Source organism: Phaenicophaeus curvirostris, chromosome 14 (genome assembly GCF_032191515.1).
Source record: "Phaenicophaeus curvirostris isolate KB17595 chromosome 14, BPBGC_Pcur_1.0, whole genome shotgun sequence".
NCBI classification, from domain to species: domain Eukaryota; kingdom Metazoa; phylum Chordata; class Aves; order Cuculiformes; family Cuculidae; genus Phaenicophaeus; species Phaenicophaeus curvirostris.
The window spans coordinates 11,818,753-11,956,548 of NC_091405.1; the positions used below are offsets into that span (position 1 = coordinate 11,818,753).

At 47.4% G+C, this 137,796-nt stretch overlaps 8 protein-coding genes and 2 non-coding genes across 17 annotated transcripts in view; 6 read left to right on the forward strand and 4 right to left on the reverse strand.

Moving 5' to 3' along the window:
- The first annotated feature begins 781 nt into the window (after positions 1 to 781).
- Positions 782 to 45,468, forward strand: CPNE2 (copine 2). 5 transcript variants are annotated; one of them, XM_069868457.1, is made up of 16 exons: positions 782 to 857; positions 11,539 to 11,738; positions 16,301 to 16,480; positions 19,938 to 20,012; positions 22,714 to 22,785; positions 25,840 to 25,923; positions 28,854 to 28,943; positions 29,157 to 29,255; positions 29,986 to 30,072; positions 30,809 to 30,868; positions 33,219 to 33,352; positions 34,199 to 34,253; positions 39,131 to 39,182; positions 40,408 to 40,541; positions 43,351 to 43,587; positions 44,878 to 45,468. In XM_069868457.1, the coding sequence occupies exons 2-16, from the start codon at positions 11,571 to 11,573 to the stop codon at positions 44,983 to 44,985; spliced, it is 1,635 nt and encodes a 544-aa protein (XP_069724558.1). In that variant the 5' UTR covers positions 782 to 857; positions 11,539 to 11,570; the 3' UTR covers positions 44,986 to 45,468. The 5 variants fall into 5 exon arrangements, with proteins under 5 accessions (XP_069724558.1, XP_069724560.1, XP_069724559.1 ...); XM_069868459.1 differs by lacking the exon at positions 782 to 857 and adding an exon at positions 1,614 to 1,815; XM_069868458.1 differs by lacking the exon at positions 782 to 857 and adding an exon at positions 1,800 to 1,935.
- Positions 45,469 to 48,698: 3,230 nt separating this feature from the next.
- Positions 48,699 to 59,737, reverse strand: PSME3IP1 (proteasome activator subunit 3 interacting protein 1). The gene is made up of 7 exons (XM_069868493.1): positions 59,653 to 59,737; positions 57,531 to 57,676; positions 57,242 to 57,340; positions 56,278 to 56,400; positions 52,541 to 52,673; positions 50,594 to 50,658; positions 48,699 to 49,447 (listed from the first exon to the last, which is right to left on the reverse strand). The coding sequence occupies exons 2-7, from the start codon at positions 57,658 to 57,660 to the stop codon at positions 49,230 to 49,232; spliced, it is 768 nt and encodes a 255-aa protein (XP_069724594.1). The 5' UTR covers positions 57,661 to 57,676; positions 59,653 to 59,737; the 3' UTR covers positions 48,699 to 49,229.
- A 10,326-nt stretch (positions 59,738 to 70,063) lies between these two features.
- On the forward strand, positions 70,064 to 90,969 carry RSPRY1 (ring finger and SPRY domain containing 1). 2 transcript variants are annotated; one of them, XM_069868453.1, is made up of 16 exons: positions 70,064 to 70,232; positions 70,335 to 70,429; positions 70,741 to 71,237; positions 73,977 to 74,029; positions 74,665 to 74,777; positions 76,261 to 76,387; positions 77,818 to 77,876; positions 78,222 to 78,288; positions 78,999 to 79,130; positions 80,378 to 80,493; positions 81,235 to 81,378; positions 84,050 to 84,161; positions 84,933 to 85,035; positions 86,501 to 86,653; positions 87,381 to 87,485; positions 88,317 to 90,969. In XM_069868453.1, exons 3-16 carry the CDS (start codon positions 70,891 to 70,893, stop codon positions 88,411 to 88,413), a joined length of 1,728 nt encoding a protein of 575 aa, XP_069724554.1. In that variant the 5' UTR covers positions 70,064 to 70,232; positions 70,335 to 70,429; positions 70,741 to 70,890; the 3' UTR covers positions 88,414 to 90,969. The 2 variants fall into 2 exon arrangements, with proteins under 2 accessions (XP_069724554.1, XP_069724553.1); XM_069868452.1 differs by lacking the exon at positions 70,335 to 70,429.
- A 449-nt stretch (positions 90,970 to 91,418) lies between these two features.
- Positions 91,419 to 98,410, forward strand: ARL2BP (ARF like GTPase 2 binding protein). Its single transcript, XM_069868500.1, has 7 exons — positions 91,419 to 91,521; positions 92,245 to 92,362; positions 93,225 to 93,286; positions 94,337 to 94,443; positions 95,110 to 95,195; positions 95,630 to 95,726; positions 96,205 to 98,410. Exons 2-7 carry the CDS (start codon positions 92,325 to 92,327, stop codon positions 96,283 to 96,285), a joined length of 471 nt encoding a protein of 156 aa, XP_069724601.1. The 5' UTR covers positions 91,419 to 91,521; positions 92,245 to 92,324; the 3' UTR covers positions 96,286 to 98,410.
- A 528-nt stretch (positions 98,411 to 98,938) lies between these two features.
- PLLP (plasmolipin) lies at positions 98,939 to 102,493 on the reverse strand. The gene is made up of 4 exons (XM_069868497.1): positions 102,374 to 102,493; positions 100,196 to 100,369; positions 99,670 to 99,789; positions 98,939 to 99,589 (listed from the first exon to the last, which is right to left on the reverse strand). Exons 1-4 carry the CDS (start codon positions 102,473 to 102,475, stop codon positions 99,476 to 99,478), a joined length of 510 nt encoding a protein of 169 aa, XP_069724598.1. The 5' UTR covers positions 102,476 to 102,493; the 3' UTR covers positions 98,939 to 99,475.
- A 1,936-nt stretch (positions 102,494 to 104,429) lies between these two features.
- TRNAL-CAG (transfer RNA leucine (anticodon CAG)) lies at positions 104,430 to 104,512 on the forward strand. Its single transcript has one exon. It is a non-coding gene; the product is annotated as a tRNA-Leu (tRNA).
- A 159-nt stretch (positions 104,513 to 104,671) lies between these two features.
- TRNAL-CAG (transfer RNA leucine (anticodon CAG)) lies at positions 104,672 to 104,754 on the reverse strand. The gene has a single exon. It is a non-coding gene; the product is annotated as a tRNA-Leu (tRNA).
- Positions 104,755 to 114,070: 9,316 nt separating this feature from the next.
- LOC138726573 (uncharacterized) lies at positions 114,071 to 122,057 on the forward strand. The gene is made up of 3 exons (XM_069868468.1): positions 114,071 to 114,242; positions 117,298 to 117,418; positions 118,226 to 122,057. The coding sequence occupies exons 1-3, from the start codon at positions 114,176 to 114,178 to the stop codon at positions 119,415 to 119,417; spliced, it is 1,380 nt and encodes a 459-aa protein (XP_069724569.1). The 5' UTR covers positions 114,071 to 114,175; the 3' UTR covers positions 119,418 to 122,057.
- A 7,999-nt stretch (positions 122,058 to 130,056) lies between these two features.
- On the forward strand, positions 130,057 to 131,707 carry CCL17 (C-C motif chemokine ligand 17). Its single transcript, XM_069868504.1, has 3 exons — positions 130,057 to 130,191; positions 130,894 to 130,999; positions 131,373 to 131,707. Exons 1-3 carry the CDS (start codon positions 130,125 to 130,127, stop codon positions 131,488 to 131,490), a joined length of 291 nt encoding a protein of 96 aa, XP_069724605.1. The 5' UTR covers positions 130,057 to 130,124; the 3' UTR covers positions 131,491 to 131,707.
- Positions 131,708 to 132,920: 1,213 nt separating this feature from the next.
- RANBP10 (RAN binding protein 10) overlaps positions 132,921 to 137,796 on the reverse strand; it is a 63,624-nt gene continuing 58,748 nt past the window's right edge. For all 3 annotated transcript variants that reach the window (XM_069868449.1, XM_069868450.1, XM_069868448.1), the window contains one exon: positions 132,921 to 137,796. This exon is cut by the window's right edge and continues 1,561 nt beyond it. The gene's annotated coding sequence lies outside the window, so the exon portion shown is untranslated.

Consider the following 137,796-nt stretch of genomic DNA (forward strand, 5'->3'; position numbering starts at 1 on the left):
TTTAACAGCTCAAGCTGCAGGAGAGGGAAAAGCTGGCCAGAAGGATATGGGACTTGCTTCATCTGCCAGTGAAGCATGAATGGAGCCTGTAGCAAAGGGCTCTGTACAAATAAAGATGCTTCTTTAAATCTGAAGCCTCAGAGGGAGGCTTCCAGTCTTATTACCCTATCAAAAACATCTCTGTAAATGTCCCTGCTGATGTGCCCACCAAGCGTCAGGTGAGGTTGCTAATGGTAGGTTGGGTACAAACCCTGGCGGCACTGGGCTGGCAGGGAAACGCGCTGGCTCTCGGGGTCGATCAAGGCGACGGGGAGGTGCGATGCTGGCCAGCCCTGTGGCTTGGGCTTCCCTTCACTTCTGGGGCACAGGTTTCCCTTGCTTAACCGGCTTTTCCCCATGGGAACTGGCATCAGGGAGCTGGTGTGGGACACAGCGTCCTGCTCTGAACCCCATATCAACCCCACCAGCGTGATGCCAGCACCCGCCGGGCAGGATGAACCTCGTTGCCACCGAGGCAGCACAAACCCACTGTTTTTGTTTAAAATCAAGGCGTGTTGGCCCAACAAAGTTATGTTTTCATTGCAGCTGGGCACATAACACGGAAAAATCATTTCCCAGCCTTTCTTTTTTTGTTTTTTTTTTTAAATTTCTTTAAGGCTTTTTTTGTTTGTTTGCTTGGGGTTTTTTTTTGCAAAAAGGGAAAGAAGCCAGCTGGGAAGTTTTGGGGTGGATCCTTCTGGGTTTTTTTTTAAGTCGAAACACATGATGCTCGTTCGGGGGGGTGAGGACAGCAGTGGCCGCGCCCCCCTTGGGCGGTGGGCGGTGATGGAGGGGGCGGGCGCGGCCGTGGGGAGGCGGTGAGTACCGGCGGTCCCCGAGGATGCCGCGGGGATAACGGAGGGGGGCGAGGGATGGGGATGGGGGGCATCTGGCTTGCCGCGCGTGGCTAAGCTGGTCCCACGGCTCGTTCCCCGTGGGTCGGGTGTGGGGGATGCGCTGGTGGGAGTCTCTGATATCGCGTTGGCTGGCTGGCATCCCCCAGATGGGGACCTGAGGGTCAGTGTCCCTACTAGCGCATCCTGGGGGTGGATGGTGTCTCTTCTTTCCCTGGGACAGACCTTCCATCGACTCAAACAGACCCTCTGTCCTCTTGGATAAACCCTCCATCCACTGGGATGGACCCTTTATCCCTTAGGACAGACTCTTTAAGCCCTGCATGAGACCATCCATCCCCTTGGACAGACCCTCCAGTCCCTTGGACAGACCCTCTGTCCCCTCGGACAGACCCTTTATCCCTTAGGACAGACCCTCCATCCTTCCATGCTCCCCTTCCCCAGCCCGGGCCCCTCTGTTCATGCATGAATATACAAGTTGTCCTGCCCATCCCGGCTCTCCGCACACCCGCATCCGCTCCTAAAGATGCAAACCAGATGCACGACCCCAAAAGCAAACACTGGGACCCGGTAGCTTCACTCCCCGAGGCTGGAGATGGTCGGTAGGGTTTTTTCTTGGCTACTGCTGCAAGTGCTTCTCCTCCGATGTTGAGTTGCACGAGGGATCTGGTGACCTGAGGGCTGGGGAAGTGTAGAACCGCTTCTTCAGGAGCTGTTTGTAGCCTGATGCTGCTCCAGCTGGTGATGATACCCTTCGTGCAGCGCGTTTTGGGGGGGGAGGACCCAGGGGATTTATGCTCATGGATGGGCTGCCCCTCTCCTTCTCTGTGCCCAGCAAGACGCCTCCTCTGAGAGAGCAGCGAGCAAAGCGTTTCGCTCATCAGCTCAGCCAGCCCGAGGACCTGATGCAATAAGTCTCTGTGTGAGTAACCCTAATTTAGGCGAGTGGCTGGATTAAAGCCAGCGGGGCTGGAGGACTTTGTGAGCAAGCACACCCTTTGGAGCCGGACACCGCAAGGAAGGTGGAGCAGGGGCTAGAGAGGTGAGTTGAGATCACAGCTTTCGGTGGCAGAAACATCTCAAAAGGGCTAGGCCGTTGCTGCTGGCTCCCTGAGAGCCTGAGCTGCTTCACAGGAAGGAACTGGGAGGATCCCCATAAGCCCTGAGCCCCACATTTGAAGCCTTCTGGATATGCACTTGGACTTTGCTGGAGGAGCTGGCGTCCGAATTAGGTGGTGCGAGTACAGCCCAGGGGCACTCGGTTCTAATATCACTCCCCTCGTCTCCAGCATCAGACTCCTTCTGTGAGCCCAGGTATCAGGGACGTTTGTGCCAGTGTGTGATACCACTGTGCTTTTCTGGGGGTCAGAAAATGTTTTATTACAGCGTTCAATTGCAACCCTTCGGGAGGCAAGGAGCAGAGCAAGGGGAGGAGGAAGGCTGGGAACAAAAGTTCAAGGCATGCAGAAAGGATCTGTTTTGAATAACTCAAAAGCAGGAGGATGTTTTCCTGGGGTAACCTCAGGGAAATACTGCATTTGCTTTGGTTATACTGGTGTGATGGCCTGGGGTATATGTTTTCTGGTGATGTGCATTTTTGTTTGTCTGCTGTTGCCTCTAGACCATCCCAGCTTGGATAATGTGGAGGCAGGGCACCTGGTGAAGCTTCCAGGTGTCCCCAAACGTGCACCTACCTGCGGTGTAGGCAGCCCCTAGCACTTGCTTTGGGTGGATAAGCAGTCTAGGAGCTGTGCTCTGAGAGCCTGGCATCCCTCACCACCTCAGGGATGGGGTTTGCCAGCATCCTGCCTCCGCCGGCACTGTTGGTGTGTTCCCTCCTGTTCCCAGGACCTGTTTGGTTGGGGTCACAGTTTGCATCTCTTGAACGGGTTGCTGGCATCGTGCTGTAGCGATGTGATCACGGGCAGGGTCATACGACTGCTGGTATTTGAGATGATAGCTGTGACGCTTCTCCCTCCTGGCTGCCTTTCTCAGCTTGGGCTAAAGAGAAATGAGACCACGCAGAGCTGCATCAGCACGTATCACCCTGGGGACATCCTTGCTCCTGGGATCTGTGCTGGTGGACAGCAAGGGACCTCGCGTTGGTTCCTTGCGAGCTGCTGCAGTTTGTAAAGCCATTGCTTGTGGGGACACATGGGACCCCAGTGCCTGGCTAACTGGAGGCAAGGGGCATGAGCCCCTGCGCTGGGGTTTCCAGTGTGGGAAAATCCTCTTGGGGCTCAGCTGCTAGAGCTGAGCTGTGGGTGAAGATGCCCTTTGCCCTGGGGGGATACATCAGCCACGTAGCCTCTGCTGCCCTTGTCTCCCCTCACCTCCCAGCGATCTTCCTCCCAAAACAGTGGGGTTAACGCGGTGCTGGAGCAGCCACTTGCTACCCCATGATTTACCAGACTACCCAGTTCTATACTGGAATTGTATCATCTTTGCTTGCCTTTTAGGAGTCTCAGTGTGGCATGTGAAGAGTCTGGGAGGAATAATTCTCTCCCTCCCGCTACACCCAGTGGAAAGAGTTTCCCATTGACTTCAGTGGAAACCTCTGCCTGGGGAAAGCTGGCCAGTCGCTTGCGCCACTGTAAATCAGGGCTTGTTCTCCGGGAGCCGTCGGCGTGCTGAGAACGTAATACCTAGTTAACTGATGAAAAAGCAACGCTTGCAGCCTCCCGTTCTGGTTCAGGGTTGCCAGCTCTTACAAGGAGCTCTTTATGTGAAATCCTTGGCTTGCATTCACTGGCAGAGGCGGGGGAAAGGAGAAGAAAAGGTAAATGTTCTGGCACTGTGGAGCGTCCAGGCATTCGAAAAGGCGCTGCTGGCAGGATGCACAACAACAAAAAAAAAAAAAAAAGTAGAATTGAACACTTCCTCTCCCAACCTCCCCCGGAATCTTACAGTTTGTCTTTTAAACGTCTGTACAGTATCTGTTGAGGGACCTGAGTCATCACTTTCTGCTGCTTTGGCTCGATGTCCTGGCGGCTGCGTTTGTGGGGTTACTTGTTTGGATCACAGGAGCAGGGAGAAAGTAATTCCTGTGAACTCAGGTGAGTTCAGACATCATAACAATATTGCTACAGCACCAGAAAAACAAACAAGCGTATTCAGCAAAAAGTTCTCCCCTTTTTCTTTGCTGAGGTTGTGGGTTTGGGAGCTGTCAGGTTTTCTGCCTGTAGCCAGCAGGAAAAAGCTCGTGTCTAAAATAGTCGCCTTCCCCCAACCCTGGATTTTCCATCATCACATGATTTCAGAAACTGAGGATTTGGGAATAAACATCAGCCCTTGCGAGGCTGATTATAAAAATGAGATGAGCTGCGAACGCAAGTTTTGTTATTCAGCAGCAAGTCTGGTGCTGTGCAGCCATTGAAACCACATTTTATATTCTCTCAAGTAGTGTCGAAAGCTGTTGGGAAGGGGTCGAGAATTGATTGATGTAATTCACATTATAAACCGCTGCATTTTTTGGTATTGCTGGCATACAAATCCATCTCAGGGTGAAGCTTCACATGTTGAGTGGCAGCATCTCTCTGCTGCAAAACAGGCCAATAAAATATAAGTCTTTATGAAAAGCTTGGGTGGTGGCGGTGAAAGTCACCTCTGCACAGGGTGAAAGCAGGTTCCACCCCATGGGGACGTCAGGAATGCTCTTTGTGGCTTGGTGTCAGTGCGCCGGTGCAAATGAGTATTGCACAAAACTCCCTAGGAATTAATATTTTGGTTTTGTTATTAGAGGAAGGGCTTTGAAACCCTGGCTGCTATGGGGATGAGGCTGTGTGGGATGAACGGCCTTGAACTCTTGTCCTCCCCTGGGGCTGCTGGTGAGGACTTTCTGGCCTGCTTGCAATTTTGGCATGTGGTAACGTTAGGAATTGGTTAAAGATAATTTTCATTACCCAAGCGATTTACCTCCCTACCACTTGTGCTACATGGTGTTGGCTGGAAATAGCAATTCAATTAAAATTCCGAAAGCCAGCCTTTTTTGTTTTCAGTAACTTTGAAAATCGTTTAGTAAGTTAAACAGCCAGTTATACATTCAAGGTAGTTAAAATGCAGGAGGTTCCCTCTGCATCTGCAAGGCAGCCCCGCTTGCAGGGCATCCTTTACCGCCTGGCTGCCTTACGCTTCACATTCCATAAGGTCTGGCTGTAATTAGGTCAACATCTTCCTCCAGATCTGTTTTTACTGTTGAAACAGAGATATCCCCCCACCACGAGAGTGTGCCCAGCTCTCGTACAGCTATGATAGTTTTAATGCTGGCAGTTCAGATCTACCCCAGATCCTCAAAGTGCCTTGTCCTCCCTCTCAGAATCTTCTGGTTTGCTTTTTTTTGTCCCGTCCAGAGCACATTTCTGGGATGAACATCACTGCCATGGGGAGGTAGGAGACCCATGTTTGGCATTTGACTCTCTTAGGTGGAGCCTCCTGCGGGTGCTGCCCGCTCTGGGCTGCCCGTGGCGGTGTTGCTGCCCGCTGGACCCAGCCTCCTGCTCGCCCGCAGCCAGCGGACAGTGTTGGTTTGTGCTCCGGCACGGCAAAGGGAGGTGGCTGCCCTGGCATGCAGCAGCGTTTGAAGGCAGAGGGTACAGAGCTGATGTGTAAACCTTTTCCTTGGGTCTGCTTTGAGGACAGTTGTGTAGAGGCTTGATGCAATTGCCAGGATTCACAGTGACAGCACGATGTTTTCTGCCCTAAATCACACATTTCCCTAAATTGAGCCCCGGAGGAAGCCTGTAGTCAAGCAAAAATATGCCATCTTCTCAGCATATCTAAGACAAATATGTGTTTTCCAGTGGAGACTGGAATGGGGTGGGTCAGTGCAGCTCAGCTGTTGCTGCACATCCTTAACAGAGGATGCTGCTACACTCTTGTCTTGCCCTGCCCCTCGCTTGTCCATTCTCCATTTCTGAGCAGCAAGCACAGAGCTGCTGCCTCTCAGAAAACCACATGCGGATTTGCAAGCAAAACGTGCAGCAGGTGTGGTGTATGCAGAGAGCACAGGACATGCAGCAGGTGTGGAGTGCATAGAGAGCACAGGGCATGCAACAAGCACCTGTGGTGTGGTTGTCTTGTACAAGCCATCATGATGTTTTTCTCTTGGGTTTAGAGGAAATACTTCTTATGTGTTATTTTGCCACTTCCTGATTTTTCCGAGTGCTCTCCTGAAGCGTGCTCAGGCTCTGGAGTTCCTCCAGACCCCTGTCAGCAATGGTGCTGCCTCCCTCACACGTCACCGCTGGGTGTGGAGGAGCGAGTTTTGCTTTCGTTTGCCAGGCTGGAGCCCTTGGCTTTCCACTGGGGAAAATCCGTACGGAAGCACCTTTGCCCCTGGGAGCCCTGGGGCTCTGCCCTCTCTGGATCACTTTGCTCTCCTCCTTGTGATTTCTCGCTGGTAAGTGGTTTTAGATGCTTTGGGGACAGTGTAGTGACGTTTTCAGACTACTTCCAGAGTGGGTTGGAGAAGGAACGCTGTTGCCGTTGCTCCCTGGTGCCAAGACAGGCTCTGCCTGAAGGTGCCGGGTTGGTGCCAGCCAGCTGCCATCCCAGGCTGCCTGCGTGCCAGAAGCGTGGAGGGGTGTTTGCTTTTACTTGCACATCCCTGGCTTACTGAGATTTCCAGTTTTGGCGTCTCTGTGGGCGTGAGCCCCTCTGCCAGGATGTGGGTCCCATCCTCTGGTCCTGGCAGGGGGACCAGCCTCCACCTTAGAGGATGCTGGCAGAGATGGGACCACTACAGGGGTTCTTGCCTTTCGCGATGCCCTCGTCCCAGGGATGGCGTGTCCCCTTAGCAGCCACAGGGGATTGCTTTGGGGTTTCCTGTGATTTGTGACTCCCAGGACACCCCGGGTGACTTTGCTCAGCTCAACTGATCATCACCCACCAGAGAAGCTTGCCTGGGTGCTGCCTGTGTCCCGGTCGGGGTTTTAGCACGGAGGGCACTGCCTACACCAGCGGCAAACCGTGCCAAGGCTTGGGGGCTTCTCAGGGGACTGCAGGGATCTGAGAGGAGCTGGAAGTTGTGAGTGACTATTGCCTGGGCACAAAGTTAAGAAGCAGCCACTGCCGCATCGATGCGGCCACCAGCCATTGTCACACCTCACTTGGGACGGGATTTTGCAGCAGCAGTGGGAGAAACTCAGCTGTCAATACGAGCAGTGTTACCCGTTAACGCACCATTAGGCATGGTTTCCATCAGGAAGGGTTCATTGGGGAAATTATTTAATTATATTGTCCTTAAACCCTTTTTCTGCCTGTATCAGAGCCCCAAAATATCTCAGTACTCTGCCCTTGGTGCCTTCACTGGGCAAGGCTGTGGGATTTGCTCACAGAGTGCCAGCCTGGAAACCAGAGCCCAGACTGGGCATCCCCCTCTGCTAGGGCAACCCCAAATCTCCAGGAATTTGGGAGAATTTAGGCTTAGTCCCAGCCCTGACACCTGTGCTGGGACACTCAGAGGAAGTTTTCAGCCTTTCCCTGCTTCACAGGAGAGACAAAGATCCTCTGATGGTAGCAGGTACCCAAGGGACATCCTTGCAGGGAATTTTCATCTGCAAACACCCCTTTCTACCTCACCCAGCCTGCTTGTCCACAGCAGAGGCATTTTCTGGTGACACCGGCAGCATGGAGCTGTGTACATGACTAATTGCACGTGCATTCAGAAGGTAACGAGACTGATATTAAGACCAGGTGCAGGCTGGTGAATGCATCATGTTGCCTAGGCGAGACTGAAAGATAAACATTTTTACTTTGCAAAATAATTCTGGAGATGACTGTATTTGTTGACAGGAAAGAGGAAAGCAACCGGTGTGGGTTTTGATGGCGCGGGGAGTTGCATCGCGTATACGTCACAACATATCCCGGCTTTTCTTGGTGCCTCTGTCTCTGCGTGTGCTGGTTCAGCTTTGCTGTGGCACTGGGCAACCAGTTTCAATGTTCTGCCCTTCCTCTCCTTTGCTTCAATCTTCTGATAACCTGTTTCCACCTGCTCTTCATCCTCCTTGGGTATTGCTATTCTCCCACTTTGTCTCCACTGTCTCTAAGCTTTATAGTGCTTTATAGGTTGAACGAGTGAAATTCTGACAGATCATCAAAGAGTTTGGGTTGGAAGGGACCTTATAGATCATCTAGTTCCAAACCCCTGCATCAGGCTGCCCAAGGTCCATCCAACCTGGCCTTGAACACCTCCAGGGATGGGGCAGCCACAGCTTCCCTGGGCAACCTGGTGAAGAAATTCCTCCTCATGTCTAGTCTAAATCCACCCCTCTCCAGTTCATACCCACGGCCCCTCATCCTATCACCACAAGCCTTTGTGAGCAGACCCTCCCCAGCTTTCCTGGAGCCCCTTCAGGTACTGGAAGGTCACTGTAAGATCTCCTCAGAGCCTTCTCTCCTCTAAGCTGAACCACCCCAACTCTCTCAGCCTGTCCTCACACGGCAGGTGCTCCAGCCCGCGGATCATCCTTGTGGCTAAGGAGACCTTCCCATCAAGTCACAAGACTGAAAATCTGAGCCTTGGTTGATGGTTTATGACTAAAGGATTATGTGTGTGCGCTTATATGTGTTTTTGCCACAAGTCAGAATCTGGTTCCCTGCGAGAGTCTCCTTCTAGACTGGTGCACACGGCAATAATAAGTGCGGTTCACAGCCCAAGCGGGACAGCCAGCAGCTGCCTTGCAGCAGTGCCCGTCAGAGGGACAACTTCGCAATGCTGGAGGCAGCAAGGACTTCAATTCCAGTGACAGATTAAAACAATTTTGGAATTCCCTTGATAAATTCACCGCCTCGTTAGCGCTTAAGCACTTGTAACTGGTTAACAATTAGATATAAAGCAAGTAACTGTAAAAACTTGAGCTAGTAGTTATTTTCCCCGGGGAAACATCAGGAGCGATTCTTACCAAGATGTTTCTTCTTGGTGGAGGAAGAGGTCCATCATCCCATTCGTCAGGTAAGGTGGTAATTTTTTTCTTCCCCAAAGAAAAGGCTTTTCAGGTATCAATTTTATACCTCTTGAAAAACCTTATGGCAGCTCTTGCCAAGGCAGGGACTGAATCAATTAGTATACGTGTGGATTGGCCCTTGGCAAGGCTGTTTGTGTTGTCAGGAGCAGGGACTCCGTGGTTCACCACATCTGTGATAAGAGAGGAACAAAAGATCACAGGGCTTCCAGGTGGCTCTTCTGCACGTGCTTTGAGCGTTCTGCTTTTTGATCGGAGGGTGAGGGGGCATAGGGTGAGGAGGAGAACATCTGTCTGCATTTCTCTGGGGCTCCTAGGTGTTCATCTCAGATATTCTGGGTGGCTGCAGGGCTTGTGCATGCTTGCAGCTGGCAAAACCCATCACTGTGGGACATGGTGGACATGGGGTAGCTTGGAGGTAGCCAAGTCACAGAGGAAGAAGTATTTAAAGATTATGAAGTGCATACATTGGGAGAATATTTGGCTGCAGATGCCGAGTGAGGCACAGGACATCATTCAGGGCGGTGAATGTGGGAAGAGGAAAACAAAAAACGGAGGAGAGACTAGAATACAGATGATGGCAAGTAGGCTTTTTCGATGCCAGCTCAAATTCCCCCTTGAATTTAAAACATTTTCTGGGTGTTTAAAATGTTGCTGGCTTTACTGAAGTCTGGTGGTGCCTCAGATGTGAAGCTGCTGAGCCAGGGCTGCTGCCAAGGGTACAGGGGCCAAACCCTTGCCTGGCTCCTGGGAAGGTGCTGGATCTGTGCTAGGAGGAGAGGTGGCTCCCAGGGTCATCTCTGGGCCAGGATGATGTGCGTGGATGGTCAACAGTGACACCACCCTGGTGACATCATCACCTTCGGTCCCTGCCACCTCTCAGAGTGTTTCCCTTTCCGTGGAGTTGTTTGGGAAGTCAGCCTGGCTGGGGAAATTACTTTCATGTGAACTAATTACCTGAATCAGGATGGTCATGCTTCTCATGATTTTATATGGGGACTAGAGCTGGGGGGAAGGAGTAACCCGAGCCACGATTCAGGAGAGCTGCCCATCTCTAGCATCTCCATCCCTGGTGGGCTGGCTGGACTCAACAGCTCTTCAGGGGAAAAATCATCTTTACTGCCATGGTGGGAAGAGGGGTGGTGGCGTCTTCACGCTACCTTTTGCCTGCTTGGGGAGGGGACAACTGCAGGATTTTGTGTGTGGCACCCATGAGATGGCATCAAGCTCTCTCCAGGTGGGCACTTGGGCCAGCAGCCGGTGTCCCAGTGCCTGATTTCAGGTGCCCAGGTTGGGAGTGTGTCTGTGCAGGGGACCCAGGTCCCACCAGGTCTCTGGTCTGAGCTGAGCCCAGCCGGTGCTGGCTACCCCTCCTCTTCCCTGCGTCCGTTTTGACTACGTCCTCCTCGAGGAGCACAGGGGCTGGAGCACGGGCAATGCACACTGCACTGAGAGGATGTTTTGGTGCTTGCCAGCCCTGGGAAAAAGCTTTTTTCCACTGAGTCATTTGCTGCCTCTGCTTTTTGTGAGATGGTGCCGAGATCTAGGGGGAAGGGGAGATGGAAAAACCCAGCCCAGACCTCCCTTCTCCAGCAGGACCAGGTCCATGCCAACACAGCTGCCCCGTGTTTGCTTTGCAGAGGGAGCAGCAGACAGACAGCAGCATAAATAGAACAGGCCTGGCTATTTTAAGACATCGATTACATGATCTGTGCATTAAAGGGAAAAAAAATAATATCTTTATTTTAGCTGCAACTGGCAAGATAGGCTTGAGAGGAGCAGAGGCAGCTCTGTCAGGACAGGCATTTCGGAGTCCTTGCCCCAGTGTTCGCAGAGGCTTTGCGGCGGATGAGCCGTGACAATTTTTGCTTCTGCACGTGCTTTTCCTCAAAATGGTAGCCAGATGGTTGCCCACATGTGCCGCTGTTTTGGGATTGTGCTGCTGGGGACAGGGAGTGACGGCATGAGGGGGAGTTTGGTCTAAGTGAGGGGCAACCGCATTGGGGAAAGGTCATGAGTGCTGTTTCGGTGATGCACGTGTGTGTGTGTGCAGCCAAGGATGGTCGTTTTCTTCTTCTGGAGATGTTTCTGAGTTCCTATGGAGCTGGAATGATTGCACTGCTCTTGCCTTGAGCAGGGTGTTGTGATGAAGAGCTTTCATTTACTCTTGGGGCTTAAAATCGGGCTTGTTTCTGGTGACCTAGTGCCAAGCAGAGAACTTGGCAGATAGGAGAGGAGAGCTGAGAGCCTTGGAAGTGGAACTGTTTTCTGCTCGACATTCATTGCAGCTGGAGTGCTCAGGACAGTGGGCAGGGAGCCCAGAGCTTCCTCTCCCACTGCTGTGCTGGGATCCCCCCATCGCTACCCTCATCTCCATCCCAGCTTGGAGGCTTGAGCTGCAAGGGAAGAGGGCAGCAGCCCAGCTCCCAGTAGCGCTAAGGCTTGGAAATACTCAAGCCCAGGCAAAATAAACAAATTATATTAGTTGAGATTTCGATGCTGAACAACAGCAAATGCCTTATCAAGGTGGAGGGAGGTGATGTTTGAGGTTTGCAGAGAAAGCAGGTGAGCCACGAGCCACTCATGAAAAAGAAAGCACTCTGTGCCCAACCCACCAGCGCTGACAGAGTGTTTTCTGCCTTTCTCCTTGCACTGAAGTTTCTTTCCATTCTTGTTTCCCACAGACTGCCTGGAGCTGCTGCTGCTGCTGGAGTCCATGGCGTACACGGTGACTCCCACGCCGGTGGGGCCCGTTGGCTCCCAGTACTGTGTCTGCAAAGTTGAGTTGTCTATCTGTGGCCAAAACCTTCTAGACAGAGATGTCACTTCCAAATCTGACCCCTTCTGTGTCCTCTTCATGGAAGTCAATGGGAAGTGGGTGGAGGTAAGTCCTGAAGCAGTGTGAATTTCCATCTCCTGTAGTCTGTCCGTGCCGATGATTCTTCCCGTTGTGCTCTGCTGGTCCTCATTTTTCCCCAAGCCAAGGTGGAAGCTCTTCTGGTCCTCCTGAGGTGGTGCACGCAGAGCCGGTGTGTTAATTGTTCTGCGTTCTGCAACCGGTCATTTCCCCATCTGTGCTTTGTGCTGTGGGTTAGATTTAACTGCAGATCTCAGAATGCCAACCTCTGGCAAGGCACGTGGCAAGCATGAAAGGATCTTGCTACCTTCAAAGTGGTCCTTGAGAGTTTGGCCAAGGAGCTGGTGAATCAATGGACATCACCTAAGGGGAGAACACAGGGGCAAACCTCACTTTACCATGGTCTACAATCAACTTTGCTCAGCAGCCTGGATGAGACTAATGAGCTTTCTAGTCTTGATACGTGTCATCTCTTTGACCTGATTGTACTTTTCAGGAATTTCTCTTGCTGTCAGTAACGTCTCAGTCCAGTGGGTTTGATTCCAAAGCTTCTTTTACAATACAAATATGTGGTGGTCTGTGGGTTATTTTTCCCCTTTCTGATGCTATTTTTAGCTTATTAATTGGCAAGATGTAAGATTGGTGCTGAATGTCAGCCTTGAATGGCAGCTCGCTCAGTGCTCCGCTCTTGCGGTTTCAGTGGAGGTTATGCGAGTTGGCACATGGTGCCAACCATGTACTCACATGCCATGGACATGATCCCATCCAGCAGCGCCCCAGAACACAGCCAGCACTGAGATCCTCCTGCACGCACACGTGGCAGTAGTGGTGCACAGGTTTGGGCTGTGACTGGGTGCTGAAAAAGACTGGGGAAGGTGGGCTTGCCCGTGAAAGCCTTGGAATGGGGCACTTGGTGGACCCTCATGCCACCACAGTTCAGAGGTGCCCAGGGATGCCCACTTTGTCCTGTGTGGATTTTGGCCACACAGATATGCCCCTTGACCTAAGACGAGCCTTAATATCATAGCTGAAATTTAAGGAATGGTTAGGGACAGCAGCAAGTCAGTGATGTGAACCCATCCCACCACGTTGCCCCTGTGTCCCCCACATTGGGTTAGTGACATGGACCAGCCACTGAGCCTCGTTTAGGAGGGGAGTCTTCTCCTTCAGAAACAGCCTCAGTGGTGGTGGTGGTGCCAGCATCTTAGCTGGCTACCAGGCTGTTGCACCAGCTGATGCTGACAGAAAGATTTTTGCTCGCTGTTCTTTCTAGCTGTCACATTTGTTCCCAAATACAATTATTTTGTCTTGCTGAGCTTAATAGGAATTAAAAAATCTTTGTGAATCAGCCTTGGAGAGGATGGGGAAGGGAGAGGCAGTAAACCACAGGCCGAGAAGTGACATGAAGATGGGTGATGTTTAAATGTTCTGCCCGATGATGTCATCTCACAGGAGCTATGAAAGACCAGGCCTTTCATTCCAGGAGCGGGGACACATGACTCAGCTGTACTCTTGCCTTTGTGCTGCTCTGAGTCACCCGGCTGGCCCTGCACCTCTAGCAGCAGTTTTTCTTGGCACTTGGAAGAGCACCTCCCAGTGTGAGGCCATCAAGCATCTCCATACTTTGGGAGTGCTTGATGATCTCTAGCCAACCTCCCTTTTGACACTGGAAGACACTCCAGCTGTGTTCATTGAACACAAGGGGTGTTACTGGAGGTGATTTCCCAGTTTTGTGCTTGATTTGTAGACTCCAGACTCTTATCCAAACAGATATCTTTACTCAGCCTTGTTCCTTCTTAAAAAAACCTTTTGCTTTTCTGGTCTTGGGTGGCAAAGCCACCTCTGCTCTCTACAGGGAGCTCAGACTTGTAAGCGTTGGAGGGGAAGGGGAATGCAGGAGCTGATGTCATCCTTGTCTCCTGGTGGAGGTGATGTGAAGAGGACTCATACATGGTGATCCCTGGCAAGACGACTGTTGCTCATCAAGGACCAAACCACATGCAGCAATCTACTGGGGCTTATGATTTGTTGTGCTTCACACTGACAATAGACAGGAGATTAACCATTCAGTTTAATCTGGGTGTTCAGGAAGCCCCGTCACTCCAAAGGGTTGGCTCAAGACATACTGGCTGGGTTTTAATTCCCCTTCCCTGGACCACCCTTTCCAGGGCAAAGCTGGAGATGGGACCTCAAGTTATCTCCTTTGAACTAGTGCCTGGAAGTGACAGGACTGGTTTCTCTTGGTTCTTGGCTTCAAAGTAGTTAAGAGAACATGGAAGGAGGTAAAATCCATCTCTGTTGCCTCATCTCCTAGGCCTGAAAGGGGCTTTATGTATGTTGTGCTGCTGAAATAAGGTATAACTTGCTCGAGGACCTCTGCTCCTGCTCCACTGCAACTCTAGCAGATGCTTGGAGTACAGAACGGCAGCAGAGAAGGAAGGTTGTATGTGAAGCTCCGTGGCCCTGGGCAGCTTACAGCCCACTGGTGTTGATGTATTTGGTTCCCCGGAGGGCAGCAGGTAGCTATTCTGGGAACACAGCATTTACTTTAGTTGTTTCTTGGCAATTAAGGCAGACTAAGCAACCGACTTCAAAACACACTGTGATAGCTGGTATATATAGCAAACTCACCACATTTACACTCAGTCCCTCCAAAACCTGCCTCCTGCGCTGAATGAGTTTCTTTGGGACTAAGGTATGAATTTGCTGCTTTTTCTTTTTTTTTGCCTTCTTTTGGTTTTTCTCTGCTTTGCCGTACTTATTCTTGGCTCCGCAGCTCTGGCAGACGTCCCTCCGTCCCACAGCCTGGCACCGCCCGAGGATGCTGGCGTGGGGGCTGCTTTCCACAGAGGTCTTGCCGTGAAACCCGAGATGTGAGATGAGACAGGATGCTGATCAGGGCTGTGACATGTCCAGAGGTTCCGTGCTGTCCTCCAGGCAGATGGGATGGTCTTTCCAGGCACTGAGGGCAGCAGCTGTTGATAAAATCATGCTGGCGAGCACCTGCCTCTCTTTCTTTTTTAGTAGCCCCTGTTAACATATCCTAGGATAACAGGGTGATGTGACAAAAGGAAGATGCTGCCAGCTCCTCTGCCAGGTCTGGTGGGCACGTGGCTGTTCTGGCTTGGATGCTCAGAGCTGTTGGTCCTTCCCACAGGGCTGCCTGCGGAGAATGCTGTTCACCAAACCATTTACCACCATCAATAAGAGACTGGGAGCTGCTCTCCTGATAAAGCTACTTGGTTTGCTTCCTGGAGGGTTTTCCTCCAGGCTGTGGGTGTTCATTTCTTGTTCAACACTCAGGCTGTAGCACCAGCGTCCTTTCTGCCTGTTTTTAGCTTCGTAAGGGTGTGTTGCATGTTGGGCTCCAAAACTGCCCTTTCCTGATGCCTCTTTGGGATGCAGGGTGGGCTGGTGGAGTCATTGAAGTTCCCACCCTCCCTGGTAATTTACTTCTAGGAGCTAATACATCATTTTCCCAGTTTCTGCCACATTGGCTAAAGCAGTGGGTCGCTGTCTCTGTCTGAGCCCATTTTGGGAGCCCAGCTGGTGCTGCCACCCTTCCAGCTCTCCTGTGGTCTGAATTTCGGGATCTGGGGCTGAGGGCAGCATCCTGAGATCTCCAGCGTGGCTGTCCCCAGGATTTTTTTTAATTTGGCTCACACAAGGCTTTCTTGTCCGCCTGTGCCATGCTGCGTCATGCCACACTTCCACCGGCTGCCTGCCAAGTTTCCCCTGCTCTTATCACTGCTCTTGGCTTCAGGATGCTGCAGAGCCACTTGGTGCTTCCCCTACAACGATGGGTTCCCCACGCGCCTTCCAGTTTCCATCATCCTCTGTGCGCTTGCCCTTCCAAGCCATCGGAGACATCATTTCTTCCAGCCTGCTCACGATAGCTCAGGATAACAAGACCTATTGAGGTCTTCTCTTCTGTGTTCTTCCAGCCTCTTGTTTCTCCTAATGCTTGATGAAATCTGTGAAAATGGCCTGCAGTGATTTTTTTTTCTTTTTATTCCATGGAGGGCAAAGGAAGAAGAAACCACGTGGATGTTTTGGTTTGGGGTCTAGAGGGAAATGCTGGAGGGTTGCTGTTATGGCTTGTGACACTTCTTCTTTTTGCCCTTGCTGTGAGCTGCACAACCTGAAAGAAACGGGTTTGGCTTTACAGCTGGGTCTGGTTGAGGACTGGAGGTGTGCGAGAGGTTCAGCTCCTGGAAGAAAAGGGCTTAGAAGCCAGCAAAAACTCTGGCTTCAACGATCCTCAAGTTCTAACTGAGCTGTGGCTGGGTGGGCACTCCTGTCCTGCTGTTCACCGGGGTGGGCTTGTATAGCCCTTTGTGCCCCATCCTCCGGGATGCAGCTCTCTGCGTGAGGTGTCGTTACTTGTTTAGACAGATCCCATCTTGCATCCCCGGGGAGTTAGGGCCTGCATTTAGGGGTGCCTTTTCTAAATACCTCATATGCTCACTCTCTGTTGGCCACTGCAGAGTTTCTGGGTGGCTCTGGCTGAAGTCAGAGAAGATACGTGACAGTTTCGAAGATGCCCATGTCTAAATACCTCTTTTTTTTTAATTATTTTCCCATTACAGCTTGACAGGACGGAGACAGCTGTGAACAACCTCAACCCAGCTTTTGCCAAGAAGTTCACCGTTGACTACCACTTTGAAGAAGTGCAGAAACTCAAATTTGCTCTGTTTGACCAGGACAAGTCAAGCATGCAGTTGTATGAGCATGACTTCCTGGGTGAATTCTCCTGCACACTGGGCATGGTGAGTCTCTGAACTCTGAACAAGTACCTGAAGCTTGCTGTCCTCCAGGAAAGGGGCCCTAAATCACATCAGCCACAGGGACATGGGGGCCTGGATGTGTTACTCTTATCTACTGCAAAGTTTTCTGGGTCCTTCCTGGTGAAATTAATTTAATTTGCTTGTCACATTTCAATTGTTGAGGTTGAATTGTTCCACACTAGGCCTATTGGCTGCTTGCTCAAGTCTAAGCTGTTGCCTGCAGAGACACATCACCTGGAAGCTTTTGGAAGTACCTCTATCTCACCATGGATTATAGTAAAAGCCCCGATGACCAGGATTTGGACTTGGGAAGCTTCCAGACATTGGAAGTTAGGAGGCATTGTGGCTTACCTTTCTAATCTCAGTTTAGTTTTTCTTTATTGCTTTTTTGAAAGCTTTTTCCATTGCAATTGTGTAGCAGATTGGCTCTCCTACTTTAGTGTGTTGGTGCAGGAATGTGTCTTCTGCTCTTCCTGTGGAAAATCTTCCAGGACAGAGTGCAATTTATAAGCCTTTGGAAGGCCTTTGCATTCATGAGCCCAGACACTGTTAGAAGTTGGCAGCTACATTCCCAGAACGTCTTTGTCCTCTGAGCTTGCACTGACTCAGAGGCAGGGAACGTGGGGGATTTTTTCCATTTTTTTGCAGCATCTGGCTTCTCGGGGCTGCTGTGGTAGCTGGCACAAGCGCTGGGGTAGGAGAAACTGTCTCTGTTGTGCTTGGTGCTGAGAACCAGGGGGAAGCAGACACTGTAATAGGTGGGTTGGCATGGAGAGCCCACCCAGGGTGTCCAGGGAGGCTCGTGGATGCAGACTGCAATACGGCATGGCAAGGCATGCCAAGTGACCTTAGCATTGACAACTCAAGAGCTCGACATGTTAGAAGAGCGCTGACATATACAGAGTTAGGTTTAATGTCTGGGTTATTTGGAAGTGCTCTGTAATGACCTAGTTAAGCTCCTGCAGAAGTTAATGGGCAGTGTAGGCAACAACCCAGGCCAGCGTTCAGTGATTTAGACCAAACCCATCCTTTCCTGTTAGTTCTCCTGTTGCTCAAGCGCAGCTGCCTCTGATATGGGGCAGTTCAGCAATTCTTGTTGTGAAGGTCGTGCTCTTGGTAGAAGCTGTAAGCAGAGAATTTATGGACGTAAGGAAATGGAGCTGAAACTTTGCTGTTCCTAAATGCGGCTCTGCAGAAATCCAGGTCTCTCCAGGCTTGTGCTGGAGAGGAATGTTTTCTGCGTGCTGAGGAGGAAGGTGGCAGATTCAGACCCATCTCCTCCTGCACGTTGGGTTTCTCAGAAGAGCCCAACCCTTTCTGGTGCTTTGAAAGTTGATTAGCTCGGAGCATGAGACTGGGCAGACCACCCTGTGGTTGTAGTAACGGTGGGGATGGGCAGCTGTTAGCAGCTCTCGAATTCAAGGTGCTTCCTCAGTGCTTTAGCTGTGGTGGCTGAAGGGCATGACATAATTGTCTTCTGTGCCTCTGGGCACAGCTGGTGGACCTAGACCATCCCATAGGATGCAGGAGGGCTTGTCCCAGTGAGATGTCCCCTGTAGCCCTGTGGGAAAGCTGTATGATGAAACTTTGCCTTCTCCTTGGCTGCATCTCAGTGTGCAGAGGAAGAGGGGATGAGGGCTGCTCCATGGCACTCTTCCACTGGGGCAATGTTCTCCAGCTCTCTTGTAATCCTTCTATTTCATCCTCAGGAAGAAAAGACCTCAATACCATGCAAGTATTTTACACTCTGCAGAAAAGAACTTGCCTTGTGTGCGTGCCCAGTTTTTAATGGGTTTTTTTTCTGCAGTTCCCATGTGAACTTCTTGGTGACCTTTAGTCCACAATGAGACACCAGCTTGGAATGGATCGTCTAATTTTCTTTTTTCCCCTGAAATTCTCTGTTAGCCTTCTCTCCCTGTGGCCAGCATGGGCTTGCAGCACAGCCGGGTCATAGGGCAGAGGTGGACTGGAGGGGCAGCACGTGCTCAAGTGTCCCTGGTGTGGAGAGGGATGGAAACAGGGCAGACGAGCCCTTGTAGGTTCAGCCGTGCTGTTGTGGGGTTTCTGATGTCTATTTATTGTCTGGTGAGATGTTCCCACAAGCCTGACCAGTTCTGAGGCACAAGCAGCTCTTAAAAGGGAAGGAGAGAAGCTGTGGGCAGCAACCACCACACAGCGAGCATCCGACTTTTCAATTTGAGTTGACATCACAGCCCTGTCAGATTAGCCAGATTACTTTATTGCAGCTAATTAGGTCTGTGGTAAGATTTAAAAGGACTGTTGGATCATTTGCGGGCCTGTAATGACCTCTGCGGCCAAACAAAATGTAACAGGGATCAAATTGCAGGCTGGAGGGTGTAAGTGGTTTCTGCTAGCCAGGGTTATACAGAGATTTCAGCTCCTTGTGCATAGTGCAGCACAAACATCTAGTTATGCTAACTGGTGATCCCTATGCATTTATGGATCAACAGCACCAGGACGTGGCTGCCTTGCCACAGCAGGAAAGGGGTCTTGCCTTGAAATCACAAGAGTCATAGGATCTCAGAACGGTTTTAAGTTGGAAGGAACCTTTAAAGGCCATCTCAGGCAGGTTAGTTCAGTTCCCAGATCATCGTGGCTGGCCATTTACAAGCCAGAAATGCAGGGAAGATATTCCTTTTGGGGGTACTGACCCCTGTGCCTTGCTCCGCAGCAGCTGTGCAGTGTCCAGAGTGATGCTGGGGCACCTTGTAATCAGGATTCTCTCATGGAAATGAGGGTTTGAGAGACCTAGGAGCTGCCTGAAAGGAGGTTGTATCAAGGTGGGTGTTGGTCGCTTCTTCCAAGTAACAAGTGATAGGACAAGAGGAAACGGCCTCAAGTTGTAGCAGGGGAGGTTTAGATTGGATATTAGGAGAAATTTCTTGACTGAAATTGTGGTGAAGCATTGGAGCAGGCTGCCCAGAGAAGTGGTGGAGACTCCATCCCTGGAGGTGTTCAAAAAGACGTCTAGACGTGGCACTCTGGGACATAGTTCAGGGGACACGGTGGTATTAGGCTGAGGGTTGGACTGGATGATCTTAGACGTCTTTTTCCAACCTTAATGATTCTATTTGAAATGGAATTCGAAAGGTTAAGTTAGGATTTTGATGGTCCTTTGAGTGTGTGAGGTCTCACTGACCTGCTCCGCACAAAGAGATGGTCCCTGGGTTTAACAGGTGATGCTGTAGTGAAGTTCCCTTGCACTGTGGCTGCTCTGCGCTGTTCTGCTGCTGCCCTGTGCCCTGCAGACTTGGGTGACAGTGGTGATATTCACAGTATCACCGCGAATGAGAATGTCTTTCTTCTGCTGTTGGGAATGCTTAATCTGAATTAACTAACATGAGCAATGATCAGTTGCTTATGAGTCTGCTTCTAATCACTTGTACAACCATGACTTTATTTTCTTTGGCTTCTCTAGATTGTCTCCAGCAAGAAAATAACCAGGACTCTTCTTTTGGGGAATGGCAAGCCGGCTGGAAAAGGGATGATAACGGTATGGTTATTCCTTTACATTACCTACTGAGTGTGTAAAGGCAGATGATAACCTGGGAGCAGTGCAGAACAGTCACCTGGGGTCCAGGAGACTGGGGTTTAACTCATGAACATTTTTCCTTTTACCTTCCGTTTTCCTGCCTGCTTTGGTCTGTTTGGAGGATTGTTTATTTGGGACGGGGACCATCTGGCTCAGTTTCTGCCTTCTACCCAGTGCTGTGAGTCTTCAACCTCTGCGTCGGTCTCTGAAATAAGAAAACCCATAATGTGGAGAAGTCCAAAGTAAATCTAAGCTGCTGCTGTTCATTATTTGGCACAACATGCCTGCTCAGCCCTCCCTGGAGCAGCGGGAAGTAAGAGGACCGATTCCTTTGCGGACGATGGGTGGTTTTGTTTGTAGGAAGAGGATGGGAGCTGTGCCGTAGCAACAACTCTCATAGCAACAGCTGCTGCTCCCGATGCAGACCCCTTCGGGCAGTGGCCTTCCCGCCCCGGATCTCTGTAGTGACAGGGTTTTTTTAAAAAAGAATAGACTAAATTTGGGTTTGTTTCTCTCCTGCCACATCTCCGACTCTTTTCTGGATTTATTCTGTGTTATGAGTTTTGCAAGATGCGCAGCTGGGACACAAAGGGATGGAGGAAAAAGCCAACAAGGAGTTAAACCTCCATATGGTTTAAAAGGACTGGAAGGGTTTAAAAGCCCAGGACCTGGCTGCTGCAAGGGCATCTCCATCAGTGTTTGCTCTAGAGGCTGGGAAGATGCTGCCAGCTTTTCTCTCTCAGTTCTTACAGTTAGTCTTTAAATGCAAGAGGAAAAGCCACAATGAAGTTCACAAGCGGTGCCTGATGCATGTTCTGTCCCCATGGAGCAGGCTCTCAACACCGTGTCCGACACTTGAGTGGGAAGAGCTGACCAGATGGGCGTTCTTTGTGGGCATCAGCAAAGGTCAGATTTTATCCACTACCCTGCAGCTCCTCTTCCTTACGCTGCTCTTGGTGACTGTGTGCACCCACCGAGGACTAGGCGGGAGATAAAACCGATGCCGTGACTTTGCACTAGAGAACTTCTGACTTCAGGGCTATACAGGGCAGAGGGGAAAACTTGGTTTTACGTGCAGTGAACACATCTTCTGTGGACCAAAGAGTGATATCTGCCATGGAAAGCTTGTGAGGTTGCTGGGGAGCTGCACCTCATCCCCTTGCCCAGTTGCCCAGGAAGATTCAAAAGCTGCATCTCTACCTTCTCATCTCTGCAAACTCGCTGCTCTCCTAAGTGCCGATAACCCTCCAATTGCTTGTTCTGCAGAGAGTTGTTCCCTTGATTTCTGCAATTACGTAGTAATTACACTGCATTTCTCCAGCGAAGGGCAGCCACCTGGTGAAAGGCAACGAACGTCCGTGCCTGGGGGGCACCATGCATGAGGAAAATGTCCACACTGTGCTCCCAGCCGTGCTGGTGCTGGCTCTGCCTGGGAAGGATGCTCTGGCTGGAAATGCTGAGGGTACTGGGGGACGGCTCAGCCTGCCCCCGGGAGCGGAGAAGGAGGGAGAGGTGAGGAGCAGATGCTTGGGCAGGACACAGCCATGAGGAAGAAAATACAAATGAATCAGAAAACAGCTGGTAACAGAAGTCAATAATTGTGGGGTTTGGGTTTTTTTGGTTATAAACATTCCCTTTCTTAAAATACCAAGAGACTCATTAGACCTTCCAGACAAAACCAGCCCACTGGTGGCTGGCATCTGAAGCCCTTTGGGAGCATATGTGAATAAAGTCTCTTAAACCGAAGTAATCTGGGCTGCGCTCCTCCCTACTGTAGCTCCTCGGGAGCAGCAATGGAGTTTTTTTTTGTCCTCCAGGCCATCTTGTTGGGTCATCATACAGAAACGTGGCTTGAGTCCTTGGTGCCACTGGCATCTCCCTCAATGGACAGGGCAGCTGCCTTTTGCCGTGCTCAGCCTGGGATACGGAGGACAAGGTGGCACATCTTGCCACCAAGGGGGTTTATGGCTCCTGCTTCCTCTTAGCTTGGTTCTTGGAGGTTTCAGCAGGGCTAGGTATGTGAAAAGCCACCTGAGACCAGCTCAAGAGTGACACCCAAGAAAGGAAATGAGTTTGTTCCCAGAAGCTTCGTTTTAGTTCTGAAGACATGGGGAAACGAGGCTGCTCGGGGTGTCCTGGCACCTCATTCTCCCTTCAGGTTGTTGATTCAAGGGGCTTAGTTGTTGACTCCCAGCCCTGCAAATGAACGAGTTTGATGTGGACCCAGTCCCAACGATGCGGCTGTGGGGGTCAGTGGATGCCACAGGGGTTCCAGCTGCAGCACCAGGATCATAGCTTGTATCCAGCTAAAAAGATGTACGTGGTTTCATTTTAAAGCTGATGTGTCACTGCCTCAGTACAGAGTAAATGACAATGTCTATGTGGGAGATGTTTGGGCTTTTTCTCCATCCTCCATTCCAGGGAGAAGCTGGAAAGTAAGCCATGGCCCCAACTCGATCTGCAAAGATAAAATGAGTTTAACTCCTCAATAATGGAATACTGTGTGCGTTAGGTCATCCAGTCTCTTAATTGAGAAATGAGTTTTACAGGAGTTGTGCAGGTATCTTCAGAGTGCACGTCCTCAGTGTCTGAATTCTCCTCTGGCTTGGTGATCATTTTCTTTTGGTGTTGAAAATAAACACAGCCTTCCCTTGTCTTTCAGATAGCTGCCCAAGAACTCTCAGATAACAGGGTGATTACTCTGAGCATGGCCGGCAGAAAACTGGATAAAAAGGTGAGTGAAGTTGTGTCTGAGGGGTGCAATGTTAAATATCTGTCCTTTATAGGCTAAGGGATCTAAAGAAATCTCTGCTTTTGGCTGTAGCAGTGGCAGTAAATAGTCCTACTGGAGAAAGCATTAGGGTTTCAAGTCCTTGCAGTGTAACTGGCTGCTGATTGTGCCTGTGCCTCAGTTTCCCTACTGTTATGGTATTGCTTTCTTCATTGTTCACACTGAGATGGAAAGGCTACGTGTGGCACAGGATCTGTGTACTAGCATATCTTAAAGACAGCAGATTTACTACTTCAGTGGCTGTCGTTTGGAAATGCCTCCTGACACAGCTGGCAGCGTTGATGCCCCTTGAACCCGTGTCTTAGAAATGCTGAGAGCTCCTGGCTTGTTGCCTTCAGCCCCTCTGGGAATGGAGCGAACGCCTGCTTGTATATCAAACCGGAGGGCTTGTCATTTCCAAGGAATAAGTGTTGACCTCACGGAGGCAGGTGATGCATGAATTTTGCTTTGGATATGATATGTAGGAAATTGGGAGCCTTTCTGAACAAAGCCATCTGACCTTATTTACCAGGCAACCAGAGATATTCCTCTTAAACTAATGCTGTTGCTAAGTGATCAATGGGAATATTATTTTTTCCTTCTTCCTAGTCTCTCTGGAGCTTGTGTTCCTGGCAGGATGTCCCTCAGTTTTCAAACCAGGATAAAACAAGCATCCAGGCAGAAGTGTATTTGGTGGGGCAGATGATGTGGTTTGTCCAGTCCTGTTGTCCAAACTGGATGGGTGCCTGGCTTGCCAAAGCGTTTTTCCCATCTGTTGGGAGCAGCTCGTTTCTCATCCTCCTGTTTGTCCTGCCTAGTGCAAGGAGCCAAATGCCCCTGTTAATAAATCCCCAAATAACTCCATTTCATTTATGGGCTGAAAGGTGTCCTCGAGCAGGTGTCTTCCTCCGAGATGTGGCTGAAGGTCAACCCTACGCGTGTCGATGGAGACATCCCTAATGCAAATGGTTTATTACAGTGCCCCCAGGAAAAGCCTCTGTTTCCTTGCAAAGCAAGAGATGGAATTTCACAGCAGTCTTGGCTCCTTTCCTTCGTGTTTCAGGGTCCCTTTTCTTTGGCCCTTGTGACAAAACATACCTTGCAAAATAGGAGGTATTTTCACCTGGGACCAGCCCTGGTAAACTGTGTGTTCCCATCGCAGCTGCAGGGGTGGCAGGAGGGCAGCGATGCTTTGGCTCAGCCTGGGGAGGGAGAGCAAGGGCTGCAAGCCAGGATTGATTCTGGAAGCTGTGGTCTGGGGAGCTGCATCTGTTAGAAGTGCCGCTTCCTCCCTCCTTGTCCATGGTGTGCAAGGACCAGTTTGGATGATTTAGATTCTTGGACCAGTTTGCAGATCAGTCTGGTCTGCTGAGTTCATTTGCTCGCTCGGTTTCCATCTCCTGCCAGGCTTGCAGGGGTGAGATGTTTGTGGGCTTTATGTTTTAAAATAACAGCCCACAATCCTGCGGCTTGGAGTCATCTCCCACCCTGCTTTGAAAGGAGCGAGGCTGACCGGACTTGCAAACCAGGCTGCTGTATGTGGGATGGCAGCAGACATCCTGCAAAGCTCCTGCTGTTATCATAGACAGTGCTCCACCAACTCATGCTGGATCGGTGCTGATGAAACCACGTTGGGTTGCAGGTTAAGCCAGCACAGGCAGGGTCGGGTACCCACTGCTGCTTCTTTAATCCATCTGTTTAAGATTCAAAGTGCCAAGTCTAGGCTTTGGGTGAGCAGGATCGAAACTGTGCGCTGTGGAAAAAATGGCTTGGTTTTCTCTCCTGCAAACACGTGAAAAAGGGTAGGAGAAAAATAGCCTCATCTCACCAGAGAGCATCCCTCTGATCTGCTCTTCTGGCAGAAGAATTTTGACTGAAGGAAGTTATAGTTTCTCCAAGCCAAAACACTTTGCAGTGATTTACTTTTCTGGCTGGCTTTAGAAACAGAATTTAAATAGAAATGTTAATGGGTTTTCTGCTGGGGCATCGCTAGAATGTGTGTTCATCCCAGCTGCCACATCCTGGACTGACTGTGGACAGGGGTTTCTGAGGCATCCATGCTTCCTCCTCCTTCATGAGCAGCCCCTTGCATCCTCACTGCATCACTCGGAAGCCCAAAAAGCTCCTGTTCAAACCCATAAGAAGTTTCTTCAGCTTTTTTGAGGACTTGGGCACCCACCCCACGCTGGGAGGAAAACCCAGCTGAAATGAATTCTCAGTATATAATTTGGAACATTTTGGGCTTGGCTTCTTGTTAGGCACTTCTTAGTTTTTTTGAATGGGAATTAAGTTCTGCTTAGAAATGCTGGAGTATCCTTGTGTTGGTGCCACCAGCCCTGCCCTCCTCTCTGGGCTGCAGGTGCCCCAGAGTAGCCCCCGTGCCAGCACCCAGCAGGGGCACATGTGTGTGTGTACGTATTTCTCATAAACCAGCTGTGCTTTATTGGGTGAATATCCAAGGAGATGCTGGCTGGCAAGGCAGCACACACTGACTCGGGGCTGCGTATCTCAGAGGGTGTTACATGATCTCTGTCGACACCAGGGCAGCTTGCTCCTTAAAGATTTCCTCTGCTTATGCTTTACCACTGTGTGTAGGAGGGTGTTTTTTTCCCCTTTTTTCCTCAAGACACTCATGCACTTCATAATTCTGGTTTTCCTTTAAAGCTTTGGATGTTTTTCCAAGCCCAAACACAGCTGCCTCCCAGCTGGGGTTGTTTTCTGTGGCATCTGAGTACAGAAAGCTTGCTGGGTGGTGGGCACCCACTAGCAAATTCCACGGGTGGGTGCTGGGGAGCCAAAATGCGATGCAAATGTCAGTGGGATTCGCATGACCAGGACACAGAGGGGTGGCAAGGTGCTGCCTCTGAGTGTTGCCTGTTTTCCACTGTGCTTGAACCACTCTCACGAAGACATGAAGGTGTCTGCAGGGTTGGAGCTGCCCAGGAAAGGAGATCTCTCTCGGACCAGCGTTTGCTGCTTGCAGAGTGCCGTGTAACTCATCCTGTCCTTCTCCCCCAGGACCTGTTTGGAAAGTCAGACCCCTTCTTGGAGTTTTATAAACCAGGTGATGATGAGAAGTGGATGCTGGTCCATAGAACAGAGGTAAGCATGACTCTCACCCAAGATGTTGAGATCCTTACATCAGCTCCTTCATGGCTTTATCTCATGGATCACCCATAAAACAAGGTGGGATCCAGAGATTTGAAAACCTCACTGCTGGCCTCCAACAGGTGAAAATTTACTGAGGCCAGCAAGATTTTGAGTTCTTTTCCATACTACTCACTACTGTATCTACCAAATGTAGAGAGAGACAGTCTTTTAACCTGTGTTAACCTTTAGGTTAGGCTGTGCCCTTGACCACTCTCCCTCCAGGTGCAGGACCAGCAGGATGAGCTGCAGCCTGGGGAAATGGTGTTGAGAGGTGGTGGGAGGTAGTCTACTGGGACGGTAGTGAGGAAGGGTTTAAACAAGCATTTGCCAGATCATCAGCTAACCTGGTGGATGCTCAAACATCTCAAGCTTTGGTGCATGAGCACTCAGACTCACGTCTAACAGAGCAGAGACAGAGACCTGTACCAGGGTCCTGGTGGGTACGGTCAGAGGCAGCTGACCGCTCCCGAGCCATCGTTTATACCTGCTGTGATACTTTGATCTGAGCTCCCCTCTGGCTCTGTTCTCAGGCTGCTAAAGGCAGTGGTGTTATGGACAAGAGGCACAGCATGGGCAGGGAGAAGCTCACCTGCAGGGCCATGTGCCGGGAGAGGCAGAAGGCTGCCTTCTGCTTTAGCACCAGGCTAATAACTACTTTCCACTGACTTTCCCCCCTGCCTCCTCAAATCTTGTTTCAAGGTTGGATTTTTGTGTTGTATGTGTGGTCCCTGGCAGCTGGCGTAAAGAGGAGGTGTTGATCGCTGCAGGGGGGCTCACGGCAGCCCCAATGTCAGAGGAAGAGGATCGCATCACACCCCACTCCTCACCTCTCTTTTTCCTGTCCTGGTCTCACCCCTCCCTCCTCTTTTTCTTGTCCCCTTAAGGCTTGGTTAAGGAGCCGGTTGTCCCACCGCAGCAAATTGCTGTAACGGAACACAATGTGAATGTATGTGAAAGAAGAGGGTGGTACTTATTTACAAAGTCTTTCCATATGTTGATTTTTCCCACTGCTGCACAAAGTCCACAAGGATTTCCTGCATTCGCACACCCACGTGCACACGAGCACCAGGGTGTGCGCACCACCATGTGTTCTGGGCACTGAAATGGGCTCCCCTTTTAACCCTAGCCCTGCTGTTTGTTTTTTCAGTGCTTTCCCACACATGTCTCCATGTATATTTAATTCATACCATCTTCAGCGTTTCTGTTGCATTTTTACCGGAGCAGGCTGGGACATTGTTTGGCTGTTTCCTCCCAGTTTTGAGTGGGTAGCTGGGCTTTGACTCACTAAGATGTGTTTCTCAGGTGTGGGAATTTGGAGTAACCTCCTGCCCTTCCTGCTGGAAGAGGCGTGGGAATTGAGAACACAGCTGCGCATTATTGCTAGGATCTCTATAAGAAGGTCACGTTTATGGGGAGCAGATTATATACTGATTTTTCCTCTGAGTTGCTGCCCAGTTCCTCCACTGTCCTGTCTTACTTTATCTAGCCAGGTTTTCTTTCAAGTGATAGGTGCTCTGACAGCCTCCTCCTTACCAGCCCTGAATGTATCCCTCTGCTCTCAGAGGAATCCTGTGCCAGGTGAGCATCTTTGTGTTTTGAGGCCAGATATGAAGAAATAAGGTTCCCCGTCCTTGCAGCTTTTGGTGCGTGAATACAACCAGCTCTCAGTCTGATGCTGTCATGTCTCATGCCACCACGGAGGAGTCTGTCAGGGAAGAAGGATTAGTGTGCTCATTACAGCCTGTTATTTAAGCACAAGTGTGAATGCCCAGCTGGGCGCCATGTGCTGGAGATGCCGGATCCTTCCCCACCCACCCTGCGGACCCGGCGGCTGGCAGCATGCAGACACCATCTTGGGGTGCGTGGGCTCCCCCTGCTCTTCCCAGCCTCCCGGAGGAGGTGTTTACAAATTCTCCACTAAACTGTGCTCGCAGTGTCAGGGTTTCCCCCGGTCTCACGCAGGAGCGTGTCTGTAAAACAAGATGCCCTTTCCAGGTCCTGTGTGGCTGGTTGGTAGCAGGAGCAGCCACGGGCTTCTTCTTTGCTGGGCTGTGCTCTTGCTGCAAAGGTCCAAGGTCCTTTATTGCTAGAAATCCCCATATTTACACTGCACAGAGAAGGTTTAATTTTTCCTGTGTCTGACTTCCCTGCTAGGCACATGAATGTCTTTTTTTGAGCATAACACCTTTGTGAAAGAGGGTCTGCACTTGCCCAGCAGGCATCTCTGATATACAGAGCGTGTGCCTGGGGCCTGCTAGTGTTTCCTTAGTCTTACACCAAGCATTTGCATTCTCTCGGAAAATGTCAAAAAGCATCAATTAATATTTCTCCAGCTCGGGCAGCAGATGTTACGCAGATGAGGCGAGAGAGCTGGATATGCCCACGGCTGTTCGATATCCCACTGCTCCATCTTCTCAGTGGTCAGACCCCAGATGGATGTAGGCTGTGCTGAGGAGAGGAGTAGGCAATGAGTAGGGCGCAAGCAGTGGGATGCAGAGGGCACAAATAGTAGCTTCTGGCCTTGAACTGATGGGGTAAGTGGTTGTGCCCATGTCCTAGGCACTGTTTCCCCCATGCTGCCCAGTCTGCTGTGGCTGTTTTCCCAAGCAGGCTTGTTTAATTGCCCCGGAGGTGCTTAAATCACCCAAAGTGATGAGAATCTGCTGTAACTCAGGCGTGCTACTGCCTGAGCTACTGGGGAGCTGCTGTGTCTAAGCTAAGGAGGCAGAAGAGGGCTGAGATGGGGCTTTCTGCAGTTTGCCTGGCCTGTCCTGCTGAGAACCCAGTCCAGTGTTGCTCTCAGAAACATGTTCTTGCTTTGTGCCAACCTTGCCCTTTGGACACACCTGTTGTAACAGCATCTCTCCATTCTGATCCTGCAGGTGATTAAGTACACACTGGACCCCATCTGGAAGCCGTTCACTGTGCCTTTGGTTTCACTGTGCGATGGAGATGTAGAGAAGCCCATAAAGGTAAGGGGAGGCACTTCAGCTTGTATCGTGGTCATCAACGTCTAAAACTCCATGGTTTGTTTATTAAAAAAAAAACCAGCAACCGAAGAACCATCCCTAAACCCCGAAAATTTTATTTGAGATCTCCAACAGGAGAGTTTGAGAATTTTATTAGGTCTTCTTGCAGGACGTAGTTACGATGTCTGAGGCTGGTTTGTACTCCTTCCACTCTAGGTGGTCTGTTACGACTATGACAGTGACGGGGGACATGACTTTATCGGGGAGTTTCAGACCTCGGTGGCAAGGATGTGCGAAGCCCAAGATGCGTGTCCAGTAAGTGCCAGCATGTGTTTGGGGAAGAACAAGGAAGGTTCTCCAAGTGGAGATCTGGGCCAAGATGTGGGGGAGTTGTAAAACACCAAGCATGGTACAAAGAGAAAAGTTGCCTGGCTGGGGAGACCAAGGGAAAAAGGCATGAAGTGTCTTGTCCAGGACTGCACAAGCTGATGGTGACAGAGGCAGGTGTTGAGCCTGTTTTCCCACTGGATTTGCAACCTAGCAGCATAGCAACAAAATCTTTTCTCCCCAGTAAAGCTGTTCCCCAGCTAACACCACCCTCTGAGCAGAGTTGTTGTGGGCTCCAGACAGAGGAAAGTGGCTCCAAAAGAAAGTGGCTGCTGGTGACCACTGCTGCATATTGCCCTTCAATATCTCTTCTCCCTGGGGTGGGTCCTCATGACCTGTGTCATCCTTTTGTGGGATCATACTGATGAGGGTAAATACAGAAGCAAGGACAGAGGTGCTCTTGCTGTAAATCAGGTGCCGCAAGCTTGTGTGGTTGCAGATTGGGAGCAGCACTCTCCTGCCACAGCTTAGCCGAGATGGAGGGAAGCCCCTTCCCAAGCAGGTCCTGTCCCTCTCTGTTTCTGTCATTAAATGCTCGCATCTTGCTGGGACTCATTTATATCGCTTTAGCACTTTGAAACGTGTGGAGGGAGAGTGCCCACAGAATGTGGCCTCTGGTAGCATCTGCGGCCACCTGTGTCTGTCTCATGTGTTACAGCTCGAGCTAGAGTGCATTAACCCCAAAAAGCAGAAGAAGAAAAAGAATTACAAGAACTCTGGGATCATCATTGTCAAGTCCTGCAAAGTGAGTACAATGCTGGCAAGTTTTCTTCGGCTTCTGGCTGAGCTCCAGCTCCATCCTTCTGCCTCTAGTGCCCTTGCATTTCCAGGCGCAGGTCCTGTGGAGCATGAATAGAAGTGTGATTTCCTTTCCACTTGGGTTTCTCTCCACTTGGAGAACATGATGTACTGAGTTGCTGGTGCCACCCTGTGCCCAGGTGGCCAAAGACCCACGATGAGGTGTTCAACTTGGGCAGCCCAACCCGTGGGTTCTTACCAACTGCTTGGTGACTCCTTGGGGGCAAGGATCAGGTGCAGGTGGAAAAGGACCTTATTCTGAGTTGTCGCGTTGGTGAAGTCCTCCCTTCGTATGGCAGCAGCATAGTGGGGAAAGCATCAACACAGCTTTTCCTGCACCAAATCTACAGGTGGTGTGAGACTGTTTTGGCCTTGGGGAGAGGATCTTCTATTCAGTTCACTATGATGGACACTTCCAGCTCTCAAGGATCCCTGTACAGGCCTCCCACACCAGCTTTGGACCGACACGGTGGCCCTCCTTGGCCCTTCATGACTCGTGAAGTGCTGAAATGCTGCCATGAGAGATGCAAGTGGTTTTTACTGTTGCTTTGCTTTGTGGCTGAAGGTCCCTGAAGGTCCAAACTTGGAGGAACAGCACAGCTGGGCACTTTCTGTACATTTAGCTTTTTCCTTCTGCAATGGTGAATGTTGCTGAAATTATTTTGTTTGTTTGTTCGTTTCAGATAACCAGAGATTTTTCCTTCCTGGACTACATCCTGGGAGGCTGCCAGCTGATGTTTACTGTAAGGACTTTTGCTCCTCTTTCCCGAATAATAGCAATATATATGTAATGGTTGAAACTAGGGAGGGAGTTTCTGCATGAGGCTTGGCACCAGCTTGAGTGGCTTTTCCTGTCCCATTTTGCTGTTAAACCATATTGTTTTGGGGGTCATTACTGTGATGCTCTGGTGCATCCTGAGCTAGGCTTTGGCTGAAGGTCAGACTTGCACAAAGACCTTCTGACCCTTCATGAAATGCTACTGACTTATCTCCCCATTGGGGGTGGTTTAACCCACTGTCCAGGTTTTTTTATGGAAGCTCTCCTTATTTTGAAGCCAGCTGAGAGGCTCTGGGCTGTTAATGAGATGGTTTTCTGCATTTTTACTGGCATTTCCACCTTCTTTCAAGCTCTACCAGGGCTTGTCAGGAGTAACTCACCGAGGATCTGACAACCACAAGTGAAACTGCCACAATGCAGAAGTGGGGTTTTCAATTCCTGCAAACTTTTCTGATGCAGTATACAGAGAGCTGCGGGCACTCACAGTATTTCAGTTTGTATTTTGTTATTTCATCTGAAAATATGATGGGGGGAGAGTAGGAGGAGAAGGAAGAGTTGCCATAGGAACAGGAGTGATTGGGAGAGCTTTTTGTGTGTAGTTCTGCCACTGTATACTGAGGTCTTCGTGCTGGAGAGTGAATAGAAGAGAAAATCATTAAGTTTATTGGTAGCATGGAGCTCTTGTGTGAATTAGGTTTGAATGCAGGAATATTCCCTCCCCCCCATCTAAATATCTACCAGTTATTGGAGGGTTTCTCCACCTCCCAAGGCAACTTTGTTCCAAAAACCTGTGTGGGTTTGTGATGCAGAAACTCCTGAGCTGGAAGGAGGACACTGCTGCACGCACCTTTGCAATTTGGAAAGGCCATTGGTGCCCTCCCTGCCAAGGGAGATGGTGGAGAGAGAAGGGCTGAAGCCACAGAGAAGAGGGGCACTGTGCCCAGCCGCTTGCCTCGTGCTGGAGGCAGCCCAGCTGCGTCCCTCTGAAATCTGCTGCCCGAATGCTGCTCTTGGTGGCATTGCTTCTATAAGTGGGGCATGTGCCTCTCTGACTCCACTGAGCCCTCTCCCATGTCTCAGTTTCCCTCTTGCTCTTTGGCCATGTCCATGGTGGATTGGCAGGAGCCACAGGTTGGTAAAGCTGTAAGGTTGCTTGACGAAGTTGGATTTTCCTAGAACCATAGATGGTTTGGGTTGGAAGGGATCTTTGAAGATCGTCAGTCCAACCCCCGGCTGTGGGCAAGGACATTTTTCACTACATCAGTTTGCTCAAAGCTCTTTCCAACCTGCCCTTGAACGCCTCTGCTGATGAGGCATCCACAACTTCTCTGGGAAAGCTCTTCCATTGTCTCACCACCCTCATCCTTCAACATTTCTCCTTTATCTCCAATCTAAACCTACCCTCTTCCAGTTTAAAACCACGTCCCCTTGTCCTGTAAAACCTGTTTTACTAGCCACCCTGCACAGGGTAGTAGCCTGTCCTGGGCTGTGACATCTTCTTGCCCCAGCCAGGCTAAGGTCCCTTCTTAGCCAAATTGCAATTCATCTTCTGCCGTTACAGATGTGAACCAAAATCCCTCGTGAATCCCCTGAGCTCAATTTAGCTGGTAGAGTTATTTTGGGTTTTGCCTATTTGCTGAGCAAACAAGACAAATGCAGTCACACCACCCGCTCGCCTCTTCCTAACTCTTCCTTCCCAATCATTTGAAATCAGGTGGCTCAGCGCCTTGCCTCTTCTGACCAGTTTTATCTGGGTCTGAGAGAGGCGTTTCCACAAATATCTTTAAATAGAAAGCCTAATTGAGGTGGCATTAAAATAAGTGACTTGCTGACAAGGTCCCCTGAGAGCTCATCATATATTGGTCTCTGGGGAAGCCCAATGAAGAGTGGCTGCAGGGAAAGATCTGCTCAGGGATGTGACTCTTTGGTCACAGATCTTGAGATCCAAATGGTCAGGTGTCCCTGAGGCTACTCAGTTCCTGAGCTGAATGCCTGGGAGATGGGCAGCAACAATTCTGAGCTGGAGATGGTCATGGCTTGCTCCAGGAGCAGGGACTGCTTTGGGATACCTTATGTGGTGCTTACTGGTGAAAAATGTAGGTGTAATAGTGAATGGCTTTGCCTAACCTCACATTTAATCAGCTTTTTTTTAGGGAAGGTGAAGACCTGGATTTTGTTAAACTTTTAAAAAATTTTGAGGTTTGGGTCTTGATGGGACTTTGTGTGAACCTCAGGGGCAGTGGAGGCTTGGTAGCCAAGTCTGTGGTGGTGTCTGCTAATGGAGAACAGGTCTATGCTTCTCTCTTATCCCCCAGGTTGGGATTGACTTCACAGCCTCCAATGGGAACCCGCGAGACCCTTCCTCTTTGCACTATATCAACCCCATGGGGACAAACGAGTACTTGTCAGCTATCTGGGCTGTCGGCCAGATCATCCAGGACTATGACTCGTAAGCACCATGACCTTCTGCCTCCACTCCTGTTTTGCTGATGTTTCCTTGGCTTCCCGCAGGCTGCTGGGATGTGTGCCTTGATTTCCTGTCTGCAAAGCCAGGGCTAAATAATACCTTGCTTTTCAAAAGTGTCTTAGGAGAAAATTGCCGTATACATCCTGGGATGCAGGAGGAGGAGAGGGTAAGGACAGGGTTTCTTCTCTTCCCCCATTGCGTGTGTTGAGAGGAAGGATGCGTTAGCAGAGGTGGAACATCCTCTTCTGGGGGCAGCTGGAGCACATGGTGCTTTCTCAGTGTAGAGGCAGGTGCCCTCAGCTTGCTGGTCTTCGCCGTTGGCAGCTGCACTGCTGGGCTGCCTTGTTTTCCGGCTTCCCTGAGATGTACGACATAGAAAAATATCATCTTAGACATCACTATAGAAAGCAAAACAGAGATCTCTTGGTCTCACCATGCTGGCTTTTTTGACCATAATGGATAGTTAACTTTTTTTAAATCTCTAGGGTTACACATCTGCAAGAGACTCAGGTGTTTGGGTGAGAGGATGCTCCTCATCACCGTGCGTGATGAAACAAAGCTGGACTCTTTTATTCTCTAAAGGTCAAAAGCCAGGGGGAAACATCTATTCTCTCTCTGTTCAGTTCTCATGATTTTTAAAAGCACTGTGTTATTTTGGGGTAAGGAAAGGCTGGCAGCTTTTCTCGTGGCCAGAGTTGGCTGCAGAGCTGGTACTTTCGCTGTATTTGGGCACTGAGCTGCTGATAGCACGGGGAGGCCACAACAAGAGCCATACAAGCCTGCTTCATAGGTGTATAAATACACTCATATGTTTTTCTTCTCTTCTAGAGACAAGATGTTTCCTGCTCTGGGATTTGGTGCCCAGCTCCCCCCGGACTGGAAGGTGAAGTGTTGTGGCCATCTGCATGTTTGAGATGAGCTTGTCCCAGGCAAGAACGGAGCTGCTGGGGCTTCCTGGCTGACTTCAGCCTGAGAAAAGCTGTCAGGCAGAAGGGGAATGGGCAGATGAGGGATTTCAGCCAGTGGAGAGTGAGATGTGGTAGTGTGGGTGGGTGGTGAGGCGGGGATGTGGCACGGACAGGCCGTTCCTCCTTTCTAAGCTGGCATGAAAGCAGCAGCTCCTTGGAATTAATGGGCAGAGCCAGGCATTGATTCATTTTCCTGGCAGGAGGTAGGAACAATTCTGGGCAGGGGAAAGGGCCCTGGATGATTGTGTCAGACAATGGCAAAGTCTGGAAGAACACTGGGAGGTGAGTAGCCTCAATGTGATGTTGCACAGGCAAAGCCTGTGAGAACTGGAGCAGAGGGGCTCTCCCAAAAGCTACCTTGATCTTTTGTTGGGATTAGGCATCCGTGGGGTTAAAAGCACCCTGGTCCTGCAGAAGCCTGAGCTGGAGCACCCTGCTCTTCAGTCAGGATGCTGTGGGCAGGGGTTGGGGCTGCTCCTGCAGTCATGCTGGCTGGTGGCGAGCATCTTCTCACAACTGAGAGGATATGCCTGGACCCCATCATCTGTCATTACTGGCTGGGTCTTTTAGCTGCTCTTTGTTCATGTCCTTAATGTGCATTTTCTCTCTGCTTGCTGGTTTTGAGGAGTTCCAAGCTTCAGGCTGGGTTTGAATCTCAGTGAGATTTGTGCCTGGCTCTGGGAAGAGTGCAGCTGGACACGTAAGTCATGAGTGGCTGTGAATCAGGACAGGAGCCTCATCACTGCCAGCTCTTAAGACTGAGGATGTCCTGCCTGCTCCGGTTTTGTGCACTCTCCCAGCAGCCAAAATTCATGTGACTCAAGTGGGAGCTCTTGCTGTTTGCCAGCCACAGGAGGAGATCCCTCCATGTGCACTTTGGAGCTGATTCATCCTTCTTGGCCAGCAAATGTCTCTGGTCTGTCACTTCACCACTTTTGGTGGGGAAATCTTGGTAAGCGGCTTCCAAAGACTAATACCCAGCTACTATCAGATATTTATTACTTGGAGAGAGTAGTGGGAGTGGAATACGCATTGGGGATGGAAAGTGTACGGCAGCTCGGGCTGGGGGAATGAGCAAATTGTTAACAGTGAGCATCCCTCAGTGCCCATGGGAAAGGCATCGCTGGGCTGGAAACAGCCCGTCCTGCAAGGCTGGTGGTGGGTTCTGGGTTGAAGATGCTGGCTGAGTGTCAGGGGGGCACAGGGAGGCTACTCCTCTGCTGCTGCTGCCTCCTGCAGCCTGGTGCAGAAATATTTCCTGCTGCTTCCATGAGCCTGAGGATGCTCTGTAAGCACTACTGGAAAAAAACACCTTGTTTTCCCCCAGGATAATGTCTAAACCAACATAAGCCCCAGCAGAGAGCTACTCTCTCTCTATGTCCGGGGTGACCCATCAGTTGTCTGTGTTAGCAGTGAGGGTATTACCCATGCACTGCCTCGTGCTGCTTCAACAGGGCTTCCTCCTTCCCCAACTCATCCGTGGGGTTGGTGCGTCACTGGCTGAGCTTACTCATTAAAGGCTTTTTGGCCATCAAGCCTCATTGAGTAATTTCAAAGCCAAAGCAGCAGTTCTTCATTGAAACCTGTGCCCTGTGTCGTGGCAGAGAGGTGATGGGGAGCAACGTGGCTGGCGATGCTCCCCTGAGACACAACAAAGAGCAGCTCTTGTATCCATAGACTGGAGGGGAAATGAAGAAGATTGTTAAGAGATAAGAGCAGTATAAATGGCGCTTTGTGCTCCTGTTGCCATGGCTCCCCAAGCGCTTCCTGGGCGCCCATCAGAGTGAGATGTTTTGCACATAAAAGTCTCGTTGGAAATGTCAAAGAACATCTTGCCGTGTAACAGCTCTGTACAGAGCCTCAAGCGGTTTTCCAGTAGGGAACAGGAGAGGGAAGCAGATGGGTTGTGATTTCTGGGGGATGAGCAAAAGCAAGGCAGCAGGGGAGAGGGTGATGCCTGACATCAGAGCCCCACCAGTCACCCTGGGTTTGGGAGACAGGATTGTAGGATCACGGAACGGTTTGGGTTGGAAGGGACCTTTAAAGGTCACCCAGTCCAGCTCCCCTGCAATGAGCAGGGACAGCTTCAACTCAGTCAGGTTGCTCAGAGCCCTGTTCAGACTGACCGTGAATGTTTCCAGGGATGGAACATCCACCACCTCTCTGGGCAACCTGTGCCAGTGTTTCACCACCCTCGTCATACAATATTTCTTCCTAGCCTGATGGGGTCAGCCCCAGGAAATGTCTTTGTGCTTGCAGAGCTCAGCCTCTCCAGCTGAAGCTCATGGCTTCATTGATGTCCCACCTCCCAAGGCTTTCCACACATTTGCCTTTTTTTTTTTCATATATAGGGAAACTGAGCCACGGCAGGTGTGGGATCACTGGGAGAGGTGGCAGAGAACCATCTGCACAGTCTCTGGCCGAGCTTCTGAGAGGTGTAACTGTAATTCCTGATGGGAAGAGATGGAGCTGTGGTTGTCCCCATCCAGAACTGGAAGAGGACACAAGCTGACTGCAGATGAACAACTTTACCCTTTGGGGTGGTTTGGAAAAGTTTCCTCCTGTAGGTTACCAGCGAATGTGATACCTGCAGGTGCTCTACGTACATTTACTTGGACTCCAAAGAACTGTTTTTCAAAGCACGACCTGAATGGGGAATGAGATCCCTTTTTTTTTTTGTTATTTTGAAGCCCTCCTGTTGAATTTTTCTACCATATATATATACACATCTATATATACATATCTATATAATCTGTAAAAATTCCAGAGGAGGTTTTGCAATGCTTCTGCTCTGCAGGGGGTCTGCTCTGTAGATGGTGAGGAACGCAGCTCCAAACTATTTTGTTGCTGCTTAAAAGAACAAGAACCCCCTCTTCCGCAGTGCAAAACATGGAAATATTTTTGCTTGCCTTTTCTATAAATACTCATATGGCAGAATTTTTTTATATCTTCTTAAAAAAAAAAAAAGGGAGCTTTTTACAACTGAAACCCAAGAAATTTAAATTTGAATATATTGCTGAAAATTGAGGCTTCTGTGAGAAAGGGAGTATGCAAAACCAAGTCATGTATGTCAGACTGTGTCTCTAACCCTGAGGTTCCTGGTGGGTGGCAACATTATTGGTTGTGCTCAAGAGGCATGGAGAAACCCAAGCAGGCTGTTGATGTTCGCTGGTCTGACAGTTCATCGGCTTTGCAGCACAGGAAGGACTTTTGTTGACCTACTTTTATTTGGTTGCTATTTCCCACCCCACAGCCTCTCACAAAAATAGTTTCTGCTGCTTTCAACACAATGCCCAGTATAATTGGAAAGTCTGAATCAGACGCGTGTTGCTTTTGCAGCCTCGGAACGACTTCTGCTTCACATGGCTCTTTAGAGGACAGTTGTTTTGCCAGCGTTATGAATACACATGTCCCAAAGCGATCCCCTGGCTGAGAAGCTCAGCAAACCACCGCCCTTCTGAGAGACAGAAAATATCCTTGTCTTGTAACTCTGGCATGAACAGAGTGGGAGCTTTTTGTTTCAGAGCCTTTGAGCTGGTGGTTTGAAATCCCAAATCAACTCCTTCAAACTTCAGAGGTGCTGGAAGAGGCACTTGTGTATCCATGATGCTCCTTAGAGTCTGTTTGTTTCTTAAGGTGCCTAAAGTGCAGGTAGCAGAATGAGGAATTCCTAAGCCCCCAGGTGCAATGGTTGTTCCCTAAGCAAGCTGTTGACCAACACCAACTCTGGAAATGTTCATACTGGAGGCTAGAAATCCTGACTCTCCCTTGCACCCAGGCCATTGAGCTGCCCTGCCTTTGCTGGCAGAGACAGTTCAAAGCAACTTTTCCCCGGTGTTTCGTGGTTTCTGTCTGCGTGGTCTTCCCTGGGAAGTAGATAAGGAAGGTTTTGTGATTCGCAGTCAGCATTGCTGTTTGGTTTCTCTGGCTGGGCTAGTGCAACAAGCGAGGGATCAGGGTGTGCAGGGCTATCTGGGGTTGTCAGTGTCCTACAGGACCTCCTTGTGTGAAAGGAGGTAGTAGAAAATGTGAAGGATCTTGCACCTGCCTTGGGATAGGGATGGTTTTGTGGTCAATGAAAACCAGACCAGACCGTGCTGGGACTTGCTGTCCATCATACCTAAGCATTCATGTCACCTCTCCCGTGCTGCCTTTCATCCTCATGATGACCCAGACGATGAAGCTAATCATCTGCTGGCTTTGTTCATTGTAGCTGTCGTGTCTGATCAGGTCTTCAGCCCAGCTTGCTCTGTGCCTGTCTCCCTCCTGCTGTGCCGTGCCTCTTGCAGAGAGATGGGGAACCAGGACGCTACTGGAGCTAGAGCTCCCTGTGATGTTAATTGAATTTTCTCCTTTTATGACCTGCGATAGGATAACGTAATTTCTTCTAGTGACTGGTGAAATGGCCCAGCTGGCTAAGAGAGTCCCTTCTGCACGCTTTCACTCTGGACAGCCAGTGGAAAGCCATGTGGACAAACCTGATTCGATAGCTGCAGAAGAATATGTGGTGTGATAATTTCAGGTGGCTCCATGATGGGGAGATTGAGGAACTAGTCCATCTTTAAATGTTACTCAACCCGGACTATGTTTGTATTTGCTGCTCCTTGCTGTTTTGGTAGCAGAGGGCTGGGAAGTGTTGCTGACCCAGCAGGAGGGATCGTAACACCTGCAACCACTAGCTCCTGCCCCAGGGGAGCATCAGACCCAAACCAGCCTTGCAGCATCAACTGAACTGATAGTGAACATCCAGCTCTGCGCTGGCCTTTCATCTTAATTTGGTTCTTCTCCACAGGTATCCCATGAGTTTGCCATTAACTTCAATCCCACGAACCCGTTCTGTTCAGGTAAGCACCCACCAGATTTTTAGTAGTCCTTAGATACCTTCAGTGTCTTCTGTCCTTTCCTCTGCATTTCTCTGATAACTCATCTTGGGGATTTCTCAAGGTCTGCACAGAGACAGACATCAACAGTGAAGCAGAGCACGTGCTAAGGGTGCTCTCGGAGGAAAGCAGAGAGAATTTGGGGGTGTGTAGGAAGGCCCAAGGTAAAATGCAGCTGGATTCAGACAGTGTAAAATCCACCTTCGCTCTGATGTCTGGTGTGTCCTACCAACCGTCTGCTTCTCCAGCAAGCCTGCAAGAAATGCCAGGCCTGTTCAGCCGATGGGGAATTTAGGCTTAATTCTCGTTTAGCAGCTGAGAGCTGATGGCAGTCATGGCTGAAGAATTGCTCAGGTCGCAGGGGGTAAGGGCTACCATGGGCTGCAAATGTTGTTTGGTTTGACCTTTGCTTTACCCAGCAGAACAGGGGCTCGGGCAGCCTCCAAACCTTGCTGGCTGGTTCATGAAAACTGACCGTGAACATCGGCTCTTCTGCTGCTTCCATTGCTTCATACAGTCCCTCTCCAGAAGCTGAAAAACATTCATTGGACCTAATTTATTGCAGGATGCAGAAACCACCATCCTGCAGATCTTACGAGTGACAGTGCCTTCCCAAAGAATGGATTATCAGCTCATTTATTTTGGAATGGTTTATTTTTTAATTACATGCCCATGCAACCTTTTGGGAGAGCAGCTGTGTACCCTGTTCTGGTGCAGCAGAAGCAGAAGGGTCTTGGAAGACCTCTGAGTCCCAGGCACAGTTTGGGAGCTCTGAGTGTACTTTGGGGATTGTTTTCCTTCTCTCCACTACCTCTGCACCGCGTCTGTCTGGTTTTTGGTTGTGCTTAGAGAGAAATAGTTGCTTTTCTTTTTGTTCCTTCTCTTTGGCTGATTCTGAGATTTCTGCGAGAAGGCAAGGAAAGACTTCCTTGACTGTGGGCACTACGAGGGCTCTTACCCCAGGAGAACTGAGCTTCCACTACAAAGTGACAAAAAGCAAAGCCTTGGTTTTAGAAAATTTGAGTTGAGGTGGATGAAACTTATGGAGCTAGATGAGTTTGGAGGGGAAAAAAAAATTATGTTTAACTTCAGCTCCTATGGCAATGTTAGCTAATGATGCTTAATTCCGTTTGTGGTGAACCGGGGCTGCGATGTGTTTTAATGCCTGGCTTCTCTGCTTTCCCTGAAGGTGTGGAGGGCATTGTCCAAGCCTACTCGGCCTGCCTGCCCCACATCCGCTTCTATGGACCCACCAACTTCTCCCCCATTGTCAATCACGTGGCGCGCTTCGCGGCTCAGGCCACCCAACAGGAGGCTGCATCCGTAAGTCCATAAGATCCATGATGCGATAGGGATCCTGATGACTTTGGGCAAAGACTGAGCTCGGGTTTGTGTCTTTCCCTTTGCTACGGGCAGGGAGGCAGCGTCCTCCCACCAGGACCATCCCTGGGATCCCTGCAGCTGTGGGCTGTCGGTCTGTCTTCACTTCAGCTGGAGAATGTAGATAGAGTCTTTGCAGATGCTTCTTAGGAAGAAAGATTTATACAAATGTTCTCCCTTCAAATAGCTTTTGATATTTGAGGGGGAATTGCAGAAAAACATGGGATGGCTCCGTTTGCTCACTGCTTTTCAAGCCAATTGGACAAGCGGTGGGCTCAGAGCCAGGCTTTGAATTCCCGTGCAGCTGCTCCAGCCACTCATCAGTCCTGGAAGTTAATCAGTCCATCGGACCATTCACATCCATATGTCAAAAAGCTGCTTGTTAGTGCAGAGCTCCCATGCAACCACGCTCAGTTGTGCCAGGCCACAAGGGAGCTAGTGCCAGCATGGTTTTGGGAGGTGACACTGGTGGTTGAAGGGGTGCTGGGATGCCCACGTGTGCCGGGAGCTGCAGCCGTGGGTCCAGCCTTGCCAGTGGGGACCAGCACGTCCTCTTAGGGGTGCAAATAGCATCTGAAGATGGCAAGATGGGTCCCTGTGGCAGCAGGCTGCCCACGGAGGACTGCAGGTCTGGCCCCTGGGTTTTGCTGGTCAAAAGCAGCTCAGCTTGGGCACCAGCACGTGCATGGCACGAGCTGCCTCCAGGTAAAAGCTTCCCTGATCCCTGCCTGAAGGAGAGCTAGATCACATCTGAAATCTCCTCTCCAACAGGGACCTTTTCCAGCCTTGCCTTGCATACTATACTGCTCTTCCTAGCTCTGGGCACAAGAAAATACTGAATTTGGTTTAATTCAGCACAAATCCAGGTCGCTTCACATTTTTTTGTTTTCTCTCTTGATGTCGGTGGGGGAGGGAGAAGCCCACAGGCTCTGTGCTGAGCAGAGGCGCTAATCATATGCAAATTGCACCCCTCCATTGGCACTAATAATTTAATTAAGGGAGATTTTGAATAATGGGCACTAATAGTGCTGTCAGAGACAAGCCTGAGTTGGTTGGGTCTTCTTTTTTGGAAGCACAAAGCATTATTGATGAGGGCTCTCGCTCCCCCTTGGGTCTTCTCCTCTTCCATCCCATTATCAACGGGTGCACCCTGATGCTGGTGGCTTTGGTGGCTGCCTGGCCCTGCCATCCTCTTCCCACTCTCACTGCTCCCAACATTTCAAATAAAGCCAGAAAAGCTCGTAGTTTTTCCATGGCAACGCAGATCACAAACACCAGAGCCGTCAGCTCTTAAGGGATGGGAGGACTAAAACGTGTGGGGGTAGGAGGGAGAGACAGAGGGATTACACATGATTTGACTCTTCGGGAAGGATTAATAAGCTCTGGGGAATTAAAACACACCTTTCCAGCAGGGTTCCTGCATCCCAACCTCCCCTTTTCCTACCACATGCTGTTTAATGCTGCCTCATCCCTTCAAGTCCTGCTCAGATGAGTGAGCCTAATTACTGATATCGTTAGCAAACAATCAGGAATCATCCTCAAAGCCCTCAGTGGATTCAGAGATCAGCCATTTTAACACAAAAATAAAGGAGAAAGGGGGAAGGTAGTGTGGGTTGCCAGCCTAGTACCTGCCCCAGCAGCTGCAGTCGCGGCTTGGCAGAGGTGGCACTCAGCTGTGGCTGGAGCTGGAGGTGCCACCAGCACCTCTACCCCACTGCCATTTACTGACACCACCAAAATTCAGGGATCTCTCACCAATGCTCTCATGCGGTGACCGCTGCTCCCTGTGAGCTCACTCAGCTGCAGCCCCTGGAATCAGCTTATTCCACTCAGCCTGTGAAATACATTGTGATAAATGTTTGATGAGCTCTGCTCCCCCCCTCTTTTCCTGCGTACTATCAGCATTTTTCTCTGATCCTGTTACGGATTTCTCAGGAAGAAGGGAACAAATGAAAGTCCAACTTCCACTGATAACCAGTGCTGGCCACCAGGGAGGAGCATGCAGGTCGTCTGGAGTCTTACCCTCCAGACTCAGATGTTGGAGTCCTGCTCCTCAGACCTATGTCTCCCTTAGACTTACTCTGAAAAGTTTGGATTTAGGGGAAAAACTAGACCCTGGGCAGTACTCTGCAGGCAGAGCCAACGCATCAAAAGGGGTCAGGAAAGGGCTGGCTGCCTGCCCTGCCTTGGGAAAGCCTCCTCACCCATGTCCTTGGATTGTATTTAAGCTCGGCTCAACCTTGTTTGTACTTGGAGTTTAGCACTGGAGGGGCACAACAATGCTAACAAAAGGTTTCAGGAGATGTGGGCTGGAGGAAGACCAAAGAAAAGGGCTTGGAGTGGCGTTCCCTCTCTTGCTTTTCCGGGACGGCTGTGCTGGCGGTTTTCAGAGGAAATGGAAAGAATGAGGAGAGGAACAAAGGCCTTTAATGTGCTAAAGTGCTTTCGTCATTTCTCCAGCACTTGCAAGCTGTGTAATGTGCCAAAATTGTACCATTACTTGCCCTGAAGGTGGAGGAGATGAGCTTTTTGGGGGTCCAGATGCCCCAGATTCACTGAGCAGGACTGTCCATTTGTCTGTCCATCCGCCTGAAATTTCTGCAATGCTGGGAAAGGGGTGAACCTTGTGGTTCCAAATCCCTCCGCCCCAACGTGTGGAGCATCCCGGCTGCTCGCACCCTGTGACTTTGGTTACAGTGTGAGGGTGCCCCAGCATCCCGCTGGGTCTGACCCTCTGCCCTCCTCTCTGCAGCAATACTTCATTCTCCTCATCATTACGGATGGAGTGATCAGCGACATGGACGAGACGAGACACGCTGTGGTGCAGGCATCCAAGCTGCCCATGTCCATCATCATCGTGGGGGTGGGCAACGCTGACTTCGCCGCCATGGAGTTCTTGGACGGAGACAGCCGGGTCCTGCGCTCCCACACGGGCGAGGAGGCCGTGCGTGACATCGTACAGTTTGTGCCCTTCCGGGATTTCCGCAATGTGAGTGTGGACAGCAGGGGTGGGATCACAGGCAAAAATAAGAGTCTCAGGCCTGGAAATGTCCTGGGAAGAGGAGCAACCCTGGCACCCGCCTGCCTTACCCTGGCCCTAAACTCCACATTGAGTGATGAAGCTGGTGAAGGGGCTGGAGAACAGGCCGTACGAGGAATGGCTGAGAGAGCTGGGGGTGTTTAGCCTGGAGGAGGCTGAGGGGAGACCTCATTGCTCTCTACAACCACCTAAAAGGAAATTATGAAGAGGAGGGAGCTGGGCTTTTCTCCCAAGTGACAGGGGACAGGACAAGAGGGAATGGCCTCAAGCTCCACCAGGGGAGGTTCAGGCTGCACATTAGGAAAAGATTTTTCATGGAAAGGGTCATTGGGCACTGCAACAGGCTGCCCAGGGAGGTGGTTGAGTCACCTTCCCTGGAGATGTTTAAGGGATGGGTGGATGAGGTGCTGAGGGGCATGGGTTAGTGATTGATAGGAATGGGTGGACTCGATGATCCAGTGGGTCTTTTCCAACCTGTTGATTCTATGATCCTTCAGTGATGCTCTGGCATGAACCACATAAATCAGTGCTGCACGCAAGGGCAACGGTGCTTTTCATCTCTGTAGCGTGCTCCATCTGAGCATCCCCCCTGTTTCTACCACACCCTGTGATCACCAGGCAGGTGGGAGCAAAAACCAGTTAATTTTAGGAGGGCCTGGGTTCCCGCAGCAATCTGGGGTGGCGCTGGGCTCGTGTTCCTTGCTGCGGTACCACACCAGTGTCTCCATCCTCAGCGGGATGGCTGCCCAGTGCCCACCCCACTGCTGTGCGTTGGGAAAAAGCTGATGATTATTTTTTTTTTTAAAAAAAAAAGGACAAAAAGAAAAAGCAAAAAAAAGATGCAGTTCTCTGCCCATCTTGATCAGCAAGGAGTCAGCCCTGGGTCGGCTGCTGCTGCTGGCACAGGATTGCCAGAGGACACAGGAATTCAGCCTGTGCTTATCTTCCCTCTTCTTGCAACTACTCAGTGTCTTTCCACTTCACCTGCTGTTACTCAATACCTGGTTTTCTAACCTAACAAGGACATTTTATTCCTCCCTGCCAGTGAATTGCCTCCTGAAGGGAGGGTGTCGCATAGAATATAATAATCTCAGGTGTATGAAATGCTGACTTCCAGTAGATTCTTGTGGCTATTAAGTGAAATGCCATGGTCTGGAGTTGGGAACAGCCCAGGCACGTTTGCACAGTTGGTCCACCACAGCTGCTCTTACACTCTTTTGTGTTTCTTCTTGCCTGCAGGCCCCCAAGGAGACCCTGGCCAAAGCTGTGCTGGCAGAGCTGCCCCAACAAGTCGTGCAGTACTTCAAGCACCGAAACCTGCCACCCATCAACTCGGAGCCCGCCTAGAGCCGTGCCAGGCTGTGTCCTTTGCATGTTGCTGAAGCCTGCCGGTCCTACCGAAAGTGCATGTTCCACATGCTTTTAAGAGAAGAATGCCCTCTCCGAAACACTTTGTACTTCTTAATTTAATTGCGAAATTCTTAAAACTCATCCCAGAAAAGCGTCTGGATTCATTTTGTACAGTCCCAGCCCGAGGTAACACTAAGCAGCCAGGCCATGCCCTGATCCTGCTCTGTTGAGTTACTTTTCAGTATTGAATGTACTTTGTATAATTTTGGTGCAACAGGATACAATTTTTACAATCAAAACTTGCTTTTTCCAAGCAATTAATTGCTTAATATATTATTATCATTCAATGAACTGGTCACTGTATAGTTCTTGTATCTGTGTTGTACCTGTACCTCTGTCATGCTCTATGTTCATTTTTATACTGTGTATGTTATATTTGTTATACTCAGGTTAATAAAGAAACTTGGACATTTAAAACACAGTCTCCTAGAGGGTAAGCATCTTACGTGGTCAGCAGCGCTGGGTGTTTGAGAGGTCTGTGTGTGTTACTTGGGCTTTCACAGCAGCACCAGATGGATTATAGCCTTCCAGGTGATGGGGTGATGGTCCTTCTTGCCATGTTTTAAGCAAACTCTGGCTGTAACTGCTTGCTTTCCTCTGCACTTATCTCAAAAGCCACAGACTTTGCTGGGGCGGGGAGAAGAATAAAAGCCCAGCCAGCCCACCAAGGATGAGCAGTCTGCTCCTTCCACAGCTTTTGTGGGCCCACAGACACACTGCAAAATGCTTTCCCCACTTCTGCTCCATGGCATAGGCAAAAATCCAGTGGCAGCCACTAACCTAGTGCTCAGCATTTCTGCTTGCTGTGCCCCAGGCCATCAACGGTATCGTGCTCAAGGGTGGTTTACTGAACACAGAGGTCAATATGGATGCCCCAGGGAGGGCAGCAACCCCTCACTCCCATCCGTCAGCTCTGAGTGTCCACCTGAGCTGGGCACAGAGGACTGAGGTGTGTACACACACGTTCATGCTTGGGAAAACACCGGTGAACCCACAACAAACAGGCAAAGGGAGTTGCACAGTTCACCAATGCTTCATCTCTAGAAATTCTTCTGAGTAACAAAAGCTCCCTGCCGCCTGGGAAAAGATGGGCTGGGTAATGAAATCCTGCTCTCCAGCAGCTGCTCTGAGCTGCTCATCAGCAACATGCTCTCATCATCGATAATTGCTGCTTTCTTCCGTTGTTTAACTAGATTAAGGTCTTCTGAAGCTGGCAGGTAGAAAGTCGAATATACTGCAGGGATCGCCACTCTTGCCCTAAACTTGACCTCCCTTCTCCCCATTAGCAAAAGTGCTTCTGGTGGGAGGTTGGTGTCTCTAGGAAAAGCCAGACCAATGTGCACATGCATGTGCTACTGACAGTGTTTGTTGCCACCAACCACTGCCACCAAACGTGTGGTTGTCACTGAGTCACTAGCACGCAGGCTACTCTGTGCAGTCCCACGGCCCAGCCAAAGCCCGGAGCCGAAGCTGGTGGTGAGGTACCGAGTCACTCTGAGTATGGTGCTGGGCAAGGCCCCAGCCCTTGGGAGAGGTGAGACTGCTCCATGGAGTATTTGCTTTGTAAAGTTTTCTGGAGGGGATAAAAAAAACCCCGAAAACTCAGCCAACACCAATTTCTCCCCAAATGGAGAAGTAGCTTTCAAAGGATGGCTCGTTCAAAAAGAATGCTGTACGCAGCTCAGCTTCCAGCTCAAAGCCCATGGCTCTGGAAAAGTGGTTTCTTCTTTCTGTAAGAGAACCTCACATGCAGCTGCACTAGCTAGTAAGCTCTCCTGCAAGCAGAGTGTTTGGGGGGGGATTGTCATTTTTTTTAACACCTCTTGGAAGCTTTAAAAACTAGCACAGCCAACAAGCAGTTTATGAAGCTGTCCCTGGAGAGGGGATGAAGCATACGCTGTGCAATCACAGCAAAAAGAGAACAGTCTTAAGAAAAAAAAATTAACCACCCCCCAAAAAAATCTAAATTCACCATGGAATGACAGAGTAGCTGGAGCCAGCTCTTCTCCAGCATGTCAGCCCCAGGGCAAGGTTACTGCCACAGCTGCTATCTCCAGATTTATCCTCTTCATGCCCCAGCATGTTTCTCAGCGCACTTCAGTACGTTAACATCAGGTGCTGCTGAGTGCAAGAACATAAATGGGACCAAGGGATGGAGTGACAACCTGGGACAGCTCTGCAGCCTGTTTACACACAGCAGAGGTGACTCAGACTATAAGGCTTGTGTGAACTAAAGGTGTTCCCCACGTGCCCTATTCCTGCTCTTCAGGGAACAAGGGGAAAGCAGGGGGCCCTCACATCTGCTTTCACTGAATTACGTCTCCTCATGGCCTTATGTGATCCAATATAAGGACCATCATCCTCCTGGTCTCACCTGTAGCCCCCATGAACCACCACATCTGCCAACAGCTGGCTGCCAAATCCCACTATAAATTCCTGTCTAAATCAGCCATTTGGACTGCAGTTATGCAAAATATCACTTGGGAAAACATCCCCAGTGTGCTCACAGCTGTATTGACTCTACAGAGACTATCGATCTAGCTGAATACCAGGGAAGGAAACCTACATCTCCCTTTTGCTCTTGCAAATGCAACTTTCAAGAAAAAACATGCATTTTTTTTTGTGCACCACTTCCGTTTCACTCCATAGCTAGGCATGATGAAAGCCATCAAAAGCAAAGCACTATAGAGGCTGCAAGAGATCTAGCTATTTTCCACCTGAAAGAGCCATAATTACAGTAGCTGGAGAAGAGGCAGGAGTGACTCTGGAGCAAACACAAGAGGTCCCGGGCAGCCCAGAACAGAAGGAATTAGTGTGTTTGTAAAGATCTGATTTCGGAACAGGGTTGTGCAAACAGAAAAGGTATTTGGCCAAGGATAGCTTCAGCAAGAGCATATGGTTCCTTTCCCAAAGTTCAACACTCAAGCTAAGGCATGAATCCTGCTTAAAGGGCTTCTGTTTTCACTGCTTTTATCTCAGCTGCTCTTACAAGTTGCTTAGCATCACGATCGGATAACTGCCCTTTGGTACACACTGTTTTCTCTGTCCAGCTGTTTTCTCAGAAGCACGTACACTTCAGCACAGCACATACAGCAGGACTGCTGAGAGGGAGGCTGTCACAAAGACATTTCCACCTCTGAGAGGTTGAGCTGAGCCGTTCCAACCCACTGAGGCTCTTGGCACAGAAGTGAAAAGGATGGACCCTCAGCTTTCACAGCCTATTTCTTGTTCGTTCCTGGCTTTCCGGTCCACACTACCTGTAAACAGCCCATGCAAAGTTTCTTAAATCCAATACAGCTCCAACAACCACCGACAGCAAAAATGAAGTTCCCAACTTCTGCACAGAGGCCTGAATGAAGTGAGCTATCCCACCCTCTCTGGATTCATGCTCTTCAGGGCACTGCTGCACAAAAGCTGAGTGACTTGTCAAGTGCCAGTGCAGGAGCAATGGTCTTTAAGCAGAGCAGCCAACTGCAGCTCCTCTCCGAACTTACTCAGAACAAGGGTTTTCCACCACCATCTCTGCATTTGTAGGAGGCTGGCTGCTTCTTCTGGATGGTAGTTTGAGGAAGGGGTTGGTTGGGCAGAGCAGAAATTGCTTAATGGAAAGAGAACAATTATGAATGGCACAAGCTGAGATGAAAAAAAAATGCATTCAGAATGTCTTTAATCATGTAACACTAAAACTTCTTTACAGTGTCATGGCAATCTACACTTCACCATCTGCTCAATTTTTATCCTGCCCCCATTTCTCAAATACAGAATAAAAATGACATTTTAAAACGGAACACATGGCTCTTTCAACAAGACTTTGGTGCTTCAAGTGAGTATTTTTTTTGCCTGTTAGTCTTGTATAAACTTCTCAGATCACCAGAATTCATTGTTTCCATAAGAATTTTAATAGATAAAGCTCTCTTCTCCCTACCCTCAGATCTTCATTACATTATTAGGAGTGCCTTCTAGTTTAGGACGGCAGCCTTTCTCCAGGCTCAGTGTGCACCCCAGCAATGAGTTGTGGGGTGGGGGGGTGAAAAAAATAAATGAGTTACTTTAGGAGTATCTGAATGTATTAAAGTTGAGAAGTTAGCTAGAAAGATTGTACTCGGGTCAGAAGGATGCATCAAGCATCCATCAGGGCTTTGGAAGATACTCTGCACTACATTACACATGGAGGGATTTCCTTATGGGCCATCAAAGAAATTGTTGCTACGAAAGACAGAAGAGACGATCTTTCCAGTGGAATTAATAGTGCCTTCACTATCCGAGCTGGACTCCGAATCACTGCTTCCTGAGTAGGCGCCCAGGCCAGGCAGGATCCCAATGCAGACGGCTGCTGAGGGACAGTGGACTGTGGAGCCTCCCACTGAGCTGCTCCCCAAGGGAACAGAGGATGGTTTTTCTGAAAGAGAGGAACCTCAGTCAAAAATAAGAATGCATGAAAGGGGTTTTAATCAGCCCAGGAACTGCTTTGCGTCATTCACCTGCTATTGCCACATCAGTGGTGGATGATTGCAGGATTTAATTAAAGCATAAGGCAGCTTTATGCTGTAATGAAGTTGTTCTGACAGGAAGGACTTGCTACCTCAAGGGATTTTTTTTTTTCTCCTCATCACTAGTTTAAGCCCAGCTCTACACTGGCATTACAGATTTTTATTCTAAAGTTGTCAGTTTGATGCTTGTCAAATATCAAACCCACTAAATAAGAATAAATAGCTCTGCTTTGTGTAATTGAATATTTTCTGTGATATAACAGCACAGTTGAGGAAAAGTTTTATTCCATCGCTCTGCTAGTCAACGTCTCCCATCTTCCATGGCTAATTAATTAATTTCCAGTGTTCTGAAGTTTACTGAACAGAAGGAGATTCAGAAATCGCCTTGGGTTGTCATTATACAACTGCAGCTCACCCTACGTGTCAGAGGATCTTGACAGCAAGTCAGTTGTAGCTCTGACAGCTACAACTGAAATGCAACTTAATCTTTCCTCTAGTTCCCCACAATATTTCTGAAACAAATTGGTTTCAGGACGGACAAGATCACTTCACATCAGGAAAAGCTAATAGTGGAAGTATACAACTATATCAAATTCTGTTGCTAATAGGAAGAGGATGACCTGTTCTCCATGTCTCACGGTGACAAGACAAGCACAAAGCTTCAAATGCAGCTACAGAGACTTCTATTAATTACCAGGTAAAATTCTTTAAGGGTAAAATCAGTTAAGCATTAGAATAAACTCCCTAAGGAACGTACGCAATCTCTATCTGTGGAGATTTAAGAGCACGTTAGACAAACATCTGTCAGGACTGGTTTAGGCAAGGGACAGACTGATGACCTGCAGAGGTTCCCTCCAGCCCTATTTTCTGTGAAGGCTGTCAGCACCTATAGTTACCATTTCTACTGCTTTAAGAGAGAACGTGCCAACTGCAGTCTGTGCTGTCTTGCATAATGAAGGAGCAGAAAAGCAAATCCTCTATCAGATTTAACACCAAGTCAGTTGCTGTTCAGGTGAGAGACAGGCAGCTTCCCACATGCAGAAATCAGGACATACCTTGATTCTTTTCGTCATGATCAGTATCTAGCTTTAACCTCTTCACACTGTTACCACCATCTGAACTGTGGAAAAAATAAGAAAGTGTCTTGTTCCACATATGCAACCACTTCATTACTGGGAAGTTAAAGTCACATCTCTGCCTCAAATGCTACAGCAAATGCCAGCAGGATCCCCTGATGACCATCTCTTCTGACTGCTGTTGACTGGGGCAACATGCAGGATCCTAGAAAGAGTCAACACCTACACTGGAAGTATCATCTGTTCACCTGGGAAACAGAAACACGCCTCTGACAGTCCAAGTCAGACCTCTTGCACAACAACTCAGAGTCGCCTCTTCAGCTGGAAGTACCCCACAGGAGATCAGGAATGACTACCTAAGCTTCAGCCACACCACATGACCCAGAGGCTTGCACGTGTTGATGGTAACCACGCTTGCTGGTGCAAGATCCATGCCTTTTCCCCTCCAGGGTTTCCTTCCCATCCCTTCAAGCACTGAGAGAGTCTGTTCCAAAACATCTAGAAATCTTGCACCCAGTAAGAAGCCCAGAAGGCTTTGCAGAAATTCATACACAGATGCACTGCCTGACCTAAAAACGAAAGGGGTTCTCACTGCTCAGTTTCCTTTTTCCCCCTCTTGCACATTCCCAATTCTAAACCATCCACATAAACAAACGCTTCCCAACTTCAGCTTGATGAACTAAGTGATGAAGCATGAGCGCCACTATGCATTAACTCTTTTCTGTCCCTGTCAGAACACGCAGTACAGACGAAAGGCTATTCTGTGTGGAGAGGTTTTAATAGTAATACATCCTTACAGGAAACTACAAAGCTCAGAGAGCAGATGTTGAGGTCACACTACACTTGGCTTTGGCCAGTTTGCAATAAAAGATAAGATGGCAAAAATAGAAGACTGCAAAGCAAGTCTGCAATGGCACTGACATCTCAGTTAAGATGGTATCTTCAAATAGATGCCATCTGCAGACTTTAGACGTGCCATTAAGCACACGCCAGCTCCTTCTTTCCATCCTACTGGGTTAAACACTAGCGGTTACAAGAAAAAAATCATTGTTGCCTACTTATCAGTTCAGCGTTTTTCTCCTCTGCCTTACAAAAACCCAAACAACTACCCAGCCCACCCCCTACCATTAGCTGGTGGAAGCATTTGCTTGAGTTTTCAGACATGCAATTACTGCTGCACTGGGAGCTAAACACCACTCCGCAAGATAAGCGTCTAAAATAATCTCTCATTCTCTGAATTTTGAGATGTCAGTATTCATCTGAAGTATTAAACGACTCGTCCGTGGGAAATAAGTCTGCTGCCATGGGCCTAGTTTCTCCATAACCTGTAGCACACTAGCAGCTGTGTTTGCAGGCCAAGATCAAAACAGCAAACAGATCACAAATCCAGCTGCCATCTCCCTGGGATGGAGAGGGTGTTGATTGATATATCTATGCAAATCATTGAGGAACAAGGGAAGTTTGCCTGATGTTAAATTGGTACACAAAGCTCTTCTCTTGTAACCTAAGTCTCCCCCATGCTGCCGCCAGAAGCAATTAAAACAAAACATTTTAGACACAGAAAGAAATGGATGATGACACATGCAAACCTGAATGAAATTACAGTGAGGTGACACCGATATATACAAACAGAGATGTAAAAGAGATTCCCTCTAGATCCCCAAGTGGGATTGCCCAAGCCTGGCAGTCTAGAATGAAGAGTCTACCCACTTGATTTACACACACTTATCTATTTGAATTGCTCCATGTTTTTCCCACAGTTTGTGAGAGCCTATAGAAACAAGGCTGGTCTTTTCTTATACCTCCCCCTTTTTTCTTTAGGGCTAAGGTTCACACCTCACTCTCTGGAGGCAGTTTTGGCCTGCCTCCCTTTACAGTGCTAACTGGGTTCCGTTCCTCATGAATTTATAGAGGTGTGAAACTAACCTTCTGTGTTTCACAGCTCCTGCCAACAGCTTTGCCTGAGAGAATTTGTTCTTGTTTTCCACTGACTTCATGGGCAATTTCTTCTCAGTTTCCTTCTTTGGGTCCATACTGACACCCACTTTGGTGAGAGTGCTGTGAATTAAGGGTTAAGGATCAACCAGGAAGGAAAAGAGAAAATAGACACTTCCTCCCCGATATATTTAGCCAGCTCTGCTGACAGCAGTGGCTGAAGTTCATTCACATATTCTATCAAAATAAACTTATTTGTAATGACATTTACCTGGCAACCTCGGCCAAGACAGAGAGACTTTACTCTCTGGGTTCAGAGCTCTTAGGTATCAATACCAGCTCCCCCTGCGAAGATGTCCAGCCAGCAGACTAGAAGCTGCTTTTCTGAAGTCAGAATGGTACAACACACAACACATCCAGCACCCATAAACATACCCATTGTCCTTCCTTTTCCTAAAGGCCTTAGGAAAACAAAAAGGTCAGACTGCACCAAAAAAATTTCTGCTTCAAGCCCCAATCCTTACCAAAAAAAAACCTAAGTAGCAAAATGTAGACTCACTTCTGCTCCTCAAACCTTCCTTTTGCTGAGCCCAGCAGACTTCAGCCTAGCAAAGCAAACCAATTTAATTTTCTGCTTTGTTACTTACGACTAACTTTTCAGCTTATCTCTTTGTATGGGCCATGAGGCTATTACAGCTGGTTTGAACACCAGCTCCGAGAGGAAGGAGACAGATCTGATTAAGGGTGCATGTGGACCAAGATTCACCCAAAAGACTGTGACTGCACAGAAAAACTAAGTAGCTTAAAACTGTGTCAGCAAGGCAGGATGCAGCTGAAACCTTTAATGAGGTGGAGAAGCTTAAGCGGGTTCTCAGACAGGATAAGAAGGAGCTGGGTCTGTTATTAAGGCACACTCACTCTGTGCACACACTAAACGTATATGATTTCCCTACAGATATAGCAGTGATTTAGACTGCTCCCTACCTCATCTGAAAGGCTTCGCCAAAACTAGACATTCAGTTTTATTTATTTTTAAGATGGCACTGGAGTGCCATCCTGTGGCTATCAGAAGCAATCTGAAAGCTCATTGTGTCTAACACTGATGTTGCCACACACATGATTCCACACACTACGGCACTCAACTTCCACATCTCAGATCATTACCTTGCTATGTTCTAATCCTGCACTACAAAAGCCTGGCTTAGAAACCCAAAGACTTTTCTTTTATAAGATACTGAATCATGGGCTTTGCACATCCATCCAGGATGCCATTCTTCTTAGGCTCCATAACTACCAGAGACACAGCACGTTATTAACAGAGATTTTATGTGCACTGCTGCCATTAGCAAATGTAACACTCTACCTGACCAAGAAGCATCCCCTTCTCAAGATGGTTACATCGAAATAAACCTCTCAAACTTAAATATGAACTGCATTAAAAAAGCCTTCTTACAGTAAAGCCTGTTTCTTGGAGGGGAGCTTTTCCTACATTTACACAGGACATAAGACAAGAATGTCTGAATACTTGAATACTACTTGGAACTGGCTTCAAAAAATATCTGTAAATCTTTAAACACCATCAGACCAGTGGGGTCTGGATAGGGTAAGGAGCAAAAGAACTTAGTTGTTCATGTAGAAGGAAGTGAAACCCCTATGCATCCATGCATATAAATTTCTTATGCTTGAGAGCGCATTAAACTATTCCAAGGGATGTTTATTTATCCTTTAGACATACAAATTCATGATTGTTCAACCTAAAAAATGAAGGAAAATAAGAAAGGAAATAAACTCTGTACTTGAATATTGGCATAGATTTTACAATTAAAACTAATGCCTCTGGGTATCTTAAATTGGATGTTATACCGGGAAAAGCACTGGATAATCAAACCCACTGTGTTTATACTCCTCTTACTAGTTTGGAAGAGTGCTTGAACAGTACCTATAGATCCAGCACATTTACTTAACATCCATTTTTTTGTCTCTGTAATAATAAATCTTTAGTTACAAGCTGGAGATGCAAACCCACCTTTTGCATTTTAAAAGAACACCACCAAAAACTTCAAATACAGATAGGTAATTTTGCAAGTAATTTTGCTCTGGGGTTGTTTGGGTTGGACTGGATGATCTCAAAGGTCTTTTTCAACCTTAACAATTCTATGATTCTATGAAATATTACAGTTAAATAAAAAATAATTTTTAAAAAGGGAACAGGCAAAATTCCTCAGTTTCTCATGACGTGAGGTGACTAGAAAAACATTCTCTCTCCCTCCACCCCATCAGCACTAAATTCTACAGTTTAATTTACAGCAAGACTTCAGATACAGAGCCAGACGATACAACTAAGACCGCAAAGACTGAGGTTAGATGGCCTGTACATCCAGAATAGGCCCTGCTCGGTAAATTCATGGATCAGTGGCTAATTCAAGACAACATAAGAATCCCCTCTGGGCTGGTATGGTTCACCCTAGATGTATGTGACCTAACTCGAGCTGTCAGCTGCTTCCACAGCACAATCTTACACTGCATATCCCTGCATCGGCCAGACCCGCAAGCAACCATCACTGAAACTAAATATATCCCATGAACATCCCATTATTAGATCCAACAATCAAGAAAATATTCCAAATCCATCAACCAACTACAGCCTCACTCCGAAGTAAACAAATGCATCAGTATATTTTTTTCATAAACTACTGAGATAACTTAGATGCTCTTCACAGAACACATACTCTAGGTTATAAATGATTAACTTATAAAAGACAATAAACATCTTTGTAGTACTGGCACTATGCAACCTTATTTGCTGACTGGTTTCGGTGCCCTCCTTGTGTTCACAAATTCATTTATATTAAAGCATCCTTGAGAACTTGTGCTTTGTTTACTGATGACTTAAAAGCACCTGTTTTCATAAGGAAGCAAAGAAACCATCAGGTTCTGCACAGATACAGTAAACTCCAAAAAAACAATGTTTGGCTTAGGGTAGAAACCCTCAAATAATTACAGCCTCCCTTGACTGGCACTGATTAGAGAGAAAAAGCATCCTATATTATTTTCTAGCACATCTTCATGAAAATTTGGCATTTAACAGCAAAGCCAAACTGTTCTGCTCTTAGCGCTGCCTCAAAGTTTGTATTACCCAAAGGACCTGGGTCTCCATTGGCACTGAGTTCTCAGAAGAAAGAACATCTACACAAATGTATTTAACTTCTCATCCTGCAGCTATCAGAAAGGGAAGAAGTAGTTAAAACTTCAAGAATAACAACAGAGAGAGCAATTCAAACATTATTTCAAACCAGTATGGTAAAGCCAGTCCACATGCAGTTAAAAAAACAAAGAAGAACATTTGCTTTCTAAGAAGAAGACAGAAGCAAAAGATCAGAAGTAATATGCTGGTTTGCCTTTACATTCTCTTTCTCTTTTTTTGTCTATGGTATTTCACACCCTCAGTAACAGGAAAAAAAACCAAAAACCAAAACAGCAAAAAACAGACAATGGGAATAGGTAGAAGGAAAGAAAAGTACCAAGGACATATTGTGGTTGAGCAGGGAAATATCAGACATTACAGCAGGAAATCCAATCTACAATGAAAATATTAAACTTTATAAGTTTACCATTGTATGTGTTCTGTAAAGCAGTTCTACAGAAAGAATGCCAATGACAGAATAAAACTACAGCCTGGTTTCTTATCCCCCTCTTCATAATTGCCAGTCATTTTAATGCAAAGGATATTCTGTACTCATTTAGTTCTTTCAGCTCTTCTTCTCTTCGTTGCTTTTCTAGTAGCTCTTGCTGTCGAGAAACCTCATCAAGGAAATGCGTCTCATCTTCATCTAAGCCTCTTACCATATTTTCTGAATAAAGGAAAAAGAATGCATATTAATAAGCTAAAAGTATTCACGGAGCAGCCATTTATTTTGCATTACTTCATCATTTTCTCAGAACGTTATCTGATGATTTATAACTCCCCATAAATGCAGGTAAGTGTCTACTTCTCATACATGACACTGCTAACACTGCTGAGGTAGAAAAATCTGCAGAACCGGGAACGCAGTGAGTAGAGTCCTGGGTGACTGACTGAAGTGGGTACTCAGGCAGTCAAGCTTTTTTCTTGAGAAAAGGATACAAAGCAAACTCCACAAGCTATCTGTGGGATTCTGTGATTAAGGAGTGAAAATACTTCAGTTGATGGTACTGGATGCTCACAAGCTGTAAGCCTCACATGCTTAAGCATACAAACTACAACAAACTAATATAGTTTGAACACACCACTATTACTACAAAGACAAGCAAGATAATTCATAGGAAGCCATGAAATGCTGTTGGACTTGCTGATATAATTAAGGGAAATTGATTATATTTTCACACAAGAAGCCTTTCTGCAGTTCTGAAATGCAATTTGGAATAAATTAAAGAAAACGAGGAAAACCCACGTTAAGTAATGATATATTAGTTGTTTTGGCTTCAGACACAGAGTTTGAGCCTGTCTCCTCAGAATCTGTTCTTTAAACAATCAATAACTGGAAAAACACACATTACTTCTCCCCATTTCAATAATACTTTTCTAAGGCCTCTGTTTATTTCTCAGAGAGGCAGACAAGACATACAGGCCCCCTTGATGTTGTGTGCGGTTGTTGCATACAATATACGCAGTGTGCTGGGTTTTGGTTCACAGGAGTAACTGCTGGCACTTACTGAATTTAAATTGCTCCTCAAATTCCTGCTGCTTCTTTTCTCTCTGTTCCTGAAGTCTTTCATACAATGAACGTGGATCATACGCCTCCTCTGGGCATTCTTAAAGGAACAAACAAATCACGAAATTAAATTTTATGTTAGAAATACTAAAACGCCAACAACTCTTAGTTCCTTAATGTAAAAACCTTCTGGAATTGTAAACACAAGCTATGACCTTTAATTTCTGTTTTGCATGAAAGTGCAATGTTCTCCAATCTCTTCCCTATAATTATTAAAATCTATCCCATACCTTTGGGATCCTCAGGTTTTCGGACCTTTTCCCATTCTTCTTGCCTTCTCTTTCGCCGCTCCTCTAGCTCTGATTCAGACACAAACCTCTTGTTAATGACAAGGTCGGCAGTACCATCTCCCCCATCCATTGTGGAGCAGTCAGTCCTAAAAACACAATATGAAAGACATCAAGGGCCTGACTGCACTTGTCAGTTTGTGAGACATTACTATAGATCCTCAAAAACAGACCTGCTGCACTTACAATAACTTCAGTTCTCTAAAGACTGTGACACTGACACCGTACGTACTGAGATAGCTACTCATTGCTCAGCTACTAAGACCAATAGCACCACCTATTACTCCTTTTCTTCTTCATAATTACCTCTTCCCTGGGAGCTGCCTGCCTCAGGATGTTTGTCTAAAAATTATATTTTAATGCAATTTTCCAAACTCCACTGGATTGAAATTGCTTAAAAAAACATATAAAATAATAAAAAACTACCCCCACGCCTTTTACTGACATCCGTTTTTCAGTTACACTCTCTGCTCTAGAGATAGGAAGATTTGACACTTTGCCTTCACTTCACTCAAGTTCTTTCTGCCCGTCTTCAAAAACCTGAGAAAGCTTGCCTGCCTTCAATGACTGGAATACACATGCTTAATGGTGAGGTCTCAGAAATTAGCAACTAATGACCTTCAAAAGCATTCTGCACCTCTCTGCAGCTTAGAGAGTTAGGCTAGGACAGACTACGCTGGAGGCTCTGTCAGTTCAAGAGGTGAGTGAAAGAGGGAATTCCCTTGGGCTAAAACAGAGCAGGGATCAGAAAACAGGAGCAACACTTCTGACCAAGTGAGCACAGCTCTTTCATACAGAGTACACCTGCCCTTGGCTTCAGGAGACCCTAATACTTGAGTATTGGCCAGGTACCTATCTCCGTACCAGGTGCAGGGTGGACATGCTCCAAGGAGTCATCCTAAGAAGGAAACTCATGGTCTTAATGCCTGTAAGCACAGGATGAAACAAACTGCTTCTGCTTGTCTTCCACTCCTCCTTTCAAGATTTATTCTGCCAGATCCAGGCTACAGAACAAGGCATTAAGCCTGTATACACACATACAACATAAACACGGCACTAGCAGCTATCTGTTTAAAGTCGTACTAACTTCACACTTTTTTCTAGTTTCTCTTTATTTCCTTGCTGCAACTTCAGCAAGAATCTGAAGGACTACAGATAACTGCCCCCTGCACCGCCAAGCAGTATCCATGTAGGACCTCAAACTGCCTGCATTTCAGCACTGGAAGAGAACTTGATATATTTATTCTCCCAGGAAGGGAGGGATGCAGCAACCCAAATAACAGAAGGAACTAGTTTATCATCCTTCCTTTGTACCACAAGCAATCACACCTGCAGAAAGCAGACTACTGAAAATCTTACAAAAATTGATGCTTTTCTGGCGTTTTGTTTGTAATACAACCAACGAATTGAGGTCTCCAGAGAAATCCAGGTTACAGCACCAGAAAAATATTTGTCAGAGCAGGATGCATTCTTAAGGTGGGAATTACTGAAAGAAGACAAGACAAAAGGATTCTCCTAAGAGCTGGGGAAAGGAAGGACAGACCAAAGGTTGGTGATTTTATATTTTGTTGTTTTCTTTTTCATTATCTAACAAAAATTCCCCCAAGGTAAGTCTACTTTCCAGAAAGCATGGAACATCTGCTCTTTAGACTATCGCTTCTGAAGGTGGTTTGAGCTGGAAACCTACAGAGAAGATGAAAACTCTCTCCTGAATCCAGGTCCTAATGACAAGGCCAGCCTTCCCGCCCCAGTGCTGTACAAACAAGATAAGCTGGTTCTGCACTTGTGTCAGCTCAACCTGTCCTTTCTGAGAGAAAATAAAAGGTTTCAATATAACGGGCAAGGCACAGTATCACCTGGAGACTAAAGCCTTCAACAGTAAACCACCTACCACCGGGCCGGGGCGCTCCCCGAGCGTCAAGCTCAGCCTCCCGGGCGCGGGCCCGGCCCTCACCCACCTCCTCTCCGCCTTCCCTTCCCAGATCGCTCCCGGGTCCCCGGCCCGCTCCGCCCCCGCACCTGAGCTGCCCCCAGCCCAGCCGCAGCCCCCGCCACCAGCCCGTACCGCGGCCGCCGGCCCGTCACAGCGAGAGGCGCAGCCGGGCCCCGAGCGCCGCCATTGAGCCCCTCTCGCAGCCCCGCCCACTTCCTCCCCGCCGGCGCTCGCCCCGCCCCTTCCGCCCGCCAGAGCCAACCGGGTGAGCTCTTCCTTCAGCGACCCCGCCTCCCCAGGTAGCCAATCCCAGCTGCTCTTACGGAACGTAGCGGAGGGCTGGAGCTGCGATTGGCCGAAGCGCTGGGGCGGGGGCGGGGCCGAGTCGCCCGGGAGACAGTGGGGGGCGGGGCCTGGACAGAGTGGGGCGTGGCTTGGCTCAATGGGGGCGTGGTCTGCGGTGTGAGGGCGCAGTGTGTCCCGAGGGGGCGGGGCCTGCCCCGAGGGGCGTGGCCGGGCCGTGCGCGGCCTCCATCTTTCCGCCGTGCGCGGCACAAAGGAGCGGCCGCCGGGCCGGGGCGCGCCGGGTGGGGCTGCGGAGGCCCCGCTGGGGCGAGCAGCGGCGTCGGGAGGCGGTAGGGATGAGCTTGTGATGGGTACTCAGCCCGTGCTGAGGGCGGCGGCGGGCCCGGGCGCCTACCGGGCCCCGTTAATGAAGGGAGAGCGCGGGGATCGCGCCCGGAGCCAGGCAGGGGCTGGGGGCCTGAGGCAACGGCCCTTCCCCAGGGCCCCCCCCACCCGCCCCCTTCCTCGGGGCTTCCTCACGCCTTCCTACACCCTATCCCCCTTTCTCTTCCCCTCGTTTCCCGGGGCTCCCCCACTCCTCTTCCCCACCCCGTTTCCCGGGGCTCCCCCCACCCCTCTTCCCCCCCAACCTTGTTTTCCGGGGCTCCCCCCACCCCTCTTCCCCCCCAACCTTGTTTCCCGGGGCTCCCCCCACCCCTCTTCCCCCCCAACCTTGTTTCCCGGGGCTCCCCCCACCCCTCTTCCCCCCCATCTCGTTTCCCGGGGCTCCCCCCACCCCTCTTCCCCCCCATCTCGTTTCCCGGGGCTCCCCCCACCCCTCTTCCCCCCCATCTCGTTTCCCGGGGCTCCCCCCACCCCTCTTCCCCCCCATCTCGTTTCCCGGGGCTCCCCCCACCCCTCTTCCCCCCCCGTATCGTTTCCTGGGGCTCCCTCCACCCTTTCCCCAACACCCCGCGTTTCCCGGGGTTCCCCCCCCCCCCTTCCCCCCACCTCGTTTCCAGGGGTTCCCCCCCCCACCCCTTCCCCCCCCCCTCGTTTCCTGGGGTTCCCCCCCTCCCACCTCGATTCCCGGGGTTTCCACCCCCCCCACCTTAGTCCAGGAGCTCTGGAGCTTGGGAACACTTGGGAGAATGCTGCAGAACCCTTGAATAATTCTATATACATGCAAAATGTCAGAATCCTGAGAACTATTCATTGCTCTCAATGTAAAAATAGCTGCGCAGAGTAAATTTTCTCTCTTGCACAAAAATAGGAAGATATAGAGCGAGCTGCCAAGCGCGGTTATTTACCTACACGTTCTGTTTTACATGCTTGGGCAGCAGATCAGGCAGCAGCACCTCTCCTGGTAGTGGGGTAGCAGCCCTGTATTGCTTTGCCCTCGAGTTCAGTGCTTATAAAGCAGGTCTTTTTACTGCTTGCATGTTGCCAGTATCTGACATGCATTTCTCTTTTAAGTCCTTTCACTCTGTCCTGCTGATCTCTGGTCATTTCTTGTGTATCTTCGTGTTTCCCTTTTTTAAATATTGCTGTTTCTTCTTTTGTGCAGCAGCCAGTACAGTGTCCCTTCTGGATAGAGTCTTAATGTAGGTCCCGAGAATGACTGTAGTCATCTTGGGTTTCATTTTCTGTTTTGTTATTGCAAAATCTTGCTCTGAGTTGCTTGAGATCCACCCCACACCCAGGGTTGTTTCTGGTGTGCAGCCTGCATTTATCGGTGTTTTTCACCAGTGGAACTTTGGTCCATGGGGCAGCGCAGGCATAAAAGCTGCCTTTTCTCTTCTAAATTTATTCAGCCTTGTAGATACTGCACTGTTTTCTGAACGCTGGTGGGTTTGTTGGTTTTTTGTTTTATGTCTGTGTCAGTATTTGTTTTCCTCAACACAAGCAAGAGATTTCCACTTAGCTCTGGCTTTGCCTTAGGGTTTTTAATTTTCCTGCCCTTTGTCTTGCAGTGAATGCATTTATTTGTTTTGCTGCGGTTTTTTTTCCTCATGCTGGTCCTCATTTCAGTTCTTCTCCTTTACTCCTTGTTCTCTGTGCATCCATCAGTGCTGTGAGGTTATTGTCCTGTGGAGACCTATGTATTTTTGTGTACTGTGACTCTCCTCCCATTTGCTTCTCAGTGTTACCATCCTTGTTGTTTCCCTACTAAGCTATACAAATCTTTTAACAGTGGGTGTTCTCATCACCTCTGAGCCATCTGAAATGTCCCCTTGCATCTTGTTTCATCTTGGACTCCTGTATGTGGATGTGAATTTCTGGAGGACTGCGCATTCTCAAAACTTGTCATATCGTTTTAGGAATCTAGGGTGCTGTTAAATTTATGTTGCGTTTACCCAAATGCAAAGATTCGATCTGTTCTTTAGGCCAGATTTAGATCAGGGCATTCTTCTCTGAGTGCTTTTACATGTGTCTTTGTTCCCCTCTGCTAAAGCACACTTAGCAAAAGAGGTCCTTTCTCCTGCTGGCACCCTTTCTGTGTGTCTCCCTTTAGGACACTACTGTTATTGCTTTGTGCCCCAATCTCTGCATTTTCTTCTCATTTATAAGTCTGGTTGAATAGGTTGTGTATTTCTCCTGGCATGTTCTTTTTCAGATGTGTGAAGTGCAGCTGTAGAGTAACTGCGCTTACTCTTGCTGTTGCTGGTTGTCAGCTTAGTCTTGGTTATTACCTACTCTGAGATTGCTGGTATGTCTAATTCAGCTTGTCCACACACCTCCCTTATCTTCAGCTGTGATATCGGTGTGTGCTTCTGGGTAGGTGGGATTATTGGTTTCCTTGAAGTCTTTAGTTTTATTTTTTGTTTGCCTCCTGGTTTTGTTTTTGGGGTTTTTTTTTAGCCTCCTGTACATGGAGTTCATCTGCAGCTCTTCATGTTAGCTGCTCTGGTATTCTACTCTCTCGCCCTGTAACTCCGTGTTCACTTAGTGGCTCCTTAGTTTCACTGTTATCTTATTCCATGCTTTTCTTAATGCTTGTTTTTCCATTTAGAAGGGATGTGATGTCTTCTCCACTATGTTTTGGTATGTTTTCAGTATTTTCCCATCATAAGTCTTGGCTCTAGCATGTTTCATTTGCTGTGAGCCTTGTGGATGGGCTGAAATAGATTACTTATGATAGTTTGGTTCCCTGTTACAAAGTAGGGCATCTCCTGTACTCTGCCTTTCAGGTGATATCAAAGTCCATTTACCTCAAGCCTTTTCCTTGATTCCTTATTATTAAGGAACCAAAGAGAGAGATTTAGTAGCCTAAGCAGTAACTTAATGATAAAGGTGGCAGTTTGTCGTGAAGTGCTTACTAGCCCATTACTCTTCAGGCTTCTTTGTTCAAATTTCCTTCCGCATCAGTACCTGCCCTAGCTGATAACGTTGGTCTCCTTAAGTGCCTTGGACACTGCGGTGGTATTCTCATAAAATGGAGTGGAGCTTGTCACGTCCGCTGTTAGGCTTGCAAGTTAAAAAGCTGTCACCTTGTAGTAAATTGAAGGCAAGCTAATATTTGTCCCATTCTGCTCTGTTGTCAGTAGGTTGTGTTCAGCATTTTAAACTGGTTTGGGGATTTTTTTTCTCTCCTGAGCTTATAGTTGCTCTTTGAATTTATTCCTTGCTTTGAAGTAGTGCTGGCAGAGATGCTGTGCTGGGATTCATTGCCTTTCAAGTATCCCGTTAGAATTGTGTTGTGTCATTTTGCACTTTGTTTCCTTGTGTCCTGACAATATTTCTTTTCCCTTCCTGGTTTGTATGCAGTGCCCGTAAAGTTGTCAAGGCATGGCAGTGGCTGTGCCAGCATGATCTTTGTTTCCTTTTATATTCTTCATCGTGTTGCTGAGGTCTAATGTAAGTCATATGTTCACACATGACTTGTAAGGTTGTGTGACTGACCAGTGCATTGTGATCTATTCAGCTGTTCTTCTAATTATCTGGTACTTTGAGGGCTTCATAAATTGTTTGAGCTTTCTGCCTTTCTTGATATGCAGTCATAACAAAAGGGTTTGCACCTTTGTTTAAACCATTTTTTTAGACTGTCTTGTGAAACGCATCCGTGCTTGACTTTGTCCCCTTTCCCTAACCAATGTGTGCTTGTCAGAGTTGTCTCTTGGGCAGTCAGTCCCCTTCCTCTTCTTGGCCATGAAAGCTCTGAAGTCTATTGACCAACATCCTCTGAGTTTCTTCATACAGGCAGAGGCCCTAGAACACTTAAATACCACAGTTCTCTGATAAGAGCAGGAAGCCTGTGAGACCTGGAGTCCCTGGCTCTGCTGCTCACAAAAGCACTTGTTACCTGTGGTGTCCTGCTCAGTGTAAGGATCTCTCAGCATGCTCTCATGGTAGACTTGTAGTGGGGCAGAGAGAAGTAGTCCTCAAGGCAGAACTTGAAGAAACAAATGTGGAGAAATTATGCTGAGTTCTTGGAGGGGGGAGGACTTGTTTTTCTTTTTAATAGGTGAGATAAGGTGTTCCAGTGACCTGCACAGAGCTGTGTGTGAAGTCCTGTAGATTTCAGCTCTGGAAACCCCAGATTAAGGATCACACTTTCTGTCAGTACCCCTGAGGCAGGCTTGCTAACCCAACGATCTACAGGTTAGATTTGACTCAAATGGCAGTCTTTTGAGCAGCTGTTGCTGGATCTGCTTGCAGGAAGAAAGGGAATCAGAAGGCTGTATCTGGCTCTGCTGATGCAGTCCTGAAGTAGTGCTAGCAAAGAGAGCTACTGGCTTTCTATGGTTGGCAAGGAAGGTCGCAAAACTGGCTGTCCGCTACTGACACTGAAAGATCCAATGCTGCTGAAGTGAAAGTTTCTTCAGCCTGTTTCCTGCTGTGGTGTCAGGTCTTTTGTGTTTGAGATGATAACCAGTGTCATAAAGTGACAGGTTTGATGAGGCTGAGAATAGAAGGGTTTAGACATTGTCTGCTCTCTGCTGTGCTCTCAGAGGCAGTTGTCAGACAGTGACAATGCAAGCTTCCAACTGAGGCATCGCTGAATTTTTCAGCAATGTTATCAAAATCTTTCACACATCCCCAAACTGTTTTCAGTGTATTTTATGCGTTCGTAATAGCTTAGTCATGCCATCTAGCTGGGCTTGTTTCTGTGATCTGCAGCAGAAGACTGTTCTGACTTCTGCAGAGTAGTTCTGTACCTAACCTTCCTTTGAAAACAAGCCCAGCTCTGACTTGGAAGAAACAAACGCACTATGGTTAGTTTACAGATAAACAGCACAGCTCTGGGTTGTCACTGTGTCAGCTCAGTCACATGAAGCTAGTGGTTTGCTGGCAGGAATCCGCCCCTGCTTCCAGCAGTCCCTGCTTGTAGCATCTTCCCATTGCCCACTGTGTGATTACTCAGATGCCTCTGTGCTAGCCCTTGATCTATTTCCCATGGCAGGACTAAACTCTTGACTGTTTGAAATGCTCAGTCTCTTGATGCTTCCATGGTTTATATTTTGTTAATGTATGATGTGCTTTAAACTAAGTATATATTGCCATTTACTACAAGGAGTTGTTCCCTCTGCAATTTAGGAGAACTCTTTCATTGTTTTTTGGATAGCAATATAGCTAAAGCCTTGCCCTTTTGAAACAGACTATTTGCTAGAAAAAGCCTGAAAAAAATGCACTGTTTTTTTTGTGATGTTTCTTTGCAAGTCCACGCCTCTGCTTGGTACCCAAAGAATCCATGCTTTCCTCCCAGCACTGTCTGTTATGGAATTTCTTGGTTGGTCTTTTTTTTTTTTTTTTTAATTATTTTGTATCCTGATAACTTGAGTGCTTTTGTCAAAATTTAGGATTTTTTTATTGCTGATAATGTCTGGAACTTTCAGGGCAACAAGAAAGATTAACTTGGAGTTAATTAAAGGATTTATCTATAAGCCTCTGAATATCTGTGCCAAAACTTAATATGGTATAGCTGATCAATTTTATTTAGTGTGCTTGTATCCCTTCAGTTTGTAGGATTAGTGTTCCTGCCATCTGCAGGGCGTTATCTTTATCTTCCTGCCACTTCTGAAGCAGCGCTTTACATTCTGCTCCTTGGGCGATTGCTGAGCTTGTACAGCTCTGCCACGTCAGCGCACTGGAGGCAACTCTTGTTCAGCTTCCCCAGAGCTGTCAGATACCACTATGTCTTCTAAGAGATCGCTATCTCAGATGTGCATTCATCTGCCTCAAAGCATAGCTTTGTCTCTGAAAAGAAATGTAATGACCTATCTACAGTCTGGGAAGAAGGGAACCAGGAAGTCATGCTCTGCATGGTTGATACTGGCCTTGAATGGGTGGCTAAGATGTTCAGAGTGTTACAGTGAATCTGAGCTTTTCTGAAAGCCTTGGTGCAAAGGGCAGTTCCACCTCAATGATCCTGAGGTAAGAAATTATAACTTCTGAGATGGGGAAGCTAGGAGGTGCAAAAGCTTCAGTTCCTCTGTCCAGAAGAGCTGTAGCAAAATAACTCCTCTTTGCTTGAAAAGCCCTGAGCACTGATGTCTCTGTACGTGGAGGTGAGGGAAAACCTGGGCAGGATGGGGGTCTCTTTACCTGGCTTAGTTTGGAGACACACGTTTAAGTGAGTTTGCTTGAAGCCCATGTTGCAACTTTAGTGTTTCTCTACCAGCTTAAAAACAGATTTAAGGGAAATAAAAAGGAAAAATAGTGCAATGTACAGGTTACTGTAAAGTGTGACTTTCATAGTCAGTCTGCAGAAGGAACTACAGTGGTAGTAGTTAGTGTCTGCTGCTGCTTTTCCATCTAACTACTACCACCTCATGTGAGGTCAGATCCTTCAACCACTCTGTTTCTGACGAAGCTGGAATTACCTAGAGGAGGCTGCAGGGTTAAAGCCCATTTTTTTTTGTGTAAGCCCTGTACAACCTTAGGAGTTTTCACTGACAAGCACTTGGGCAGAAGCTGGAATGCTTTGAGATATGAGCAGTCTCTTTCCCTTTCTGTGAAACAGGCAGGCTCACTGTCAGCCTGCTTTTGGTTTAGGGCACTCTTACTACAGCCAGAAAGCAATTGTCTATCAGTGGCTTTGTCCTGCAGATGGTGACACGCTGCATGCCAGTAAATGCTGTTTCCCATTGAGTTTTGACACTAGTCTTAACCCTCTGGGATATCTTTAAAGAATTGGATTAGAGATTTGCTTTAGATTATACAATGCAATGTTTGGTTACTACATGCAAAAGAAGCAACACAGCATTCACTTGCTCCTTTTGAAGCCTGTGGTCTGCTTGTTACATGCTCTGCATGGTGGCCGTACTGGACGCAAGCGGCTCTTTCTCTTTAGATGCACAAGTCTTGCAGTTGAGAGGCTGACCTCAAACCTCGGTGCAGTCTCCTGATGAAGTTTCAATTTCACATTATGATTGTATTTAATTTTCTGGCAAATCTTAGTTTTCATCACCTACTCGGATCCTTTCAAAGCTTATATCCTCTCCTTGTTATAGAAGCTTGGAGTTGCAAGCAGGCTCCTTGCCTCTCTTCTCTTATTCCTGTGTTGAAACTGATTATCTTGCAGCAATTCAAAGCTGTTTCGTTCTGGTAGTTTGAACTCTTCATCCAACTGGCATCACAAGTATTTCTATTTTTCCTTTTTAGGAGCATCATTTCTTTGGGAAAGAAATGCTGAGAAAATACTTCCAATTATTTTATCTCCTTAATAGGAAGCTAATACCGAAAACTCTCACAGTTTTGTATTTGAGAAGCTGTCAGCTTTACTGTGTGGCCTGCTGACTGAGCTCCTGTTACTCTGCTTTTGAGAGGAGAAACTGCCGGTCTTACTCTGTAATGGTGGCAGAACCTGGAAAAGTGTTTCTAGTAGCTGAAACCCTTTCCTCGTTTATGTGCATGAGGGGGGTTTTTTGTTTGCTTGGCAATGCACTGCATGTCATGGGAAGGCGAGGTGTTTTCCATTATGAGGCAGTATTATGGTTGGCTGTAACTGAATATTTGAGGGGATGAATCACCTATTCTTGGGTTGCGTATTGCAGAGAAAATGAGCCCAATGCCACTTGGAGCTGACTTGTCCATTGGTGTGCTCTGGTGGGTGATCGAGAGGAGGCCTCTTTTGGGTGGGTCAGGTGCAAATCCGTTCAAATAGCATTTGTTTCAATGGGTGGTGATTTCATCTTTCCCACTTGGACTTCCATCTGTGGTAGGTTGGTCAGTCTGTGCAGCTTTCAACTCCTTCCTGCATTTGTGTATACACTTGAGGCTGCCAGGAGAACAGCTGCTCTGCTGTGGTGGGGATGGTGCTGACAGACGGTGGAGGCGCGCGGGGCACAAAGGCTGCGGCTCATCTGTGCCGGGCAGGCGTCCGACTCCCAGCTTCTGAGCCTGCTGCTTTGTTCAGGGGTGACTGTTTGCTGGGGGGCCTTGCAGGTGTGCTCTGGTGTCCACCACTGGTGTTCTCTGCTGTTCCCACAGTATCTGTTCAAGGTGGGAGGTATCTGTATCGGAACAAAAATGTGCATTTTGGTCCTGTGTTTGGCAACTCTGTAGTTCTGCATCCCAAAGTAACATCTGATGGTGAGAATTCAGAGTGAGTTCTGTTCAGATGCTGCCTGTTGAAAAGCAGGCACTGGCTGCTGCCCTTAACTGCTTCTTGCACTTAGAAATGTGCAGTCAAGCTTTTAGTAAAACACTGCTTCAAAGTAAAATAAAAATGTTATCACTTTTTTATAAACCTGGCTGCTGTTGTGAACAGCTTTCATAGTTGTGTTATCACTTAATAAATTTGCTAAAATCTATTCCTCTGGCAGGTGCAGAACTGATAGGAAGGGGCTTTCTAGCATTGCAGCTTGTCCAAATGACACAAAATCCAACTAACTATGGGGAAAAGGGTTGCAGCTTCTAACGTGGAGGACCTGTTTTATTTCTGTCCTGTAGCTTAGGTCTTGCTGGCATTTTCACACACTTTGCTTTGTCTGAAGACTTTCAGTTCTTCTTTGGCTTGCAAAAATTGTTTGAGAATTGTGTTTGCATGATGTCGTCTTGGCATGGCAGGAGACAATAGGTTTCTGTTCCAGCAGCCTTCCAGGGAAACTTATCTTTGTTCTTGTTCTGTTGCTTAGGTGAATCTTAGCTGTTAGCTCACAACGCATCTGGGTTAAAGAGTGTTCTGATGTGATGTTAAAACACAAGGTAAAAGTCATAAACGACACTAATTTGTACAACAACATAGTTCTTGACAAAACTGGTACACTTTGGTTAACAAATTGATCATGACCTTACGGTGAAAGGCTGCTAAACTTTAACAGCAGTTGCAGAGACTCTTAGCTGTGCAACTACTGAAAAAGAATTTAAATGGATTATGAAAGATTAGTTCTCTTCCTTAGCCATGTTTTAACAGCAAAAAAACCCGTGCAGCCTTTGTCTCAGGAGACTGAGCTCTTGACTTTTGAGTGAGCACACTTGGAAAGAGTATTTGTCCTCATATGCTTGCTGTTATGCTGGCTTCAAATGTCTGCTGCCAGGTAGGACAGGAGGCTTATCTTGGCTTGCACTGATACTGCTCTTGTGATGCTCTTGTTTTGCTCCTTGATTTTTGTTGTCTTTTAGACAAAGTCTTTAAACTCCCTTTATTACCATAGTATTTTTGGAATTAAAAAATATAGATTTGTGTCCAGGTTTTATTGAGAGCAGGGGTGTGTGAGAATTAGGCTTGAAGTTAAACTTTAGCATTTCTTTCCACCTCTGTGTGTGGAGATTGGTGCCTCTTATTGAAACAATAGTATAGTTCATCTTTCATGATGTGCAAAATTCTTTTGGTTTTTTGTGTTCATTGTGTCACTGCTGTCAAACTCAGCTCTTCACTAAATAAGGGGAGTTAATCCTTTCATTTCTCTCATCCCTTTATCAAATCAACTTTTATAGTGTACTTGCTTTTATTTCCTACTGTCCCTACTCTACTTGAGGGTGATCTGTAGCATATGTTATTGCTTCCCTTCTTCCTCTTGTAAGCAGTAATTTGAGGGGAGGAATGGGTCACTGTTTTGCACTTGCTATGGTGTTTGGAATACTGAGGCTATAAAAACAGATCAGTTTTTCTAAGGCTGTGCCTAGTGCTAAAGCCTAGTAGGTGGCAAACTTGCTTTTGAAGCCTTGAGAGAACTTCCACTGTAAAAACTGAATATGGCTGGAAAAAACTTGACTTGATGTCATGGTGAGTGTAGGGAGGAGGTGGAATACATCTAACTTACAGGAAGTTTCCAAGTGAATTGTTCTCTCTTCCATCAGTCTTCAGGGACCCGTCAGCGTAGTTCCTAAAAGTGAAAGCAGTCACCTGTAATTACTCACTGCCCGCGAAAAAGGCATATAGAGTGCTGCTTTTCCAGACACTGTGCCCTGAAGAAGTACAGTCCGCTTGTTACAGTGGTTTATGAGCAAGCCCAGCTGTTCCTGAACCAAACTACTTAAGGGTGAGTTGATCGTAATACTTGTTTTGAATCATGCTTCAAGTTGTCAACCGTATTTCAATAATCAATTTTCATTTTGACTAATGTCTATTTTTGTTTTCTTAGGTAGGTTCTTACTCGTTGCTAATCCCTAAAACGCAGCTTTTCCATACTCGTTTTGGTGATCGGGATGGATCCAGTGTGCTAAATGTTTTCTTAAGGTATGAACAAGCTTAACTAAATTCAGATTTTAAATCTGTAACATACTAAGAATACAGTTTTAAATTTTTGTAACAGAAATTACTAAAATACCCTTAAATCATCTGATCTGGGAAATAATAGGTAGTGTAGAAAGGAATGGTGTGCCCTTCTCCTTCTTTTCCTTTTCCCTCTCCTTGCAATAGACTTCAGTTAAAAACCTTATGTTTCCTAGGTCCTCTATTCACCAAAACTGATTCTGTTTACTAAAATAGGAATTCTTGTATTATTATAAGTAGTAATACTGACTCTTGTTTTGGGTTTGCTTTTTCAGACTTCCTTCTGGATGACCAATGCATATTATAAGCGATTTTATCAGAAACTAAGTCTCCAACTTCCCATTCATTCCAGCTGGTAGCAACACTTATAATGCAGAAAAATCACAATTCAGGATTACACAAACATCACTTCTAAAACTTCCTAGATGATTGTAGTTGCTTTGGTTGTGTTCTATGCTAGCAGAAGCCTTTTTCAAGGTTTACTGTTGACTCTAGAGCACCACATTCCCCGCTTACTGGGAGCCTTGGGGCCTGGCAATATGGGAAACTCGTGTGTTTGCCGTGATGACAGTGGAGCAGAAGACAACGTGGAATCTCAGAGTCGGCAAACGGAGAACAGTAGAGTACACGTACCTGAAGCACGAAGTCACCCAAGGGACCCTGTCCGTCCACCCAGAAGGGGTCGGGGGCCTCATGAACCAAGAAGGAAAAAACAGAATGTGGATGGGCTGGTGCTTGACACATTGGCTGTAATTCGGACGTTAGTAGATAAGTAAGTACCTCCTCAAGGAATAATTCAACATGAATGAAAATGTTCTTGTCTTCTCTCAAACTGTGACTCCATCCTCTCACCGATCTGCAGCTGACCCTCCCTGAAGCAGCCGCGTGTTTCCATCTGGAGGCTTAGGAGAGAAGCACCTTTCCTAGGTAATAGAATTAGCTCCTGAGTGCCCAAGTACAGACTCTTCCAGGAGCTGAGGAGTTTTCTCACGGTTCCTGTATGGGCCTACACCCAGGTGGGATGAGGAGTGCACTCAGTATTTCTTACCTGGCATAGATACACAGTTCAGGAAGCAATGAACATTCTAGAGTTTGGGAACTTCTAAAAAATGATTGTACAAGTTCTCTGTTTTCAGGCTGTATTTATTTCTTTGGGAATGGTTAAGCGAAACTGAGAGCTTTGATCTTTGTTAGCTTGTATAAACAGACCGAGATTTTCTTTCCAGCTATAAGTCTGACTACTTTTTAAAGACCACGTGTTGTGACTGTTCAACTCGTGATCCCAGTGTTGCATTCCTTGCATGCTCAAAGCATCCATTAAGGGTGTGGGGATATTTATGGATTCATCCTTAATTTTTTGGGGTTTGCATTGCTTTCTACAGAGCTTTAAAAGGACCTGAAAAATGCTGAGTTAAATTAGCTCATCACCTTTAGGTTAAGAGCAGGCTAGGAACTGAAAAGGCCAAAACAGAAGGAAATGCACTAGTGTAGCATCACAGCTGAGGTTTGAGTTTAAGATGGATGAGGCTTAGGAAAAGTAGGCCTTGATTCACATACCTGCATTGCTATCCTGGTATGTGCCTGCGGAAGAGGAGTGTCTTCCTCTTGTAAAGTGCTCTAAATGAACATAATTTTTTTCCTGAATGTTTAAATCAAAGAGGGCTTTTTCAACACATTTTATTTTGAGTTCTGTCTTCACATCATTACATGATCTTGCATGCTTTCCCTCTCCCCCTAAAGTTCAGCTCCTCTAAGCTGTTTCTCAACACTTTTGTGCATAGTTGATCCTGTTCCTGTGAGTCTTGCGATCGGTTTTGTAATCTTGTAAGCGCTTTCCTATGCTACTGAGGGACGATATGCATAGTTATTTCACTGGTCCTGGAGCTCTGTTTCTGACAAATTCCTCAAGATACTGTATTTTTTTATGCAGGTTCCAGTGAAATATTTCTTTAGACTCACATAATCACGTAGGTTGGAAGGGACCTCCTAAAGTTCATCCATTTCAGCCTCCTGCTTAAAACTCAATTCTATCTGGAGCAGGTGGTTCAGGGTGTTACCTAGTTAAGTATATATAGATCACTCTCTACCTTCTAGAAAGGAGTTAAATTTCATTTCCTAGCCTTGGAAGAATAAATACTATTTTCTGGAATTGATACGAAATGTTGCCTTACAAGTTAAATTAGCAGCGAAGTGCTGTTTTGTTTCCAATTTAGAAGGGTGGGGATGTTCAGATATTATGTAGCAAAAATGGCAAATAAGTAGGACAAGGCTTTCCTTCGCTCGGGGCCAGCACTGCTAACACCTGCTGCACTCAACAGAATCGGAAACTTTGGTGATAAAATGTAGTCCTTTTATCATAGCCTTTACTTGTACTATTTTTTTTTTATTCTTTGAGTCTTTACTTCCTTCCTCTTGAGGAAATTCTGCTGTAGTGTGGCATTGCTTTTTCTGCTGCTGAGTTTCCAGCAGAAAGGTAGAGTTGCTTGGAGTGGGAAAAATTAGTTTCAAATGTTATGACAATATAAAAATGAGTTAAACTTCACTGTAGCATTTTCTTGGAAGGAAAAGCATGTATTTATATAATATGTTTTTAGTAAAATAAGATTTTTTTTTTCTTCTTCTTCTTTTGTAATTAATCCCTCATAAATAGGTAGTTTTATCGTCTGCATTATTAATCTGTATTGCAATTTTCTAAAATTCGTATGAATTCCATGTTTCTGATTTAATTTCAGCACCGTGTATTATAAATGAAGTGTGGAACCTATCACTATAAGCCTTGGGCTGATTTGCAGTGCGTAGCACTGAATAAAGCATTTAGGGTGTGCTGCTGCATAAGCTTTTTCTGGGCCCGGAGGTGCTTACTGAATAGGATTTTGAGACCCTGCATTAAGTACTTTCAGTGGCCATGCCTGCTTGGATAAGCAGTGGCTGTAGGTTCTTGCCATTGCTCCAGCAAAGCAAACTGAGGAACTGATCTGTTTGAACTTCTGGTTTTCCACGTTGGAAAGGGAATTGGGTTAATTATCTTCTGTTTAAACTGCCTTAGCCATTTCTTACTGCTCTTGTTAATGAGTTTGAAGTCTGTGATGCTGTTAGGCAGCCTGCCTTTCAGTTTTGTGGGGGTTTATATATTCAGCAGAGAATTTCTGGGGAAAAGTCACATTTAAGCTCTGTCCCTTGTGCACTGCTCTTGGTTCACTTCATGACCTCTGACATAGTCTCTTGTTACATATTCCAAGAAATTCTGCTAATGAATAGTGCTAAGTCTAAGCATTGTGATTGTGTTCAGACGTGCAGATATGGATCACAATTTCATTTATCAGCTGTTGCAGATCTGCAGATGTTGACCTTGAGCCAGAAAAGGGCTTTAGATCTGAAAACAGCATTGGCAGTCTATGTAACTTCCTTTTGTTAAATATCATTGGATTCATTTTCTGTGTATTATCCGTTTATTTGGTGTATTATGTTGATAATTGTGCCTAAATTTTGACCTGTGTAATATCTCTTTCAGTGACCAGGAGCCTCCTTATTCAATGATCACGTTGCATGAAATGGCAGAAACAGGTATCAAGGCACTGTTGGGCATTTCACTTGTGACTCCAAAGCAAAAGAAAAAATCCCTCTCTTAGCAAATTAAAAATACTTGCTAGCAGTATGTATGATGAGTAGGTATATGGGATCCAAAACACAGTTCTGCCCTTCAGAAGCTTCACTGAACTTATGTTTGCCTGAGGTTTGTTGAACTCCGTTAAACTTCCTACATGAACTCTCCAGAAGCAGCCAACTGATGGCTACAAACACATTGTAAACTAAACCGTTAAGCCACAGAGCATTCCTGTTTGCAGGAAGGCAGAAACAACCCATATATATATGTAGGCATGGCCTATCCCATGTGCTTCGGTGTAGGAAAATGGTACATATTTTTTGTCTTGGGCTTTGCTGTTCTTAGACCTCCACTTTGTTTATGTTCCTGCCTTGTCACCCAGGCTACTGTAAACTTTTTTTCTCCTTGAATTTAAACTTCTTTACTACTGCAAACTAAGGCTTTGATAAAAAAAATTATTTACTCTGTATTCCTAGTGTCAATAAACTCACTGGTTAATTTTGAGGATTTTTTAATTTACATTTGTGGATTTGTTTTGAAGACTTCAGAATGTCGGTGTTAAGTCTGAGTGTTACTTCTGTTTTGTGGTTGACAGATGAAGGCTGGTTGGAAGTTGTCCAGTCTTTAATTAGAGTTATTCCATTAGAAGATCCCCTGGGACCAGCTGTTATAACGCTACTACTCGATGAATGTCCGCTGCCAACAAAAGTGAGTCTAAATCATAGTTTTTTATCTGGGGCTGAGTTTCAGTTATTTGTGGTTGCCACAGACACGATAGCTTCTGCGTGGGTTTTACCAGTGATGCAAGACTGTTTGCTGTTCAGAAAATGGGTCTAATTAAGTTTAAGTTTTTGGTCTTAAGGGTTTTGAGTCAGTGCCCCGCTTCTGTGGCAGCTGCAGGACAGCAGCAGGCTGTGTTTAGTTTTCTGTTATTGTAGGCTGTAAAGTCCACAGAGAGTTTACTGCACTGCCATTTTAAAGTCTTTAACTCAAAATAGTTGATGCCTGTGATGGATCCAATAAGGGGTAACAGCAATATCGGAGTATGTTGAGAGTTTAATTTTAGTGAGGCTTTTCCATACCAAGTCTGTGGCTCAGTCATCCTTTCTTCTTTCTCTGTTCTTTCCACTTAGCATAAGTCTCGTTCATCAGTTCTGGTTTTGTGGCTTTTCTTTTGGGAGCATAACTCCTTTTCAGCGTTATCTCTGTACAAATCTTGGACTGTAGCACAGGAAACTGCTAGAAGTGTGGCTCTGAACACAACTCAAAAAAACCCACACCTCTGTGTGTGTGTATATATTCAACATTAGTACGCATTTTCTCCAGATGACCTTCTGCTGATGACCTCAATATGAGCAGTTCTTCTATTTTAGCTAGATCCTAGCCTGAGTTTATGCAGTTTCAGTCTTAATCGGCTAGAACTTCATGAAGTCTGGAAGTTTGAGACGGATTTCTAACTTTGCAGGGTGGGATTCTCCCTGTAGGAGAACTTGTTCTGGCTCTAGATTAACCTCAACTACTCTGAAAATGGAGGATGTGCTCTAGATCTATCTTGAATTTTATCTGTACCAAACTGCCTGAGTGAAGCAAGTCAAAGCATGGCATTTTAGATTTATTACTCTCATTGGTTACTTCCTAAATTAGCGTGACCACAGCAAGCCGTTTATCCTCTTAAGAATTCCATTTATGATGTCCTGTAAAACCTGCAGCATCCTAAATTTATGATGGGGATGTGGGTTCTTTAGAAGGCCCGTCTCTAGTCCTGAATTCTAAAGTCTGTAAAAGCCCTTTAGTTTTGGAAAGGGCGAGAGTTTTAGAACACTAGAAACAGATTAGATGGCCATAGTACCATGTGTGCTGATTGGTATTGTTTGTCATTCTCTACTACTCTAATTCCTGTTGCTATAAGTAGCTTATTTCTGTATGTCCAGAAATGTCCCAAGTTGTTGATCACAATTGCCAACAATCTGGTAGTAATTTTTAAGTTGCAACTCTTGGATATGTTGAACTTCTCTTCCCAGAACTACTTCTGCTCTTTCTTACCTTCTTACTTTCCAAGATAATCATCCCATGCTGTCTGTAATATGATGCTCCCTTTAATAATACAAAATAAAAATACTATGCACTGTATTGATTGGGGGGGAGAACTGTATCAGTAATGTTGAAGAGATTTGCAATTTTTCATTTTCAGGATGCATTACAAAAGTTAACTGAAATATTAAACTTAAGTGGAGCTGCTGCATGCCGGGATGCTTGTCACCCTGCCAGACACCGAAATACAACTGCAGTACTGGGCTGCTTAGCAGAGAAGTTAGCAGGTAAGGACTGGGATTCTTCTGAAGGTTTGCATTTGCCTTGCTGAAGCACTTTCTGATTTAGTGTCTGTGATGCAGACTAGTTCAGAAATGTTTTCTCGAAATGGAATAATGGCCTGCATTGAGAGGGCCCTTGTGTGGCAGAACCTACTGCTTGATATTAAAATGTTGAACATTCACTAGCTTGGGTCTGAATGACCTGTTTAAAATCCTACATACTTAAAAAGATCAAATCCTTCTGGTGCGTGGTTAATAACTGTGGATCAGTGTTTATGGAATATTGCTTTAGCACTGGTAATTAGTCTTTTCTCTAGACCTGCTTTGGCTGTATGTATTACTGAGTAGGTCTTTAGCCAGTAGGCAGGAGTGTCAAATTAGTAGTCTTGAAGGCTGTATAGAAACAGAAAAAGATGCTCCTTCCACTTAATGTGTCTTGTTCTATTATAGTTAGCTGAAAAAATTCTCATGGCTTACTTGAAGAAAATTGTTGGGGTTCTATTTTAAGGTGACTTTTCATATAGAATTTTTTTATTCCCTGTTATTTTTAGTACTCTGCTGGAAACTGATAGTTTACTTCCTTCTGATTGTCAGTTTTGTATCCTTTTTTTTGCTCCTTTTCTGAAAGTAGATAGGAAAAGGAGGAAAAAGGTGATTGTCTGGTATCACCTAATTGTTATTAAAAAAGAACTTCAATGTTTCTGTCAAAAAGTAAACAACTAGAGCAAGAAACATTTTTCTACTGCAGTATTTATACCTGTTACACTAAGTCAAAATGAGATCCTTTATCCATTTTCGTCTTAGTGGTCATGGAACAGTTCTCGTATCAGCTCAGGCAGCAAATCAATTAATGCTGTGCCTTTACGATTTGTTACAGTTTTTAGATGCCAGATTTTGATTCCCTTGGAATCTCTTTTGATTAAGCAGGCAGTATTGCAGGGCATTTTTTTTTTCCAATTAGATGCTTGCCATGCTGCTGCTGCAAATTGTATAATTAACCATGAAGTAAGCTATATTCAATGCTTAGTTTTGCTTATTTTGGGCTACTGATAAGTGAAGCTGGTCTTTATACTTTGACACTAGAGGTAAAGGAGAGCCAGTCTGTCTTAATGAGCCTCTGCTTACCTTTTTCATGCTGGTTGCTTTTGAAGTCTTACTTCAAACACTCAGAAGTGTGACTAAAACTTTGTACCCAGAGGTACTTAGCAGGTAAACTGAATGTTTGTAATTTGGCAGTACCTGTGTAATTATTAGATGTGTGGCAAATATTTGACTGGGAACACCATGATAATTGTTCTGTATTGTAGTTCTGCTTTGCTGCAAAGTTCTTAGATGTTCTTTAATTAGTTGTCTGTGTTTAAAAATCCTGGGTGATGATAAGCATATAGTAGTTTAGTAGTTCCCATGGATGGATTTATTTTTTAATGTTCTTGTAGGTCCTGCAAGCATCAGCTTACTCAGTCCAGGTATATTGGAATATTTACTTCACAGCTTGGTAAGCGTCTCTGATCTTTGTGTGCATCCACACATAGCAATTATAATGCAGTTTGTGGTTATTGTGAAATTTAGGGTCATATTTGGTAAATATTGGTAATGTATGTTATAGAAAGTTGAGATTCTAGAGAGCCTGTGTGATCTCAATCCTTGTAGATAACTTAAAGTCAGTAGAACAAGACACTGAGCTGTCTATTCTGTTCAAACCAGCTCTCAGTTAGAGCATGGTCTAGATGACCTTTGAGGGTCCCTTTGTCACAGAATGCTTTATGCTGGAACTAACAGCTTTTCCTATCCATCTGTACTTTGTTCTTATTAAATAACTTTTCTTACTGCCCATGTTTAGAACTTCCAGTCCCATCCGACAGTGATGCTTTTTGCACTAATAGCACTGGAGAAGTTTGCACAAACAAGTAAGTATTGGCCTGATATTACTTCTAGTCATGCTGTGCCTTCTACTGCACGATTGTCACTTCATCAGATAACTCTTGTGAGCGTCAGACAGACTGAGTTGGTGGGAACACATGTAGAAGAGAAATGTTATCTCATTTGCAGGCAAGAAATATTTATCACTTCAGTGACATCCCTTTACCCTCGAAGCCCTTGAGATATTGGCTGAAACTCAGTCCAGTCCTTCCTGGTTAGAAATTGTTGTAGGGGGGCTTTTGGCATGAAGCCTTTGTCACTGGAATAAATCTGTATTGGAGATGGAGAACAGCTATGATTTGGTGTTCACACGCAGGAAAAAAATATTTATCCCTTTAATGATACCCCCCACCCACAAACTCTTAGAGATTTGCTGCAGCTCAGTTGTTCTCTGCTTAGAAATTGCTACATAAAGACTTATGATATGAGACCTTTATTACTTGAAAAAAAATATCTGTATCAGAGCAATGGAGACCAGCCATGATCTGCTAGTGTCTTGATGCAGCTGTGTGTTGAGAAGTGGTGTATCAATGAGTGCTAGGTTAATTTCACATCTGCTCAGGGAGAGAATTTCATGCTGTTTGTAATGCTGAGATTTAAAAGTGTGAGGAGGTTCTGCATTTGTAGAATGTTAACATTTTTAACTAAGCTTATCTCTAGTTTATAGCAATTATTCCTTTTTGCTCTTTAATTTCAGGTGAGAATAAAATGACAATTTCCGAATCGTGCATTAGCGACCAACTGCTCTTGCTAGAGAAATGGACAAATAATCCAGACTATTTAAAACGTCAGGTTGGATTCTGTGCCCAGTGGAGTTTAGACAATCTGTGTAGGTATAACAAAGGGGTGGATTCATTTAATATTAACCACTTCTCCAAAGAGGTGGAGGAGTACTTTGTGTTTGTTGTTTTAGCACTTATAAACATACCTGACTGTGTTTATAATCTCTCCTTCAAAAAAATAAAGAAAATAAATGCAGTGTAATTGCATGGAAAGGGAACTTTCGCAAGGAAAATATTTATGAAAGGAAGTGTTTTGTACTCTGCAAGCTGGAGTTGCAGTGACAGTTCTTCTTTGCACCATATTTCCTGTAACCCATGCTTCAGCAACCATACTGATTAGCTAAATAATGCAGCTCTGTCTCTGTGTAACAGCTGGATTACTGACATCTTGGGGACAGTCACTGCTGTGATCATACCCCAGCAGTGCACAGTCTCAAAGAGTGGCTGAAGACCTTTTAAAGTAAGGAAATGGTCTTGTGATCAAAAGTGAAGTGTGTTTGAGAAAGTACATCCTCTTGGATGACTGAAAATCAACAGATTTGCTTGTTGTAATTTTGAGGATGCAACAACCCTAAGGGCCTTGTTGCTTCTGATGCCGTTTAGATAAGTTTGGGCAAAGAGTCTTGTTGGACTTTTGGGGACTTTAACCAGCTCATGGAAAGCCAGTGGCAGTTGTGTTCAGTAAGCATCTGTATAAGTATTGTAGTGCTCTTCGTATATTCCAAACTTGCTAAGATCAGATCCCAGATCTGTAAATTAAATGTGTCAGCGATTTGATACCTAGCAAGATAAATGCTTCTCATCCTTCCATGTGAAAAGGGGATGCAGGGAGAAGGAGCTGCATTGGCTCAGTGAAAGTTCACTGCCTACCTGAGAATGAGAAGTTAAAAAATTGTAAATCCTTGTTTTCCCCATCCCCAAAATCTTTACTACTGTGATGAATTAGAAAAAAACTCTGCCCAACTGAATATACAAATAAAATGGTAAATCCTGGAACAGGGGTGTCTTGCTTCGAACTTGTATGCCTTTTGTTTGCCTGAAAGCTTGCTTTGTATTTCCTGAAAGTAGTGATTAGACTCTAGGAGCTCTAGTCAGAGGTATAGGTTGCATTCTGATGTTTAGAGGATATTTAAGACAGTGTATTGCAAATGATGCTGTCCTCATGCAAGCAAAATGTCATTGTTTCATTCAGTTATGCCAAAAATTAAGTGGATCCTAGAGAGATTGATTGCCACTGTGTGAAATGTTTAAAATTTTTACTGCAGCAGTGATTAAAACTAGTTTTATTCTGCAGTTTTAAAAGAAGGAAGACAGTTTACATATGAGAAGGTTGACTTGACCAACATTAGGGCTATGCTGAACAGTAACGATGTCAGTGAATACCTGAAGATCTCACCACATGGATTAGAGGTAGGATGTCTCTTGACGTCAGCCTAAAAAGGACTCTGAAGAAAAAAGGCAGTTTAACTACTTTTGTTTGTTACTTGTTACGTGATTCCATACAATGAATCAAAGTTCTCTGCTAGCTTTCTGTAGAAAACTTGCGTTGTCAGAATGTTTAACATTGCTACACTTATCTCAGTGGTAGAAATGTTCACAGTAAGGGAACACCTGTATCTGTATTCAGAACTTCAGAAAAATGAGAATAATTAAGTCAGTTGGCTTTTCACTCATTTTCACTAAAATTATTGATGAAGTATAATTTCTTTTTGTGCTGTCTAGTCTTGAAATGCCTTTAGCAGTAGGACTTTTGTCTGAGCCACATGTTTTTTTTAATTCCTCTGTTACTTTTTTAATTTGTGTAACATGGAATACTTCTCCATCCTTCATATCAGGAGTCAACTAACTGCCACTGACTTTAGGTCTTCCTTTCTTGGCTGTTGTTAGTCTTTAAACTGACTCTGTTTGATTACGTATATTTTGGTTTTAGTGTTTTTTTTCCTGTGGCTTACCACTGAGCAGATCTGTCTTGCCTAATCACTAGTTTGTGTGACAACTATTGCCATAAAGAGAGGTTGTTTTCTGTCTGAAGTGCCTCTTAAAATTATGGTGATGTATTCTTATATACAAGAAACTTGATCCAGGGAAGAAAGGGGCCTGTTTGAATGCTAATTTTGTGGAAACTTAACTTTTGCTGTTTGGTTTTGCTAGGCTCGATGTGATGCCTCCTCCTTTGAAAGTGTTAGGTGTACGTTCTGTGTAGATTCTGGAGTTTGGTACTATGAAGTTACAGTCGTTACTTCGGGAGTGATGCAGATAGGATGGGCTACCAAAGACAGCAAATTTCTCAATCATGTGAGTATATATAGTGTTGTCTAGTAGATGATGTAACCAGTATTTTTCTACTTACAGCACCTATGAAAACAGCTCTGGTTGTTTTGTGATAGTAACTAAGCACTTGCACCTTCCCTTCAATTTTTCTGTGCTCTTGTGAAGCTATTTTTGCTGAAGTTAGTGGTGTGAGGCTGTAATGTCATTGCTACAGACTTGGCACTCTTCAAGTTGTGCATAGCTGCTAGTGGTGACAGCTTGTAATCAACTTGCTGTTGTCTGGAAAGCTACAGGGAAATGGCTTATTTCTTGTGACTTAGTCTCTTCTTGGAAATTCTTTAGATAACAGCGGTGGTTACTGTCTGGTTTTATGAAGTAAATGATTGCTTACTAGGAATTAGCAGATTATCATGCTCTCATTTTTACACAGGTCACAAAGCAGCCATTTGATTACCCTCTTTAACATGCTTTTCTGCTAAATTAACTTTCACAAGGGAAATTATTTCAATTGGTTCTTGAATGGAATGGTAGTATTGGATCTGCTGGTAGCAGTAATATGGTGCTGTTTGGTTACAGAACAGCCTCTTTAATGGAAAAGGATGACAAAAAAAATGTAACCCTGCACCTTCTTGTCTTTATTCTGATAATATGAAATAACTACATTGCGTTATTTTAGTTTGCTTTGCTCTCCATCTCATCCAGATAACTTTTAAAGTAAGATAGTAGGAAGAAGAATCAGAAGTAGGAATAAGATATGAAGTTATGTACTCACTAGCATTAAAGCAAAATGTGCCAAAGAATAATCCCAAATGTTAGTAGAGATATAACAAGGAATCTCTTCTAAAATCTTTGTGATATTTCTATGCAGCTCTTGTAAACTCAGAGTGCTGTAGCAGATTTGCTTCAGTATTTCCATAATACTAGGAAAGCGTGATGATTGCTGCACAAAAACTTCTCTGCTTCAGCTTAGAGAGAACTTTCCATATTATGAGCCTTCCAAACTTCTATTAAAGTTCATTAAAGCGCAAACTAGAATTTTAGTACAAAAGCTGTGTATGTCCTAGCCTACCATTACTGACCAGAATGGAAATATGGGACTGAGGTTTTAAGTTGACAGTTCTACTGGCTGAGCTTGAGTAAGAAATATACCCTCAGCTGTACTTCATTGTTGTAAATGCTTTCTGTTCCCACTTGATATTTAGTTTAGGAGAAGAATTTTATATGTATGTATTTTGTAGAGATAAGCAATTAAAGGTGTTCATTTCTGTTTGGAAAAAGTCATTCCACAGCTGAATCAAATGCAGAAGCTAGTGTGAAGATAGGCCAATTACATGTGAGTAAATACTGACAGTAAGCAAGAACCCCAACAGGAATGGGAGAGTAACTTTTCTCACTATTTAATTTAAGTCTTTGTGTGAGTTCAGTGGTCTTGCTCCATTTCTTCTAATTATTCATGTAAATAGCCTAGTCCTCTGCTGATGTACTGCATGCATATCTCTGCAACACATCCAAAGTTGGCTCCCACATTTCTAGCATGGAATTGCAAGTGTGATTTGGAATTTAAAACAAACAACCAAAACCACCACCACCAAAACAAAAAACCACAGCCAAACAATACCATACAGACCTCTTTTGAGCACAGGCTTTGTAGACATTGAGTGTAATGGAAGCTGTTTGGAATAAAAGGCTGTGTCTGCATTTAGACTGCTAAGAGGCTTAAAAGATTTTTTTTTTTTCCCCACTTACTGTTCAGGAGCTTGGTGTATGTGTTTTTGTCTGTGCTTCCTGTACAAGGTATGAAAATATCTGTCACATCTCAGAGCAGGGTGCCACAACTGTTTTGCTGCTGGCTAAATGCTCTTGTTGTTTAGGTTCATTATGTGTCTGCCTGAAATACAAAGATATCTTCTGGGCATATCACAAATACAGTCATTGGAGTTGCCATATGCTCCTTATTTACAGCATGTGTAACAAAAAAAACTTGTCCTGAATATGATATTAAACACCCATTAGCTGGGATTAGCTTTAATTTGGGACAGCTGAGGCTTGTGTAATCAGACACTGTCTAGTATTTGCACTCCAAGCAAACCATGCTGAGCATGAGGAAGTTTTCTTCCATAATGCTTTCGAGTGTCATGTCTGGGCTCTCCTACAACAGTGTCTTTTGCTCTGAAAGTTTTAGTTTTGCGTTTTTCTTGCACCTTGGGACTATCACTTTAACCTTTTCACAAACTGAAGGAGGCTGGCACTGAAAGGGACACAATATGCAACTAATTCATTAAAGGGAGTATCGGATTGTTCTTTGTGTACTGCATGTTCTGATCCCACTTGGATATCTTGTGGGGGAAGCTATGACAAGTCTAGTACTGGGACCTCAGGATAAGAGAGTGGTTATGCTTCAGTGTTTAAGATGCGTAATGTTAGCTGTTTTAATAGACAGAAGTGATTTGAGCTCACCAAGAATGAAAACCACTTTGGAGATAATCTTCCCTTCTTACCCTCTCATTGTCTTTATGTGAAAATAAAACTAAGACTAGTTTGAAAACAATTCTTAACTAGGGTGTTAAGAATTGAAAACAATTCTTAACTTCCCTGCTCTTAGATGAATGGTTTAGTTGAATAAAAATAAACTTTAGCCCTCTTGTGTGAGGAGTGGATGCAGACTGAAGTGTGTTACTTTTTTATTTTCCTAAAGGAAGGTTATGGCATCGGGGATGATGAATACTCCTGTGCATATGATGGCTGCCGGCAGCTGATTTGGTATAATGCCAGAAGTAAACCACATTCCCATCCCTGTTGGAAAGAAGGTATTCAGTTCATCATCTGCTGTTTATCCTAGTTGGATTTATGCATAGGATTTTTTTCTGCTTACAGGCATCTAGAAAACAAATTGCTAGTAGGTGTGAACAGAGCAGTTACTGCCTAATCCAAATGATACTAAAGTTTTAGTAATTGTTGTACTCTTACTAGTATTTGCAGTTCTTTAAATGTACAAAGTGGGCACCACACTCTTGTTCCACAGTCTATGTAATGAGAAGCTTGTTGGTTAAATGCCTTTTCTTTTCATAAGCAGAGTACAAGTCATAGCACATATTAATGCTGCTGGATGTTTAATCATCAGACTTTTTTTCAGATATTTGTAGTACTACAAAACAGGGCTGAAATCTTCCTTTCAGGGCTGAAAGACTTATTTTGGAAAGGGGAAAAAAACTTTCTCTCTCAATTAGACTGTTATAAGGAGGAGTTGCACTGTCTCGCAAGTCTGTGTTCTGAGAATATCTTTAAAGGATGTAAAGTAGCCAAGGAGAGAGAAAATGCAACTTTTTTCTGGTTTTGGCAAATACTCTGCAATGCTTCTACCTCTATGTAGAATTAATGCTCTGGCAGACTAAAATATTTATTTCAGTATTTTGTCCTGGTTTTTTTTCTTTAGTTACAGTCTGTATCAATGTTTCTGCCTTTATGCTTTTACAAACAATTCCTTTTAAGTGAGATAAGTCACAGTGAGATACGTGATACTTAACTGTTGGGCTTTAACGGAAGTGAAATCTTCAAATTATCTTTGTTTTGCATGTAAGGTGACACAATAGGATTTCTACTAGACTTGCAAGAAAAGCAAATGATCTTCTATTTAAATGGAAACCAGCTTCCTGCTGAGAAGCAAGTGTTTTCATCTGCTGTGTAAGTATGTGCTCCTTTGGAAGGACTGTGACCTGTATAGATAATTGTTTTAATTATATGAATTGTTTCTCATTTGAGATGGAAATTCATGTTTGCTTACCTGAAACCATGATTAAGCAGGTTTCCCAGTTGAAAGTTGCTTAGAAAGCAGTGAGAAGAATATAATTTTACAGGTGAATTTCAAGATCCAAAATAAATATTTTGGACCTTCCAAAGGTAGTTTCAGCTCTATTTTCTACTGTGAAACCCAGCACAGCATTGAACTAGAATGAGGCTGTAGCAAAGAGGAGCAGGTTTCTCGTACTACTTGAGGAAGTTTTGATCTTTTAGAAAGCAAAGCCCTAGCCCTGTAAATATGCTAAAGAGTGCATTTTAACTTACTGCTGTTCACTGGGGCCACTTCCTGTAGTAGCATATTGAATATTTGTGGGTGGATCTTGGTGCTGTTGCAAAAAGGTGTTACACTTACTTTGCCACCTCTGTTAAAATTAACACCTGGCTAATTCCTCTGACTCTCAAAACATAAGCTGGTGTAATACTTGAGAAACAAGCTTCCTATGCAGCTTAATTAAACATAGTACTCTATAAATTAATACTACTGTGCTAATAAAATCAGTCATGTCTTCTATGCAAAATGAAGTTCAAGATGTAAGCAAAGAACAGCTCAGTTTAATGAGTTGCAGAGTAACTTGTGTATTCCACTGCACTGCTCTGTTCTTCAGGTGCAGTATGTCACTTATGTACTCAACAGATTTTGTTACTTGCTTAGGACTTAGGGTGTTAGCCAACTTGGGCCCTTTTGGTAAATGAAACTGAAAGAAGTGATAGTTGTAATGTTTTTACACCGTGGCTGAGAAGAAAAAACAGCTGTGCTGAGGTAATCCTGCAAGGGCAAGGAGGAGCAGATGGGTGTTGTGCTAAGAGAGCTCAGACCTGGACTTACCTTGTATGGGTCCCACATAAGTGTACAAGAGTTGCAAGTTCCCCAGGTTTGTGCCTGCTCAAATAAAGCAGCAGGAAGGTGGATGTGGAGGTGTCCCTTGCAGCTGGTACTGCTCCTGACCCCTATAGTAAACACCAGTTCTTTGGAAGAAAAATACTTTTTCCAGTGCTGAAGAAGATATCTGAGCTGATCAGTGTAAAGAGGATCAGGTCGTAGGCTCTTCAGATGTATGTATCTGCTCTTAGTGTAAGTGTGACTAATCCCAGTTGTAAAGTAGGCTGCCTTTGTTGACAGACTCAGTAGTAAATTCAGATAAATGCTGATTGTAAGTTGAGAACTAGATAAGGAAAGCATGTGCAGCTGAAACTGGATGTTAGAGGCGTTTCTCCTAATCAGCTGTAAAACACTTCAATAGAAGGGACTTGTCTCTTTGTTTCAGGGTATATTTTTGTCTCATAATTATACTAATGTGTCTGGAAAGCTCTGTTAAGTCATTCTGAAATGTCTGCTGTTCTGTTGCAGATCTGGCTTTTTTGCTGCAGCTAGTTTCATGTCGTATCAACAGTGCGAGTTCAACTTCGGGGCAAAACCTTTCAAGTACCCACCTTCAATGAAGTTTAGTACCTTTAATGATTATGCCTTCCTGACAGCAGAAGAGAAAATAATTTTGCCCAGGTAATCCTCATGGCTAATTTGAGTGTGCTTGTGTATGGAGAAGTAAAATGCTTCACTTCTCAGTTGCATAGTCTTATGATGTATTTGGCAAAGTTATCTCTTAAGGTGTCACACCTCCAGAGGTCTCTTTTGGCAAAATATTTGACTATAGGCTCCAGTCCAACTTAATGAGTATGGCAGAAGCTATACAACCAAAATCCATTAAATTCTCAAATAAGGGAAAATCAGGGGGCCATACAGATTGCTTGATCTCCTTGGGCTAAATTAAGGTGAAACACACCAAATAAAATTCTATTTATGGCAGCAATAAACCTGAACCAGGAAGGTGCAGTGGCAGGCAGCTTTGGGCTCTATCAGAGCATTTGTAAGAGGGAAAGGAAGGGGAGAGAAAGATATCGGCACCCTTGGATCCCACAACAATGGCTGTGATGATTCTATAGTAGTGACCTTTCTCAGCATGCAGGTGCAATTTGTAGTGGTCTCTCCTTCCTCCACCAAGTTTGGGTTGTTGCTTCTCCGCAAGGCCCCCTTATCTGTCAGCCACCATGGCAGTGGAGTGTAGGCTGTTTGAAACCAAGTTTGCAACAGTTCCATCTCAGGACAAGTGTTTAAGACACTTTAATTGTCCTTTACGGTGGCTTACCTGGTTTTGTTTGTAATTCTTATTATGAGGCTATTGCTTTGACTCAGTAATGTTGGGGGGTGGGGCGTGTCTCTTTTTCTTCAGACACAGGCGCCTGGCTTTGTTGAAGCAAGTGAGTATTCGAGAGAACTGCTGCACGCTTTGCTGTGATGAGGTGGCAGACACAGAACTCAGGCCATGTGGACACAGGTAAAACCCAAGTCCAAAGAAACAGGGAAATGTTTGATATCCAGCTTAGGTGAGACCAGGTGCAGTCTGACTCCCCAGCATAAAGAAAATAATTCTTCTTTTAAGGATGTGACAGATAAAGGTTAAGCATACTATTCCCACTGTTCCCCTTACGTCAGCCCTGAGCCAATGTAATCCCTAATTGTGTGTTTGGGGCTGGGGCAGTACTGTGGCTATGTGTGTATGCTTCCCCTGTGCTACCAAGTCTTAATTCCTTATATTAAAGGTTTTACCGATGAGTCGTACCTTAGTATTGGTGCTGTGAAATCCAGATCACATGAAGAGAGCAGAAAATTCTCAAGTCATCTAAATGCTAAAAATGGGACAATAGCATGAGTAGCAGTGTAATAGCACTTTCATGTGTTTAAGCAGCCTACTAGAAAATTAATCTGCTTCCTTAGTGTTTAGTGCACTTCCCCTGAGTCTCCTGTCTGGATGCTGCAAAGATAAGAGGAGGTGAGCCTCAACAAGTAGTGGAGGCAGCTTCAAGCAGGGCACTGGGGCTGTTGCTCTCCAGACCAGAGCAAGTGTCAAGATTAACAAAAGCATGCAAGTGTAATCCTGACTTACTGCACTAGCAGGTTTGGGTCTATCAGATGCTGAGCAGCAGGAGTTCTCTTAAAGCCTGTGGATCCACACCACCTGACTTGCAGTTCCTAATCTCCATGCTGAAAGACTGGTCATGACTGTGTTTCTGGCAGGCTAAATAAACTGTTTAGTGCTTGGAATCTTTTATGTTTCCATACTGTAAATGCAGGCTTTAACTGATTTTTTTTTTTTTTCCTCCTTCAGTGACCTGTGCATGGAGTGTGCCTTGCAACTGGAGACCTGCCCTTTGTGTCGACAGGAAATACAAACCCGAGTCAGACAGATCTCTCACATCTCATGACACAGGTGGAGAAATACCATAGACTTGTTTTTAATGAACTCCAACCAATACTGAAAGGGGAAAGCATCTCTAACCAATCTTTACGCACATAGAACCATGGCCAGATTTCATGCTAAACTGTAATCTGTTTATCTTAAAAATGAAATCTTTAATAAGCTATTTGAAGTTGCCAGCAATGGGAACCGGTTTCAACAGTAAGGCAAGACAGTAGGTCAGCGTGCCATGGCTGTTGGTTTCTCCAAGCAAGACCATAGGAGTATCTCTCTTCTTCCCCCTTTCTCACCTGTTGCAAGTGCTGAAACAATTTGCACTGGAAGTACATGTACAATGCATTTTAGAAAGAAGAGAAAAGAAGTACCTCCTAAAACAGGGTTGTTCTGTCCTGTGCTTGGAAGTCTCTGGTTTTGGCAGAAGTCAGCACTAGAGAGAATGCCAGTGTTTTCCTGTTTAATGTAGCCTCCTGCTGGTCAGAGACTGTGTTTTCCGACAGTGGATATTAAATTGCTCAAAGTACTTCCTCTGTACACAGACTGATTTGAAAAGACAGTGTGGAGACTGTAGAGAAACTCACAGGTTTCAATAACTTGGTGAATCCAAAGAATGTTCTAATTTGTTTTTAAATGTTAAAAGATCAGTGGTATTTTCAAGTACATAATGTTTCTGATGCTTTTAACTTCAGTACCCACATTTTTTTGTGAGGATATAATTTTCAGGAGGTATTCTTAACTAATTATAACGCTGGACTGGAATTAATTTGATATTCTGGGTATTTTTTAAGGTATCATCAGACATCTTTTTTTAATCGGTGTTTTTGCAAGTTATGTTCACTTTGGAAATACTGATATTTCTTAAAATATTTGAGGAGAATTTGGGGCCAGTTTATTTAAAGAAGAAATGCTATTTGGATAGCAAGTTCAGTCTTACTCTGTAACTCTTGAAAAATGCACCTTGCTTGCCATGTGTTGGTCCTGCTCTGAGCAGGTTTGGGGCCACACTTCATTTTTTTTTTGGTAGGGATCATAAAGTGGAGCAGATATACCCACTTTTAATAACACAGTTGTGACATTTGTATGTTAAGAATGCATTTCAGCAGGCAGCTTTTGACTGTTTTGCTAGGTTTCTAGAAGGAGTCAGGGTTCACAGCTGGTGTTAGTGAAGTAGCACAAAAACCTGCGGAGTTATGCTTATTTTGCACCAGCTGAGGATGTGACGTTCTCTTCCAAGACTTGTACAGGTTGCTTTTTTAAATTATCTGGCTGCATAGTAGAACTTTATTAATTCACACTCAACTTTACACCAAACCTCTCCCACTTCTTGGCAGTGGTTCAGCAGCAGGGGCTGTTGTAGTGAGTTTTCATGCTGCGTTGTATGTTATTTTTAAAATTGTTTCTCTATTGTACTATCAAATACAAAGCAGAGCTGAGGCTGCTTCCACCTGCTGAGTGCTCTTGCTTCCTACTGACCTAAACAGGAGCCGAGAGCTCTGCACACAGGTCCCAGAGTCAAGCTCTTTAGCAACTCCTTTCACCTTCTGCCTTTGCGAACTCAAGGGTGCTGAATTTCATCCAGAGATTTTAAAAAATAAAAAAAAGTGTCTTCATGGAACCTCTGGAATACAATGTGTGAATTAGGGAAGTTCCTTCCATCGTTTTCTTGTTGACTGTTTTCCACGTACAGACTGAATCAGAAAACAGAGTGCTGGTTAGTCTCCTTGCTAAAATGTGAATTATCTTCCACCTTGGATGCCTGTTTTGATTAAAGTCAGACTGGCAAATCTGTGCCATGGAGAGCTCGCTTCCTCCCTGGCTGTACTGTACAATATCTCTGTAACCCACGTCGCAAATCAGGGCTGAGTCCTTCCTGCTTGGTGCTGGATGAGCAAACGCCATCACTGCCACGAGGATGTTAGCATTTCAGAATCACTTTACATTTTAAATGCTTCCAAATGCAATGAAAAGGTCCTTGTCCCTAAGGTCCAAAGATGCTTTAGGGGAAGAGGTAGGACAGAACCATTTGAAACTCTGCCTTAATAGATTCTAGTAACTTCAGGGCTTTGGCTTCCCTGGCCAGGATTCACTGAGGTAAAATTTTCAGAAGTGCCTAGAACTCCTGATTTGTATCAGCTGCTCTGTGAGAGCAAGTGCTTTGAGGCCCAGACCCACAGAGGCTTCCACCTGTCTGGTGTCCCCTGGAAAGGGGTTTGAGCCTTGATGCCTCTGTGGCCGCGGAGCCTCGCAAGTGCTTGTGTTCTTTGTCGAAAAGATGTCAGTGCTTTGGAAAATTTTGCCCCAGACCAACTTCTGTGCAGGCTGGTGCTGGGCAGGGGAAGCCAGCGGCGCTGGAGGAGGGAGTCGAGGTGCAGAGAACTGTCCTGTTCATTTCATAAAGGGAACGACTGTACAATTCCACTGGCTTTCTGCTGAAATCCGCGAGGGAGGGGGGCGTCTGTAAGACTCGATCCTCCCGCTGGGTGCGGGGCCCCCCTCCCTCCCTGCACGCCCGGGGAGGTGGGGGGGTGGGCGGGGGAAAGGAATTGTTGTGAAGTTGTCGGTTCAACAATAAAAAACGTCTTGAAGGCTGTGGGTTGTTGTTCTTCCATCCTTTCCTCTCTGCGGGGCCGGGACACGCGAGGGGAGGCGGAGCGGGCGCGGGGCAGCGGGGGAGCCCTCGGGCTCGGCTCCTGCGGGGACCAACCCGTCTGCTGCCACCCGCGTGCGCTCGGCTCACCCTCCCCGGCTCCGAGCGGCTCTTCCGGGTGGGGCCCCGCCCCTCCCTCGTTCTGATTGGCTCTTTCTGGTAAGTCCCGCCTCTCCCGTCTTCTGATTGGCTCATGGGGTTGCGTGGCCACGCCCACCCGCCTATTCCGCGCTCTGATTGGTTCCTCGGGGAGGGGGCGGACCCCGGGGCGCTTCTGCTCTGCGATTGGTTGCGGGAGGGCGGAAGGAAGCGTCTCCCTGGAGACGGGGGAGCGGGCGGGAGCGGCGGCCTGGGGCCTGTCCCGGCGGGGCGGGTGCCCGCGCTCCTCGGGCTGCGGGCGCTGACAGGGCCCGGTGTCCCGGGGAGGGAGAATAACGGCTCCGTCGCCTGGACCCCTTCGAGGAGGGGGAGGTGAGTGGTGGGGCTGCGGGCGGCGCTCGCCCGGCCTGAGGAGGCGGAGACGGCGGGGGTCGCGCTCGCCCGAGCCGCGGGGGAGGCAGGGGATGCCCTGAGGCGCTGCCTGCCCTGCCCTGTGCGAGGGTCAGCGGCTGCCGAGGGCCTGGCCCGGCACCTGGGAGCCCCAGCCGAAGCCTCTCCTGCCGGCTGGACCAGAGCAACGTCTGCATCTTCTCTGCCTTCGTTTTCTCGGGCCTTTATAATTGTTGGTTATAGAGGCTGCAGAGAAAAGATGTAAAGGTCAACTGAAGCCCCCTTGCAGAAGTTAAATGGGAGCATGCGCAATTTTAAGCCCATTCTCCAAGTTGGTGGGCACATTCCTAGAGAATTTGAGTTATTAAGGAAGAGAAGTAGCAGTAACTTTGGAAGAAGGTGATTTTGAAATGAAGAGGTTCTCTCCTGATTCTCAGTTTGAGAAGCATATTTAGGCTGGACATAAGGAAAAAAAAATTCACAGAAAGGGTCATTGGGCACTGGCAGAGGCTGCCCAGGGAGGGGATTGAGTCCCCTTCCCTGGAGGGGTTTAAGGGACGGGTGGACGAGGCGCTGAGGGACACAGTTTAGTGTTTGATAGGAATGGTTGGACTCGATGATCCGGTGGGTCTCTTCCAACCTGGTGATTCTATGATTCTATAATTTAATAATATTATTAATGCTGCATCACATGTTTTTCCTTAGCACTTTGTCTGAGAAGAACTAACCCCTAACAGCAGCGGTATAGCAGATTGCTGCTCCTCCAGTCTGGTTATGCAGTAACAATGGAGACTAGCGAGGAAGAGAACTTCGGTGTGGCTGTGTGAGTATGCTACAATCTCTGTCAGACTTTCAATAAACTATTTCCTAGTTAAAATATTTTAATTGGAGTATAATTACACAAATGAGTTTAAACCATGCTGTTAGCAGATTTTTGCCTATTAGGAGAATAGGACACAAAAACCAAAGTTCCAGGAGGGAATAACAAAATCTCAGAGTTTAGATAAAGTCAGACTACATGTAATTGCAGAGTGTAGCACCAGATACCCATTGCTGGAGTGATCAAAATTAACATTACATGTATAATAAAAAGTAGGGGGATTGTGTTAATTTTAAATCAAATTTTCTCTTTTCAAGACCATGTGTTGTCATAGATTCCAAGAGGAGACTATTTCTCTGTGTTTAAGTGTGCTCCTTCGAGGTATATGAGGCTTCTTACAGGTGTCTTCAACCAGATTGCACACAGGTGGATGCTGGGATGCTGCTTCACTGCAATCTGTCTGGCATATTCTTCTCCTAAAGCCTGTGGCAGAAGAGGGAGTGTGGCTGTGCCTCTGTTGCTCCAGTTCATAGGTTTGGTTCATTTGTGATGCTCTGTAGGCTGAAAGGCCCTGTGCTCCCCAGGCTGCCTCAGCTGCACAGCTTGTACTGGCCTAGACTGGACACAACGAGGCAACAGAGACTTGAAGAACACGAGACTGGGGAGCACGTGTTTCTATAGGTGTACAGGTGCTGTTTGGAGAAATGGGAGTGCCGTTATTTTGAAACTAGGAAATTACTGAGTTATCTTGTAGGTACTGGGCTTATTTCTCCTTAGGCTTTTGTTAATGCTTTTGAATATTAGCTTTTATTTCCGCTGTGGTTGAAATATATATTTATGCAGTACCATATTTGTTTGCTTTCAGCTCCTCCCCTTCTGACGCAGAATTTGATGCCGTTGTTGGGCATCTGGAGGATATTATAATGGGTAAGCTCTGCGAGCAGTTGCAGACAGAAAGATGGGTGCCAAGCATGTTGCGAGCTGCTTTTCTGTGAGCAGACATACAGAGCCTACTTCATGGAAGCTTTCCTTCCTTTGGTCCCATGCCCCCTAACGTGGTAACATAGTGAAAATATGCACAAAGGGCTTTGTGTGGTGTTTGCACAACAGTGTACTTAGGAGTCTTAAAAATTGTTCCCTGTACCGCTGTGATACACTCCTTCGTAAATAAACTATAAAGATGCTTGTAAATCTCACAAAAAATCCAGAAAGCTTTGATTTCTATACCCTTTTATAAAGGGGTGATGTGGTTGAACCTGGACATGACTAAACTAATTTTGAATATGTTAGGGTTTAGAAAGCTGAGACTGGTGGATTTTAACACTGTGTCTAAGTAAATTTTATACCTGTTCTGTTGAATTGAGTAGTGACTCACTGTGTGCATTTTTATTCTTGATTCTTTTCACAAATGGAAAAATATTCTTCGGCAATTGAAAATTAATCTAGGTTATCTAAATTAACTAATTAATCTAATTAAAGAAAATTAAGTTTTGGTAATAATTTTGAATTCAAGAAAAAAAATTATTTTGAATCCTTGTGGGGAAGAGGTAGTCACTTTTGCTGACCCGAGAGCTTGAACAAAAAGGAGGTCAGAATATATAGTCTTAATAATAAAAGATAAAGGAGGAGGACTTTTTTTGCTCAAACTAAGTGTAAATGAAACTTAGAAGAAGTGATTGTAGATCTTGCTAGGTGGACCTGTTCATCCCGTTCTGTGCTGAATGCACAGCCACTGTCAGAATGCCGACTGATGATGCCTCACTGATTTGGCTCCCATCGCGCTGGCCTCTGTCTTCTCACAGATGGCTCAGAACTGGTGGCTCAGCGGCAGCTGTGGTGCTGGTGTGAGTGACCCTGCACGTGTGCAGCCCTCTCTGCTCACAACAGGGAAGCAAGAGCATGAGTGAATGTGGGGTTTGTATCACAAAAAGAATGACTGAACTCGTAACTGTATGATTCATTTTTGTTGTGGTCCAGATGATGATTTCCAGTTAATACAGAGGACTTTTATGGAGAAGCATTACCAGGAGTTTGATGACGCAGAAGAAAACAAGCTCATCTATACTTCTATTTTTAATGAATATGTAAGATACTTTTCCTATTTTTCATGTGTCACTTTATTTTTTTTAAGGCCAGTGTGAGGTCCTGTATTTCCCCCCTCTGCAAAATACTGGGTTTACACGGAGCAGCGTTTTACCTGCTGCACTGCCTGCTGCCGTGATCTTTGAGCTAAGTGTTTTCCGGAGTTCTATGCTCCTTTCTCATTGTTTCACCTGAAAATTGCTATTGATATTTTGGAAGTTGTGTAACTGTCTTGGATAGGAATTTAGCCTATTGCTGTAGTAAATAATTTAACTTGTGCACAACGAAGTTTTCTTCTTTTCCAGTGTTAATGTTTCACGTATTGGATGCTTCAATTACATTCTTCAGGCAAAGCAGAATTGTGGAACTATACCAGCCTGCTAGTCAGCGCCATTAAATGAGTAAAAAATAGTTTGTTACTAGATAAAGTTAGTCAGTATTTGTTCTCACCAATATTCCCAGAAAAAAATGTTCATCTCTGTGCCTCAGCAGTGGTGTGAATAATTGAATTAGCAGTGGCCAGCGAAGGAGCCTGCAGTTCTTTGCCCAGCGAGGGCATTACAAAGTGTCAGTAAGGTGTCTTAGTGAGGAAGATGCACGGTTTTGAAATCTGCTGCTGAAATTCGTTATGATGTGACAGGAGTCATTTGTTTGGGGTTTTTTTTCAGATCTCTTTAGTTGAGAAATACATTGAAGAAAAATTGCTCGATCGAATTCCTGGTTTTAATATGACTGCTTTCACGATGTCACTGCAGTAAGTCTCTGCTTTGCTTTTGGCTGTGGGACATGTGCTTTTCAGTTAATCATTGTCACTTTGAAACCAGACCCTTAAAAGGTTTGGGCTCATTTATCCCCTTCAGGTTGTTTCAGTGCTCAAGATAAATAAATAGATAAAAGTTAGTTGAATGTTGCTTCTGTTGACTTACAGGTCAGTTTCTTTGTCTGATTTTCAAGGACTGATGTGATCCTCTTACTTGGATTTAGATAAATAATATTTTAATGTACTTTGATTGGAAATAGAGTAATTTGTCTAAACTTTTGCATTATGATAGTCCTGCAATAACATTCTTGTTTAAATTTTGATATTGTTCTACTTATCCCAGTATTCTTTTTGACCTCATACCATTTTAAAATAACTAATTTATTTTCCATATGGTTTTTTAATTCCCCAACTTCTTTTCTCTACAGGCAGCACAAAGATGAAATGACAGGTGATATATTTGAGATGCTTCTCACGTTTACTGACTTTCTGGCTTTCAAAGAGATGTTCTTGGATTACAGAGCTGTAAGTATGTCAGACTGTTTATTTTCATTAGCATAGTGGCTATTATTTTTGTTTAGCTCTGCATGAGAGTACCAAAGGCAATGTTACTACAGTGGGTAGCAGCACTTATCCAGAGGCTGTACCAATGTCAAAAGGAAAATAACTCGATTGAGTGGCTTTTTAAACTCCAAATGCACATGTAATAATACCTAGAAAACATGAGTGGCGCTGTCACGTGGAACAATTCTTCAGAAACACTTGCTTTCTGCATCTTTGAATATTTGTCTTTACCTGGACCTAAGGGAACACTTCTTCCCTGTGTGGGTGACTGAGCCTGGCCCAGGTTGCCCAGAGAGGTCATGGAGCCTCCATTCTTAGAAATATTCAAAAGCCATCTGGACATGGTCCTGAGTGGCCCTGCATGAGCACCAGATTTGGACAAGATGACCCCCAGGGTCAATCATTGAGTCAAGGATTTATCTTTCTTCCATTCTTCTAGGAAAAAGAAGGTCGAAGTCTGGACTTAAGCAGTGGGTTAGTGGTGACTTCGTTAAACAAATCATCAGTATCCTCCTCCTAGAACACTTTATGCACTACTTTCCCTCTCCAGATGAGCACTGTTACTTTCATTTGGACACTAAAACACTAAAGATCGTGAGAATCAAGGTGCTTTTACATGATGAAGACTCATTCATCCTCCAGACTGTACCTTCTGAGGCCTGATCCTGAAGACTTCTGTTCGTGAGTTCTGGTTGGTATTCAGTGACCACAGAAGAAGAAACTTTTGACTCTACCAGAGTAATTCTTTTTAATAAATGCACAGTATTTGTACACCAGCCTAACCGTTGTGCATGCCAAGAAGCCCAGCATGCTAAGAGGACAATGAGTAAGACTGTGCATGTATTATTTGGGTTGGCGTCTTTAACAGTCTCCCCACCCTGCGGAACTTTTCAGACTCAAGATGACAATGTAGAAAGAATACGTCCCTCCATTTCAAAGGTGCAAATATGTAACTCTGAGTTCCTCCCCATCAATGTTTTGTTCTTTTAGGTTTTTTGTAAATACTTCAATACGATCTTAAGTACTACAGCTTTCTAATACAGGAATATGTTTTAATCTGTAGCTGTTGTAGCATAAGACTACCTTTCAGCTCTTACAACTGATACTTTAGTGTGCAAATCTGTCTGCTCTCTGGCTTTAAGTGTCATCCTTACTGTGCAAGTTCTCTAATTCACTTTTGTTCAGGCTGCAGCTATTCTGCACTTGGAAAAATAGCCACGATAACCCAAAATCTGGACTAATAATGCATTTTTTACTTTCTTTTCAGCAGTTGCATTAGCTCTAGCAATGTAAGATTGACAGTATTATTAAGCTTCTACTTTGTTGTGCTCATGGCTCTGCAGTTTTTTGTCTGGAATTATTCTAGTACATCGAAATCTCCTTTGTTAAGTGCACACACCCAGGCGTGCACACACACACACACTTCCATTAAAAAAAAGCGCTCAAACAATGTTGCTTAAGAGTTTTTTTTAATCTCCTTCAATAAATTTATGCTTGTCAGATGTGAACGATAAAAGCCAGAACTAAAGCAAAATTAAAAATCACAAGAAATGTCTTTGGTTCTTCTTTTTTTTCTTTTTAAGGTTAGAAATCCTTCTGAGTATGTTGATCAAAAGCAGTTTTATAGGCTTTCTGTTCCAGTGAACACTACACGAGCTCATTTTGATTCTCTTTTCAGCAGCAGTAACCTGCTAAGGCCATGTGAGTACCACCCTAAAAATGGGTTTGAAATGCATGTTCCACAGCAGGAGAGTTGGTGGAGCTCCATCACCTGGGGTCACCTGCCAGGGTTCACAGTTTTTTATGGGTCCACCTACCACGCATGCCATAAAAAGTAGCTTTTCTTGTGAGCCCAGGAGTGAGTGCTGAGGCATGCATGGGCAATTCATTAGCAAGTGGAGATGATGCTCTGAGATGTTTATTCCCAGAAAAAAAAATCATGCAATAAAGTGGGTCTTGGTTTTTATACAAACTAGATGCAGCTCCTCTGCCATGTGAATCCTGAGGTTAACCTGAGAGAAAATGAAGACTTAAAATCTAGTTTGTCAGCATACTGGAGCTCTTTGTTTATCTTCCCACCTATTGGTATAAGGTTCACTTTTTATTGTGAGGAACAGATGTTATCAAATTTTAAAGGAACCCTGTTGACGTACTGTGATTGTTGAGCTAAAATAATTATTCACAGCTAAAACTATAAATAGCTCTGCATGTATTTTTTCACTGAAAAAAAATTTCACTCTTTTTCCTGTTATAATTGTTTCGATTAATTACCTAAACTAAAGGCAGTGTAAGTGAGTACCTCGGGCAGTTACCTCCTGAAGGGAGTTCTGGTGTATTTAAAGCAAGGTCTGTTATCATTTCAGAGGCCACAAGGCACAGTTAGGGATGAATTCTTATTTTGACAAGGAATATTATCTCAGTGTTTCCTGCAATACCTTTCTGCCTTTGTGCTGCTCTTTTCTGCCTGTGTTGTCTTTTGGCCGCTGTTCCCAGATTAACCCATCCCTGGTTCAATGCATTTTCCGTCAGGCAGAGGGGCTTTTTCTAAAGAGATTAAATATCTTTATGTAAAGGACTATCTGTGTATAAGTCTGACTTTTAACATTATCATAACAAGTCATAAAGAGGCTGATTTTCTTACTGTTGCTGATCTATATATATCTATATATACATTCATAGTTGTGAAAACTTGACCGTTCCTTTAGCTCACTGAAAAACAAATAAAGGCAGCTATGTCTGCCTGGGGATATCATAGATTATCCAGCCCTTTTCAATTCACACCTTCCATTCATGCAGTTCAATTTCCTGAGCCTGCCCATGTAGCAGATGTGCTGTTAAAACTTCTTTCCCTGCACAGCATGCAGTAAATTTTGCAGCGTAGCTTACTGTGCACCAGCTTTCCTGTGTAGGAATAAGTGTAAATAAATGGAATCCATTTCAACTGGTTTTATTAGCTTGTACAAGGAGGGTGTGAAGGGGAACGTTACTGTGTTGGGCCTGTAGTTCTGACCAACGCCTACCCATGTCCCCAAGAAACAAAAGCTGAGTTTGTCATACGTTGTGTGGGGGAGTAGTGTGGTTCTGCATTCTCCTGCGGCGCTGACCCTGTGTGTGTTGCCAGAGCATTTGCAGACCTGCTTGCAAGACAAACTTTTTCTTGACAGACTCCAGTGCTGGATTTAGGGAGGTTTTTATTTCAAGCATAAAATTGGTACTACAAATTGTTAGAAATCAATACAAGAACAGTTTAGACTTTTGCTTAGCCTTCATCCTCCAGCTCTGCCACCATTTAGGTATCACGTTAATAGCAATTACACTGTAGCTGTGAATGACGAGAGGCAGGAGCCTGGGCTTGGTTTAGTGGATTTTAGTATTGGAGCGTGCCAAATCGGCTGAGACCCCTCAATGGAGCCGCTCCACCGAGGATCTGCATGAACCCCGAGGATGAGCAGGAGCTTCAGCCTCCAGCAAGTCCATGCCCTCCCAGCAAGGCTGTTGGCGATGGTGCCGGTGGGTTTGTGCTGTGTGCACATCAGCTGGAAGCATCATCGGAGACCACACAGCAGTGTCCACACAACCCAGTACTGACTGCCGCTGCCAGCACAGGCTGGTCCAAGAACAAGACCTGGTGGCTCACGAGGCTCCAAGCCACCAGGCCCGGTGTGAGCCGACCCACGGTGGCCCGTGGCTGGGCTTTTGCTGCCTGCTTCTCACGCATGGTCAGTCACTTGGTTGGTGGCTGCGTTGCTGCCAAAGCCTTTCCAGGCACGGAAGCTGAAGAAGGTGCTCACCCCATAGGTGATCATCACGACACAGGCGAAGAACTGGAAGAGGACCACACCCCACACAATAAGTATGGTGGCTGCCCCAGCCCTGCAGCCCTCACCTGCCCAGCATTACTTACAGATGCCGCAGCTCTCCGGTTGTAATCCCACTGCCGCCAGGATGTAGGCTGAACAGCAGCCGCACACGTTACGAAGGCGCTGATGTACAGAACGGTTGCCACAGCATTGAAGATCATCAGCTGGGGAAAGCAAAGAGGAGGTCATGAGGCCTGGGCTCAGATTCGCGAGCGCTGGTGTGAGTGATGAGCAAAAGGTTCAGTTTCGCGTTCCTCCCTCTTCCCCACGACAACCAGAGGAAAAGGGTCTGGGCCCTGATGCTGAGAACAAACATCAGGTTAACATCACATTAAATGCACCTCAGGTTGTGCTGAGAGGTTTCTGGCTGATGCCACAACTGCCGCAGTGATGTGGCTGTAACTTTCTGGATTGAGACAGGGCTCCCTATTTTGAAAATTTTCCAAGCAATTGAGGGGCAGAATGAAACAAAGTCCCTGTGCAAAGTGCAGAAAGCCCCGGTCCTCTCAGAGCATCTCCCCAGGATGTTTCCTGTTTGGGACTTCCCCTCAGTCCCTCTTGACTACTCACCACGAGGGACCAGGGGATCATGTAGAACTTCAGCTGAAGCTGGAAGAGGTAAGTCACGAAGAAAAGGATCGTCAGTATCCAGAAGAAGATGGACACGAACAACACCCAGCTGTATGCTGCGTGGAGGTAATACGTTGTGTCGGCGATGAGCGCCCACACCAGCAAGCCGAGCACCTGCAGAGTGAAACGGGGAAAGCGTTCAGGTGGTGATTCCTGCAGGTGGGACAACAAAGCATTGTCCATGAGCCTGGGCTCACCAGCACCCATGGAAGCTGGGTCAGCCTGGCCCCGTGAGGGCTACAGAGCGGGACTCTCCTTGCTTAGAAATGGGTTCATCCCTGGTACTGCTGTTTCTCTTTTAGGCTTCTCTTTGTGGTTCTGTTGGTCTGGTTCATCCCTCCTGTACATAGAGCTTCTCGGGCTCACCTTTCACCGTTAAGCAGGTTTTTAACTACATAACAATGGCAACACCACGTGCAGAGGGATCCACAAAATGCCAGGTACATTTTGGGGTCTGCTCAGGGAAAAATAAGCAGAGGAGAAGGGCTCCTTGGAAAGCTGCTCTGCCCCTGCATAAGCCCACATAGCTTATTGTCATGGAAAAAACACAACAGCCTTTGTCCTGCCCAAGTACAACGCCCTGGTGCTCGGCAGCCCCGACAATGCCTCCTTGTCTGTCACATCCATTTCTAGCACCCGTGATTACAAAATATGCTTTAGGGAGAAACATGTATAGAAAAAGCCTGGTGTGCTCCAGGAGCAGGAGGTGGCATGTGCGAGCTGTCCTGCTCCAGCTGCTGGCGGGGAGCAAACCAGGAGCCCTTAGGAAAGAGGTTTTGGAGAGCAGCAGGTCTCTGGGGATGGGAGATGGGCAGCAATGGGCTGGAGAGGTGGGACCAGGTGCAGGGTTGAAGGGTCCCTTCTGCTGACCTTGGCCCCACCTGTCTTTCCTGGTTCTTCCACAAGACACCCACTGCCAGCATCCTTCCCCAACCCTTCCCTGAGTGTTTGTTCCCATGTCACAACCAGGTTGGCCGTGCTGAGGGATCAAAATCTGGAGCAGGGAGCTAGGTCTATTCCAGCAGTCTCCCAGCAGCTTCTCAGCACACATCCTGCTACCACCCCCTACAACACAGCCCCGGGGAGAGAGCACAAGCAAACAGGCTCCTCACTGCAGCGGGCTGAGTGACAACCAGCAAAGGATTGAGGACTAGCAGCCACATTTTCCTCCGGCATTAGAGGAGAAAGGAGGAGTGCGGAGGCTGTGGGATGTCAGAGTTAGAGATAAGAGGGTTAAGACGAATTATGAGATGAGGGTTAGAGAATGAGGATGGGGTCAGGCACGCAGAAGCCCACTGGTTTCCAGCCACATTTCCCTCTTGCTTTAGAGGAGACAAGAGCGCGGGGTCTGCGAGTTCTCAGGGTTAGAGATGAGTTATGAGGGTTAAGATGAGTGTTAGAAAGCAAGGATGAGGTTGGGCACGCAGAAGCCACCGGTTACCAGCAAATTTTCCTAGCCAAATTTTCCTCTGGCTTTTGAGGAGGGAGGAGAAGCACAGGCACTGCTGGATCTCAGGGATAGAGATGAGCTCTGAGGGTTAGAGATGAGTTAAGAGAGTTATGAGATGAGGGTTAGAGATGAGTTAAGAGGTTTAAGATGAGTTACGAGATGAGGGTTAGAGAACGAGGATAGGGTCAGGCACACTGAAGCCCACTAGTTTCCAGCCAAATATTCCTCTGGCTTTAGAGGAGGAAGGAGAAGCACAGGCCCTGTGGGATCTCAGGGATAGAGATGAGTTCTGAGGGTTAGAGATGGCTTAAGATGAGTTATGAGATGAGGGTTAGAGATGAGTTAGGATGAGTTATGAGATGAGATGAGGGTTAGAGATGAGTTAAGAGGGTTAAGATGAGTTACGAGATGAGGGTTAGAGAAGGAGGATGGGGTCAGGCACACTGAAGCCCACTGGTTTCCAGCCAAATCTCCCCCTGGAAAAGAAAGAGGAAGGAGGAGCGCGGGCACCGCTGGGTCCCAGGGTTAGAGATGAGCTCTGAGGGATGAGGTGAGTTATGAGACGAGGGCTGGAGATGAGGATGGGGTCGGGCACAGGGAAGCCGCCGGTTTCAACCCAGACAAGCGGCCGCAGCTCGGCCCAGCCTCGCCCCCTGCCCGGTACTCACCGTCTGGGCGACCATCAGCCCTCCGAGCGGCGAGCAGAGGAACGCGCCGTCCAGGGCGGCGGAGCCCGGGGAGCCGCTGCGGGCACCAGGCAGCCCCGCCATGGCCCCACCGGCACCGCCCCGGGCCCCGGCACCGCCCCGGGGCAGGACCCCCCGCCCCCCGGGAGAGAAACACTGGCTATTACCAACAGTGTTCATCTAAAGCAGTTTCATCTGAGTGTTTCATCTGAGTGACTGTGGGGGTTTTTAAACGCTAGGCAGAATGTCCCTCTGGCAGCCTGTTCTCTTTCATAGAATCATAGAATCACCAGGTTGGAAGAGACCCACCGGATCATCGAGTCCAACCATTCCTATCAAACACTAAACCATGTCCCTCAGCACCTCGTCCACCCGTCCCTTAAACACCTCCAGGGAAGGTGACTCAACCGTCTCCCTGGGCAGCCTGTTCCAGTGCCCAATGACCCTTTCTGTGAAAAACATTTTCCTAATGTTCAGCCTGAACCTCCCCTGGTGGAGCTTGAGGCCATTCCCTCTCGTCCTGTCCCCTGTCACTTGGGAGAAGAGCCCAGCTCCCTCCTCTCCACAACCTCCTTTCAGGTAGTTGGAGAGAGCAATGAGGTCTCCCCTCAGCCTCCTCTTCTCCAGGCTGAACACCCCCAGCTCTCTCAGCCGCTCCTCATAAGGCCTGTTCTCCAGCCCCTTCACCAGCTTCGTTGCTCTTCTCTGGACTCGCTCCAGAGCCTCAACATCCTTCTTGGGGTGAGGGGCCCAGAACTGAACACAGGATTCGAGGAGCAGTCTCACCAGTGTCGAGTACAGAGGGAGAACAACCTCCCTGGACCTGCTGGTCACGCCGTTTCTGATCCAAGCCAAGATGCCATTGGCCTTCTTGGCCACCTGGGCCACTGCTGGCTCATGTTCAGTCACTGTCAACAACACCCCCAGGTCCCTCTCCTCCAGGCAGCTTTCTAGCCAGACTTCTCCTAGTCTGTAGCAAAGGTTCTGACTGTTGTGAAGTTCATAATAATGTTAAAATTAGTCTTTGAGAAGTAATAGAATAATACATTCCTGGGAAAATTTATCCATATGCCTGTAAGTGGGAAACGCATTCTGTCGCAGCTCTTGTCTCGCCGCACACGATGGATGGAGATCACTCCTTGCGTTGCCCAGGTCTGATAAAGGGTGCTTGCTTTCTAAAACCCCAAAACCAGTCATAGAGAGCTTATTTACTTTCAGTATCATATGATTTGATAATTTTGCTTTAAACTTGCTTTTGAAGTTACTTCACAGGGTGCTAGCAAGGTGTAAGCCGTCTTTATTGATTCACTTGCTGGGTGCCAGGTGGCTCGAGCTGAAGTCCTCAGACAAAGCAAGTTTGAGATGAAGAGTTCTTGGGAGATGAGGAGCCAACAGAGACTGGTTGGGTCCGTCAGCAGTTGCTAGAGGGCAAAATGACCTGGTCTGCGGCCCAGATATGGAGGCTTCAAATTAAACTTCAGTTGGAGGATGGCCATCAAGGATTGATCAAGACACCCAAGACTCTCAAGCCTCAATAACTGGGTGTGTGAATGCCACTTGCCAGCCTGCTGAGGACGTGTCCTGCCCCATCCTCTGACCGCTGATGGAGGTGTCAAACGGGGCTGGAGCCCTGAGGTACAGGCTCACCCCTGGTCACTGGCGTCCAACCAAACTTCATGCCTGGAGCTCAACAGCTTGTCTAGAAAGGTCTTATGGGCTCAAAGGTGAAATTGAAGCCCGTGTGGGCAGTGTCGGCTGCTCCCCCCTCATCCACCTGGCTTGTAATTTCATCGTAGAAGGTTTTCAAGCCACTCTCCTCTGGGAGAAGCCGTGCTGGCTGCTCCTCATCACCCACAGCTGCCTGGCATGGTTCTACCACCTTCCCAGGGGTAGGGGAGAGGTTGCCCGGCCCGTAGCTCCCGGCTGCTCCTTGGAGGCCGAAGGTGACACCCCGCTCCTTGTCACCCCCAGCACCACGACCCGCCAAGCGGTGGCGCCGGCTCAAGATGGCGGCGGGGAAGAAACCCGCACGTGGTGGGTCAGGATGGCCGAGCGGTCTAAGGCGCTGCGTTCAGGTCGCAGTCTCCCCTGGAGGCGTGGGTTCGAATCCCACTTCTGACACTAGCTATCGTTTTTCCCGCCGCTCGGGGACCGCTTTTTGTTTGATTGTCCCAATCAGGCGGGGAAAAAAAAAAAAAAACAGGCTTTAATTAAACCCAATTAGTTAATTTATTCTAATTAAAGATAAAAAGGAGCCGCACCACGAAAAGAGTTAACACTTGTCAGAAGTGGGATTCGAACCCACGCCTCCAGGGGAGACTGCGACCTGAACGCAGCGCCTTAGACCGCTCGGCCATCCTGACAGCGCTACAAAACGGTCTCCGCCCCGCCTTACAGGGCTGCTAGGAGGCTGAGGGTAGACCTGTCCGCTGTCTACAACTACCTGAGAAGAGGTCGCAGCGAGGTGGGTGTTGGTCTCCTGTTCCAACTAATAAGTTGCCTCAAGCTGCACCAGGGGAGGTTTGGATTGGATATGAAGAAAAACTTCTTCACTGAAAGGGTTCTCAGGCTCTGGCAGAGGCTGCCCGGAGAGGTGGTTGAGTCACCATCCCTGGAGGTGTTGATAAAATAGGTAGGGTGCTTAAAGATAGGGTTTAGTAGCGGACGTGTATGGTTGGACTCAATGATCTCAAAGGTCTTTTCCAACCAAACAATTTTATGATTCATGCTGGGAGAGAAGCCAGACAAGTGAATGCAGGAGGGGGCAGACAGGGAAAAAAACACATCAGGAGAAAGCTAAAAAAACAGCCCACAGAGGAAGCTAATTTTTTTTTGTACTCTTCAGTCATCCCATTGTCCTGTGGAGAAAGTCCCGCAGCCTCAGAGCAGAGATGCTTATCTGCGCCCACATGCTGTGTCCCAGCAATAGGAAACGACACAGCTGCGCTGAAATCATCTCCTCCACGGGTCCCTTGAGGCCTGGAACACCTCCGCGGGCTGCATTTGTCCTCTGGAAGTGTCCAGCACCCACCACGAGGTCAAAGCTTGGAGCCCTTGTCCCCCCATCCCAGCTCCAGTCACCAGCACCCAGCCCAGGGCTCTGCTCGCAGAGTCGCTTTGGCAGGGGAAAGGACTTTGCTAATTAACTCTGAGGCAGAAGCAGCAATTTTTAGTGCGGATGCTTCCGCCGAGGAAGTAATATCTGCCGCACGATGGCATTGTCTGCTGCAGCAACTGGCAGAAAGGCTTCCAGCTCAGGAAACTCCACGAGGAGCCTTCCCAGGGCAGAGAGCAGTGTGAGCTCCCTGGGGAGCAGGACCCTTTCAAAGAGCAGGAAAGGGTGCGTGTCCCTTCCTCGTGGCTTCTGTCACCTTTGGGGAGCCCGAGCTGCGGGTCAGGAGCCGGGGGCACTTTGGGTGGGTTTTTAATTGATCAGCTATCCGGTGAGAGCCCGGAGGAAGCAGCTCATCCTTTGCTGCGGGGGGTCTTTCCTCCCGACGGATGCCTGTGGGCAGTGGCCCAGGGCTCCCAGGGGCCCCCAGCACTGCTGCCCTGCACCCCGCCTTTGTTCTAGCCCTCTTGTGCTCCTCCGTCCCCGCTGTCACAGCTTTAGGGGTCCTTGGGGGAGCTCTGCTGCCTGCGGTCAGGCTGCTCCCTAAATTTCACTCTGCTGGCCTGGAGCAGGTGAACCTGAGGTGCTCTGGAAGGGTGAGCTGGGCTGGATGTGGAGAAGGGGCACAGGCACGTCAGCTCTCGCAGCAGACAGTTTATTTTGGCTTTGTACTCATAGAATCATAGAATAACCAGGTTGGAAGAGACCCACCGAATCATCGAGTCCAACCATTCCTATCACACTCAGGTGTGAGCAGTTCTGCTTTCAGTCACAAGTCCTGGTTCAAACCAGCTCTGTCCTGGGGGGGGGAATTTGTTCTCCAAATAGCATTTTAAACCCCAGATATGCCTCATCTTTGCTTTCTTCTGTTCTCCCCTACTGCTTCCTCAGGTGGATGAGAGAAGTCATAGCCCAAGGCAAAAATCTCCCTTGTCCTTACCACAGCAACCCTTTCTTAACTATCCCCAGACAACACCAAAATGCTAACGGGCAGCATCTGTAGCCAGTTGGTCTTTGGGAGGCAGGACAGTTGCATTGAGGCTAAGAACAGGCTGCCCAGGGAGGGGGTTGAGTCACCTTCCCTGGAGGTGTTTAAGGGACGGGTGGACAAGGCGCTGAGGGGCATGGTTTAGTGATTGATAGGAATGGTTGGACTCAATGATCCAATGGGTCTTTTCCAACCTGGTGATTCTATGATCACGTCCCACAGCTGATTGGGACCCCAAGGAACGCTTACACCAGGTGGTGGGGTGGGTGTGATGGTCCTAGAGAGAAAGGTGGGAAGGCAACGGTGTTTCCCTGGGGCCAAGCTGGTGGGGGAGAAAGTCAGTAGTGGAGTTATAGCTGAAACCTGAAAGGAGTGTGGAAGCTCTGGGCAGAAGCAGAGGAGAAGGAGACATCCTGTTCTTACCAACATGGGGTGCAGAAAATCTGGGGTGGGAGAGGGGGAAGGGGTTTGGTGACTCCCTGGTCTTTCAGTTGAGCAAGCAAGGCTTGAAAAGTGTTAAGAGCCTGTGTAGAGAAAAGTGTGTCTGTGTTTGTTTCCCTGCCCAGCCTGTGTGTTTGTTGTGCTAGCTCATGTAAAGGCTTGTTGGATGTTGGAAGTCCTGTGGGATCATGGGGCTGTTTGCTGGTTCAACGATCTTTCAAGTAGAAAGAGCTGCCTGAAGGAGCAGGCTGACAGCTCCAGTCGCGAGGGCTGTGTTGTCTCATTTCTATAAAAGACTGGTAAGGATCTGAAAGCTTGTGGGACAGGAGGGCTCAGCTCACACCAGGAGGTGCCAGTGGTCCCAGTACAGCCAGGTCTTGCAGGTGACAGCACTGCACATGGCAGCTCCTCTTGCCTTTTGGGTCTGGCCTGCAGATGCCACCACCTCTCACGGAGACACCATTGGTGTTCAGTGCCAGCAGCACCGCTGAAGAGAGGTTTTCTGGATCTCACCTCCATCCACCATGACAGCTTAATGTTAAGCTCATATTAAACTCGTCCTGTGGCCACTCTTGGAAGACGTGATCTTCTTCTGCCCTTAGGAGATGGGAAGAGGTGAGCCTTTCCGAGAACAGAGTAAACAGAACTGCTTCTGGTAAGATTCTTTCTTGTAGACTTGGCAGCATTCATGTGTGAACATGTTGGATGGAGAAGTGGGACTGTGGAGAGGCGGTGTTTGTGCTCGCCCACACACGCTGTTGGAGGGCCCAAAGGGCTGGGTCTATGGCTGGCAGGAGATCCCTGTGCCCCCGAGCTAGGGGCTGAGACCAGGATCTGGCCATTCCTGGCAGGAGAAGGACCCTGCAGGACAGGGAAGTTGCTGGCATGGACATTTGCTGCTCCTGCTGCCGTGGGAGGGAGGGATAGGGGGAGGAATTGGGGCTGCTGCAGTGAGGCACATGACTCATCCTCTTCCTCAGCCAGCTTGCTTCCCTCTGGGATCTGGCAGAGGTGAAACAGCAGGGTCACGGCACTTTTCCTGCTCTCTCTACCCTCTGCCTGCTCCCACAGCGGCCCTGGAAAGACCCTTTTCTAGGCTGCAAAGGAGGAGAGAACCCCATGTACCACTGCAGGCTGAGGCACAGCAAAGCCTCTCCTACACCAAGGGAAAGCCTGGTACCAGCTCCTGTAGTAGCTCTGGTCTCCTGCGGTGCAGGGACATTTTTGTCACGCCCAGGCCAGACCTGCTGCCACTCTCCTCTCACCTCCCTGCAGTGCAATCGTAGAATCATACAATCACTAGGTTGGAAGAGACCCACCGGATCATCGAGTCCAACCGTTCCTATCAAACACTAACCCATGTCCCTCAGCACCTCCTCCACCCGTGCCTTAAACCCCTCCAGGGAAGGTGACACAACCGTCTCCCTGGGCAGCCTCTGCCAGTGCCCAATGACCCTTTCTGTGAAAAACTTTTTCCTAATGTTCAGCCTAAACTTCCCCTGGCGGAGCTTGAGGCCATTCCCTCCCGTCCTGTCCCCTGTCACTTGGGAGAAGAGCCCAGCTCCCTCCTCTCCACAACCTCCTTTCAGGTAGTTGGAGAGAGCAATGAGGTCTCCCCTCAGCCTCCTCTTCTCCAGGCTAAACACCCCCAGTTCTCTCAGCCATTCCTCATAAAGCCTGTTCTCCAGCCTCTCCAGCAATAGTGAGGGAGCCCTTTTGGGGGCCACCTGGCTCTCCTTTGTCACATCTGCTGCTGCAATGTTGCCTTCAGGGCCTGCAGAAGGATTGCAACATCAGGGAATCTCTCATCAGCTCCACAGGGATTTAGCAGCACCCAGGGCCCCGATATGCTCAGACAAGCCCGTTCTGATGGCGTCCCAGCATGTTCCTTCTCCTTATCAGCAAAGCTGCCCCAATTCCATCTGTGTCATCCAGATATGCCTCCCCAGAGGACCCCTCCCCATCCCCTTTTCTAGGGAAGAGCTTGCACCCATGTGTTGTTCTGTGGGGAACGCGTGACTCTCTTCTGTTTAGGAAAAGCTTGGCTGAGCTGCAAACTCACTGCTCTATGTTTGTTTCTTTGCACACAATATTTTCAACTAACTTAGATCTTGTTTGTTGCAATAGCTGTTGCTGTCCTTGGCAGCCTCCATGGGACAGTTGCCTGAAGGCTTGTCCCCGGTTCTCTTTGCTCCAGCTGCCGAAGAGAGGTCCCAGTTCCTACAGCAGGTATGTGTCTTTGTGGTGTCCCACCAAATCAGCCACCAGCCTGCTGGATGTGACGCTCCTGGGGGAAAGAGCGATGTCCTGCAGCCTGGCTGGTCTGGGCTAACTCACTGGGGAAAAATACAGAGCATCAGCATTTTGAACTGTGTGCTGGAGCCCAAATTTGTTCTTATTCACAAGGAATGAGGAAGCCATTGCGTTCAGAGAAGTGAAAGCGTTTGTGACATTCCCTGCTATTTTTTAAAAGCTTTTCTAAGTAAAGCACTTCCTTAAAAATATAAGCCTCACACTAGTAGACACTTCGCAAATAGTTGTTTTGTTCCCTGCGGAGGTGTTGGCTGCAGATAGCCTAGACATTTGCCCCTCAGTTTCTGCCTTTAATGTGAGAAAATTCAAAGTCATGCAGTACCAAACAGATTTTCTGGATCCCTTGCCATTTCATTCTCTCCCTTATTAGGCTGATGGCTCAAGAGCTTTATGTTAAGCGTAGGCTGAGGGCATCTCCAAAATGAGAGGCCACCTTTGGCTCTGAGTAACTACCCTCTGAGTCTGGCACTGGTTGCCTTGGCAGAGAGCGGGGAGGTTGGTTGTTCTGTTCTGCTTTTGGCCATACCACCCAGTGCTATGTCATTGCGAAGCCATTGGGGTTTCTCCTAGCTGAAGTCTGGGAATCTGGTCCCACGTATAAGGGACTGGCTGCACATATCGGCTTCATCTGCACTACAAGCACCCCAAGGCTCCCATATCCTGGCTTACAGACCTTGCTGCACGTGTGCTCCTCAGGAGAAACTGGGGGAGCCCAGTTCTAGCGAGCATGTGGTGATGAGTTTGCTCCCTTGAGTCTCACACTCTTGGGCTGCAGTAAAGGGGGTTTGTACCAGATTGGTGGCTGAGCTGCCAACCCCACTGAGGAAAAGGTGGATGTAGTGCAAGGACGGGCTGCTACATGGCAGCTCAGAGCTGGGAACATTAGCAGGGGAAAGAGAATCTCATCGTGTGTCTGGAGTTAGAGTCCTCGGTCAGACTGCCTCCTTTGCAGCACCAAGACTGGCTGACTCTTCCCAAAAGCTAAGTGTTCCTGCTGCCTCTTTCCAGCAAGCCTCCAGGAGAGAGATCATGAGCAATGCAGCAGATAGTAGAGGATGCTAATACCTGCTACCAGAGATGCTGGGCTTCCCTGCTCCAGGAAGACCATCTGCTGGGGTCTTCGAAACTCCTGAACTGACCATGCAGTGGAAATCATCACTATTCTCATCTCATCAGCTCTGGAATTTTTCTTCCATTTCATACTAGGTCTCACTGCCCTTTCCCTTTTCTCCTATTGCCACTTGATTTCCAGGAATATAAAACTACTGTAAGAAACAGCAAGCACATTGTCCTTCTTGCATGAAGATCCAAGAATAGCTAAGGAGCATAAGTGCCCAATGTGGAAAAACCCTGGAGGAAGCGAGCCACAGTCTGGAACTTTCCTGTTTGTTTAGGACACAGCCCTTGTTCTCTTTGCATATTGTTTTACATATCGCCTTTGCAGGATCAAGTTGCATTTAGCCTTTGAGAGCAATTCTCCTGGCATTAGTTATACATTCCTTCTACCTGCGAGAACCTTGACCCTCTGCACAGCTCGAGCACCTGCCCTGTGAACAGCCTTGGCAAAGTGAATGGGAAATGCAGGAGCTGCTCTCCCATCTCTCATGAAGAAGACAGGATCTGGCCCTTTGGTCCATAGTATCTGCGGTTTCACAGAATCATGAGGTTGGAAAAGACCCACTGGATCATCGAGTCCAACCATTCCTATCAATCACTAAGCCATGTCCCTCAGCACTTCATTCACCCATCTTTTAAATACCTCCAGGGAAGGTAACTCAGGTTTGGAGCAATAAGCTCAGCTCCTGGCTAGTGATTGCCCGTGAGGAACCAAGAGTTAGAGGGATGGCATCAGTTCAGGCTCCTGAGTACAACTGTTGCTGTCACCAACATCCAGAGCTTGCTCTCCCAGCATTTGAGTTGCACTCATCCACCCTGATAAGAAACTTGCCTTAGAGCAGAGCAGGAAGCGCAGCCTGACAGCCCAGACGCCAAATGGTCTGGCATGAGCCCCAGTGCCCATCTGGGGGTGCTGAGGACCAAACCTGAAGCTGTGTAAGATGGCCCAGAGCTCACAGCCCCAGCCGTGCACGTTGGCCTGTGCATGGTCCCTCTGCCCACACCCAAGTGCACAGACCTACATTTATATTTATTTTTTCCTTCTCTGTGTTTCAAATCGGCCTAAGGGTCTTCCTCGTTGAAGTTATACAGGGGAGAAAGAAAAAACCCTATTCCTAGTATGTTCTCCTTTTCCTTGGTGCTACACCACTCCTTCAGAGAACCCTCGGGTGCTGAGGATAAACTCAAGAAGCTTCCTTCTAGTCCTCCTAAGGAAGAATGAGGAAGGACTACAACGAACTGCCCCAGCCTGCGGTCTTCACTGGAAGGACATGACGTTCATGGTAGACTTTCTTCCTCCTTGGTCTGCTCAGTTTCATTTTCATACATTTTCTTAGTAGTCTGTGCGCCCTGGTTCCCAGTTATTCACATTTTCTGTTCTTTATTTCCTTGAAAGCTGCTTTCCCTGACTTGAATTGTTGCACACTCCATTGCTTGGGTGCTGTGGTTCGCATTTATGGACTGGGACTGCTGGTGTTGTCTGCCTGCCCTCACCCACATCACAGTTAACCTATAGTCCCAGACCCATGCTGAATAACTACTTGCTATTCCTAGGAACTAAAGCAAAACTAAATCAAATTAAGACAATAGCAATTGTGTAGACAATTTATATTTTATCTAAAGAAGTTAAAATCAGCTGAAGCCATGACAGCTCAGAGAAGTCTTGAGATACTTCACTGTGACAGCAATACACCACCTATGCTTTCCCTCCTGTGACAGCAGAAATATCTCCTGGGCTGCAGCGGGCTCTCTGACTGTCGGTTTTTCAATGCTGAAAGACCTATAAGAAGCACGGTAAGCGGCTGGCAGCGGTGTGCTGGGGGTGCAATGGGACAGGTTGGGAGGTAGAGCAAGTGGTTTGGGAACGACGATGCCAGTTTTCTGCCAGCTGCAGCCCAGGTTTGTCACGGCTCGTTGGAGCTGCCTGCTCCCATTGGAGCAAATTCCTGTGCCCCTGTGTCCCGCTTCAGGTGGGAACTGCAGAGCTTGTTGGTGGCTTAGACCCATGCCGCTTCCAGCTCTTGAAAGAGCTTGTGTGTCCCACAGAGCCACGCGGGGCTGTGTCTGCCCTCCACCCTCCTCCTGCAGTAATTCCTTGTACCACCTCCAAATCCAGCTGCCAAGCTCGCTGGGAGCAGAGGGAGGTCTCTGAGAGTGTCCTGGAGGATTCTCCTACCTGGTAAAACACCATCACCTCAGCCTGCACAGGAAAAACAGCTGTGTTATCCTACCAAAGAGGTCTTTGTGCCTTAAAGCCATAATGCCTGTGGCAAGATGTGCCTTTAGCAAACAGAACAGCCAACCTCTCACTTTATGTGCATGCTGGAGCCCTTCCTTAGTCTTACCCATAGCTGCCAGTAACCCCTCTGCAGAAGAAGCAGAACCTTCTACTTCAGGGGAGATGTGAGCATGTGTGGGCTGTTCCAGGGCTTCCAGCAGCCCCATAGCCTCAGGCAATGCCAGATACCAGAAAAAATATTTTTTGCAAGGTTCTGTCTAGCCTGAGAATACACCATTTGGGAAAAGGGCCAGAAACCAGCCCAAGAGCATGTTTTCTTCTGGCTGGATCAGACAGGATTGTTCAAGTTCTTAATTTTTATTTTATTTCCTTGAAATGGGTTTTATATTCTGTTACTACATAAACAAAGGCTGAAGTTTCAGGCTGGGAATTTCACCAAGTGCTTTAAAAATAGCTCATAAGGAAAGCAGAGGGGTTTCATTCTTTAGGAATAAAATCCTAACTGGAACCGTTGGACTTTCCCACAACAGTGAGAAGCCAGATTTCCACCAGCCTTAAGAAAACTCTGGGGGAAAAAAAATATTTTGAATCAGCCACACCGTCTTGGTTTTGACCTTATCTTCATCTTTCAGTGGAGTGAATTGGCGGGGGGAAATTTGTTTTGTGTTCTGCTGGGACTTGAGATGAAAGAGAAAGTAAAGGATGCAGGATGTGACTGTTGGGATGGTGTGTCCGCTTCGGACCCAGCTTTTTGCCAGTGCCGGGAAATCCCCCAACCAGCCTGGTTCCTTGCAGGTCTGGACCACTTATTCCATCTCTTGGCATCAGCGAGTCCCCGATGCTGAGATGCTGCCGTACCCTGAAGGTTGGGGCTGTGGCAACAAGCACAGGTGCCCGGGGAACACGGGGCTGCGTGGGGCGGCCAGGGGGTCCCTGCTCACCCCTGGCTCTGGTGATGCTCCTAAGAGGCAGCCCAGGCTCGCCAGCCTAGCTGATGAGCTTGTGAGCCTGATTAGCAAATGCCGCCTCGTTTGGCCTAACGACCAGCGCTGCTGCGATAAAATGGCTGCCAAAAAGGATGGGAATCGCCGCTTTGGCATTGGGGGTGAATAACGAGCTTAATGTGCATCGAGAAGCAGCAGGTTAGAGGTGGGGGAGCTTCACAAGCCAAAGGACGGTGGTGCCTTAGCACAGGCTGCCTGGCCAAGAAATGTATCGGTGGGAAAGGAGGATTCAGCAGCTGATTCCTGAAAGTCCCTAAGAAATCTGGTTTGAATAATTCACCAAGGAGGCTGGAGCTGCCCTGCATGCGCTAAAAAACTGATGTAAGTGTAACTGGGGAATTCCAGGAGCCTCCTGGCTCCAAGCAGGCAGTATTCCCTCCCCTGTCCTGCTTTTTCCTCCTCCTCCTGTCGTCACCATGAATAATAGCTGAAACCCTCCCTCAGATCTTCATAATGCTGGAATGAGCTGCAGCAGCTGTGTCGATCCAGGAGATGCAATAAGCAGCCAGCAGCAGGAAATACTGCTCATAATCCTTCTCCGTGTGCCCTTCCTACTGCTGACCACGGGAACATGAAGGCTTTTTCTCTCCAGGTCCTGTTTGTGCTGAGGGTCTTGTGCCTGGTGATCCTGGCTGGAGGTGAGCCGCAGCTCTGCTTGCCAGCCCTGGGCTCCCCAGGGGTGCAGTGAGGTTCACGAGGGGCTGGTGATGGGGGAGGATGGAGGGGAAGATGGGGCTGGACTGGGCAACGGGCATCAAGGGACCTTTGTGGGCTGTGGGAGATCTCATAGCAGGGTCGGGTTGGGTTTGGGAGGGGGCAGTGGGAGCTTACGGCTGTAATCCTGGCAGCAGGGATGTTGCAGCAGCCCCATGACGACTCTTGTCACTCGTGAGGGTAGCTGAGGACAGTGTCAGAGAGACTTTCTGATGAGCGTATTAGAAATCAAATGTGATGCATTTCTTTCGCCCTTTTTTTTTCGTGTTCCCCAGGGATATGCCATCCCCAGGGATATCCCAGAGCCTGCCCAAGGGTGGGTGTCTGTCCACAGAGGATCCTGGCCCTGAGCGTGCTGGTGCTCCCATCGCTGCGAGGCAGAAGATGCTGTTGCCTGCAGCTCTGGTGCCCCTGCAGTGTGCGTGCAGTGTGTACATATGAGTGTGTGTGTTTGCGCAGGTGGGGACGGCTCTCCTGTTTGCTGATATTTGTGTGATCCTGGGTGGTGCTGAGCCCGGGAGGAGGTGGGTGCACCTCTCTGTGGGCTGGGCTGGATTTCTGTTGCCTGTGGCACAGATCAGTGGTTGCTGCCCAAGGCAACAATTAAGCAGGGTGAGTTGCCAGGCTGGCAGAGAGCTTTGCAGCAATCAATGCAAGCCAAGCTGGACTTTGCCCAGGACAAAGGGATGATCTATTCAGACTACAAGAAAGGAGCAGCAAGCCTTTGAGATCTGTACCTGCTGCCATCAGATGGGAGGGGTGAGGACAGCAAGTAGGGCAGCTGAGGATGGAGCTTCTTCCTCTCCTGACACCTGCATGCAGGTTCTTCAGGGCTCGTCTGAGTAAAGGAGACAACAGGGAAGCCAAGCAGCTTACCCTGCCCTGGGAACATGCTGCCTGCTTCAGCACAGCCTGGCAGTAGTTGCTGTGGCCAAGCATCCATCTCCGCTTGAGGAGGTTCAGGCTGAATAGTAGGAAAAAAATTTTCACAGAAAGGGTCATTGGGCACTGGAACAGGCTGCCCAGGGAGGTGGTTGATTCACCTTCCCTGGAGGTGTTTAAGGGACGGGTGAACGAGGTGCTCAGGGGCACGGTTTAGTGCTTGATAGGAATGGTTGGACTCGATGATTCGACGGGTCTCTTCCAACCTGGTGATTCTATGATTCTATAAAGTGACAAAATCAGGCTGACTCTGAAGAGAGAAAGGCTGGTGCTGCTCCCTGGCCAGGGTCGCTTTAGGAATGCTGTTGAAAAGCAGGTACCGCTGGTACCGATGTGACTTTAAGGAGCGGTGGTCCCAGGTGGAGATCTCAGGTGTCTCTGCAGTCTCTTTGGCAAAGATTCAGCTTGGAGAAGCAGAGTTGCATGCCCTGGGAGGAGGGTGATCCCCAGGGCTGGCTCTGTGCGCCCTGTGGAACTGCTTTCTCCATGGAAGGTGCTTTCGGAGCTCCTTCACTCTGGGAAAAAAAAAGGAATTCAATTAATTGCAAACGATTTATTCGTGATGCCAATAACTGGCAAATCAGTTAACAGTTATCAGGGGGCCTTAGGGAGCAGTCCCTGCCCACCACCTGCCATCCACCTCCCTGACTGTCCACAGGGATGGATCTGGCCCCCTTGTTGCTGTGCCTGTTTTGCTGAACAGTGCTCCCGAAAGACACCAGCAGCATGTCCTGTGGATAATGAGAGTTAATTGGGAAGTCGGTTATTCCTGAGCGTGTGTTCATGACCCTAAAGTGCCACAGGAGACATTATTGTGTGAAAACAAAAAAAAGAGGTTTGCTTTAGCATTATGGAGATGTAAGGATTGAAATGTGCTTCTTGTAGAGGGACCACAAAAGTGCCGGCTCAGGATTTCTTTGTAACTATGGGTTTCTCCAGTAAATAGATCAAAAGAGCTGGCAGTGCTCCTGTGGCGATGCTCATTCTTGCACCCAAATTCTTGCATTCCTAACTGAACTGCATCAGATTCACCAGATTCATCTGGGAATCCAAGACAACAATTTGTAGAGACTGCATGATCTAAACCAGACTCCAGGTCCTTTCTTCACAGGGAGTCGCGGATAAATCACAGCTTGCTTTGCAAGGTCTTGCCCAATGGAATATTGGAAACAAGTTGCCGAGCTGCATTGTGCAACCTCCTTTTGCTTGGCAAACGTTGTTTGGAGTGTGGGGGTAGGAGTAGGAATGAAAGATCACCAGTACTGTGACTGGCTTTGCCCCTTGAAAGGGTCAAGAGGGATTTTATTTTTCCATTTTCGCAAAATGAAAACCGTATTATTTGTTGGAGTTGGAAAAGGATGTTTGGTGAGGAACTGTGCTGTGAAGCTGGGCTAGTGAGATATCTATGGGACCGATGTATCTTTCACCAAAGGATCTTTTTCTCTGCGCTTTTCTCTGAGACTAAGTGGCAGTCGGAGACCACATACCAGCAGAGAGGCGGGATGCTCAACTAGAGGGGAACTCCCACAGGAGGAAGAAATATGACTGATGGAGATAAGGAGGGGACAAACATCCTGCCCTCTGAGCTGCACCGCTTACACCAAGAGTGTGTGGGCGATGGTTGAAGCAGGGCTTTGGGAGATGAAGAAATTTGTCTTCTGGGCACTGTGCTAAAAGCTGTCCTCCTGTGACCAAAGGGCTTAGGACCTGCAGGTCCAGCTGCTTGCACAAAGCATCTCCAGCCAGCGCTTGCACATCCTATAAGGCAAGCTGCAACAGTGTCCCTAAAGCCCCCCAGTTTTCACAGTACTTTTTTTGCAGTTTTCTGGGTATCCTATCACCTGTTTGGGTGATAAAAATGATCGTGGCCCTGACATTTGTCTTCGTGTCATTTTAGCAGGGATTGGAAACTTCCATGGCAAAGTTTAGACTCACCCCGCAGAGAAGGGCAAAAAGCAACAGTGCCATTTTTTTATTGTACCAAATAAAACCCCAACATTTAATATTTCAACCCCAACGTTGAAAACTTTGTTTCAGGGCAACCCAAAGCACCTCTGAAGTGTTCAAGAGAATGTCACCAGTTTACACCTGAGATACCAGCAAAGCGGATAAAGAGCTACCGCTGGACTGAACCCCGCTGCAGAAAACAAGCCTACATGTAAGCATTGCCCCACCACCACCTCCCTTGCCTTGCACCCTCCAACACCAACTAAGCATAAAACCATCAGCAAATGCCTTTGCTTTGGAGCGAGGAGCAGTCTGGAAAGAGAGTGAAGGATGGGTGGGTTTTTTCCCTATTCAAAGCCTGACAGCCTCCAAGTGAGATCACAGGGGGGCTCACATGACAGGGATAAAGTGATGGGGGAAGGGATTAATGTGCTTGCTGGCAGAATGGGACAGAGGAAGCTCACGTGTTTCTGTGAAAGCAGGTATTTTCTCTGGACACAGATTCAGACTTGTGAACTCGACTGGATGAGATAAACCACATCTTTTTCCCCAGGATAATTGTTTTTTACTTACCGTGGAGGTGAGGCACCATCGAGACCACTTTATTGCAGCCCAAGAGGTTGCTCCAAAGTGAACCTGCTGGGCTGACCTTGGAAAGTCTCATCTAGTACAGTGAGAGAGAAAGTTTTAGCTTTGTGAATACTCGTCCCTGCAGCTGGCACAGCTTCCTCGTCTCAGCCTGGAGGCAAACACTGCATTCAAACATTAGCACAATGCTTTCAAAAGAGAAAACTTCCTAGGGGAAAACCCTTCACCCATGAGTCACGTTCAGCTGCTCCTTGGTCAATCAGATCCCATAGGCACCTGCTCTTCCTGAAATAAATAGTCCATCCAATCTCGGTGGTGTTTATCAGGGATTTGAGAGAGTCAGTGTTGCCGTCTGCCTGCCTTCCCCATCATGCCGATCATCTAAACCAATGTTTTCTTTATTCAGTAAGTGCCCCCTTTTTATTTTCAGATTTATTACTCTGAAGTCTGTGGAGCTTTGTGCCGATCCAGCAGCAGACTGGGTGAAGAAGATTGTAGAGAAACTGGACCAGAAAAAGGCTACAGAGTCCTCCCCTCCACGTGGTCCCTCATTACCAGTCGCACCAGAAGGGCCTGGTGTTTTTCAAAAACACGTCGGTCTTACAGAAGCAGCTCCATCTCAAGCCCCTGCTCCAACTATTTCCTTCCAAGGGACTGGCGCAACAGTTTTGCAAAGAATACATGTCCCTGCTGACAGGGTGGAGGCATCCAGCAAGTCCCCACCGGCCTCGCACAACACCACAGAGCTCCCTGCGGGATTGTCCCCCGTGGTACAGGAAATTGCTGCCCGCTCTGAAGTCTCTCCACAAGCAAACAATGAATCCCTAAAGTCTGCGCCTTCAACAGCTTTTGCAGCAGGTGTGGTTTCCAGTCAGCCCACCCGGCACCCCACCGCTCTTGTGCACGGCTCTGACAAGGCTGTAGGACCTATGGAAGAACCTGCAGGGGACACTCCAAATGCTATAGCTTCTGCTCAAGACGTGACTTCTCCTAGCTCAAATTCAGACCCCGTGGTCGTTACTAAAGGGTCAGACCATCCTGTACGTTCTACAAGTGAATCCCTGAATAGGACAAATGCAAGAGCTGACACACCAGGAACTGCTTCTAGTAGGGCTAGTTCAGTTCTCCCCTCCGTCCTGGACAGCAAGGGGGTTGCCACAGTCCCAGCCACACCAGTCCCACCAGGGATTCCTTCAGCTTCTATTCTAAACCCCACAACTGCCATAGCTGAAGGTTCTTCTGCCTGCACCAACAAGGTTGTCAGGTACTCTGCAGATGCTTTTGGTACTAAAACAATTGGTTATTCATCATCTGTAGGAAAACAAGATCCTTCAGATGTGTTAGTTTTTACTAGTCAAGCATTCTCAGGCCAAGCCAAAGCACAGGTGACAACAGAAAGAACAAACAATCTGCCTCGTCCCAGCTTCTTGTCAAGATCTCAAATGAACTTTGTCATCCCCGTGTCTGTGGTAGGGGGTCTGATGGCTTTCAGTGTTGCTGCTGTATGGCTGTATCTAAAATTTGGAGTCAAAGCAGAAGAGATGTCAAGAGACATGGTACAGGGCTTGCTCTACGAGAAGAAGGGACATGAAAGCAATGCCTATCCAATGGAAGTAATCTGAGTGCTTTATGGTGTGCACATTTTTGGCCTAAACTATATGTGTGTTGCTGCAGGAAAGCTAAGTTTCTGCTGAACTGGTGACCAGTAGAAAGCAAGGCAGGGAATAAAAATACCAGAGAAAACTGGGTTTTTTGCAGGGCACAATGTCCAAAAATGTATCTAAGTCATCATCTACCAATGGCAGTGTTTTGGATAAAAAAATCAGAGCATTTTGTCTTTCTGGCACTGTAACACACGAAGGTCGTTGCTGTTCTAGAGCTGCTTGGTGGCTCTTCGCCAGGTGTCGGGCAGAAGTGAATTTCAAAATTGCTGTTGGGAGTTTTTCTGCATTTCATCTTGGCCCAGCTGAGAAGCCACTTACTCACCCATGCTGCTGGACTTGGGCTCTGCCAGCTTGAGCAATCCTAACACCAAAACCACATGATTTGCACTTACAAGCTCTCTGCTGCTTCTTTCTTTGCACCTCAGGTCGCTGCTCTGTCAGGCCATGACTGATGCTGGTCATCAGCTGGCTGCTGGCTCACCTTGGGCTGGTCAAACACCCTGTTTACTCTTGCTGGAGATACGAGTGGTAGTCCAGCTTTTCAGATAGAGACAATGAAAACTGCATCTGACTAGAGGACTGAAGGTCAGTGCTACAGATTTCTCGTTCAGAGGAGCTGGCAACCCACAATCTATCTCCTTCTTGAAGCCAGGCCACCTTTCTCTCAACAGCTATGGGCATTTCTTCTTGCAGCTTTAGTGTAAGACTTGGTTCTTGACAAATAAACTGCAATAAATCTCTCTGCCAGCTGAAGTGCCCTGTGTCCAGCTGTGCCCAACCAGGGCAAGATAACGTGGACGAGCCTTTGAAAATGGGAGGAAACAAGAAGTCACCCAATGATTTTGCTATGCCTGTGAAAATATTGGAGGGGCTTTGCTGTTCTCTGCAAGCATAAAACCTAGGAAAAACTCTCTCAGAGGAGTTAAATGCAGTTCTGGATTTAGTCACATAGAGATTACTCCACCACAGCAAACACACCATCCTTTTGGTCCCATATTCTCTCTAGAAATAAGCACATTTGCTGAGCCACAAAAAAAGCACAAAATGCCTCTTCATGGTCTTACACTTCAGCTGCATTTAAGTCTTTCTTTTTTTTTTGTACAGCACTTATCGCCGGGCTATTAAAGCACCATAACAGTACCAGGCCTCTTTTTAACCCCAAATGGTTTCAATTTTAACACATGTAGATGTTGTATGTAAGCCTTATCTTTCATCTGTGGTTGGTTCCTGAAAGCTCTTATTAAACGTTGACTCCAGTACAAATTTTGCTGGAGCACGTAAAGGTCTTCATGATACAATGTAGAGGGACATATTAAGGGCCAAATCTTCCTCCAGCCAACCTCAGCAGATGAGACACAAAGAATGCTTGTGTAAAAAGAAAGCAAAACCATGTAATTAGGAAAATAGTCAAGGAAGAAATGATGGGCCAGCTGTAAAGAAGAGCTAGAGGAAGGTGGCCTGTGAGATCCCACCTTCAGGACATCCATCCAGCCCTGCAGGTGCAGAGGACAGGCTGCAATTTTGTCTGGTTTCTGCTGTCATTAAAGCCCTAATGTCTGCATTTTGTTGACTTGAGAGAGGGGAGTCAGGGATCCACCTTGGGCTTTGCATGTACAAGATGCAATCAGATGAACTGTAATTAGGGATTTGGGGTGAAAGCCATCCTTGTGCACTCCTGTGCAGCCCAGCTATGTGACTCTGGCTGGGGTCGGTTTACTTAGAGGGTAAATCAGGGGCTGTTGGTGCTGCCTCCTCACCCACTTGGCTCATGCATGGCTGGGTTCGTGAGGTGGTGTAGTATGGCATTTTTTTTATATAAAACATTAGAAATGTTATTTTTATAGTGAAGTTTTGTAGCCATTTGAATGCATGTAATGTCCTGTCCTTGCTATGGAGCATCGCGGTGTCACGACTTTTCTGGAAGCACTGGAAAATACTGTGCCTTCTCTGTTTGCTTTGCTGGTCTTGGATGGCTTGTGCGTGTCTGTGGGAGCTGGGTCACTCTCCAGGAGCTACAGCAAATGGAGTGGACACTTGTCTTGTCTGGCTGCAAGTGAAATCCTTGGCCTGGAGCAATTCTGGGAAGATGGATGTGTACTCAGCAGGTCTGGCCACTTCATGTCCCACCACAGTATTTTTAAGGAGAACGGGTTTGGCTCCACGGCTGACTCTTAACCATCTTCCAGCTGCTGTGGTCATGTTGGCTCTCATCAGGAGGAGCTGGTCCTCCAGTCTGGACTCATCCTTGTGCTCACCTTGATCCCCTCTCCTGCTCCCAGGACCGTTAGCACGTAGGACACTGTCACCCCTCATGGGAGGCAGTTAAAACCCAAGGCAGGAGTGGAGCCCTGTTTTTCCTTGCCTTATGCTGTGCAACAGGCAATTTGGGAGGGCAGAAGGTGAGTGCTGGCTCAGAAGAAAGAAGCCTGGTGGTGTCACCATGTCCTGGAGCTCAAAATGTCATTTGCTGTAGAGCACAGTGGCTTTTACAAGCTCTGACTCATTTGTGTATCCAGTATTGATGAGGGAGTGTGTGAAATATTTACGTTCTGTATCATTTTTTAAAAAGTAAAAGTAATAAAGTCCTTGTGTTAGAAACTCTTGTCCTCAGAGGGTTCAGCCTAGAGCTGGGTGACCAAGCCTGGTCCCTGCAGAGTTGTGGAGATGAAAGTGTGGCATTAAACACTGTGGGGAAAATCCCAGCTTTGCTGGGAGATGGCAAAGACAGCACAGCTGATGTGGCTCAGTTATTGCTCCAGCTCCTTACTTTTAATAGGCTTCAGTCTTGCCAAAAATTTGTAGAGAGTATATTTTCTCACGGGGAGGCGCGTTTCCCACACTGCTGAGGCAATGCTGAAAAACAGACAAGTTTTTGCTTCTATTTAAGCAAAGCCTCAACCAAACAGAAACCCATAGAAAACAAAAGTTACACTCCAAGCTGGTTCTTTAAGGGGGCAAGAGGCCAGGGGCCGAGCTAGGACCTCTCCCACCTCTGCCAGGCTTTGGGCTGCTCTCACGTGCTCCTTTAGTGCTGAGGAGGAGACTTGGGAAAGGCAACGCAATACAAGAGTCAGCGCCCAGGGTCTGGAGTGGGGAGCTGGAAGGAGCAAGAGGGTCAAGGATGAGGCTCTCCCTTGCGTCCCAGGAGCCCGCGTCCTCGTCATGCCCTGGCCTCGCGCTCACAGCACCTCTGCCCCCTGTTCCAGCACTGCTAGCGCACCGGGAACATGGTGAAGACAGTGAAAACTTCCTCTGGATGAATCACCAGGGCAGAAAGGCCATGGAGGAGGGGTTAAGAAGCTCTGTGGAAAGAAAAGCACTTTTTTTTTTTTCCTCCTCTTCATTACAGGGAGAGGACGGGTGAGGGAATGAGGAGCTGTGTAATGAAATCATTTCCGACATGCAGGCTGAGCGTGGGGCCATTCAGGGGCTGTGGCTCTGGAGCACTGAAGGAGCTTTTGGATACCCTGCCTGTTGGCCGTCTGGTGGCACATCCTCCTTGCTGCTGCTCCCTGGCTTCTCTGTGTCTGACAATTCAGGGAAAGACCTTGTGCAGAGGACATCCAGCTATGGACCTCCCTGTGCTCCTCCTGGAGGTCTCTGGGCTGCCTCAGGTGTAGAATCTGGCCCAGGAGATAACCAATGCCAAGTCTATTACGCTCAGGTGGGACGAGGCTTGCATTCTGCATGCAGCACTCAAGACTCATGCATATACTTGATGTTTCCTCCCAAACTCACAGGAGCCAGTAGGGGCCATGGTCATGGTGTGCCCCCTCTGATCCCTTGCTGACCCACATCTTTGGTTCCCAGCTCCACATCAGGCAGGTCTTGAGGGCACTAATTGGCCCTAATCACCCTGACCAGCCTCACCTGTGGGGCGACTCCCACCCCACACCCTCTGCCCGAGGCCCAGAAGCCCTATTTAAGCTCAGGCTTGGGTCTTCCTTCCCTCCTTTGGCTGTGTTGTAGGAATGTCCTGGCTCTGAGCCTGTCTCTTGGATAGCTCTTGGACCCATGCTGTAGGTATGTTATCTCCTGGGTGGGTGGGTGGATGGATGGACCTTTTGGCATTGCAGCCCTGTCCCCATCTCCTTCTGTTGGGTGGATATTCCCTAAATGGATCCTGGACCTGGTTCTTCACTTTGGTATGGCCAGAGCTGTTGATGGGTCCTGTTACCAGCACCTGGCCCTGCCCCTTGTGCTCAGATCCCGTGGGACATCACCTTGCTGGTAAGAGCCCTGCCGGTGCTGGGGTCACCCTTGTTCCTGACTCATCCCCTCCCTGTGTTCCCTGCGGGCTGGATGTGGCAGTGAGACACCTCTGGAATTGCCTTCTTCAAGCTCCGACTTCTCCCCAGGGAGATGTGTGAGGGGCACGGTTATTCCTGTGAAGCAGAGACCCAGCAGTCTCCATTCTCTCAAGTCTGAGACTTGGATTGAGATATATGCCTGTAACCTCTTGCTGTGGTGGTTGTTTTATGGATTCTTGCGTAAGCGCGCTCGTGCCTCTGGTCAGACTAACGTACCACCAGGACGGCCCCTTGGTTTTGTTGGTTTTCCCATTGAGTAGTTGTGGTTCTGCTGTGTGGCTGTGGTTCTTGAATGATTTGTGTTTGCTTAATCTTTGCTCTCATGAGGACAGCATCCCTGTTGGTGTCGCTGCAAGGGCTGGTTTTGTGGCTGTAGATCCCCTTGGGTGGTAGGGACTTGCTGTGGTTGTACCCCTTCAGTGACCACCTCAGGTGATAGAGGAAGCTTTGTTTCTGAAGCACCTGGGAAGTCTGCCAGGTGACATACAAGACCACAAAGCAAATAATATTAAAAGGTAACAGAAGGGAATGATAGAAGCCCTGCGAGGAGGGGTATGACATCAGCTTGCCAGCGCCAGCCACAAATACTTCTATTTTTTACAGTATCTAAGGACCTCAATGCATTCTTTTCTTCTCATTCTTTCAATGGAATTCATTTTTCTTGAGTGCTGGGTGTTATCCTAATCAAAACCTAAGGAAAAAGTAAGTCCATGACTTGTTCTACTGCCTTCTTGGAGTTAATTTTTCACAGAAAAGGTCATCGGGCACTGGAACAAGCTGGGAGGTGGTCGAGTCCACATCTGTGGAGTTATTTAAAAGATGGGTAGACGACAGGGACATGATTTAGTGGCAGATGGGAATGGTTGGACTCGGTGATCCAAGAGGTCTTTTCCAACCTGGTGATTCTATGATTAATGGGACTAAGTCTGATCAGAATTAAATCATTAAACATTTCCCAGCTCCAGGTGAATTTGCTTCCTTGTCCCATGTTGTTGCAGCTTTGCTGTAAAAGCTGAGCTAAAGCATCTCTCCACTACTGCCTTTGGCTCAAGGAGCACAAAAAAAGGTTAAGGCTTAAAAAAAGGAGACCTCATCACGCGCTATTCTCTCCTTTTCAGTGAGTGAAATGCCTTCTCTGGAGAAAACTGGCATCGCACAATATTTTCCCCCCTTTTCCTTAGCAAAGTGGCTGCTTCCAGTTTCTGATCCAGGTGCATCCATCCTGTCTCTCTGCTCGCCCAGCGTGGTGAGGGCTTCCTGCCCGGTTGCGGTGGGTTTTTGCTCTATCCCCTCTGTCGGTGGGGCAAGCTTGTCCAGTGACCCTGCAGATCAACCCCTGGGTAAGGGCTCCTGGACACATCCTTCCTGCAGCTCCCGTGTCTCGTGACACCAGGCAGAACTTCCCACACAGGATGTGGCTCCGATCACCAGCTCCCAGTACTTGGTGGTCCCCAGGGTCCAACTGTAGGAAGCAGGTTTTGGAAGAAACTCGTTTCTTTCATTTTAAAGTCTGTGCAGTTGCATCTGGAGTTACGGGGCAAGCACTGGCTCTGGGAACAAATAGGAGCATCACCTTTGGTTTGTATTGTATCCTGAGTCAACTAGAATTTCAAAATGGAATTGGGAAGACCCTTGAGTGAGCACCGCAAAGAAATGTGGAGGGGCTTTGTACTTGGAAAGCTGAGGTTTTAACAGAAGGAAAACTAGGTTTCATATTCTAAATGGAGAAGAGCCGAATTGACTGGGTAGAACAGAAGACAATAGGGAATAGTTTACTCCTAATCCTCCCACTGCTTCCTTGGAGGCGTGTTTCAGACGCTGGGTGATGCTCGATGACCTCTCTGCTGTGTGGTTGTGTTTTCCGGCACAACTGTGTGTATTCTATTGTCTGCTGAGACCCCATTTCCAAATGTGGGACTTATTCTGCTCAGGTCCTCCTTCCCTGCGCTGGCACCGCTGCTGGCAAGGGCTGCAGCAGGTGTGACCCCCAGGCTTCCCCTCTCTTACAGAATCAAGAGGTTGCTGTTTATTTTTCTTATGTAAACAAGCAAATTTTTCAGAGCTCACCCAAGTGAAAGGGGAACATGAGCCAGCAGCAGGGGCTTTCCAGCAGTCATCCGTTCAAGACTGCGCGTTGGCCTCTCCCGTCCCAAAAAAAGTAAAAGAACAAATATTAAATGGTCTTCAGGGAGTTGTGAGTCTATCTGGCTGCAATAACAGGGACTGAAAACTTGAGAAAGGGGAAATGGATCATCCCAGGCTGGATCTTCTGCCAGAAAAGCAAGCACAGCTCTGCAGAAGCCAAGAGGATGAGTGCGCTTATGCAAGAATCCATAAAACAGCCACCACAGCGAGAGGTGACAGGCATGTATCTCAATCCAAGTCTCAGACTTGAGAGAATGGAGACTGCTGGGTCTCTGCTTCACAGGAATAACCGTGCCCCTCACACATCTCCCTGGGGAGAAGTCGGAGCTTGAAGAAGGTAATTCCAGAGGTGTCTCACTGCCACATCCAGCCCGCAGGGAACACAGGGAGGGGATGAGTCAGGAACAAGGGTGACCCCAGCACCGGCAGGGCTCTTACCAGCAAGGTGATGTCCCACAGCATTGAATTTATGCTTCTGCAGAAGTAGATTTTGCTTCCCGTGTGGACCCTGTGGCTTTCCCACAGACCCGTCTCGACAAACGCAAGTTGCTGAAGTCTGTCTGGGCTTTTTAGATATCACCTTGGTCAGTAATTAGGAAGATCCCACATGACATGGAAATCCCCTTGGCCAACAAAACCACACAGGGCCTTCCTTTTAATTCAGTCAAAATTCTTTGGAAATGGGCTAATGTGGGAAGGACAATTGCAGCACCTGCTTGCCTGAGCTCACAGCTGAGCTCCTGTGAAGAGGCAGAGGAGCACACTATGAGGAAAAGCCCTCACCAGCCACTATGCCCAGTGCAAGGATGGTCCTGGTGCTCACAATGCTCCTCACCCTCTCCCCATGGATGTACATAAGGCACCTCATGGACCGTCACTGTGGGTCAAGGCTTGGGATCATCCTGTTGGGGAAATCGGGTAAGAAATTCCGATGTGGATCATGCCTGACACACTGTGGGTCTGAGAACCAGAGGCCTTATGGGCACCCAGAGACTGGTGGAGCTCTCTGAGGTGCACCAGGAGGTACTTCAGCTCAAGGAAGCATTTTAAACTGTTGCCTTTCCTTTTCAGGAGCCTTCAGACCATGGAGATGTCCTGTTTTCTTGGTCTTGGTGCCCCATCCTGACAGCTGTGGCATGGATGCAGCACAAATCCTAGGGTGGGGATGTCCAGCGCAGTGTGCCTGGGAGCCCAGAGCTGCATGAGGAGGTCCACCCTGTTGCCTGGAGGAGATGAGCAGAGCCTCACCTCCACTCTGGTCCTTCATCTGCTTTCCCTACTATCAGCTCTATGTAATCTCAGCCCTGGCTGAGCACATCGAGAGGCCTCCTGCCCCAGTCCCACAGTGTATGGGGACTCCTGCCAGCTTCTCAGTCACCGTCCTGAAGAGGAGCTGATCCCTGCAGGACCTCACGCTGCCTGGCTTCTTGGGAAGGGCTGGTCTAGATCATCCTTTCTACCTGACAGTGTGTTCTGGAGGTGCTGTGCCAGCAGCACAGGGTGGCCCAGGCCATCAGGAGCCCCAGCTGAGGCTGGGAAAGAAGAGGCAGAGCTCTACCTGATTCTTGCTCCCTCCAGTTCCCAGCCCCACAGGGAACAGACTGGCCCCAGAGACTCCCCCTCTCTGATCCCCTCCAAGCAGGGCTCATGGGAGGGGAGGAGGAATGTGGCAGGGCCACTTTGGACCCCAGGGCCACCTTCATGCTTGCATGTAAAGATTTGGGTTTCTTCTGCTTTCATATTTTTTTCTCTCCTGTGCAGTTGTGTTGCCATCAACTTTATCTCTTGCTGCTTAGAGATGTGATCACAGCCAATAATGAATTGATCAGACATGCAGGTGTGTTTGCTGTTACAGCTGTTGGCCCTGTACAGGTAGATTTTTAATAACAAGTACAATTTCAAAGCATCTGCCAATGTCTGGTGTCCAGCCCCACCCATCAAATCCATTTTATAGAATCATAGAATCACCAGGTTGGAAGAGACCCACCGGATCATCGAGTCCAACCATTCCTATCAAACACTAAACCATGCCCCTCAGCACCTCATCCACCTGTCCCTTAAACCCCTTCAGGGAAGGTGACTCAACCACCCCCCTGGGCAGCCTCTGCCAGTGCCCAACGACCCTTTCTGTGAAGAATTTTTTCCTAATGTCCAGCCTAAATCTCCCCTGGCAGAGCTTGAGGCCATTATGAAAAACCTTCAGGTGCCTTTGGATTGCCATTACCTCCATTTTTATTTGTCTTGATTCTGCATAGAAACAACAACTGCTGGCAACACCCCCTCCTTTGGCCTCTAATAGATCACCTCATGCTAATTGGTTTTGTGTTGCCATTTGATCTAGAGATCTACATTTGACCCTTTTTTTGTAAGGTCTTTGCTACCTATCACAGCATTTTTGATACTATTGCCCTTGACACATTGACTATTGCCTTTTCCAATTCTACTGTTCCCAGCCATGGCTGGAAGGCTCTGTTGAATTTATGGAAGTTGGTCATTGCTGTAGTTTTACCTTTGCCTTTTCAGTAGCAGTGGATTGTGATAAAGGCTTCCTTGAGCCTTGGTGTCATCAGTGTCGCAGACCAGCATCCTCAGTGTGCAACACCTGGTGCTTTTCCATTTTCTTTGCCATTTATCACATGCAGAGGATCAGCACACCCTGTTAAACTATTAATTTTCATGATTACCTACTCAAAAACCCCCACATTGTATGAGTCAGAGAATATTTCCTATCTCTACATTGTTGGGTTTTTTTATTCATGCCAACCCATTTTAATTTCTAAAACTCAATTCCCACTTAATTTCAGGCCTTTGCTTTTACCTGATGTTTAGGAGGTGATGTGACTCTTGGCTTGTTGGGTCTGAGGAAGGTGAAAGAGACAGGGGGGATGCAGAGACTGTAGAGGGGGATCAGAGATTGTATATCTGGTCTTTTCTTTCTGCAGAGCTCTTCCCTGGGGGAAAGTGGCATTAGAAGCAGTGGTGCCATGCTCAGCTGTCCTCACGGCCCCCATGCTGCTGTGCCAGACCACCAGACACAATGGTCTGTGAGTATCTTCCAAACTAGACTTGTCAGCACACTTTGTTTCCTTCTGCTTTCTCTTTCCAGTGAAGTTGCATAAACATGAGAAAGTCTTCAAGGAAACCTCTTTCTACCTTTTTTCTCCTCCAAGAAGCCCTGGCTTGCCCTGTTTCCAAGTCACAGCCAGGTCCCCTTTTGTGCTCCCACCCACCAACATCCCATGGGGGTTTCCAGTCCTTGCACACAGACCTGCTGCATCTCACCTTCCCAGGAGAAGATCACTGCATGGAAGCTGGACTGATGTCCCTGTGGAGCTGCCTTGGTGTCCATGCTACCTGCCTTGCCTGCCCTCAAGGTTCTCTCTAGGGTCTAGAGCCACCCTCTTGGGGTTGTGGTAGAGTTTGTCCCATCTCCCTACAGAAATTACCTGTCTGATGATCTGTTTGATGACCACAAGTTCCCACCCCTCTGGCCTTCTCCTTTTGATCTCGGTGCCAGTGTGGGAGGCAGAGGCAAGGCTGGAGATCAGACCTGGGATCAGACCCAGACTCTCCTCAGACGCCCTGCTGTTCTTGCCCCATTTCTTCCTCTTCTAAAATTGCCTCTGCTCCTGGGTCCCTCCTAGCTCTGTCCAATCCTTTTTTTTTCCTGCCTTACAAGATCTATCTCATTCCATCCCATGCTGAGTGCTGCAGCAGGTCTCTGCCTCGGTACAGCCAGGGTGGCTGTGGATGTTCATCAGTCACTTGCCTTTGACTCAGGCAAACCAGCAAAACCCAGCAGTGACCTGTTCCTGCTCAGAGATTGTGAGTAGTCTCTCCTATTAGAAATACACAGGCAAGTGTTACACGTGATGTCTTATCTTCACACAAAGTTGCTTTTAATCTGCTCTCCTGGGTAGATCTCAGTTCCTACAAAACTTTCTGGAAGTCCCTTGCGGCTTTTCCACAGAAAGCAGAAGTGGCTGTGCTGCTCCTCAGCATCCTCTACACATCGCTGGACATGCTCCCAAAATAAATGACAGAAATCCCCTCATCCCTGGGAACAGGATTCTTGGAACAGGCCCAGAAGCCTAGGGAAAGTGGTTAGAGTGGGTGGTGTGCTGAGGATAAATTACGGCAGGGGCAGAGCTACAGACTCCAGACAGAGCAGCACAAAGCAAGACCAAGGAAGAGCCCTTTCACTGCCACCATGCTTGCTGCAAGGACAGTCCCGCTGCTCGTGCTGCTCCTCAGCTATTCCCTGCACCAAGCTGCAGGTAAGGGACCTCCTGGGCTTAGGGTTAGAGCTCAGGTCCCCCCCGGGGATGTCCTGTTGGGGAGCTCAGCCAGGAAAGGCCAGCAGGGAGTGGGGATGGAGCTGCAGGCAGGAGGAGCAGCCCCCTGGTTGGGGCAGGGCTGCAGATCCTGGGGTGCAGGGGAGGATGGAGAGAGTAGGGGGTGGCCTCAGCAGAGCTAGTTGCAGGGTAGGTTGAGCTGTGCCCTTGCAAAATGGAGTGGTTCCTCTGCAGAGGTGACCTCGGGGGCTTGGGGAGATGCTGTGGGATCTTGGAGGAGACTGTCAGGTGTTCTCCAGGTCTCAGCTGGATGAAAAGGTGGGTTGAAGGGTGTGGGGAGCAGATGTGGCTGTTTGGAGCTTCCTAAATGATCTTGCAAGCTGTGCCCTTGCCTTGGAAGCCCCCAGAGCATTGTTCCTCACACCAAACACCCCAACCTGACTGCTCTTAGGCAGCTGCAGTGATGTGGGCTGTGGGTCCTGCTCCATCCTGTCTGTGTTTCCCAGTCCTGTGCACGCAGACATGTAGGGAAACGCAGCCCTGTCACGGTTTGCTGTGGGACCTGCCAAGAAAAACTCTATGGCCTCTGTCCTGAATCCCATACCCTGCGGTGCCATCTGGCAATGCAGTTAGTCTCAAAATGCTTCCACGGGTGGTCATAAGGTCTCTCCTTTCCCTTCACAGCCCACTTCACACCCACTGAATGCTGCTTCGAGTATGCGCAGAAACCCATCCGATCCGTGCAGAGTTACTATGCGACATCCAAAGACTGCTCCTTGCCTGCCATTGTGTGAGTATCCCTGGGGGATGGATGCCTCCCATCCCTGGCACGGGGACACGGCTGGGAGCTGGAGCAGCTCTCATCCCAGCCTGGTCCCAGCTGGAAGCATGCGCCTTGGAGGGGCTGCAGGAGGACAGCAGCTCTGTGGGGTGGACAGAGGGGGGAAAACCAAGGTTTTGGTGCTTTCTGCTAATGCCAGTGGTCTGGGAAGATGTGGACACGCACAGTCACCCCTGCAAGTGTAGGGCTGGTGGGAGTAATTTCCAAGTCTCCATCCAGGATGGGACTATACACAAGGAGGAGGGGAGAAGTAGTGCATGGGAAGGGGAGGGAGGACTCACTGTTCATGTTTTCACTCTCTTTCCTCACTTTCTTGCTGCAGAATGGTGACTCCCACGGATGTCAAGATCTGCACAAACCCCAAGAATTCCTGGGTGAAGAAAGCCATTAAAAAGTTTCAAAAGAAAAATGAAACCAATCTTCTGCTATCCACAGCCTGACCCACAGGGCCAGTCCTTTTGCCTCTGGAGGGGGCAAACACTTGTGTCCCAGGGCTGCGGGAACTGGTGTTGCAGACACAGCCACCCCCTTCCTCCGTGGGACCTTGTGTCACAGCAGCCTGGAGCAGCTGTCCAAGTCCCCTGTGCCGTCACTGCCCTGCCACCATGTGCTCAGTGGAGCAAATATTTATAATAAAAGACTCACTTCCACAAGCTACTCTTTGAGTTTTTCTTGATTCTTCAGAACAAGGAGCAGATCCTTCAAGCCCAGGACACAGTGCAACTGAAAACCCCCTTTGCCACAAGAATGTGTTTCTCCAAGCTTGGAGCAAACTGTGCCTGGTCACAATGTGCTCCATGGGGAACACGGGAGTGGGGTCAGGTCTTGACCCACAGGTGAGGTTACTCTTGCCCATAAGGTGGTAGGTCCTTAGAGCATGTTCTCAGCCCCAGGGGGGCTGCAGGCACTCCAGACAGAGGGGTGAGGGAGAAGATACAGCTCTGACAGACCCTTAGGACCATGCCAGCCTCCAACTTTGCTGATGGCCACTCTAAAACAAGTGAGGGAGATGAAGAACAATGTCCACAGAGCCAGGAGGGTGAGGATACAACCCCCTTCAGCTGGACAGGAGTACAGGGGCCCAGCTGCTGGTCCAGCATTGGGTGGGAGACGTGCAAATGTATTAGGAAGACCTCAGAAAGGTGAAGGCAACTGCTCCTCAGCCTGAAGCTTCAGGGCTGTATTGGTATTGAAAGCAGGCAGTGTGACAGGAGAAAAAACAACCCCAAGTGACATTTTTGCCCACAAATCAATCATAAGCACCATGGGACAAAGCAGCGGTGGAGAGGAAAGCTGAAGCAGAACCAGATTTTTTGGGGAACAAACATCTTGCGGATTGTGCTTGGCTGTTTATAGACAGACAGAAAGTTTCAGAGTTACAGCTTCACCGCACATTAACACTGAGGGCTGTGTTGTCTTCTGAAAGGAAAAAAGGATGTGCGAGTAGCCGTGCACGGCAATAAGCGCATGGACAGTCCCTCAGTCTGTATGTCAGAAACTCTAAACCAAGCAGTTTCCCCAGCCATTTGAATTTCAGGGTTGCAAAGACTATTTCCCCCCCACCTTTTTAAAAACATGACTGAAAAATCCAGTCAGGCAGGCCCACAACCAGAGTAATACAAGTAAACAACGTGTTGTTCAAGCAGGAAAAGAAATTCTTGCCTCGGCACACAGCTAATCCAGAAATTTTTGACTTGCAAAAAAAAACTGTGTCAAAAAGGTGTTACAAGATGCTACTGCCAACAAGAGAAGAGAATGTTGAGGCTGGCCAGCAGATCATTGATGACACAAACTGCCACCTGTGGTGGCTCTGCCACTTGCTTTCCCCAGCGAGCAGAGACTGACAAAGCACATGGCTCCACACCAGCTCTTGCACATGGATGTGTATTTTAATAAAAATAATTCTGTCAATATACAGCAGAACGTCGATTTCTTTACCATATTTCCAGTATATTTTCACAGGCTTTTTCTCAGTTAAAATCCCACCCCCCCTCCCCTTTTTGAAGTTTTCATGCGAAGAAGCGCCAGATAACTTAATTCACAAATACTAAGCTTAGACTGAACCAATGTGCACAATTTGTGTCAGGTCCATTTAGCCGATGTTGTACCAAAGAGGAGAAAAACCCTCCTCCGAAGGCGATGAGAAGTCTGGAGCGGCAGAGGGACACCTGCTCTGTTGCAGCCCAACAGTGGCCGTTCCTCCAAGGCTGGGTGGAAACCTGCAAAGACCTCGCACCCCGTGCTCCAGCTGAGCATTTCATACCTGAGTTTTGAGCAACAGCAGAAGAGAGTTAACTGCGTGGTGGGCAGGTCCCAGGGCTTGCACTGCCGAACAGGTTGCGTGCAAGAGCTTCAGGGTCTAGCAGCCTCCTCCTGCCTCCCCTGGCTGGACAGCCATGAAGAGCGTGCACAGGTAGGACCAAGAGAGAAAAATCCCAACTGAACGCCTGTGCAGAGTCCTTGGTCTGGGAGAGTCACCACACTCGTATTTTAAAAATCGTCTTTAAAATCCTGATTATCCCCAGCGCTGCTGCTGCTTCTCCTTTGTGAGAAGCTTGTGAGAAGCCCAGCCTGCAAAATCCCTGTGCTCCCTCCAGGAGGAAGGATGCAGCTAAAGCTCTCCTGAGCGAAGCGAACACAGCACCTGCCCAGACCCAAGTGCAGTGACCAGAGAGAAGGTGTCTGCCTGACAAGGGGGCATTCAACAAGGAGCAGAGGTCTGCAAGGCCTCCAGAAACGTTTCCGCAGTGATGTCAGTGTAAATCCCACATGAGGCTCAGCTTCCTGCGAGTAGGAGAGTCAAGCCTCCTTCTTGGAAATCAAACAGCCAACAAGACACGTGCTCCTCAAGCCTGGATGAACCCTTGGCTTGCCAGGCACTGCTACAGCTCAAGGCTGCAGGCTCTGAGCTCTGGTGTGGGACGCAGGGAGAGGGACAGACATGCCACATTCACTCATCCATCACTTGCCACCTCTGGTTGCAGGAAAGAACGGTGGAAAGCAGCTAGTGATTCCTCTGGAAGAGGCTTCCAGACTCTCAACCACTTCCCTTTCCTCCCCAAATCTGGTGTAGCTTCCCCCATACTCACCCCACCACACTTCCTCCAGCTCTCTGACCTACACAGCAGATGGGACATGGCTCACAGCCAGCTTTTGGCTCCGAGAGCTGCTGGACCGCAGTTCTTTCCATCACTCATTTTCCTGTGTGAGCAAAAAAGTCCCAGAAGCACACAGAACATGTCCCCTGCCATGTCCGCCCCCAGTCTTTTTCAGAAACATCTAAGGAGACGTATACAGCTGGGGTCCCAACACCAGCTCTCTACAAGAGACCTGCTCCCCTCTGGATCCATCACTCAGGCTGCTCTACTCTAACACAGGCAGGGTCTGAAGAAAGTTGCTCCCCCTGCAAAAGGATCACCCAGGTGGACCAGGACCACCTTCTCAAGGAAAGTGTTCCTTCTCGTATGCTATAACGAGCTCCCTGGGGCCTCACTGCACCCAAGACTGAAGCATGACAGACCTCTCCCCCTGCTGCCCAGTTAGAGACCACACGCTGCTTTTTCATGGACAGAACTTCCTGACACCACGTTGTGCACCTTGTAGCTTCATGGCATTTACACACTGCTACATAGCCTGGCTACCATGGTTCACCTTCTCAATCAACCCCATGATGGCAGAAGGAACTCAGAAACTTCCATCTAAGCAACACGTGCTACATGAGTATTAAGAAAGACAGGTACCAAAGCACAGCAGCGCCACAGCAATCCAACAAGGTTTGCTTTGCTGAAGGAGACGGTTCATCATGCGTGATGCCTAAGGAGGAAAACGATAAATTCAATCCACAGAGCTAGTTCCCCCAGCTCTGCTTGTTCCAGTTGTTCAAGGGAGCCTCAAGAACAAAGCTATTTCAAGAAGGGTAAAGATGTCTTAAAAAGATTATGTGAAAAATAAGGACACAGCTTGAGAACAGGTCAAGATATCACTGTAAAAAAACAGAAGGAATAAGGAAGCAGATGGGAAAATCCCAGGTGTACACAACCATGAGGAACGATACTCCCAAAGGGGCCTAACTCTCCATGCCAGGCACAACTGCATCTCCTGATGTCCAAAATCAGGTCAGCAGACAAGATGTTGGCAAGAGAAACAGGCTACAGCACCGATAACCACACATCTTCCACGTGTCCCAGAGCACGGAGCTACAGTTCTGGTACAGGAGGGGAAGGAGAGCAGCCACTAGGCAACCTCCCCCCCAACAGCTGGATACCACTCTGCAGATTACAGCTCTTTGGTGGTGACTCTGGATGGATCAGTGGAGAGCTGAGACATGGCAGAGCTGGAAGAGGCTTAGTTATTACAGCTGCAGCATTCCATGTGTCCTGGGAAGGATGTCACAGCTAGAAAGCCTCTCTTAGGGCTGCATGGTGAGAAGTGTTGCATGCGAGTAGTGTCTGGCTGTAGTTTGGAAAACCTTCCATCTCAAGTCAGCCACGCAGCGAGCAACTTAGGCGCCAACCTCATGTGAAGTCCTATATCCTACACCATCAGCATTATAACACAGCTGAGACCTTGTCACCCTCATCAAAAAATGCAAAGGCAGTAGTTACTACTAGGGGCTACATAATCATTCACATGGCGTTACTGAAGGACTCCTGGGACAAGAGACACTGTGAGGGACTGTCCAGATGAGGCAGAGGCAGCTGGGGTGCCTGAGGCACTTGGAATAACAAATCCCAAATCACTTTTATAGAAGTTATTTTTAAACTACACAGAGCCTCTGCTTGGGTGTACAACCACATTCAAAGTTAAAGCCCTCTGTTCAGTTTAGTTGTTTGTCTTTTAAAATGACCGCAACAATTCAAACTCAGCCTCAGCTGACACAAATCATCAAGGGGCAGCGAGGAACACCCAAAAACCAAAAGGCTTTGAAAAATAACCTGGGAAAACCAAGTGAGAAATCTCATCTAGGAATCAGTGGCAGGGTGAAGCCTATGACTCCACCACATACCGCAAATGCACTTGTCTTTCCCACACTGAGTCATGACCGCATTAGTCAGTATCTGAGCCCAACAGGCAGAAGCCACTCAAGAAAATGCAAGAATATGTGAAACAAAAAAGAACCAAACCAACCCAACAAACAACAGGTGTGGGACAGGCTGTGTCACAGCAGAAAAGGCTTTGCACTCCTCAAAAACCAGAATCAGGACACCAGGTACAAGAGCCAGCGAGAAGCTGGCAGCAGTGATGGGTGTTGGTCACAGCTGCAAGGCCAGTTAGGAACTGGGTCAAGTGGAAAGGGAAAAACAATTCAAGATAGCACTATTGCTTGAGCACAAGAAGTTGAAAGCATCACTGCTGTCCCGTCTACACGGATCTACTGCCACGATGTGATGCACATCGTCCATGGTAGGAAGAGTGATGCAGCCCTGCTACGTGCAATTAATCATCATGAAGACTGTGGCCTCTCAACACTAACTGTGACGTAACAGCAAGATCGCTTCTACCACAGGGACAGTCTCCATGAGAAGCCAGAGAGACCATCCTATCACACATTTCTTGGCACCGGAATAACCAACTATCCAGGAGCATCTCTTGATTTTTTTGGTAATGAAAGGGAAACGAAAAAAAAAAAAACTATATGAAGATGGTGTTGCTATAAAGATGAAAGAGAGGTCCAACTGCAGCCAAACTGCAGCAAGCTAAATGGTGACCAACAGGGAGGAAGTTGTCACACGTGAAAGGCAAAGCCAGGCACTAGAGTATTTCCAACCCAAGTACCGCCAATCAGCCCATGTGCGTGCCATAATCCTGGGTCTAACAAACAGAGCCTGCAAAAGAATCTCTCAGCACGGCAAGTACATGTGCTGCCTCAAGTTCAGCCACAGCACTGGGGCGCAAAGGGTTGGCTGGGCAGCCCGGCAGGTCCAGCATCAGAGGGTCCAGAAAGGCAGCCTGCCTACTGAGTTAAAGTGTCTCTAGAAGTGTAGCAAGATAAGTGCTGCAGGCTGGGGTAATACTCATCACTAGGACAACGAGCAGATCTGAAAATCAATAAATAAGCTTTCAGGCAAATGAGCCATTCCCCAGAACTGAAACGGAAGAACCAGATTGGCAAGTTAAGTTCTTCTGCTTAGTGCAGCCCTCTGCTTCTGCCTGCCCAGAAGAATGGCTTCAGTGTGCAGAGCTCCCTCTGCTTTGTTCAGCTGTAAGGAGTTGATGTATAAACATGTCTCCTCCATCTCTAAACCTCATGTTGCTTGTTTTCTTAGCCCAACGCAGCCCTAGCACTGCTTCCAGACCTTCACCAAAAGGTAGTGATATGCATTTGCAACCAACTCCAATACCATCTGCACATTCCCTGCCACAGTCGCCTTCTGGAGTGCAGGGACATCTGCCCCCGGCTCTGCCTTGATCTCAGACGTGTTCCAGCCCCAAATCCAGCCTGCAAATGCAGCAAACCCTTAAAGCTCTGGGCTACTGTACAGAGGTCACACACCACCTTTCCTTCTCCAGTGGCACACAAGCTCTCTTGCTACTTGTATCCCTGGCACAGGCTCATCTCCATTCTAAGGGCAAACTTCAACACAATCTGTTCATCTTTCACTAAGCCTTCAAAAAAAGAAATAAAAATTCAAGAACAGCAGTAAAACACGTTTGGTCTGAGCTCCCCTGTGTCTTTCTCACAGCTACAGACCTAGAACTCATTCGAAGCAGAATGACAATTCCTCCCATGCAGCCAGACTGAACCT

What these genes read in the sequence shown, in the direction of transcription:
- CPNE2 (XM_069868457.1), top strand. Translation starts at nt 11,571, where the DNA reads ATGGCGTACACGGTGACTCCCACGCCGGTGGGGCCCGTTGGCTCCCAG. An exon ending in CTGGAAAAGGGATGATAACG is followed by an intron (nt 20,013 to 22,713) that starts GTATGGTTATTC and finishes CTTGTCTTTCAG; the next exon opens with ATAGCTGCCCAAGAACTCTC. An exon ending in CCCAACAGGAGGCTGCATCC is followed by an intron (nt 40,542 to 43,350) that starts GTAAGTCCATAA and finishes TCCTCTCTGCAG; the next exon opens with CAATACTTCATTCTCCTCAT.
- PSME3IP1 (XM_069868493.1), bottom strand. Translation starts at nt 57,660, where the DNA reads ATGGATGGGGGAGATGGTACTGCCGACCTTGTCATTAACAAGAGGTTT. An exon ending in TGAGGAGCAATTTAAATTCA is followed by an intron (nt 56,401 to 57,241) that starts GTAAGTGCCAGC and finishes TCCTTTATTCAG; the next exon opens with AAAATATGGTAAGAGGCTTA. An exon ending in TCATGACGAAAAGAATCAAG is followed by an intron (nt 49,448 to 50,593) that starts GTATGTCCTGAT and finishes CCTCTCTTTCAG; the next exon opens with AAAAACCATCCTCTGTTCCC.
- RSPRY1 (XM_069868453.1), top strand. Translation starts at nt 70,891, where the DNA reads ATGATTGTAGTTGCTTTGGTTGTGTTCTATGCTAGCAGAAGCCTTTTT. An exon ending in AATATTTACTTCACAGCTTG is followed by an intron (nt 77,877 to 78,221) that starts GTAAGCGTCTCT and finishes GCCCATGTTTAG; the next exon opens with AACTTCCAGTCCCATCCGAC. An exon ending in GAGAAAATAATTTTGCCCAG is followed by an intron (nt 86,654 to 87,380) that starts GTAATCCTCATG and finishes CTTTTTCTTCAG; the next exon opens with ACACAGGCGCCTGGCTTTGT.
- ARL2BP (XM_069868500.1), top strand. Translation starts at nt 92,325, where the DNA reads ATGGAGACTAGCGAGGAAGAGAACTTCGGTGTGGCTGT. An exon ending in GAGAACTTCGGTGTGGCTGT is followed by an intron (nt 92,363 to 93,224) that starts GTGAGTATGCTA and finishes GTTTGCTTTCAG; the next exon opens with CTCCTCCCCTTCTGACGCAG. An exon ending in CTTCTATTTTTAATGAATAT is followed by an intron (nt 94,444 to 95,109) that starts GTAAGATACTTT and finishes GTTTTTTTTCAG; the next exon opens with ATCTCTTTAGTTGAGAAATA.
- PLLP (XM_069868497.1), bottom strand. Translation starts at nt 102,475, where the DNA reads ATGGCGGGGCTGCCTGGTGCCCGCAGCGGCTCCCCGGGCTCCGCCGCC. An exon ending in GGCTGATGGTCGCCCAGACG is followed by an intron (nt 100,370 to 102,373) that starts GTGAGTACCGGG and finishes TTCACTCTGCAG; the next exon opens with GTGCTCGGCTTGCTGGTGTG. An exon ending in TGATCCCCTGGTCCCTCGTG is followed by an intron (nt 99,790 to 100,195) that starts GTGAGTAGTCAA and finishes TGCTTTCCCCAG; the next exon opens with CTGATGATCTTCAATGCTGT.
- LOC138726573 (XM_069868468.1), top strand. Translation starts at nt 114,176, where the DNA reads ATGAAGGCTTTTTCTCTCCAGGTCCTGTTTGTGCTGAGGGTCTTGTGC. An exon ending in CCTGGTGATCCTGGCTGGAG is followed by an intron (nt 114,243 to 117,297) that starts GTGAGCCGCAGC and finishes ACTTTGTTTCAG; the next exon opens with GGCAACCCAAAGCACCTCTG. An exon ending in TGCAGAAAACAAGCCTACAT is followed by an intron (nt 117,419 to 118,225) that starts GTAAGCATTGCC and finishes TTTTATTTTCAG; the next exon opens with ATTTATTACTCTGAAGTCTG.
- CCL17 (XM_069868504.1), top strand. Translation starts at nt 130,125, where the DNA reads ATGCTTGCTGCAAGGACAGTCCCGCTGCTCGTGCTGCTCCTCAGCTAT. An exon ending in TTCCCTGCACCAAGCTGCAG is followed by an intron (nt 130,192 to 130,893) that starts GTAAGGGACCTC and finishes TTCCCTTCACAG; the next exon opens with CCCACTTCACACCCACTGAA. An exon ending in TGCTCCTTGCCTGCCATTGT is followed by an intron (nt 131,000 to 131,372) that starts GTGAGTATCCCT and finishes TTCTTGCTGCAG; the next exon opens with AATGGTGACTCCCACGGATG.